This window comes from Peromyscus maniculatus, chromosome 11 (genome assembly GCF_049852395.1).
Source record: "Peromyscus maniculatus bairdii isolate BWxNUB_F1_BW_parent chromosome 11, HU_Pman_BW_mat_3.1, whole genome shotgun sequence".
NCBI lineage: Eukaryota > Metazoa > Chordata > Mammalia > Rodentia > Cricetidae > Peromyscus > Peromyscus maniculatus.
Window position 1 is genome coordinate 53,265,697 of NC_134862.1, and position 144,179 is coordinate 53,409,875.

Consider the following 144,179-nt stretch of genomic DNA (forward strand, 5'->3'; position numbering starts at 1 on the left):
TTTATGTTTATTAAAAATATTGTGGACACATATAAACATATTCATATCTGGAATTTTTTTTGAGTTTTTTTGTTTTTGTTATTGGGTTTTTTGTTGTTGTTGTTTTTCAAGACAGGGTTTCTCTGTATAGTCCTGGCTGTACTGGAATTCACTCTGTAGACCAGGCTAGCATTGAACTCAGAAATCTGCCTCCCCTGGAATTTAAAAATAATATAAAAATAAATGATAATGACTCAGAAAATCCACCTAGGAGATTTAGAAAGTTTAAATTGAAATAAATTTAACTTTGACCCTGTTTAAAACAACGTTGTGTTGACATTCTTTTTTTTTTTTTCTTTTCTTTTTTTAGGGGAGAGCACAAACGCAGGTCCCCAATTCCACAAATTATTCAGTGAGTTTCCCGCATTTAGGGAAATCTCAGGGGTGAGCAATGGATAAGCCTCGCCCTGGAAAAACCATCTTCGTTATCATGGTATCTCCCCTGCCAGGCAAGACATTATTTTTACATGATATAAAATTTAAAGCCTGAGAGCTGGACAGTGGTGGCCAATGCCATTAATCCTAGCACTTGGGAGGCAGAGGTAGGTGGAGCTCTGAGTTCAAGGCCAGCCGGATCTATAGAGCAAGTTCCAGGACAGCCAAGGTTGTTACACTGAGAAACCCTATCTCGAAAAATCAAAAATAAAACAAAAAAAGAGAGAGAGAGAGAAAGAAAGAAAGAGAGAAAGAAAGAAAGAAAAAGAAAAAAAACTTTCAAGACTGAATCATGCCAGAAGTTTCTTTTTTACCTTGAAATTAAGGCCTTTATTTTCTTGTAACCATGGTAACAAAGGCCAATCAATAAATATGCTTTTCAAGGTTGACAAAATAAACACAGAAAGTTTACCAACACTTTTATCAATTAGCTCTTCTGTCTTATTTGAACTGGATATTCCTAAAACAAGGATGCAACAACTGGATGCTTGTTTGCTCCCCAATTAATCTTTATGATTTTGCAAGACAGATAAAACAGAGAAAGAAATGGAAGAAAAGGAAAGACCTTACAGCAGACATAAAATGACTGCTGTGCAAGGTTATTTGTGCTCTCTCTCTGTAAAGGGAAAAGAAAGTTTGTTGGAAAAATACCCGTTATGAAATGCACACGTAGCCCAATTGTCATCAGAGAAGCTTCTGCCCGAAGCTGATGGGAGCAGATGCAGAAACCCAGGGCCAAACCTAAGGCAGAGAGAGAGAGAGACAGACAGAGACAGAGACAGAGACAGAGAGACAGAGAGAGACAGAGAGAGCCCAAACTAGAGATCTCCATGGGGTCCCTCCCCTTGGAGCTTGTGGGACCCCACAGAAGAGGGAGAAAGAATTGGAGGAGTCAGAGGGGTAGGGGACACCAGGAGAACACAGCCCACAGAATCAACGAAGCAGGGCTCACGCTCACAGAGACTGAAGAGGCAGTCATGGAGCCCTTGTGGGTCTATGCATAGATCACCTGAATATATGTCATGGTTGTTACCTTAGTGTTTATGTGGGACTCCTGACAGTGGGAGTCGGGGTGTCTCTGACTCTCATGGGACCCTTTTCCTCCTATTGGGTTGCCTCACCCAGCCCTGATAAGAGAGGGTTTGTACCAAGTCTTACTGTATCTTGTTATTCTGAGTTGGGTCCGTATCCCTGGGAGGCCTGCTCCTTTCTGAAGGAAAATGGAGAAGGAGTGTATCTGGGGGAGAGGGAATGGGTGGGTGGGGTGCTGGGAGAAGTGGAGGGAGAGGAAGCTGCCGTCTGGATGTAAGGTATGAGAGAAGAATTTTAAGAAATGGGAAAATACAACACGCAAGAAAGTGTAATTTTGTTTGGTTTTGTTATTGTTCTTTTAGTTTTTTCAGATAAGGTCTCACTGTGGAGCTCTGGTTGTTCTGGAACTTGCTACGTAGGCCAGGCTGGCCTTGAACTGCTAGAAGCCTCCTGAGTATTTAGGTTATAAGTGCACACCATCACCAGCTCCAGAGTTTTATTATAGCTAATTTAAAGACTAATTTGGGTTCTGCCAATTTTGTCTAGCTATGCCATGGGGGAAAACCAGCATTTTATTAATCTTCGAAATAAGTATATAAATAGGATATCATATACCTAAATGAGACATTCTTTCTCTTTGCTTCTGTTGTTGCTTTGAGACAGGGTTCTGATGTAACTCAGGCTGCCTATAAACTAGCTATGTGGCTGAGAATGAGCCTGCACACCCAAGCTTTCTGCCTTCCTGAGTGCTGAGTGGGATTCCAGGCAAGTGACATTATACCAAGTTGGGTTACTGCCGAGGACTGAACACAGAATTCCATGTGTGCTAGGCCAAGCTCTTCACCACCTGAGCTACATCTCCAGTCTTCATGGTCTCTGTTTCTTTCTTTTAGACAGTTTCCTCACAAGGGATTTCTGGAAGGGACAACCTTGTTGAAAGTAGGTGAAGGACTATTGTATTTTGTATTTAGCCTTGGTAGGGCTGCTAGTTAGGCAGATAAGCATATAAATTAAAACTTGAAAATTGGAGGAAAGTGAATGTTAGACACACAACAGGAAGTTTTTAGCTGAAATGATCTTAAGAATGCATTTCCTAAAGATGGTCCTTGTGTAGCCCGGATCCACAAAATAAGGTAAAATATACTTGTCACCAAACACAAGTTGGATTAACCTGATTCCAAGCAGAGGAATTAAACACAGCAGAGACAGAAGATAAAACTAGTGAGGAAGTCCTCGTATAATTCTTAACAGAGAGACTCGAGGCATAGTTGATCCAAAGACATTTGTCCGAGAAGGCCTTCTGACCCTCTTAGTTCCAGCTCAACAATAAACACCTCTGCCTGGCCTCTCCCTGTAAATCTTTCATCTAATAGGTAACCAGACTGGCAAACAGACCGTTGGAAAGACTTTTAGAAAGCTAAACAAACAGTTTCGTCAAGAAACAGAGGAATTCTGATTCGCTAGTGACAAGATCCTACGAGACCTTATTCCTAGGGGGTGGAAAAATGAACCTTGCCGTGAATAGCCATGACAGAACACTGGAGTTTAATTTGCAGCTTAATTCACTGTAAACTTACCTCTCAGCTTTGGGCCAGGTGGCCTCAGTTAGGAGGATGCGCAAGATTTTAGATGCCTGAATCAGACAATTGAGGCTCCTCATCAGCTGCAGCAAGGGTCTCTCCTGAACCCCCTTAAAAACTTCATTTGTGTCAATGGCTTACAAATGAAGACCACCAGGAGCACATAATGGGGAGAGGTAATCCAGTACAGGCCATGAACGTATCTACTGCAACGAGGGGGCCAGGCTGCAATGTTACTCAGCTCCTGAAGGGAATAGTTGTTTTAACTAGCCACCTAGCTCTGTGGTCTAAATACGTGTGGTAGCCAGGAAGCCCTGAGTGAATGCGTACTGTGACATAGGCACAGCCATGTCAAGGACTCCAATGCCCCAGACCATTCCCTGGTGAGACTCAAAGTGATGGTAAAGCCTTTCTTTGTAATAGAGTAGATGTTAATAATGTATGCAGAAACTGTCCACTATAGCTGTCTCCTCACCCCTACCCTATGTTTTTGGCTTGAAGGCTGCTCCTCTACAGAGTCTGCCTCCTTGTTCAGCTGTATGTAATGATCCTGCCTCCTTGTTTATCTGTCTGAAATAACACCGCCTTCTTATTCAGCTGCATGTGATATCCTCTGTGTTCAACTGTATATAATAAACATGCTGTGCTTCTTGGGTGCTTTCTTTTTTTATTGGAGGGCCTATCCTAGCTTTTCGATGCATCTGTATTTTTGTTTTTTCTTCATTGCCTTGTTGCCCAGTCAGACCCATCCCTGGAGCCATGCTGGACGTGACAAACATGCTTTGTCCCCTCTGAAATCGTACTGAAATTTGGCCCATGGTGTAACATTGGTAAGCAATAGTAAGACCTTTACTAGGAGGTTTGTTCATTAAAAAGAATTAGTGCTGACATTCTGGAAAGGGATTTCAGTAGTGGAGTGCTTTACCTCTTATCTGGGAATCTTGCTTTTGTTATCACCCAGGAAACTGGCTGACTAACTTGTCAGCTTGCAAACACCATAAAATTCTCAGACCTTTCATAGTTCTGAACTAAGAGGTGGCAATATTTTTCTGTAAAAGGATAACTAATGAGTGTTAGAAGATTCATGATCTACAGATGGTTTCTGTCTTTTTCTTCCTCTGTTTTGACTTTCTGTCTTCTTTCTTTTTTTCTTCCTTTGTTCTGAAACAATCCATTAAAAATGTGAAAAAAAAATTCTTAGCTTTCAGATCACACAAAAACACGACACAAATGGTATTTGGCTAATATGGTTATTTGACTTTTGTTTTTGATGTACACTTATTAAACAAAGTAGGTTGAGTCCACTGACTGTGTGCTAAAGGAAGACCATACATTATATGTACCAATGCACATTTCTGTAAGAGAATGTAAAATTGGACTTGCTCAGTTTGTGCTTATGAGCTAAGAATATAACTCAGTTGGTAGCATACTCTCCTAGTGTGCACAAATTTCTGGGTTGCATCCTCAGTACAACACAGAGGGCCTAGTAGCATACACTTGTAAGTCCAGGACTCAGGAAGCAGAGGTAGAAAGATCATAAGTTCAGGCTGGAAAGATGGCTCACCAAGCTGCTCTTCCAGAAGACCCAGGTTCAATTCCCAGCAACCACAATGCAGCTCACAACTGTCTGTAACTCCAGTTCCAAAGGATTTGGCACCCTCACACAGACATACATGCAGGCAAAACACCAATGAATGTAAAAGTCAATAAATCTAAAAAAAAAATCACAAGTTCAAGGACATTCTTGAGGCCAGCTTGGGACCCTGTTTTTATTGATCCATCCATTTATCAATCAATTAGTCAATACAATTTGGAGTTTGTGTTACATGATTAGGGGGAACATTATGTTTCAAATGTGGTCTGAGTGTATTCCCTAAGGATTCACTTGTTAGTTGTATGGTCCTAGTGGAGTGATGTTAAGAGGTAGTAGAACATTTAAGAAGATTTGTGGACTGCATAGTCTCATTCACATCTTCTTCTTTGATTTTTTTAAAAAAAAATTTGTTGTTGTTGTTGCTTTGATGTTTTTTTGAGACAAAGTTTCTCTGTGTAGCCCTGGCTGTCCTAGAACTCACTCTGCAGACCAGGCTGGCCTGTGCCTCCTGAGTGCTGGAATTAGAGGCACGCACCACCCCCAGCCCAGCTTACATTGTTTTAAACTGTTAAAGACATTCTTTCCTAAATATTGTACAAAAAAAGATGAGCTGGCTGGTGTACTTAAGTGCTAGAAGCATATACATAATAATGGCTCAATCACCAACACTAGAAGAAAGAAAGAAAGAAAGAAAGAAGGAAGGAAGGAAGGAAGGAAGGAAGGAAGGAAGGAAGGAAGGAAGGAAGGAAGGAAAGAAAGAACATGACAAATTATGGGTAGATTTGGCCCCCGAGTTATGGTTTTCTATATCTAGCAGGTATGAGTGAAAAAAGAAATAAATGAAGCCAAAGTTGTAATTAGAACAGAAGTAGGGGTGACTCACAGTGACCATATGTAGGTGTGTTCAGATATACTTATTGAACAGTCTTGTTTTATCTTGTTCCATGACATCAACCTATGTTTTGATCTGACTGTTGATAGTATGAAGTTATTTCACAGAAAAATATTATGGTCCAGCTGTTTTTTGCCAGTTCAGATGCTGACAGAAGCTGCCTTTCTCCTGCCTGTGAGGAGGTAGAGGACCAAAGTGATCTACCTCCATTGCCCTATTCAATTTACCCTTTACAGGGAACAGCCAGACAGGTGTTTGACTCACGCTTGACCCTTATAAGATAGTGGTAAAGTGGGACAGAGGAAGAAGAGGAACTGATAATGAAATCTGTTTCATCATTCTTCTTTTCTTAAAGATTATTTTTGTTTCATTTTGTGTATATATGTGAGTGTCTGAATGTATGTTTATGCATGTATGTGTACTTGATGCCCATACAGACCAGAAGAGAGTGCTGAATCCTTGGTTCTATTCCTTCTCAAAGGACAAATTGTCCATCATTAATTAGAGACTTATTACCTATGGAGAACAAGAATGATGTGATAACTGCAATCGTGGCATCTGGGAACCACCAGATCACTTCAATTAAAGGTACAGTCCATCAAGTGAATAACTGTAGCAAGCTACCTAGCCCTTTGGTATTTTCTATTCTTTATATATAAAATGAGGGTAAGAACACACTTATTTCATGGGGTTGCTAAGGAAGTTGAGTGTAAAAGTATTTGAATGTGTTCTCCAAAATCCATGTGTTGGAAGTTAATTCCCAATATGCCCACATCCCCATCCCCCCATGCATGGGTTCTTGTTTCTTGTCTTCTCCTGTGGATGATGCAGCAAGAAGCTTCTCCCCAAATGCCAGTGCCTCATACCGAATTTAGCCTACAAAACCATAAGGAATGAATCTATTTTCTTCATAACTGATCCCAATATAAACAGACTGATAGTAACACAAAATAGACTAAGACACTATTGCCCGTTAAACAAATTTTTATATGAATACGATTCAAATGTAGGATCTAATACTATATATATATATATATATATATATATATATATATATATATATATATATATATATATATATACACATTCCATTTGGGTACTGGTGAGTGCCTTTTCCTTAAAAAAAAAAAAAAAAAAAAAAAAAAAAAAAAAAAAAAAAAAAAAAAAAAAGAAATGTTTTTCTTTCCATAGTTTATCCTACATTCTCCCAGGAGGATTCCCAAAATAGGGTAAAAGACACAATTTAAAAAGAGAATTTCTTAAGTTCTTATTTATTATTAGTGTATGTATATACGTATATGTGCACGATGTGTATGTGTGTAGGGGTATGTGTGTGCCATGACACTCATGCAGAGGTCAGAGGCTAACTTTCAGGCTAATCTCTCTCCTTCCGTGACAAAGTTTAGGGACTGAACTCAGGTTGTCAGGTTTACATAGCAAATGCCTTTACCTGCTGAATCATGTCACTTGCCCAAGAAATGTTTTTACTTTAGTTAAAAATTCCACTTGAGTCAGTGTCGAAACTCAAAGGGATTAGGGGGTGAAAAAGGAGGAGGGAAGGAGAGAGAAAAGGGCGGGGGGTGGGGGGTGGGGGGAGAGATTGTGCTCCAAATTAAAAAAAAAAAAAAGGAATGTCTAAAAGTGTATTCTGTCACTGTATAATGTATGATCTTTGTATGCTTTGTGTGTGTGTGTGTGTGTGTGTGTGTGTGTGTGTGTGTGTGTGTGTGTGTAAATGTTGGGTGTCTTCCTCCTTTACCCTTCACTTAGTTGAGTCTCTTACTCAACCTGGAGCTTGCTAATTCAGCAAGACCAGCCGGCAGTGAGCTCAGGGCAGCCTCCTGTCTCTGCTTCCCCAGTGCCAGAATTCCAGGTATGCACGTCTGCTCCTCCATGCCTAGCTTTTCACACTGGTGCTGGGCATCCTAAGGCAGCTCTTACAGCATGACAAAGCACCGTACCAAATGAGCTCGCTCTCCAACCCAGTGTGTAGTGGTTTGAAGACCAACATCTCTGGGTTACGTTCGCCAGTCTCATTCATTAGGATTACAGTATTATGTCCCTTGCAGACTAGATCCTGATCCTGTTCGTTGACTTCCGTAATTAACTGGTTTGGAATGTCAGGAAAAAAATTGTAATGAAAAGTAACTATGGACTTAGTATGAAAATACTTTGGAACAAAGCAATGAGAAAAATGCTACAGTTTCAATTTCACATATTTTAAACTGAATCCTCAAATTTGTATATTTGCGGTATTTGGAGGTAAAAGCTTTAGGTATTCTTAAAGTCTTCAGGGTGAGTCATGTTATCCCCCATCCGTAGGGAAAAAAGAGCCAAGGAAAGAACACCCTGCCCTTGACTTGACCCCAGCACCCAAGACTTGAAATCCCACCAATCCCCGAGCTTGCCCCAGAATCAAGTCACAACAATCCACCAATCACAAGCCACCCTGGAAATCCCTGCACCCCACCCCCCATCCTATATAAGCTCTGTATTCTGTTCAGTTTGTTGCCACTTCCCTCCCTAGGGGGGAGGGGGCAGCCACCCTCGTGGATTCTTCCTTCCCAATAAATCCCTTGAGTGAGGTTTATTGAATGGTGTGACACTTTTGCCAGAGTGGAACCAGCTGTGACAACTTTCAGCGGAGCGGAGCAGAGCTGTAACACTTTTCCAGGGTGAGCAGGGCGGAGCAGTAACAGTTTCCCTGGGGAATCTATCCCCTGCTGGAGAAGCTTTTCCCTAGAGCTGAGCTGTGAGTTGCTACACTTAGAGTGATTTCGTGATATTCCTTAGCTCCCAACTCCCAGGGTGCCTTGCCATCAGAACCACCCCCAGAAGAACTGGTAGCTTTTTAAGAAAAGGAACTAAGGCTTGGCCTGCCTGGCCCATGGATGCTCTGTATGTTTGATATGCTTGAGTATGTGAAAACACTTAAGGAGGTCCTCTCCAGATATTGGCCAGCACTTGTTTGTATTTTTGAGACATAGTTTCTCGGTGTAACTGTCCTGGTTGTCCTGGAACTCTCTTTAATCCTAGCACTTGGGAGGCAGAGGCAGAGGCAGGCAGAGCTCTGAGTTCCAGGCTAGCCTGGTCTACAAAATGGGTTTCCCCTCTCCCCTCTCTCCTTTCTTCCTTCCCCTTCCACTCTCCCCACATGGCCCCCAGCTCAGCCTGGTCATGTCTACTCCGGACTCTCCCAGATGTCCCTGCCTCTGACTATGCTCTCCCACATATCTACAGTACACTTTCTCCTCCACCACACCTGGGGCAGTCATGTCCTTCCCTTTTTATTTTTATTTCTTTTTTTACCCCAATTTACATTTTAGTTTATTACAGTTAACATTAGAAGCAAGAACACACATGTCCTGGCTAGTCTTAATTGTCAACTTCATACAGATCGACTAGAGTCATCTGAGAGGAGAAGACACAATTGAGGGTTACCTAGGTCAGGCTGGTTTTTGGCATTTCTGTGAATGATTATCTGATATAAAAGGGCCCAGCCTATTCTGGATAGCAGCATCCCTTAGGTGGTCTTGGGCTGTGTCAAAAAAAAATAATAAAATAAAATAAAAAAAAAAAAAAAAAAAAAAAAGCGGGCCGGGCGGTGGTGGCGCACGCCTTTAATCCCAGCACTCGGGAGGCAGAGCCAGGCGGATCTCTGTGAGTTCGAGGCCAGCCTGGGCTACCAAGTGAGCTCCAGGAAAGGCGCAAAGCTACGCAGAGAAACCCTGTCTCGAAAAACCAAAAAAAAAAAAAAAAAAAAAAAAAAAAAAAAAAAAAAAAAAAAAAAAAAGCATGAGCCAATGAACCAGAGTGAGCCAGCAAGAAGTTCTCCACAGTTTCCGCTTCAGCTTCTCTCAGGCTGTGATCTTGAAGTATAGCTGAATAAACCCTTCCCGCCTCTATGTTCCGTTTGGTCAGAATGTCTTATCACTGCAGGAGAATCAGATTAAAACAATATAAAAGGACAACTGTAACTTACATGTGTTCCACAAGGGCTTTGGAGGGGTTGTGGGGGAACAGGCAACCTGGGGTCACTGGCCCAGAGCCCTGTCCTTCCTCTTGGCAGCCTAGCTTGGTTATCTCATGCTCAACTATAAGTCCTTATTTATCTTTCTCCCTGTTCCAGACTTTGCTGCATTAACTCTTATTTGTTTGTGGTCCGTCCCCCAGCCCCCAGACAGGGTTTCTCTGTGTAGCATTGTGCCTTTCCTGGAGCTCACTTGGTAGCCCAGGCTGGCCTCGAACTCACAGAGATCCGCCTGGCTCTGCCTCCCGAGTGCTGGGATTAAAGGCGTGTGCCACCACTGCCCGGCTTGGTTTTTGTTTGTTGTTGTTGTTTTTGTTTTTGTTTTTTTGTTTTTTGTTTTGAGACAGGGTTTCTCTAGGAGCTCTTGCTATCCTGGAACTCACTCTGTAGACCAGGCTGCCCTTAAATTTAGAGATCCACCTGCCTTTGCCTCCCAAGTGCTGAGATGAAAAGTGTGGGCCACCATGCCCCATTTCTCTTAATTTCCTTTTTTTTTTTTTTTTTTTTTTTTTTTTTTTTATTTTTTTTGTGATATATATTTTTTATTTTACAATACCATTCAGTTCTACATATCAGCCATGGGTTCCCCTATTCTCCCCCCTCCCACGCCCTCCCCTTACCCCCAGCCCACCCTCCATTCCCACCTCCTCCAGGACAAGTCCTCCCCCGAGGACTGTGATCGACTTGGTAGACTCAGTCCAGGGAGGTCCAGTCCCTTCCTCCCAGACTAAGCCAAGTGTCCCTGCATAAGTTCCTGGTTTCAAACAGCCAACTCATGGAATGAGCACAGGACTTGGTCCCACTGCCTAGATGCCTCCCAAACTGATCAAGCCAATCAACTGTCTCACCTATTCAGAGGGCCTGATCCAGCTGGGAGCCCCTCAGTCTTTGGTTCATAGTTCATGTGTTTCCATTTATTTGGCTATTTTTTTTCAATAATTGAGTAAAACTGAAATTTATTATATGCCACAGTCGTCCTAGGGACCTCCATGCTATATATATAGCCTCTATGGTTCTATGGGTTGTGGTCTGATTGTTCATTTTATATCTAGAATCCACCAATGAGTGAGTACATACCATAACTGTCTTTCTGGGTTTGGGTTACCTCACTCAGGATGATTTTTTCTAGTTCCATCCATTTGCCTGCAAATTTCATGCTTTCATTGTTTTTCTCTGCTGAGTAGTACTCCATTGTGTATATGTACCACATTTTTTTCATCCATTCTTCCGTTGATGGGCATCTAGGTTGTTTCCAGGTTCTGGCTATTACAAATAGTGCTGCTATGAACATAGCTGAGCATGTATCTTTATGGTATAAATCAGCATTCCTTGGGTAGATGCCCAAGAGTGGGATGGCTGGGTCTTGAGGTAGTTCGATTCCTAATTTTCTGAGAAACCGCCATACTGATTTCCACAGTGGTTGTACAAGTTTACATTCCCACCAACAGTGGAGGAGTGTTCCCTTTGCTCCACATCCTCTCCAGTGTAGCATGAATCTTAAAGAGTCTTATTAATAAGAACGAACCTGGGGCCAGTTATTGGGGTGAACGCTGGAAGGTCAGAGAGACAGAACAAACCACAGCTAACCTCACCTGGCCAACTTCTCAGCTGACCCTGTTTCCTCAGACTGGAAGCTTCTGTGTCCTCATCCCAATGGCTCTCAGCTGAACTGCTGCTTGAAAGCCTGAAGCTTAACCAGCTAAAAGCTTCTAGTTCCTGGTCCTCACGCCTTACATATCTTTCTGCTTTCTGCCATCACTCCCCGGGATTAAAGGCATGATTCACCATGCCTGGCTGTTACCAATGTGGCCTTGAACTCACAGAAATCCAGAGGGATTTCTGCCTCTGGAATGCTAGGATTAAAGGCATGAGTGCCAACATTTTCTAGCCTAAGTATCTAGTGGCTTTTCTGTACTCTGACCCCAGATAAGTTTATTAGGGTACACAATATTTTGGGGAACACAATACCACCAAAGCCTGCCATTCAAGAAGTACAGCAACACCAGCAAAGTGGTACATGAACCAGAGAATACATTGCTGTTTCTAAGAGGAGAATGTTGGGGACCAGGTCCTAAGCAAGCAATGAAAGCTGTTGATTGGTCTTTGCAGTCAACAATAAGACATGTCATAGAAGCATTCTGTACAGGAAGAATTTGCCCATGTTAAGGGGGGGATGCAACCAAAAAAGGGATGTAGATTCTATTCTGTGCTTTGATCTTTGATTTAGCTGTGAAAGTATAAAAAGAGGATGAAGTAGAGATAATGTTGGATTATCCTTTTGGTATAGTGTCCTTCCGCCCCGTGTGTGTGTGTGTGTGTGTGTGTGTGTGTGTGTGTGTGTGTGTGTGTGTGTGTAGATACTCATGGAGGCCAGAAGAAGGCATCTGTGGTGCTTTCAAAGAAAATTGCCCCTATAGGGAGTGGCACTGTTAGGAGGTGTGGCCTTGTTGGAGTGGGTGTGGCCTTGTTGGAGGAAGCGTGTCACTGTGGGGGTGGGCTTTGACGTCTCCTGTGCTCAGGCTACTTTCAGTGTCACGGTTGCTTCCCGTTGCCTGTGGATGAAGATGTTCAACTCACAGCTCCTTCTCTAGTATGTTAGCCTGCCCTCACTCCGTCATGCTCCCCACCATGATGAAAATGGACTAAACCTCTGTGTGGTGGTATTGTGTTCCCTAAAATATTGTGCACCCTAATAAACTTATCTGGGGTTCAGAGAACAGAACAGCCACAATATTAAACAGAGAGGATAGGCCATGGTAGCACACGCCTTTAATCCTAGCATTGCAGAGGCAGAGATCCACCTGGATCTCTGTGAGTTTAAAGCCATACTAGAAATAACCAGGCATGGTGACTCACGCCTTTAATCCCAGGGAGTGATGGCAGAAAGCAGAAAGATATATAAGGCGTGAAGACCGAAAAGTAGAAGCTTTTAGCTGGTTAAGAATTCAGGCTTTTGAGAAGCAGTTCAGCTGAGAGGTATCCAGTCTGAGGAAACAGGATCAGCTGAGGAACTGGAAAGGTGAGGTGGCTGTAGCTTGTTCTGCTTCTCTGATCTTCCAGCGTTCACCCAGTACCTGGATCCAGGTTTGATTTTATTAATAAGAACATTTAAGATTCATGCTACACCTCTGAAATCATAAACTAGCCCCAATTAAATGTTTTCCTTATAAGAGTTGTGTCGGGCTGGAGAGATGTTCTTCCACAGGACCTCGGTTCAATTCCCAGCACCCACATGGTAGCTCACAACTGTCTGTAACTCTAGTTCCAAAGGACCTGACAGCCTGACACAGACATACATGCAGGCAGAACACCAATGCGCATAAAATAAAAATAAGTTGCCGGGCGGTGGTGGCGCACGCCTTTAATCCCAGCACTCGGGAGGCAGAGCCAGGCGGATCTCTGTGAGTTCGAGGCCAGCCTGGGCTACCAAGTGAGTTCCAGGAAAGGCGCAAAGCTACGCAGAGAAACCCTGTCTCGAAAAACCAAAAAAAAAAAGTAAGCTATTAAAAAAAAAGAGTGGTATTGGTCCTGGTGTCTCATTGCAGCAATAGAAACCCTCAGACAGCATCAGATCTCCTGGAGCTGGAGATACGGGTGGTTTGTGAGATACCCTACGTGTGTGCTGGGAACTGAACCCTTGTCATGGGGGTTCTGACCATAGAACAATCAAGCCAGCAATCAGACACGGGGGGAGGAAACTCAGCTTTATCACTTGCAGGCATGGACCAAAGCTTATGCTTGTCCAGGAGCTCCTCATATTTTTCCCACAGGTGTTATTGGTAGGTGTGACCAGTGTGACCACCTGAGGATACTGAGTCCCACGCCCCTTGATGAGAATTTCCACCATAGTTAGACATGTTTACAGGAACAGACACTACAGGGAAAATGTTTTCAGGTAGTAATAAAAATCATCGCTTTCTTAGCAAATAGGATCTGTCTTGTGACCTTCAACCAGATAGCTGTGGTAATCATTTTCCAGGCAGCTTCTTGCAAGTGTTTGTTTTTCCAAGGGAAGAGGCAGGGGCTTTAAACAAGCCATCAGCACACTAGAGGGAAAAGTTAACAGTCTACTTTTTACTTAATCCTACAGTTTCTAGGCAAGGATTGCTCTTAGGTTTTCACAATCAGAGAGTTAATTTGATTTTTGTTAGGTGCATCTGTACAGATGTCTCTGTGTGTATTTCCTTCTTTGGTATGAAGCAGGAGAAAACAGTACAAGTTACATTAAGGTGATGAGTCCTTCTTGGGAATCTAAAAACTTGACGAACAGGAAGAATCAGACAGTGAAGAGGGACAGAGTGGGGCAGATGTGGGAGAAGATAGCCCTCAGATCTGACCTTTAGAGTAGAGGCAAGGAAAGTCCATGACTCACCCTGAAGATGGGAACCTTCACAACTAGTGCTGGAGGCTATGACAAGCAGGAAGGAGTCAGCATCTGAACTGCTTGAACTGGGGGAAAGGTTTTTTGATTTCTGTTTTTAAATTATTATCCCGTTTATTTGTTTTAGTGTGTGTACCACACATGAGGAGATCAGAGGACAACCTGTGTGAGCCAGCTCCTTGCACCCTTTGGATCTCGGGGGTGGAACACAGGTCATCAGGCTTGGCGACAGGACCTTTACCCATGGAGTCATCTTGCTAGCCCTGGGGGAGTGTAATTTTGTAACAATGACCAAAAGAGTCTCTCATGAGGGCTGTGGGACAAGGAGGCCAAGGGGGATAGGTCTGAGTGCTGTAAAATAGAGAAACAAAGTTGTCCATTTTAGAAACAAAGGTTCTGGATAAGAGTTTAATTGGTTATCAAGAGGGCCCTGTAATAGGTAAGAGCTGAGGGGTGCAGGGAGAGCCTGGCAGCCAGGTCTGCTTTGCTATGTTAAATAGTCATCTCAGCCATTTGTCCCAACCTATACAGAGCAGAGGACATCTTGAAGGGATTGGCCTCTGAGCCATCTCTCTGGCCCACAAATTGATGTGGGTTTTTTTTGTTTTGTTTTGTTTTTGTTTTTTGAGGTAGGGTTTCTCTGTGTAGCCTTGGCTGTCCTGGGACTCACTCTGTAGACCAAGCTGGCCTCGAACTCATCATAGAGACCTGACTGCCTCTACCTCCTGAGTGCTGAGATTAAAAGCATGTGCCACAGTTGCTTGATGTTTTAATGCATACTGACATTATACAGTAACTATAGCAACTGAGCTAATTAACATATCCATCATTCCTAAGAGCTACATTTGTTTTCTGTTGGTGAGAAAATTTGAGAGTGATACCTTCAGCAAATTTCAAGAATAAAATACAGTATTGTTAACTATACTTATAGTGCTGTGTGTTAGGTATCTAAAATTAATTTGTATTGTATGTGTAACACTCTACCCTTTCAGTAAAATCTCCATACTGCCCCTCCTCCAGCTGGCAGTAACTATCATATTCTTCTCTGCCAAAATCCTCCTTCTTTTCTGTGTGTTTTTTGAGGCAGGGTTTCTCTCTGTAGTCCTGGTGCACCCTCTGTAGACCAGGCTGGCCTCAAACCCAGAGATCTTCCTGCCTCCCACATGCTAGGATTAAAGGCGAGTGCCACCACTGCTGGGCACCAATAGCCTTCTTAGGTTGTTGAAGTCATCACTATTGGTCCAAACTGACCACCCAAAATGACAGTGCTGGTGACAGTGTCCTAACAGAAGGAATCCGACCATGTGTCCTAAATTCAGCTTTTGTTTACCAGGAACCTGACTTAATCTGCCTCCAAAGGTCAACTACCTTGGGCAAGGTAATCTAGTTTCCTCTCAATCAGAACAGCCTGTATCAGCTCAAAGGCCCCCCACCTGGTTGATTGTCATAAAATTCGCTTGTTGTCCTGCCAGTTTGCTCACCCCACACCCCCATAGTCTTAGTTATTTGATTACCAATAAACTTTTCTCTCTAGGTATGGAATGGTCCAGTTGGTGGTCTCACTGCGCCCACCCTTACAATCACAAGTGTAGACAAACAGTATCATTCTTGTTTTTGTTTTTTGTTTTTTCGAGACAGGGTTTCTCTGTGTAGCTTTGTGCCTTTCCTGGAACTCGCTTTGTAGACCAGGCTGGCCTCGAACTCAGAGATATGCCTAGCTTTGCCTCCCGTGTGCTGGGATTAAAGGCATGTACCACTACCGCCCGGCCAGTATCATTCTTATAGCTAGCTCATGAAACACGGGAAGTTGAAAAGCATTGGTTGGGCGCAACATATTATGCATAAATTGGGCATAATCCTGTCACTACTTGCACTCCGAGATTTGGTTTTGGAGATGATTTCTCAGTGAAGCCCTGGCTGTCCTAGAACTTTTTTTGTAGACCAGGCTGGCCTCTAACTCACTGAGGTCTACCTGCCTCTGCCTCCTGAGTGCTGGAATTAAAGGCATGCGCCGCCGCCGCCGCCGCCGCCGCCGCCGCCGCCGCCGCCGCCGCCGCCGCCGCCGCCGCCGCCACCACCACCACCACCACCTGTCTCATTCTGAGATTTTTTTAAAAGAGCAATTGCCCCCTAAAAATCCCATCTATAGTATATTAAGTTGTGCAAGAGGCATGATGGTGCGTGTTGTTCCAGCATTTTAGAGATGGAGACAGCAGAAGAATGACAAATTTGAAGGCAACTTGGGGCTAAACAGTGTATCTCTGGAGAGAAAGGGGAGGGTAATTATGTTGTAACACATTGTTTCGCTTGAGACAAGAGGTGAAATCTTACTTCAAAAGTCCTACTTCAAAACAAAAAAACACAGCAACTTTCTTAAGTAGCTATCTCTCGGTAAAATAAAAACTCTAAAATTATGGATAGCAAACTTTAATTTTAAAGGTAAATTTGGACTTAAGGAAAAACACGTTATGCCCTTGGGAGCTCTTTGTTTTTGCAACTAACTTTTTATTCTTTTATGAATTAATGAACTACAGACCATCATAAACAATGGTAAACAGAAGTTCTAATTTTGTTCCTTGGCCAAGTGAATCTTAACTTTGTGTTCAGCATGACGGTTCAATAAAGATATGGCTAATTCCAACAATTGTCATACTTTTAGACAGCCCATTTGACCTGTGCCTTTAACAATTTCAGTGTCCTCAGTAAATAAAACTAACGACCGGCTCTCCTGCATTTGTCAAGAGCCGCACAAAGGGTATTATTACCATCACTGAGTGGCTTGGGCAGTTTTGGCATCGTAGCTGTGGCAGTCATGGCTGTCAAAGCCATGATGAAATACCTCTGGGCTAGTTCGTTTCCTAATTTCAGTTTATTTTAAGAAAACACCATCTTGTTCAACATCGGATGGCCTTCGTCTTTCACTTTCTGAGTGTAAAATCCATCCTCCCCACGGACTCCTGATCAATAACTTAATTTTAAGATGACATTCCGGCCCTCCTTTCGCATCACAAACCTGTCCGACAGGACAGGAGGCGGTGACTGAGCTACCACCCTCAGGTGAACACGCGGGCACCACCCTGCGGGGAGAACTTTTTTCTTCTGGTTCTCCGCAGAGCCTTTTCTTTTTTTTTTTTTTTTAAACCCCGAATGCCGGAGTGCGGGGCTCGGGAGAACTCGGCAGAGATCGGAAGAACTCGGCGGGCAGGTGAGCGCCTGGCTTCTCGGCGGCGGAGGAGGAGAACCTGCCGCCGGCTCCGGGGGCGCGCGGGCTCCGGGGGCGCGCGGGCTCCGGGGGCGCGCGGGCTCCGGGGCGCGCAGGCTCGGGGGCGCGCGGGAGCGGGAAGCCAGGCAGCACGGTGGCGCCCGGAGCCCGGCGGTGGCGCGGGCAGCCCGGCGGGGCGGGGCGAGGCCTCCGGAGGGGCGGGCTCCCGGCATCGTGGTCGCGCTCGCCCGCTGCTCTGCCCGCGGCTGCCGTCGGGACGCTTGGCCATGTCCTGGAGCCGCGCGGTTTCGGCGGGGAGGTGGCTGGTGGCGAGCGGGAGCAGCTTGGCTTGGCGGCGCAGCGCGGCGGGAGCTGCGGGCTCGGGGTACGCGGCGGGCTGGGCCTGCCTGGCCCGTGGGACCCTGCTTCGGGGAGCCCGAGCCGGGTTTGGGGGACACATACACACACCAGACCCCCTAGTTGGAGCTTCACATACACAGGGGGTGGTTTTGGGCACGGTGTAGACGTGGGCGACCCTGAAAAAGATATTCCCTGCTGTGGGAACTTATCTAACCAGCCGCTCTTATTTTGATGGTAAATGTCTTTGCTGTCCTGTTGCGGGAAGTAAATATGACTGTTGCTTCTAAATGGCCAAAGCTTTGCAGCTAATAACTCTGGCGTCCTGTAGATGTGGTTTCTGGTTTGATGGGAGTGTTGCTATCCTTGGTTTCCCTCGTTGGCATACCCTGGGCCGGCACACCAGCTTTGGCCTAGGCGGCTCTCAAGACATCTCAGCGTCTGCGACAGAGCATCCAGTCCTCCACTGTCTTCCAGAGACTTCCTTTCTGAAAGCGCCAATCACGTGATGTTAACTCTTTGACAGGTCCTTAGAACTGTTTCCTATTGGATATGTCGGAGTATATGTATCCTGCTTTGCCCATCTACCACCTTAGTAGGTGTTCCGTAAATGGAGCATGACTAGTTGGTGCTTTACCAAGGTTGAGGTGGAGTGTTTATGGTGCGTTTACTCTGTACCTGCCCCTTTCCTTAATAGGAAAGCTCAACTAGAAATTGATGGGCCTGCCTCAAGAAAGGTAGGGGGGACCTTTTTGGAACTTTTTCCTTTGGCAGGGAAAGGAATAAGATTTCAGAACGTACCTTGGCCCTCTCATTTTCTTAGAAAAAGTTCATCCGCTGTAAATGCTGCATAGGTTGGAGGAGGAGGTAAATGCTAGATTAGAGATGAAAAACAAAACAAAACAAAATAAAACAAAACAAAAAAACCCACTTGTTTCCGGAGTTGAAAACCCACACAGACTGGGTTGATGCCATCCAGCGCTCCTCCAGGCCAAGGCCACCTAGTTCCCCTACTACTTTGGACTTCACAAACTCAGCAGCTTTTTTTTTTCCCTCTCAAAGCTGCCTCCTCCAAAGCAGGGTACAGTCTTCCAAGCTTTTCGCTTGGTTCTCCCCTCTCTGTATCTGGTATAAGCGCAGAAGTGCTTTTGTTTGAGTGGTTTCTGGTTGATCTCTTGGAGAACAAGGAACAATGATGACAAACGCACATTTGGTTGCAGTGAGTCCTGTCTCTAACTCATCTTTGCTGTAATGGGACGGGATGCTTGTTGCAGCTTATTTGAAGCTTTCCAGGGCGACCACGTAGAGTAAAAAAATTCATCATCCATGAGCAATGTGCAGTGGAAAAGGCCATTTCATGGGGATTCCCTCAGAAACAGGACTGAAACTTCATACTATGATTTAAGGCATGCGTTGACAGGGTCCTTTACTTTTTAAATTTAAAATAGCTTTTATACTTAACACAATTAAAGTTTCTATAAATATACCCATAAGGAATGAACTGCTTTTACGGAGGGGAATTTTTTTTTCTTTAATTATAAGTATGTTTTTAAACTGGGCATGGTGATGCACACCTTTAATCCCAGCATTGGGAGGCAGAGGCATGAAGATCTCTGAGTTCCAAGTCAGCCTGGTCTACATAGAGAGAGACCCTGTCTCAAAACAAACAAACAAACAAATAAACAAACAAACAAAAATCCCACAACAAAAATATATTTTAAAAAACCATTTGAAGCTAGGTGTGATGGCACACGCCTTTAATGCCAGCACTTGGGAGGCGGTGGCCAGTGAATCTGGCCAGCCTGGGCTACAGAGAAACCCTGTTTTGAAAAACAAATAAACAAAAAAGATATTAAAAACCATTTGAACTTTAAATTCTTTATCTTACCCTTAATCCTTAGATATTTGAGCAGTTCTCCTTTGTAGCACCCGCCTTTTGGAGAGATTGTTAGTGCACACCATGTCTAATTTGCTCCAAGAGTGTTGTCAGGCCTTGCTAGCTTATCAAGAAAAAGAAGAGAAGGAGGGAAAAGCATTGTAGGATCAACAGAAAGACTTGATGATTCACTGGCCGGTGTTTTGAAAAATATCCCTGTCCAATGGATATTTTGTATTTATTTATTTGAGACAGGATCTCTTTACATAGTCCTGGCTGTTCTGGAACTCACTGTATAAGCCAGGCCTGCCTCTGCCTTCCAAGTGCTGGGATCAAAGGTGGACGCCAGCACACCTGACTCAAATACTTTTTCTAAGCTCTAGGCTTTGGACAACAAATGCTGAGGTCCCCATAATCAGGAGCTAATGGTCATGTCAAGTATTACTGACATTTACCGTGTGTAGGATACGGTTTTGCTTTTCTGTGTATGCCAGCTCATTTCATCTTCACAAACCCCTGTGAGTGGGAGTGATTCTTTTTCCTACTTGTGGATTGAGAAGTTGGGAACTATAGATTAATGCATTGAAAACCTTTATTCCCTTAGGCTTTGTGGGTTCTTGGCTTTACAGTGTCCTCAAAAGTTTTTGTATATTTTTAAAAAGTTGTTATTTTGTGTGTATGCCACAGGTGCGCATGCTCGAAGAGACCAGAAGAGGGCGCCAGATCTCCTAAAGATAGATATATACATAGTTGGTTATGAGCGAGGTTGATGTGGGTTCTGGCCTGGGTCTCCTGCAAGAGCAGACTCTTAACTGCTGAGTTGTTTCTCTAGGCCCCCCCCACCCCCATTTTGTATGTTTTCAGAAGAAATCCCAAACATTTTATTGCCGGTGGTCAGGCCTTCATTAGGGCAGAATATCTGGTATTTGGTGATTATGAATTTGCTTATGAATAAGACTGTACTGAACTTTAGACATAGAGATTGGTTTTATCAGGTAAAGTTTATTGAAAGGCTACTTAGATAAGCACATGGGTCCTGTTGGTACTTTGTGGACTGGTATTGTGTACTGATAAAGCTTCCCACCCCCACCCCCGCTTTGTGTATTGGGACCTATTTGTACTTAAGGTGGGTTTCCACTGGAACCCATGTGAAAGAGGGTCACTTCATTAACTGGGCTGGTCTTTTCCTTTGTTTTAGGATGGGAAACAGCACATCCTCCTCTGTGGGGAAGTCAGCAACTACTCCTGTGAACCAGATCCAAGTGAGTGATGGGGGCGATGGAGGAAGAAATGTCTCATACATTTAACACACTGTGTCCAGACTTAACATAGTTTGGAAAATACGTCACTAAATTAATACGTTTATCAATTGCTCTCAAAATTATCCTTGTGACAAGTCCTGTATCATTTTTTTTTGGTTTATTGTTTATTCTTTTTGTGTGAGAGTGTAGTTTGTGTGTGTGTGTGTTATAAACATGGCTGTGTCCAGTGTCCTGTTCTATTGTTATCTGTGTTATCCGCCTTATTCCTTTGAGAGAGTCTCTCTCACGGAGCCTGGAGTTGATGGTAACTGAGCCCCCCCCCGTTCTGTCTCTGCCCTCCCTCTCGCCCTCCCCTCCCAGTGCTACAGTTACAGGTATGTGTGTGGCCACAGATGGCTTTTGACGTGGATGCTGGGATCTGCACTCAGGTCCTCGTGTTTGTGTGGTGAGCACGCTGACCTGTAGAGCCGTCTCTCTAGACCCTCCCCCCTTTTGTTTTATCTCTACTGGAGATTGTATCTAGGTTGTCCTGAATTGCTAGACACATTTCTACCACCAAGCTGCCTCTGTTTATCTTTTCACTTTTTTTTTTTTTTTTTTGAGGGAAGGTCTCCCTGAGTTGCCTAGGCTAACTGTAAACTGCTCTAACTCAGGCTACTCTTTGTTTTTTTTTTTTTTTTTTTTAATTTTCATTTTATTTATTTGGTTTTTCGAAACAGGGTTTCTCTGTGTAGCTTTGCGCCTTTCCTGGAACTCACTTGGTAGTCCAGGCTGGCCTCGAACTCACAGAGATCCGCCTGGCTCTGCCTCCCGAGTGCTGGGGTTAAAGGCGTGCGGCACCACTGCCTGGCTATTTTCATTTTATGTGCATTGGTGTTTTGCCATGGGTATCAGGTCCCCTGGGACTGTTGTGAGCTGCCATGTGGGTGCTGGGAATTGAACCCAGATCCTCTGGAAGGGCAGTCAGTGCTCTTAACCACTGAGCCATCACTCCAGCCCCCATCAGGGCTACTCTCGAACCTGCAGTATTGTCTTGACTTCTACAAAACTAGCTGGGATTCCAGGTCTGTCCTGTCAGGCCTGGCTAAAATTTATTCCTTTTTTTTTTTTTTATAAGTTTTTATTTTATTTTACACAAAAATGTATTTTGTAACTTGTTATATAAAAATCAAACATAAAATTTTATCAGTAAGTCCAACTCATCTCTAACGGGCAGTGCTTCTATTTGGGGAAACTAAACTAAAATATATACATATCCCTAACACTTGTAAGCACAGCTGAAGAACTACGGAACTCACAGAAGTCTAGAGTTACAGCCGGAGGTTCCATAAACTTATCTTAATCAAGGGTTCGGTGCTAATTATGAACACTGTTAAGCCAAAAGCAAGAAAAATGGTGGGAAATGACCTGTTTCTAGACCTTTATGACAACTACTTCTCTAAGATAGAAAAAGGACTATAACATTTGCTTAAGTAGCCAAGATTTCTTTTTGGATCCTGGACTTTCATCTTTGGCAACTTAGTGCAGCCTGGTGGAAGGCAGTATGCCATGTGATCAGGAAGCCTGCATGTGTCTCACCAGCGCCTTGCTGACTGGAGTCGTGTGCTCTTGCTCAAAGTAGGAAGCAGTGTTAGCAACAGTTGCAAGCGCCTTCTGCCCATAGCCCCAGACCTTCTGTTGAAATGTATTCCTGAAAGGCTCTATCACCCCTGCTTCGAAGGTGTTCCTCACATCAGGGAGGAGAAGGAGTAGATGATCACATACGTCATATATGGGGTCATCACAATAAAGTTTCCAAGTCCTATTTTGTATTTTTCTTAAAGATTTATTTATTTATTATGTATACAGTGTTCTATCTGCACATATCCCTTCTGGCCAGAAAAGGGCACCAGATCTCATTACAGATGGCTGTGAGCTACCATGTGGTTGCTGGGAATTGAACTCAGGACCTTTGGAAGAGCAGTCAGTGCTCTTAACCGGTGAGCCATCTCTCCAGCCCCCTATTTTGTATTTTGAATGACACCCATGGCAGTGGTCAAACTATCTTATTCCAGAAAAGATTTCACACCACAGTAAGCAACTTTTCAAAACTGTGCTCTCGCCATCTTCCTTTTTCTGAAGTGTATTTATTCCTAATGACATGCACCTATGAGTTTGGAGTTTTTATTGTTTTGTTTTTTCATCATGCCTGTTCTAAGTCCACTGTTGATCCCTCAGAGTCAGCAGTTCAGAGCCAGGGTTACCGTGCGGCTTTGGCATGGGCAAGTATTTAACAGCTTTCTGCCCCAATAGAGAACCTACTTTTTCTTAGGGATGCTAGACATGGCTGTATTTTTTTGCTTTCTTCATTCTCTCACTGCTGATCCTTATTAATTCTGCCTCAGAAAATTTGTGTTAAGCCGGATGTGGCGTCATTTGCCTGGCATCCTAGCACTTGGGAAGCAGAAGCAAGAGGAGAGAAAATTCAAGGCTCCTTTAGACAATATATCTGAGATTCCTCTTTCTAAACACCCCCCCCCCATTCCTCTTATCCATATATTTTTCTTCTCTTCCAGCCCATGAGGCATACCTCTGTCTTCTTCACTGTCTTCTGCATACATTTTGTTACTGCTTTGGATGGAGGTGTAGCTCAGTGGTAGAGCATCAGCCTAGCGTATGCAGGGTCCTGGGCTTTGCTCCCCAGCAACACACACAGGGAAGCTGAGTTCGTTTTGGCTAGCCTCACTACCTTTTGAATATACAGCAGCAATGTCAGAAACTTCTTGTGTGGGGCATTCTCTATTTTAAAATATGAAGACAGCACCATGAAACATTTAGGAAGGACGAGCCTGGGAGAGAATGAGGAGTGTCTGCGAACGCCCTGGCACTGTCATCCTGAGGTCCACTCACTTTGGAATCCCTTCATTAGTGCTCTGTGCCATGGGAGCACTCAGCGTGTGCCATGGGAGCACTCCTTAAGTCTAAATGAGAGGCTCAGCGTGCCTCTAACCTGGATGGCGTGGTGGAAACTTCCTGGCTTTGGGTGTGATGTGGAGTTTCAGGAACGTGCAATGAACCTGTCAGCTGAAGCTGAAGTTTTCTCCGACCCTGCCCAGCCCCACGGCCCCCACAGCTGCTTACAAAATAATCACACAGAAGCTTATATTAATTATAATTGCTTGGCCATTAGCTCAGGCTTACTACTGACTAGCTCTTACACTTGAACTCAGCCCATTTCTGTTAATCTCTATGTCGCCACGTGTTCCATGGCTTTACCTGTGTGCCATTACATGCTGCTCCCTGGCTGGTATCTCCTGACTCAGCCTTCCTCTTCCCAGAGTTCTCCTTGTCTGCTTATCCTGCCTATACTTCCTGCCTGGCTACTGGCCAATCAGCATTTTATTAAACCAGTGTACAAAAGCATTATCCCACAGCAGTCAGCCTGTTTTGTTATCTGTAGAACGGATTCATTAGTGCAGTGTGTTATCTTGTATAGTTGACCTCCCTGTGACAGAACGTTAAATTTTAGTGAGCAGGAGAAAGAATGTGAAATAGATCAACCTGCCCACATCTAGGGTATGACTCAGGACACTTTTGGCCCCTAAAGGTGAGTATATGTTCTGAAGCACTGTGTCTGGGTGTTGCACTCTGTGTCTTTGTCTTCATCTTGAAGTCACCGATGATGCTGGGCCATACAAGAACCACCCAGGTCGGTGCTCAGGTGCCAGACTTGTCCATTGGAAACCTGTATGGATGCCAGTGCTGTCTGCTGAACTCATTTCATCCCAGTGTTTAGAAGTAAAGAACAGCCGGGCGGTGGTGGCGCACGCCTTTAATCCCAGCACTCGGGAGGCAGAGCCGGGCGGATCTCTGTGAGTTCGAGGCCAGCCTGGGCTACCAAGTGAGTCCCAGGAAAGGCGCAAAGCTACACAGGGAAACCCTGTCTCGAAAAACCAAAAAAAAAAAAAAAAAAAAAAAAGTAAAGAACAAAAGAAAACTTCACAGGCTGTGCACTTACCAAAGCCTGGGCACTATGGTAAAGACCTAGAGAACAGTACAACCCTAGTTGCAGTCACAGAGTCATTTTGAAACTTGCTTATGACGTCAGCTTCAAACCACTGAACAAGCTTTTCTGGAAGTAGCTTTTCCAGGATCAGCTGGCAAGTGTAATTTACCATTATAGGTTTTACTGTATGGAAACTGGGGAGTGAACTATTGTCCACACCTGGGGAAAGCTGTGCATTTTAAGGAGAAATGACACATTCTTTCCTTGCAATTGAAAGTCATCAGTAGTAAATGCCTTCTGAATACTTTGAAACATTTGAGAAGTACAATAGAGATTAAGTATCTGGACCGTAGGGCTGGATTTACCTGGACTCTCATATCTTCTTATTAATCAAGGACAGAAAGTTAAGTTACTTATCTTCCCTGTACCTCAGTTTCTTCACCTGTGCAGTTTAGTTAATATAAGATGGACCTATATTAAGATTATGGTGAAGTTGGAATTAATTTATGATGTCGAGAATATACAGGAATGTTTGTGGTATAAGAACTGGATATCACTCGTACTGCTCTCAAGCACTATTTTCATATTTTTTGTTTCTTTTCCTTTTTAAAGATTTATTTATTATGTATATAGTGTTCTACCTGTATGTTTGCCTGCAGGCCAGAAGAGGGCACCAGATCTCATTACAGATAGTTGTAAACCACCATGTGGTTGCTGGGAATTGAACTCAGGACCTCTAGGATGAGCTGCCAGTGCTCTTAACTGCTGAGTCATCTCTCCAGCACCCTACTTTTTTGTTTCTAATGGCCAGCTTTTGGAATGAATTATATCCTCAGTCTATAGATACCACAGATAGATGATAGGAACTTAGTTGGAGCACAGAGTTGTGCCCTACACTCCCAAATCACACTCCTTCCACTAATTATGATTGCATTCCAAAAGGTAATATCTAAAATGAGAATGTTTTGTTTATTTTTGATTTCAGGAAACGATTTCTAACAATTGTGTGGTGATTTTCTCAAAAACATCCTGTTCTTACTGTTCAATGGCCAAAAAGCTTTTCCATGACATGAATGTCAACTATAAAGTTGTGGAATTGGATATGATGGAATATGGCAGCCAGTTTCAGGATGCTCTTCATAAGATGACTGGAGGAAGAACTGTGAGTGTACCCCTCAGCCCTGCTGCCCCTGGTGATGAGCTGGTGACATGCCAGGCCCCGGACACTAGACTTCCCTGCTAGAAAGATCAAACCTGGCTTTTCTATGGATCTCACGTCGATAAAGACATGGCGGATCTACAAAGAAACCGGGCTCATAGAATAGGAAACTGCATAGTTCATTTTAATAGTTATGTTTGCCGTGTGTGTGTGTGTGTGTGTGTGTGTGTGTGTGTGTGTGTGTGAGAGAGAGAGAGAGAGAGAGAGAGAGGAGAGAGAGAGAGAGAGAGAGAGAGAGAGAGAGAGAGAGAGAGAGAGAGAGAGCTCTTGTGGCTAACATAAGGATCCCAAATCAAAAGACTTTATTTACCCCGAATTATGGATAAACAGAATTCTGATCCAGAACAAAGGCTCTAAAAAGCTCCAGTACGATCCACAGCATTGGCACCAGCACAGACAACCTTACTGATTTGGCTGCTCAAGTCACACAGCAGCAGCTGCAACCTTGCTGCTGCTTCTTGCCGCAGGTTGACAATGACATGCCTTCATCCATGCCTGCCCCAGAACTACACTGTTTTCAAGGGCTTACACACACACACACACACACACACACACACACACACACAGAGACAGAGAGACAGAGAGAGAGAGAGAGACAGAGGGAGGAGGGATGAGGCAGCTCATGGTGTCCTGAGTGCTTGCCGGTGGAATATTAAGGTCCGTTTGGAGGTCGCTGAGGGTAATATGATCCTCGACCTCTTGGACAGTGCAGACCAGGCTCAGCCTGCTGCCCCCTGTGCTTGTCTGTGTTCAGTGCTCACTGCTCCAGCCTCCGGAAGTTCGTATATATATATTTTTTTCATGATATGAATAGTCCGAAAAGCACTCAATGTTGCCACTTCTTGTTTAAAGGTTTGTAGAAGGCACTGGGAAACATGTAGAAAGCAATCACATAAACATTATTAATATTTACCTAGCTCTCCCTTCCCTTCCATCCTCCCTCCCTTTCTGCCCAAGGACAGTGTTTTGCTCCTGGGTCAGGCATGCTGCAAACCCCAGGAGTTGCCTGGAGCAGAATGGAGGAGGAAAGGAAACCTCGCGTGCTGCTTAAACCGGCACAGAGGTCACACTCGGAGACAAACAGCCATACATGGTAGGGAAGGAGGCTGTAGAGAAAGCAGGGAAGCTCCAGGTATCAGAAAAAAAGTGCACTTAGGATCTGGCCTAAAGAAAGAGACAGATGAAGGGAAAAGCTGAAGCTTTCTGACTGAGGCCTCCTCGGAAGGGCAGGCTGACCCGGCTGCACCTCGTGGCTGGCTCTTTTTAAATGGGCGTGGTGTGTGGGAGGAAGGCTTTAGAATCAGATTGTCTTGCATTTGAACCCTACCTCTTCTACTATTGCAGTTTTGGGAAAGTTACTTTTCCTCATCTCTCTCCAGAGTTGGGCTGGTTGTGACCCTTGTAACGAGGCCTCATTTAACTTGGGCTTGCTCCCCAGGTCCCAAGAGTGTTTGTCAACGGCACGTTCATCGGAGGGGCCACTGACACTCACAGGCTTCACAGAGAAGGGAAATTGCTGCCGCTGGTTCTTCAGTGTAACCTACAGAAGAGCAAGAGGAAAGCCGTGGAGTGACGTGGCCGTTCCCCGGGGCCAGTGAAATGTTAGTTAACGCAATCCCGCTCTCTAATTGTTCGAGGATGTTTTAAGTGTGTGTACTTCCTTCCTAAAGACACCTTCAAATAATGGACAATAAATTGCCAATAAATAAATCCTCCTCCTGGCCAGTGTTTTGAGCATGGGATGGTCTGTAAAACTGAAGGGGTGGGGTTACATCCAGAGTCCAGAATGGTTATTAGGGATTTATTCATGAATTTTACAATGAAGAGGAAGGAAGCCCTTGAAATTCTTACTCCCTTTAGTGTGCGGGCATTAACTGACATTCACTGGCTGTCAGGACTGAGGACTGATGTGTGATTTCTCTAACATTTAAAGTGGTGTAGATGTGCCGTAGGCTGGGATACCATAGCAGGACAGCCTTCCTTGTTATATTGTAGATCATCAGAGACATATTAAATACGTAGGATGGAATGAAGTTTATAGTTGGGAAACCAAACTGCTAATGACTTCATGGTTACAGGGATAAAGAAAAAAAAAAAAAAAATATATATATATATATATATATATATATATATATATATATATATATACACATATATTGACAGAAGGCAAAGAGTGAGGATGAACTTTTCGAACAGTTCAGAAATGTATTTGGTCATGCTGTCAGTTGGAATGTTCTACCTTTCAGAATGGGTAACAGCTATTGGGAATTGTTTTTTGGTGGGGGGGCAGAGGTGGGAGATGAGACAACAGGGTCAGTCTGTAGCCCAGGCTGGCCTCAAACTCCCATCATTCCTCCTGCCTGTTTCCCAAGCTTGGATTAAATGCTGAGCCACCATGCCCAGCCTGGAAATGTTTAAGGGAACCCAGGGTATTAGAATTTAGACAAAAGGTCCTTGCTGTGGTTCGAATGCTCCTCATCACAGACTTCATGTGTTGGACATGCATGATTACATCATGATATGGTAAGAGGTGAAGCCTTTAAAAAGTGGTTGATCATGAGGGCAGATTGGTTAGAGCTGTATTAAAGATTTAGTTATCACAGAAGGTGGTTCTTAATAAAAGTTTGTCCCCCTTACCTCTCACACCCATGCTCTTAGCCTTCCTCTCCCTGCAGTGTCCTGCTGTAGCAAGAAATCGTCACTAGATGTCGCTGCCGGAATCTCATCTCAAGCTTCCCAGCCTATGAACTCTAACAAGTAAATCTCTTCTTCACTAATTAGTCTCTGGTATTGTTTCAGCCGTACAGATGGAGGAGAGTGCCCCTAAAGTCACCTGAATGTTATCTTACTATTTTCTAACCTGGCAGAAGTGGACTTCCAGAGTGAGGGCTTCAGCTTTCTGGTCAAGATGGCTCAGGAATCAAGGGGAGTTTTGAGGAAGACAGTGGCCTGCTGTCAGTGATCTTTCCTACATGGATTTCAAACATTTGGATACCTTGACACAGCGAGAAGTTAAGACTGTTCTTTCCTGATAGTTCACTTAAGTTGTAATGTTGGTAGGAAAAGAATGGCATATTTTTATTCCTTCATTTTGCATTATATCCTGAGAAATTTTTTATTTTTGCTGTTGTAAAACTCATGTTAGAGAGTAGAGAAAGTTTGTTATGCATGAGGAAGGTAAAAACTGTCACTGTCGCTTTTATTAATTATATTTAGGTATAAGGTCAGAGGCAGGTTACTTAGGTGCATAGCTATACTGACCAGGTGATTATCTGGTACTTGACTTTGAAGAACTTTCTTGTGGTAACCTGACTCCGACCTAGGGCCTGAATGCTAGGCCGGTACCTTACCACTGAACTATACAACTAATCCTTATGAAGAATGTTTCATTAGTTCTTCTTAGACTTGTGGAAAACAGAGCATGAGTGGTACTTGTTTTAAGATAAGCCATATCAGCAGAAGGATCAAAAACATCGACGGTAACAGGCTGTCTTATCATTTATAATTTTATTTTAAAAAGAAATAAACTCTTCCAGTGCTTACCTAGAAAGTGTTCTGAATTTTATTCTCAATGACTTAAAAACAAAACAAACAACAACAACAAAAAAGAACAAGGTTACTTCTTGGGGTCTAGCATTGCATCCAAAGGAATTAATTTGCAAACCAGGACTCTACTCATTGACAGATGCTCAGAGGTGACAGGCTCTCGCCTCACCTCACAGCAGATGAAAAGAGTCTGTAACAAGAAAGTCTTTGCTTCGGAGTCTGAGTGTAAGGTGGCTCAGTGGGCCAAAGTACTCACCAAGCAAGGCTGATGATCTGAGTTCAGCCTCTGGGACCCACAGTGGGAAGAGAAAGGGCTCCTGAAAGTTGCTCCTGACTTGCACATATGTGGGCTTGCTCTCCCATGGACAATGTGCAGTCTTATGCACGACTGCACCAAGAATAAGGAAATGCTGGATACAGCTTAGAAACACACACACACACACACACACACACACACACACACACACACACACACACACACACTGGGCGGTGGTGGAGCACACCTTTAATTCCAGTACTCGGGAGGCAGAGCCAGGTGGATCTCTGTGAGTTCGAGGCCAGCCTGGGCTACAGAGCGAGATGAGATCCAGGAAAGGCATCAAAGCTACACAGAGAAACCCTGTCTCAAAAAACCAAAAATAACACACACACACACACGACACAGCTTGTGTGTGTTGGGGGGAGGGCTGCATGTGTGTGGAGGTCAGAACAACTCTGGAGTCAGTTCTCTCCTTCCACCGTAACAGGGTCCAGGGCTAGAAGTCCAGTTATTAGGCTTGTGCAACAAGGGCCCTTTACCTACGGAGCTATTGCTCAGCCTAAAGGATACAATATTTAACTTTTTTCTTTGGGAGTTATGGTGCTTAGTGGAAAATGGCACCCAGCATGTGCAAGGTCCCTGGTTCGATCTCCAATACTAACACATGTACACATTCTTTTTGATGCGTGGCTAAGCTGGTTTTTAAAGTCGTGGCAGCTGAAGGGGAATCTATAAAAATCCTGGAGCAGGGTACATTTCCAGAGATGTAAGCAAGCACCGAAGTCAGCGGCTGCCCTGAAGATGATTACCTAGGTCAACATAGAACTTGAATTTGAACTCTCTCTGCTGCCTGCTTGGGGAAAGGAGACCAGGACAGCACCACAAGTTTACACCGGTAAAACCTAAGTGAATTTCTTTGTTTCTTTTTTTTTTTCTCTGTGTAACATTCCTGGCTGTCTTGGAACTCACTTTGTAGACCAGGCTGGCCTTGAACTCACTAAAATCCATCTGCCTTTGCCTCTCAAGTGCTGGGATTAAAGGCATGCACCACCACCGCCCGGTTTTAAGTTAATGTCTTAACTGGTACTTTATTAGAGCAAGGGAAATGTTAAATCCCTGTGACTTAGCAGGTAGACGACAACCAGTTGGAACCTTTGGTCTTTAGAATGTACTGACAAATGGAGACTGAGTCACCTGGAATGGAGTTCAATATTGAGGAGACAATATGCAAAGGCTACTCTTTTTTTTCATATTTAAAAATACATTTTAATATATATTGATAGTAACAAATCTCTCATATAAGAGAGAGATTTATTAGAGTTGCTTACAGGCTATGATCTAGGTATTCTCCCCCAAATGATAGGTCAACAATCTGGTAGTTTTTCAGTCCAAGAGACTGGATATCTCAATAGTTTCAGTCTGCTGCTAGATGGGAGTCTCAGAGGATTCCTGTAGAGTTGATGGTTTTCAGTGTGTGTTGGAATCCCAAAGAAGTAGGTTCTACTGCCATCAAAAGAATGCTTCAGCAGCAAGACAGATGAATTTGCTAGTGAGAGTGAGCAAGCAAAACGCAAAAGCTTTCCTAGTGTATGTCCTATGTCCTTTTATGTGGACTGCTTCCAGAAGGTGTGGCCCAGATTTAGGGTGGGTCTTTCTATTTAAATGATTCAATAAGAAAATCCCCACAGACATGCCCAGCTGCTTGGGCTGTAGTTGATTTCAGTTGTAGTCGACTTGACAGGCAAAGGCTACTCTTAATTACAGTGTGTGGGGTTCTTCTGTACCTCTCAGGGTTTTCTAAGTTCCTCACCCGCCTAGCCAAGACATTAGGGGGATGGGGAAACTCCAGGCTAAAATGTTGCTTTTTATTTTGAAGGTCTTGTTCTGTTGGCCAGTCTGATCTTAGACTTGTGTGATTACAGGTGTGTACCACCATACAGGCTTTTGATGTCTATAACATTGACTTCTCCCACTCTCCTTCCCATACTATATGGCTGTAAAAAGGGTAATGTGAACTTAAAGCAAAGCCCAGTTTCAAAAGGTAAAGGTGTTTGTGCCAAGCCTAAAGACCTGAGTCCGACTGGAACCCACATAAAGGTGAAGGAAAGGACTAACGCCAACCATGTGCTGTAACGTGCACTCCCCCATCCCTCACACACACTCAGACACTAACGATTGAAAACCCTTTGTACTTTGATAAAATCCAACTTCTTGATCCTGTGATGGAACTTGGTTGGAAACGAATCTGAAACTACACATACCTTATGCACATGCAGCTAGAGACAGAAGGACAATGTTAATTACAGAAAGCTAATTTTTTTATCTTTTGAATTGTAACAGATGGCTTCAGGGTTTTACATAGAAGGCATATTATAACCTTAAAATTTATGCTTCTTAAAAGATTAAAAAGACAGTTATATGATATGCATAAAATTTATTTGGTACACCTGTCAACTTCTACAATAAACCGGCGACAAACAGTTCATGTAGTGCCCACTCACTCCACACCTGAAATGACATATTTAAGCATCCTTAATCTGAAAATCCAAAACTTTAAAAAGCTTCAGAACTGGAAACTTGAAAGTGCTGACATAATGCCACATGGAAAGTTCATTAATCAGACCAGTTGACAAGTCACAGTCAAATGCAAGTCCATTAAGATAAATTTGCTTTCCTATGATATATATGAGGTTCATACAGAATATCCCAGGGATTGCATTATACATATGCAAATAATTCTGACATTTGAAAAAAAATCTTAAAATACTTGTGGCCCCAAGCCTTTCAGGTAAGAGATAATCAACTTGTATGCCATAGGTTATTTTGCAAGGTTAGAAGGAAAGTCAAGATATCCCAGTATTGGTGAAAACTTTTGTCATGAAATAAATGTAATAAATGAAGCATTCCTCTGTTTTTCATTAGAAAATAGCAACGTTACATTGTTACACATTATTTACACTGCAAACTTGGAAGACTTGACAGCATCAGTTAACCAAAGTCCTGGAAAGGCCTGTTTGCCCTCTCCAGGCTCCGCTCCTTGGAAATACGCTAGCTGTACATCAAGCTTAATATATCTTTGAGCACCAGCATGACAATTTAAAGCACTCTTTCAGTTTCATAAGATATTCCTGTTTGAAAGGCAAAGCAAACACAAAATGTGAACTCAATGACACAAGTCACTGGCCTGTTATTTTTATTGCAAAAGTCTCAATGTTTTAATACTATATTCATTTCTCTAAATGAGTTTGCTCATAGACTTGAACCAAAATATTTGCCTTTTGCCTCAAAAAAAAATTCTCTTAAAAAGCAGTTTTCTTTGGAACTATACAACTGTACTTTTCATTCAGTGTTAAATATGCAACATGGTCCTTGGAGGTCATGTTATGGTCAGGAAATCCAGCTTCTGAATAACTGGTTATACAAAACAATAAAAAACCTTAAGTAACCATAAATATACTGATGTTGCAGTCATGTATTTATCACACATCAGCACAGCCAGATTATTCTTTTCATGTTTAAAATATTAATGTACAATCAGGTTTAATACCTAACAGTTAAATTTCAATTCATTATGTAAAATTAAAAAGCTCTAGAAGACCCTGTAAGTTCTATTCTTCAGAAACATTAGAACACTATTAAGGCATTACTTAATTAGCAGACCCTAAAGAAACTAGTATGTCTGGTAAGAAGAGCTAGTCACATATTAAGGCAGTCAAAGAGTCATTTTTTTAACCACTTTAAGGCTCTTATATAACTATAATTTATTTCATGCAGACATTATTTTGGATACCTGAAAGATCCATCAGTCGGCCAATTATGAAATGAATGTAATTATAATTAAACAAATGGATAGTTTAGAGATAGATTGTAACACTCCTGCTCTAGTTCTTTTAAATACAACTTCATACATCTCATTCCTTTGGAGAATTCTTCATTATTAAGTTTGCAATAAGAAAATTATAATTCAACTTAATTACAAAGCTATTCGGCCAACCGTACCAAATATATAGTCTATTTAGAACAGTGCAACAAGAACTGTTTTCTTCTTTAATATTCATGCACTATGTTTCAAAATCTAATTCAGTCATACTGGGGTTTGAGTTTACGTTTCAACAAAGGCAAGGCAGTCACTTAGACAAAAGTTTCAATGCAACGTTTTCATTGATATAATTTACCATTTACACAAAGTAAATAGGATGTTAACCCATTACTTTTAATAATCCAAACATAAAGTGAAACCAGCAGAAATGAAGATAATTAGTTTTTCTTTTTTCAAATCCAGATTCTGCTAACTTATGAAAGGTACAGAAGTTCAAACAGTTTAAAATTAAAATTCACTTGTGTTCACAAAGTTAAGATGATTAAAGGTTGGGATAAATAAAGTAGAAAGGCAAAAATCTCTAGGATCAGAAATAGCTTTTGTGTATCTTCATTCTATTTACAAATGCTCACTGGAGATAATCACAATTCAGAAACAGAATCCTGCAGATCTTCCTTTCAATTTTTCTAATATATCTTATTTTTAGGATGGAGGAAAAAGTGTGTCATTTGTTATTTTATTCAGGCACTACACTTGGCTACATTACTAGTTTTTTATATGAAAAATATTTTAGAATTAATGTTAAAGTTCACAGTGATTTTTTTTCAAAGATGAAGACAATTACCAATTAGAAAGATACTGAATGCCAATATAAGTAATTACAAGGCTTTTCATAGTATAAGCTCAGCGTATGTGTATGTGTGCATGGACACTCACTGGAAAGACTTTGTAAATCTGGAGTCTATAAGGATAGAACTAAGAGGATGCAGGTGTCACTTTCTGAAATTGTCAATTATTAGATTGCTTATATGGTATAACACTTCTCAACGTTTATCAATAATTACAAACAGATTTTGAACAACTGATCTTATTGAATGGCCATAAAATTTCTGGAATATCTATAAAGGTATTCTCTCCCTTGATTTGGGGAATGTATCAATCCAGGTACTACTTTAGTTATTTGGAAAGATATTTTATTATTATTTTTAATTTATTTTTATTTTTTATGTGCATTTGTGTTTTGCCTGCCTGTATGTCTGTGTGATGGGATAAGATTCCCCAAACTTGGAGTTACAAACAGTTGTGAACAGCCATGTAGATGCTGGGAATTGAACCCGGGTCCTCTAATAGAACAGCCAGTGCTCTTAACTGCTGAGCCATCTCCCCATCTCTGAAAAATATGTTCTTAAATGTATATAAAATAAAAAACAATCTGCAAGAGAGTGACCCCAAACCTCAATGTGGATGACTTTCTGGTCATGCAATTTATTACCCAATTGTATAAAACTGAAAAAAACAAAAACAAAAATGTGAGAAGACTTGCAAAGGAGAAAAATGTACATGAAATAATCTTCCATGAACTAAGAGATTAGGGAGCAAGTATCAGGAAAACAAAGTCAATTCAGAGTTAATACTGGCTCATTTCACTGCAGAAACTCTCATCTTTTCTGATCCTTCCTTATGGATGTATGACATTTCTCCAAGAGGACAATGTGTACCTTAACAAAACCAAGCGAATCCAAGACTAGTTTTCTCATTTTGAGTTACCTTTACCACAAGCATACCACACAGCCACCAAATCTGTTGCAGTATCTTTTTTTCCCCCTCTCCACTTTTACACACACATGCACATGTACAAATTCCATGGCAAAATGTGGTCAGATGACAACTTGCAGGACTTGTTTCTCTTCTCCTACCATGTGGGGTCCAGGGACTGAGCACAATTCATCAGGCTTGGTGGCAAGTGTCTTTACTCACAAAGACATCTTGCCTGCCCTGGGACAATATCTTGAGGTCACAAGAAAATAACTCCAAGGACTCACAATGAGTTAGCCTTCATTTCTTGCTTAGATGTACCTTTTCTGTGCTTCTAAAGATTGTTCTTAATTGGTATATTCTCAAATTTACACTGGTATGATTTTTTTTTTTTCAAAGTCTAGAAAAGTGAGAAACAACCTGGCAATGGTGTATTATCAATTGCAGACTTGTGATTCAAATAGGTTAATATAGCAAGTGCTTGTTAGTGATAACGTGGTGTTACTTTGATTATGAGCTTTGCTTTCATTTCTTCTTGGGGTACACTTCTTTCTCTTTATCAGGGAATAGTGACACCTTGGTGTTTATAATGAAAAATGAAGTTTGAACTTGTATTGAAAAGCTTCTTTTCTGGTTTCAATTTTAGGTAGATATTAAGCTACTGGCTCTTCTATGATCTAAGAATAAGATATGCTAATTTGTAGGAGAGTAAAATTTTACCACACTTGTTAAACAGGTTGTCTGTAATGTCACAACACATGGAAGAAAACAAGAGAGTCTCCAAAGGGTGAGGCACATTCTACTCACTAGCATATTCCTAACACTCTTAGAACAGTTACTAAGTAATAGTTTCAATAAGTGGAATTTCTACTAATAAAAAACGGTGAGATGAAAAGATTACTGCTCTGTTTTATTAATAACAACGAAGTCCTGGAAATATTTACATAGTATCTAGAAAATAAAGTTTATTTTTCTTAAGATTGTTTTTTAAAGCAGTATTTTTTCATACTATTTACTTAAGAGTAACCCTGGTGGTAATTTGGAAAATAAGACTTGTTTACCACTCGAGTATATCCTATGCTTAATGAGGTTAAAAAAAAAAAAAGCCTTTCGATGGAGCTATATTACATAGCAACATAGGCTGTTAAGACATAATTGTGTTTGAGAGTTATTCCAAATTAAAAAAAAAACATACATAGTCACAATTTCCTAAAGCAATCATGCATATTATCAATTCCTAATGTCTAAATAAGGTAAAAGTTCTGCATATTTCTCCTGTCCCTCTTGCTAAAGCAATGCACTCCCATGTATGAGAAAGGAAAAGCTAGAATGGTAAGCAGAGAGGCAAACCCTTTTAGGTCGCCCCTCTCCAAAATCATCCAGCCTAATGCTGGGCATGGTGGCGCACGCCTTTAATCCCAGCACTCGGAAGGCAGAGGCATGCGGATCTCTGTGAGTTCGAGGCCAGCCTGGGCTACAGAGTGAGCTTCAGGGCAGCCAGGACTATGCAGAGAGACCCTGTCACAAACAAACAAACAAACAAACAAACAAACAAACAAACAAGCAAACCAACCAACCAACCAACCATCTAAGATTTCTTTCCACTCTGATTTGAAGATAAAATTGCTTTCAGAGAGGTCTTCCTTTGTTTTTCTTTTTTCTTTCTTAAAAAAAATTTTTTTTCTTTGAGACAGGGTCTCACTACTTAGCCCTCAGTGGCTTGGAACTTGCTATGTAGAGTAGGCTGGCCTCTAACTTACAGTTCTACCTGCCCCTGCCTCCCCAGGCCTAGGACTAAGGCTTTTGTCACCACACCTGGCTTCTGTCTTCACTCTTAACCTATTTATTAGGCCTACCTAAATGCTATTGAAGAGTCACCGCTACTCTGATTCCCTCGACGGAGTCAATATTTGCTCCTAGACATACTCTGCTTGCCTAAAAGCACTAGCTAAACAGCACAGAAGTAAAAGAAATGAGCATTTATATAATATTCCCTGTAACATTTCATAATAAGTTACATCATATTAAAACCTAGACCCTGGGTTTAAAGAAGTCAATAGCTCTCATGTAAGTAATTCTTAGGGTTTTGAACCTTAAACTCAATTTGAATACGAAACTTGAATGCATCAGGAGTAAAGATGTGAAACCACACGTGACTGTATTAAAGCCGGAACAGCATCAGAAGCGATGGTGTTGAGAGTGGGAGGTGATGCTCTCTTTGCTAATAACACTGAAGAACTGTTACTGACTTGAAGGAATAGCTACATATCAACCTCATTAATACGTCAAATCTATCCAAAGGGGACATTTTCTTCTTCTCAGAGCCTAGTTTTTTTGGGAAAGAGAAGAAAATATGTACACAAATCCTCACAATAGCAAAGACCCTTTCCTCCCCAAATAAAAAACTTCACCCCCTACACACATTAAAGGTTATGTAACCTACACTTAATAGTTTTTGACTTTTCATATAAAGTGAGAGGGCTTTATAAGCCCCTAGTAAACCTTTAATACTTAAAGAATACATAAAAAAATTAAAGTTTCAGTATAAACTACCTTAGATACCATTACAAAATCAAGAGAAAAGCTACTGGCCTTTCAATAGGCCCTTTTCAAGATAAACTCCCCAGTGAAAACACATGACTGCTCAAGAAAAGAATGTATGTTAATATGGTGAAAAAGAAGTTTAGTTTGTACAAAACATGTTTTTAAATTTCCTACATAGACTGATGGGTTGACAGTTGCCTACTCTAAAATTGCCTTTGAACTTGAAGGATCTAGCTTGCTTTATTATTTCTATGCTTTCTATATTTCTATCAAAAAAGAAATTAGACACAAGATGAATAGTGGACAAAAATATAAAATACTACAGATAAACTTAATATTAGAAAAATATAAAAATTAGTTAAAGGTATTTTAGGGGTATGGGAAAAGCTATGTTTTTACAGTTGAGATTTTAAATGTTAACTATCAGGATTATGGATGGAGGGGACTTAAGTATGTGAAACATTTTGTTTTCATTACAAATATGAAAACGGGAAAGCATTAAGTGCATGAAACACAGTTGTTGCTCAGAGGGAATCATTAAGTATGTCTCCACTTATGGCAGTAACTACAAGGATACAAAGCAAATTCCTCAGCCTACACAAACTCAACAAGTCCCTTAGGGACTTCCATCATGTTTTGACCAAATGAACAAATTCTAACAAGTACAAATAAAACACCTGAAATAAAACATCTTTTTCATTGAATAAGAAAGCTGTTGTTCGTATGATCTTAGAAAACTCTGAATTTGTAAAACTCATTCATAAGTTAGCTCTACCAAGTGTCTTTGTATTTTTTTTTTTTAAAACCCCTTGGTAGAAAGGTTTACTTTGTGAGGTTCATTTCCATCACAGTCACATGGTCTAGTGCACTTCAGAGTATTTGGACATTATCAAAACTGTCCTTTTCCAATGAAAACATTTAAGAAAACAAGCACTTCTCAAAAAGTGACGTGGGAGGCTACTTACACTTTAGGATCTCCCCCGCGTTAAGTACAAATGTGTGATTCCCCAGAGTAAAACGTGACTATTTTACAGTTTCTATCAAAAAGAGGTTGGCTATAGAGAAAGCTACAGTATCCTGAAGACTTCTCAAGAGCTAGCTGAGTACATGCACCTTTGGGCTTGACATGTTTGTCCTTCCTTCCCTCGTTTCCTGTTCTTGGCAGTCATCTCCACCATGCACACACTGACGACACTTCTCACTACTTCTTTAGCGGGAAGAGGCTGTGACTTCTCAGTGAAGTCCACTGCAGCAGTGGACCCCTCAGGCCACTCCGGTACTTAGCGTTAAATTATATCCAAGGTGAAATTTCGAATTACATCCAGAGCTGAAGTATCAAAGCCGCACATATCCAACATGCCTCTATCATCAGGGTCTGCGATGGTAAAGCCATTTGATGTCATCCCACAAACAATCAATTTAGCAGGAATATCCATTTTCTGTATGAAAAATATACCGGAAAGTAAATACATATATAAGTATATGCAAGAAAAACAAACAAAAAATCCTTAAAAATTAAGACCTTTTTTTGTTGTGCTGGCCTAGAACTCATAACCCTGGTTCACCGTACCAAATGCTGGGATTACAGGTGTGTACCAAGTCTAGCTTACAGTTTTGATATACACAATACATCTTGCCTTCCAGAACTATAATTGTGCCCTCATTCTCTCCCTGACTCTCTGCTCTACCTCCCATCTCTGTTTCTCTTTCTTCTTCCTACCTATTCTTTGTGCTATGGATCAAATCAGGACCTCGAGTATACTAGATAAGAAGTCTACCATTGACCTACTGAGCTATAATCCCAGTCTCTCTAGATGTAGCTAAAATCACATAACTAAATATTAAGGAAGAAACAATCAATGAAGGTTCATTTTGTCAGTCACTATATTTAATAACTTATGAAAAAATATATTGAATGATTTTGTTTGATAAAACTTTCCTTGAGACAGGATTTCACATAGCCCAGGCTGGCCCCAAACTTGGTATATAGCCGAGGATGACCCGAACTTCTGATTCTAGTGCCTCTCCTTCCAAATGCTAAGACTGTAGGTATATAGCACCACGCCTGGTTTTATGCAGTGCTGGAGACTGAGCCTAGGGCCTCACGTATGGTAGACAACTACTATACCAACAGAAATACATCCCCAGCCCTTCTCTCTCTTTCTTTTCTTTCTTGTGACAAGATCTCACTATAAGTGTAGCCCAGGCTAGTCTTGAACTCCTGTCTCAGACTCTTTTGTTTAAAGACTTTATTTTTAATATGCTGTGTGTGATGCAGGTGACTGCAGAGGCTAGATGCATCAGATCTCCTGGAGCTGGCGTTATTGGCAGTTGTGAACCATCCAACATAGGTGCTGGGCAATGAACTCAGGTCCTTTGCAAGTGCAGAGTGTGATCTTAGCTCCTGAGCCATCTCTCTAGTCCCCTGCCTCCACACCTTGAGTATTAAGATTACATGCTAAGCCACCACGCCCAGTTCTAATGACCAATTTGTTTTTGAGACAGGGTATAATAACTGTTGTATCAACCTTACAAAGTACGTACCATTACCTACTATGACATTTGTCAGTGAACTAATTTGTTCAGATCCACAATTTGCAGAAGAGTCTTAGGACCAATATCCATGTTGTGGAATATTAGTTGAAGATGTGTTGCATTTGTTTATGCTGTGGAACATCTGTTTAATGATGCAAAGATGTGTTGCATTCTTTTATGTTGCATTTGTTTAACTCTGTGAAGCTGTGTTACTTTGCCTGTCTCAAACACCTGACTGGTCTAATAAAGAGTTGAATGGCCAATAGCTAGGCAGGAGAGAAATAGGCAGGGCTGGCAGGTAGAGAAAATAAATAGGAGAAGAGATCTGGGAAGAGAAGATCAGGGAGCAGAAGGAGAGGAGGACTCCAGGCACCAGCCACCGAGCTACATGGCAAGCCATGGAGTAAGAAGTAAACAGACGTAGATGGTTTATAGAAAGGTAAAAGGCCAGAGGCAAAAGATAGGTTAATTTGGCTAGAAATAAGCCAAGCTAAGGCCAGGCATTCATAAGAAAGAATAAGCCTCTGTCTGATTATTGGGGAGGTGGCAGGGGGTGGGGGTGGGGGTTGCGGGGGGGGGGGGGGGGGGGAGTGGTGTAAAAGTAAAACAACCAACAACATATCCAGACTGTTTTTAGTCCAAATACTATTTCCTCCTTTATGGAACTCAAAAGTAAGGCATTCATGAGAAACCTGAACCCTACCCAGAGTTGGACTCAGTAGATGTCTGTCTGATAGGGTCTGCGATTTACATTTCTAATGTGAACACCAAATGATGCTACAGCTGGTAGAAAACTTACGTTGTGAGAACCACTGTTCTTCATAGCAAGTTCTGCTTATCCTTCTAGTCATGTGATCCACGTGTTCACACTCAACAGCCTAGCAACCAGTGTCTACCATAATGGACAGAACAGTAACAGACCACTTCTGTCCAGGAGAAGGATCAAAACAGATCTTTCCCTAAGTTTAGAAGACAGACTGAAAAACGTGCTGTGACTTTATGTAGGCCTTTAGTTCTCACAAGTAATGATTTCATTTTTCAAAGAATGCACTGTAACATGAAAAATATTAGCTGAGGTCAAATACTATTTGGTCATTATCAAAAGCTGCTGCCAAATGATATTCTTATTAATTTAGCACTGGAACTGGGTGATGTAGGTGTTGTCCTGACCTTTTTATTTCAAGTACTGCTGAGCCCACCTGACACTGGGTTTCTACACATGAAATGAAGAGAAGATACTCAAAGGGAACGGAGTATTGTGTGGTGTGAAGCAGGTTTGTGTTTTACCTGTCGGTACTCCCTCAGGGCAACAGCAGGATGCACCTGTCCGGCAAAGGTCTCATTATCGGTGAATACAATGAAGACATCGGCAGCTGTGTTTGTCTTCTGGGCCCAGATCATTGGAAGAGAGCAATCGGTGCTACCAGCTGGGACCTAGCGCAGAAAAAAAAAAAAAAAAAAAAAGTAGCATTGTCCAGCAGATGTCTGAAATGAATACACAAAAGCCCTACTTTTTAGAGCACCATTTTATGTAAAACCAGTATCAGGCTTCGCCATGCCTGCACATATATATTTTCTATTGTGCTTGCTATGAGAAGTTAGAACAATTCCTTCCTACAGATATTATGCAAGCCCCAAGTAAAAAAGTTACAGGACATGTTAATAAAACAGTGTCTTACTTTATTCATAGCCGTTAAAACCTGCTGTAAGGTCATGTCTGTAGTCACAGGAAACGGTACCATATCACATGCAAAAGCAACCACTGAAGACTCTTTTTCTGTTCGTGTGACCACCTGTAAAATGCAATGGTAACAATTTTCATCATACTGAAATAATTAGTCTCTTAAAGGCTTTTCAAACTTTATCTCTGAAAGGAATACTATGGTGCTTATTATCCCGAAACTTGTTTTTGTGTTTCAGAAACCAGAGTCACAGCACTGTTCACGGCTGGTGAGATGGCTCAGTGGGCAAAGGTACTGGCCAAGAACTCAGTCCCTGGAATCCACAGGGTGGAAGGACAGAATGACTCCTATTAAGTTATCCTCTGAGGGTCTGCCTCCCCAAGAGCCAATGCAATCAATGAAGGAAAACAAATAAAAAGCATGACTCAAAAAATCTCTGAGCAACTGGTATTTACAGCACCCTCTGAGTTGAATAAACAAACACATGCTTCTCATTTTACTAAATTAGGAATAAAGGCACAGAAGAGAAGGCTTCCTTGCTACGTGGTAATGGAAGCATGGTTGAGAACTGAACCTCCCTAATTCCCATCACCAGCTTCTTGAGCTTTTAAACATTTCTTTCTTTCTCCACCCTCGCTCCCTCCACCCCTACTCCAGCCCCCAAAATAGGGTTTCTCTATGTAGCCTTGGCTGTTCTGGAACTAGCTAGTCTTGAACTCACAGAGATCCGCCTGCCTCTGCCTCCCAAATGCTGGGATTAAAGGCGTGCGCCACCACTGCCCCGCTAAGCATATTTTTTTCTAACCACCTTTCTACTCATCATCTATTTTTGCAAATACTAGTAACATTCAATCTTGCTACAGAATCTGGCAGCTCAATTCTGACTGTTCCTTCCTTACACGTGCATTTTCAATATAACTAAAACTTTGCGTTATAAACTTATCTTTAGATATAAAATGGTAAATGTTAAGTGAAATGACAAAATAAGTGAAAAACTAATTCTTATTTGTTTTGTTTTTGTTTTATTTTATGTGCACCGGTGTTTTGTCTGAATGTATGTCTGTTGTGAGGGTGTCTGGATGCCTGTAGTTATAGTTGTGAGCTGCTACGTGGGTGCTGGGAATTGAACCTGGATTCTTTGAAAGAGCAGCCAATGCTCTTAACTGCTGAGCCATCTCTTCCCCCTTTACAGCTTTATTTAAACACATTTTAGGGATCTCACCATGCACATTGCTGCAGCAACAGTACTAGCATTGAGTATACTACCCAGAACTCTCTGGTTCATAGACGCACTGACATCAACAGCTAGCAAGAAACGCTTCCCAGTCGGCTCGACCGTCTAAAAAGAAAACAAGATGGTCATGAAAAAGTCAGGGGCTGTAAGTAGATTAAGCTACCAAAAAAAAGAAAAAAAAAAAACAAACCCAAATCTTATTTCTTTATCTTTCATTCAAAAGGCTCTGGTTTTTTGATATGTAAGTTAAGTGACTATTATTTTTAAAATTCTGTTATTAATTGGTAAAATGAAGAAAACAATGTAATCTGTTTAATTTTACTTAAAGAAGCTAAGGTCCTAGGTTTTTTTTTTTAAGGTCCTAGTTTTTAAAACTTTTCTTAATGAAGTAAAATGGGAACTTCTAAGGTTTATTTATTTATTTATACTGTAGTAAACGATAAATAACAATGTTTACCATTTAGCCATTTTTAAAAGTATAGTTTGACAGCATTAAGTAGCTATTTACAGCCTGTAAGCACTGACTCTATTTCTAGATGCTCTCATTATCACAATCCAATTAGGCAGCACCCTTAAGCTTCTGCATTCACCTTGAGCAGCCTTGCACCTTCTGGGTGTTTTCTGGCTCTACAGTGTGTGCTTCACAATGCAGTCACAGAACATACCCGGGTACCTTTTGGCTCCTTGAGTAATCTGGGATGGTCACTAGTGTACAAGTACAAGGTCAAGTACCTCCTTTTGGTCTTCTGGGGCACACAGAGGCTGAATTCTTGATGGTATTGGAGATCCTTCCTTCCTTCCTTTCTCTCTTTCTTTTTCCTTCCTTCCTTCCTTCCTTCCTTCCTTCCTTCCTTCCTTCCTTCCTTCCTTCCTTCCTTTCTCTCTCTCTTTTTCTTTCTTTCCTTTCTTCCTTTCTTTCCTTTTTGAGACACGGTCTTTCCATATAGCTTTGGTTGTCTTGGAACTTGCTATGTAGACCAAGCTGGCCCTTAACTCAGAGGTCTGTCTGACTCTGCCTCTCCAAAGCTGGAAAAGGCATCCACTCCCGGCAGTTTGGTGGTTTTACTTTACTTTTTATGTTTGTTTTCGATGTTTCTTTTTCAGACAGACAGGATGTTGTTATGGAGCCTGACTGGCTTCACCCTTACTATGCAGCCCAAGCTGGACTCTGAACTCACAGTGAGCCCCCTGCCGTAGTCCCACCATGCCCAATGCAGTAGGGGTTTACAGACATGCACAGTATGCTGAGCACTGAATGTTTAACATTTGATCCTCATTTTCACTGGCTGCAACATTTTAGATTGTCACTGATGGACAATAAAAAAGGGTTCCAATTTTTCCACATCCCAATACCTGTTCCTTTTCTGCTAACAGCTATTCAATTAGGTACAAAGTGGCATCTCATTGTGCTTTTGATCTGGGTAACCATATTGAGCATCTTTTATGTACTTATTGGCCAATTATATAATTCTGAAAAACTATATATTCACGCACTTTGCCTATTTTAAAATGACTTGTACTATTGAACTGCAGGGCTTATCAATACTAAACCCCTTTCAGATACACAATCCGCAAATATTTTCTCCCATTATGCAATTCTTTTCCCGCTTTCTTCATAACACTCTATGAGGCACACAACTTTCTTTCCTTTTTTTTTCCTGACACAGGGTTCTTCTGTGTAACCCTGGCTATACTGGAACTCACTTTGTAGACCAGGTTGGCCTCGAACTCAGAGATCTGCCTGCCTCTTCCTACCAAGTGCTAGCGATTAAAGGCGTGTGCCACCACTGCCTGGCTACAAATTTCGCAGTTCAGTTTATTTAGTTGTTATCACCTGTGCTTTACTATTCTTTTTAGTTTTCATTTTTAGCTCCTAAATTTAGGCCACTGATCTCTTTTGAAATATTTTTTGAATATGCTGTAAGATACTGATCCATTTTGCTCCTTCGGTACGTAAATGTGCAGTTTTTACAGGAACGTTTTTGAAAACTGTCCTTTCTGAATAAACTAACTCTGAAGTGCTTAAACAACAACTGTCCAAATGTGTCTGTTCCAGACTCTTGTTTTATTCCTTTGTCTTTCTGTCTGTCCTTTCAAGAGTAGCACAGTGCTCTGGTTACTGCTGCATTGTAATCGAGCTGTGAAATCCAGACGTATGGATCCCGCAAATTTGCTCTTCAAGACCGTTCTGGTTACTCGGAGTCAGAATTTTATGTGGGTTTTTAATTTCCTGCAAACATGCCACTGGGACTTTGAAATCTGCAGGTTGCTGTGGGCTGCCCTGTTCTCTTCACGCTCTTCTACTGTGCGAGCATGACGTCTTTCCATTAGCCCTTACTCTTTCGGTGACACTTTATAGTTTACAGTGTGTAACTCGTGCACATCTTCTATTTATTCCTGTCTTCCTTCTACTGCTCTTTTAAACTGTCTCAGGTAACCCAGGGTGGCCTAAACTTGCTGTGTTGTGGAAGGTGGCTCTAACCTTCTGACTGCTACTTCCATTACCCAAGTGTTAGGATTACAGATCCATACCACCACGCCTGGCTCATTTAATGCGTGCGTGCGTGTGTGCGTGCGTGCGTGCGTGCGTGCGTGTGTGTGTGTAAGGCATTGCTTTATAACCCATAAGTCTGTTGAATTCACTTAACTCTAACATGGTTTATTGTGAATTCCTTGGGGTTTTCTACATAGAATACTGAACATGCTTCGTGAGGCTTTTTTTCTTATAAAATTACCACAACTTTCTGTACTATGTGGCGCTGAAGTGGGAAAAGTAGCCACCCTTACTCTGGATCCTAAGGAAAAAGCTTTTGATGTTTTATTTGAGTATGATGAGATCTAAGAATTTTTTTAATATAAGCTTGATGATGGTGAGGAAGTCACCTTCCATTTTATTAAGTGATTTCTTGATTTTTATTTTGGATGTTACTGTTAGATTTAGATTTTGTCAAATGGTTTTTCTGTATCAAATGACACGATCATGTGAGTCAGGGATAAATGTCACCTGGTGATTATGCTTAACCCTCTTAATCTGCTACTCAATCTGGATGTTAGGTTCTGTGGTATATGCAGAAAATTTTGAAATAAAAAATATTTTAACTTATAGCTCTGATTTCCATTTTGAAAGCCTGATTACCAGATTGATGAGACTTGGCTCCCAATTAGCAATGGAATTAAAAAACAGTGCTAAGTTGAAGGAACCCACGGAAATGCAAATTCTCAAATTCAGTAATTTATCAATATGACTTTAAAAAGTATTAAAATGCTACTGCTCAGAGTAACAAGAATTACTGATAAACTTACATCAATTTTGCAGCCACCTTCATACCAATTAAGAAAAACTCACGCATATAACTTTAAACTGGCTAAACTATTAATATTACCATTGAAATGTATTTTTACAAAATATATTAATCCTTCAGTCTTTTTTAAATAAACAAAATAAAACTATTACCTTAAATGTTTTATAAAATGCAGCATCTAATGCTTGCAAAATTTCTTTATCTGGAGTCCACTTCAGTTTTCCTCTGAGCCCATGGCCTGTTCTGTAGGTTTCTAACGCAATTAAAACATGAAATGGATGTATACGAGCCTAGAAACAAGACAGACAGGAGGTAGTTGCCAACTTCAAGCAAGAATAACAATTATGAGTCTTCAGAGTTTTATATTACTAGAGGTAATAAAGACACTTAATAAAGAAAAAACAAATATTTAACTTAGATTTAAGAATTAAATGCAACTTGTCATGAGAGAAGTCTTAGTTCTCCTGAGAGCCAACTTCTTTAGCTAACCAAGTCATGGGCCACACATACCTTTTTGAGCAGTTTTTCATTGCACAGTTTTTCACACACCAGAGAGACTTCAGAGTTTCCTGGTTCAAGCACTGAATTAGCAGTCATCTTTCCCAGATTCCTCAGCAGTGCAGTCAGCGGCATTTCTTGTAACAAAGCCTTCCATACCTACAGGGAAGAAAGGAACCATAGAAGGTGAATAGCACAGCTAGAAATGTAAAGAATTGAGGGGAACTGAGTCAGTGTTACATAGCTAAATCAACCATTTTAGCAATATATTCTGTAAAACGTTAACTTAGGGTTTCAAGTACTTCCAGAATGCAAATCAACTGATCAAAGGCTTATCCAATAAGAAACTGAAAGTTTTGTGGAGAAAATATAGAGCTCTTTAAATTTTCAAGGTAGCTTTTTGTTTGTTTCTTTCTTTTTTGTCTTTTGAGACAGGGTTTCTCTGTGTAACAGCTCTGGCTGTGCTGGAATTTGCTTTGTAGACCAGGCTGGCCTCAAACTCACAGAGATCTACCTACCTCTACCTCCCCAGTGCTGGGATTAAAGACCGCCCAGAAATGTTGAATATTTTTAAATAAATATCACTTTAAAGTTATGTTTGGATTCTCTCTGTCTCTCTGTCTCTGTCTCACTGTGTGTGTGTGTGTGTGTGTGTGTGTGTGTGTGTGTGTGTGTGTGTGTCTGTGAAAAGGCCTGATGTTGATACTGGGAATCCTCCTTACTAGCTTCTCACTTTTCTTTTTGAGGCAGGGTCTCTCCGTCAAACCTAGAGCTCCTTGATAAACGATGAAGCTAGTCTTGCTAGTTCCTTGCAAGCAAGGATCCCATCTCTGGGTTCTCAGCTGGCATATGAACTCTGGTTGGACCTCTTGCTTGTCCATCAAGTGCTGTAAACACTGAGTCATCTTCCTAGCCCCTTCTCTTGTATTGGAGGGGCTGGGGACTGAAACCAGGGTCTGGAGTGTGAGACTTCTCTTTTCAAAGGAACTTACTCACCTCTTTAGACTTCAAGTGATTTGTGAGCAGATGTTCCCTGACTAACTGGTGTTCTTCAATTAGATGAATGACTTCCAGCTCATCTTTTGTACGCTTCACTTTCTCCACAGCCTCCAGATACTTTAACAGTTTTTCAGTCTCCACAGAAAGTGCTTTTTCTTTATATAGTTCATGGACCTCTTTCCAGCCCTTTGTAATATATTTGGTCACAACAGCAAGTCCTTTAACAAGATGAAGAATTGAAAAGGCAAGTAGGATTAGTGAAAATAGAATGGACACGATCAGCTTAACTAAAGACAGGAGCTGACTCCCTCAAGTGGGGTGTTATGTTCTGCCACATAAGCACATTTAAGCAAATGAAGTGAGTTTTATGTTTTGTTTTTAAACACACCATTATTGTCTAAATATGTGGTGGTGGGAGAACCTGCCTATAGTTTAAGCTAACTGTACTACAGAGGTACTTTTGAGATACTGAAATTATAAACTTTGTAGGCAGTGTCTACTTCATGTCCATAACCTTATTCAGAGTACAGATCTATTCCAATGGTTTTCATACTGATCTGTCCTATGCTTCTGAATAAATGTGGATTTATGAACAGTAGTGAATAACTGGAAACAGGAAATTAAATTGTTTAACAACAGAAATTATTACAAGCCCAATATTTTAAAAAAGGAAAAAAACTTGTACATTTTTTTACAGTTTTTTTTTTTTTTTTTAACAGTAAAAAGAGATTTGGAGTGAGAAAAATCTATGTGGTAGCCTATAATTTGCTTCTGGTAATATCTTTGGCTGAAAACACTTCTTGCCTTTGAAGAGACTGAATTTTGTCAGACCTTGAAACCAATTGAATATGCCTTGAGATCATTTAAAACTATGTGCTCAACCTGCTGTTGTGGAATATTAATTTGTGTTACATTTGTTTATTCTGTGGATATTTGTTTAATGATGCAAAGATGTATTGCATTCTTTTTTTCTTTTTGTATTGCATTCTTTTATGTTGCATGTTTAACTCTGTGAAGCTGTGTTACTTTGCCTAACTAAAACACCTGATTGGTCTAACAGAGAGCTGAATGGCCAATAGCTTGGCAGAAAAGGATAGGCGGGGCTGGCAGGCAGAAAGAATAAATGGGAGGAGAAATCTGAGGATGAAAGATTGAGGAGCAAGAAAAGAAGGGGCCAGCCACCCAGCCAGACACGGAATAAGAAGTAAAGAAAAGTCTATCTTTAAGGCATGGTGGTCTGATAAGATATAGGAGGTTATTCCAATTATTTTGTATCTGTTGATATTTGTTTTGTGACCAAGCATGTGGTTGATTTTTGAGACGGTTCCATGGGGTGCTGAGAAGAAGGTATATTCTTTTGTGTTAGGATGGAGTGTTCTGTAGATATCTATTAAGTCCATTTGAGTCATAACATCTATTAGGTCCTTTATTTCTTTGTTACGTTTCAGTCTGGCAGATCTGTCTTTTGGTGAGAGTGGTGTGTTGAAATCTCCCACTACTAATGTGTGTGGTTTAGGACTTCTGTTGGTCTTTTCTGTGTCGAACACACAGATTGCAAGCCCAGCGCCACTTTGAGATCTTTGGCAACAGTTAACTCTGCAGCTTACACATGATTGAGCCTGTATGATAATGAGTATTCAGAGACAGGCAATGCCTGGGGGGGGGGGAACCGCTCACCAATCTAAGACAGAGCGCCTGTGTGGTCTGGGCAGGTGTCTCCATGACGGGTAAGGTGACCTGCTGACGTCCCACACAACCTAAGTCAGAAGCTTAGTAAAAGGGGGACCTGTAGGGTCCTGGCCCCTGTTTTGGGTAACTGTTGCCTTGCTTGCTGACCTTGACCTTGATATCCTCCCTATTCTAATTCCCTGCTAGGTTCCACCCTCCTAAATGCTTAAGGGAAGTTCCTTGTCTATGTATCCTGCATAATGGGCGTTAACAGTTTAGACGCAAAAAAACAACTGTAGCGAACTTCTGCTTTCTGGGGTTCTCCCATTGTGCTGTAAGCCTGTATTTAAGACCTTCTCCCTCCTTCAATAAATGGCATTTGGCAAAATAAATAAATAAATAAATAAATAAATAAATAAATAAATAAATAAAAGAAAAAAGAAAGAAGTAAAGAAAAGATACACAGAAATAGAGAAAGGTAAAAGCCCAGAGGCAAAAGGTAGATGGGATAATTTAAGTTAAGAAAAGCTGGTTAGAAACAAGCCAAGCTAAGGCAGGGCATTTATAAGAAAGAATATGTCTCCGTGTGTATTTATTTGAGAGCTGGGTGGAGGGCCCACAAAAAGAGTTAAAACAAACAAACAAACAAACAAACAAAACAAAACTACAACCCATTATCCTACTGTGTACTTAGCTGTTTTAAGTTCAACCTGCCTTAAGAGAACAATGCAACCAACTTTACTATGCCTTGGATTTCCCATGTAATCAGCTTTTACAACTTAAGCAAATCTTAAAGTATGTACTCTTCCATGCCCCTGACTCAGACTAATGTATTTGTGTATGTGTGTGTGTGTGTGTGTGTGTGTGTGTGTGTGTGTGAGAGAGAGATATGGGGTAATTACATAAGTTAAAAGCAACTTAAAACAACAAATATCTCAAAATATTGGAAGCAATGTATGGATATAGGTTGATAACATCCATGCTGGTTTTAAGAGCTATTTTGGTCTAAACTACTCCAACAGGAAGTATCTTTTTTCATTCCTTAATGCACATTTCTGATAAACTGTCATCTTTTTACCTCTTAATCTCCAAATCTGTAAAGGGTAGAGATTAACAAATTCAGGTGAAAATACAGAAACAGGTCATGGTGATCTAAAACCTGTCAGGACTTTGGTGGCCAGAGAGCATCAACTGACATGCACTGGTTTAGTGCTGTCTCCCCCGCAGCCCCCACCTAGAAAAAAGGGACTTTCAAGAAGTCTTGAGTCTCTGTGCATAGGCCTCTAATTTTAGCTCCTTAGAGGCTGAGGCAGGAGGATCTTGAGTTCAAGGCCAGCCTGGGCAATTTAGTGAGACCCTGCTTCAAAATAAAAAAGTTTAGAGGGTGAGAGATAATGCTCAGTGATAGAGAATTTACCTTGTATGTGTATAGCTTAGGTCTAATCTTGGAATGAATAGATAATGAAAATTAATAAAAGGGTTGGGGATATAGCTCAGTGCTTCATAGAGTACTTGCCTACCATGTATGAGGCCTCAGGTTCAACCCCAGCATGGTCAGCTGATCTGATGGCAGGTCAGAATATAAATTTTTATATAAAGTCTTCTGATTTTTTAATATACTGACAAAACTTAATTTTTTTCTTAAAATATTTTTATAGGCTAAATGAAATATATCCCTAAGTAAAACTGAGCCAGCCTATGTGCTATTTTTGAATTCTAATTTAGATAATTCGACCAAAAGTTAATACAGGAATTTCTACAGTACTGTAACTTGCTACCTTATAGATTTAAGACAAAGCTGTCTTAAATCTGTATAAATAAAAATGCCATCTATGCTGCTTTTCCAATAAAAATAAAAATCCCTTAAATCCACAGGTACATAATAAATCCTTGACTAACAGAATTATACTTTGACTTGTTTTGTCTGTTATAAATACACATTTTAGTTAATACATTAACATATATTATTACTCTAATATTGTTCAGAGTTTGTTTAAATTTCTTTTCACCTAGGGATCGTCTATGATGTTGCTGTTATCAACAGAACTTGAATATGAGCTTTGCCCTCAGCAAATGAGAAAGAAAATTTCACGTGGAAGTAAGTTTAGGGACCATCTTCTAGTCCTGATTTTATAGACCATGAAAAGGAAGCCTGTACAGTATCTCTTGTTTAGAGACTAATCGGCTCCTTATCACTAGTAATCAGGGTCTTTCTACCCTGAGGTGCTTGCTCTGTACTACCCCAGTGTCAAAACACAGAGTAAAATGACATCCACTCTATATTAGATCAGATTTAAAAGTAAAAAATGGTATGTTTAAGGGAAAAACCACATGTATTTCATGTGCATGTGACTTTAGGATGGAAATGGGTTTTTCAAATCTAGAGAAAAATTGAGGAAGTGGCTGGAAAGGTGGCTCAGTGGTTAAGCGCACTTGCTGCTTTTACAGAGGACCTGGGTTTTGGTCCCAATACCCATGCCAACTGCTTTCATTCACAAAACATAATGCTGATGAATTAAGTCAGATAGATTTAAAGCCAGCTGGACACCGAATACTTGCTACACAGATAACCCAGCCATTAATAGGAATCATGACTGATTGACAGGTTAACAGTTTAACATCCTAAAATGGGACCAGTTATCTAGAATGCTCACCAGTGACTATGTCTGTGAGTGCAGTATAGACAAGGTTCAGGGTTAGGAAGCATACATCTTCTTGACAGCAGGTGGCAGACAGCAAAACTGCACTGCTCTGGATTGCTGCTCTTCCCCTCTCTTGCTGAAATCTACCTGTCATGGACCTGGAAGGCTATGATGAACTAAACATTTGGGGCACTAACGTATGAAAGTGCCTGTGGAAAGGGACTTGAAAAGTTAGTTGCATTACAGTAATTACTTGTAGATGTAACAATCTTATTAAATAAGAAACACAGAACCAAATGCAGAGTCAAAAGCCCAAGAGGTCGGAGCAGTAGCTGAGAGCTGAGACTTAAAACCGCCTTCTTACCCTTCCTGCCGCTGCTGTCCTTCCCCTCAGAAAGAGAGCTACTTCCTGTGTGTCTGTCTTTTTATTGACTTTCTGTTCTGCCTTCTCATTGGTTGTAAACCCAACCACATGACCTCCTCATCACTGCCTGTCTATACAGACCTCCAGGTCTCTATGGTTGGTATTGAGATTAAAGGTGTGTGTCTCCATGCTGGCTGTATCCTTGAAAACACAGAGATCTGCCTGTCATGTGATTGGGATTAAAGGCATGCACCACGAACACCCAGCTCCGCTATGGCTTGCTATTAGATCTGACCCCCAGGCAACTTTATTTATTAACATACAAATAAAATCACATTTCAGTACAAATAAAATATCACCATAATTACTAATCTTTCTTAGAAGGGAAATTAAAACCTAAGTATTAATAACTCAAAGTATAAAATCGGCATGTTCAAACTTTGATTATCAATGCCAAGATTACCCGTGGCAGGTCTTCAGTTTCAAGCGGGTTTTAAATATGTCTGGATTAATTAAACAGCATTATGGTTGGTGAGTGAAAGCTAACTCTAGAAAATCAAACGAAATTTTGCTACTTATTAAGCACCTTAGGCAAAGCGTATGCTTACCTTCACTGGAAGGTTTAAGATGCGACAGTCTTAAGAGGTCTTTGTGAGACCAGCCGTTCCTCTGCTTATACTTCGTAACGGCCAGGGCAATGGCCATGCCACCCTTTGCATTGTACCAGTCCGCCACGGCCTTCCGGAGAGCACGGCCCCACATGCCGCACCTCATGCTTTCCTTCAGGTCCTTCTTAAACTGGATGAAGGTGAAGAGGTGGGTCGGAATGCGACAGACCTCAGGCACAGCTTTAAAGGCTGCCTGCTTTGTCTTGATGTCTGAACACTGGGAACAGACGGCCAGGGCAAACAGCAAAGGCTCTGGCTTGGCAGTCCTGCCTTCCTGACTAAAGGCCTTGATTTCCTGTATCACTTCGCCTCCTCGGCCGTCTTCTATCAGTCTGATTAAGGCTTCGGCGTTCTCGAGACCCAGCTTCTGTTCTTTGATATAGTAGGTGCCACCTTCAGAACCAAAACACAAGAAGCGGTGCAGCCGGTTCATGTCTGTGACCTGCCATACGTGTCCGCCCTCCGAGTTGGCTACCTGGCTCGCAGTCAGTGGCTGCCGCTGGTCTACAGGTTCCTCCATCTTCCTTGTCCTCTGGGAGACCTGTCAAAAAGGCAAAATGTTATTACAAATAAAAGGAGTCAATACGACTTTATAAAGGCAAACAATAGGAAATCTCTGCTTACTGAAATGTTATGAAACTTTTTAACTGAAAAGCATCTTTTGAGCTCAGTAAGTTTTCCCCAGTAAAACATCACTATAGATGTCCTTAAGAAAAATTAGAAAAGGCAGAAAATAGAAAAAACAAAACAAAACCCTCAAAATCACATGTGATCCTCTAGTTGCAACTTAGAGTAAGACCTTGCTTATAATTTAAAACTTTTATATATCTACTCATATATTTTTATAATCTAGAGAAATCCCAATTCTTCAAAAGTAGTATAACGATCACAAATAACAACTAATTTTTAAGGTGTAATATATTAGGTCCAATTAATCAAGTGGGTTAATCAGTGTGAGCTCGGAGGGCCAGATGAGGACAAAAGGGGGCAACTACAGCCAACACTAAGAAAAGTCAGCTCCCTAAAGAACTGTGCATCGCTGGCCTCCATTCCAACACCTGCCCTCACAAAGGGAGCACAGGGCAGAGGATTTCAGGGAAATAATGTTTAGCAATGTCAAATGCTTGGAGTCCATCATCTAAATAAAATAATGATGGGAAGTGACTGTTGCCGTGGCTTAGGAAACAGAAGTAACCAGCAAACCCAAGTGTGGCTGAGTCCCGTGAGAACAGGAGACTGTGCAAGCCACTCCACAGAGCTGCTCTCTTCCCAGAAGCACAGCTGTGAGCTATAAAGGAGGGGCAGACACAAGCTGCCAGCCAGAAGAAAACTTTCTTGTTGTCACACCCGGGGGTGCGACACTGAGGCTGATGTTGAAAGAGTTAGCCTGGAGAATGGACAGCAGAGAGAGGGGAGAACTGAGCGAGTGAGACGCCTAAAAGAAACAGGACAGAAAAGGTTACAGTGCTGAGTTTGAAACTGGCGCACGGACGACAAAAGCGAGACCCTGCCTTCCCTCTGAGGGGGAAGAAGTGCTAAGGAAGAGAACTCGAGAGAGATGAGAAATGAAGAAATTTCCGTCTGGCAGACAATGCCCCAAGGTAGGTGGGGAAGCCAGGTAGCTGGGGGAACTGGGATACCACACAGCAAACAATGGTGTAGCGAGAAGTGCAGGAGGGGACTGGACAGTCTTCCGTTCTGAATGTGACAAAGGGGACAGTGATTTGAATTTACATGGGAAATATGAGAGTCAACATTTCAAATAAAACTTACAAAGCTGCTTATGTTAGGGCTGGTGCAGGGTAGGGCTCAGGTGGTGGCAGAGAAAGTGACCACATGAGGGATTAGGGAAGGCTTTACAGTCACAGAGGACAGGCTGAAATTCCTGGTGCTTAAAGCCTCTACCACTACCGTGTCCTCGATTTAGTTTGCCATTTTTTTTTTTAAGAGGCGGGAGAACATTTCCAGCGACTCCACTTTCACTCACAACTCCGAGGAGAAATCCTTGCCATTTGATCTTTACGATGTAGTTACCATTACGAGCCTATTCTTAGCTTTCACAAAAATACTGTGATGGTACTCCAGCCTGTCTACTCCAGCTTATTCACACATGTTAGCGGAGAAACACTGACATGGTACTTAACATTACGTTACTCTTCTATTTCTGTTTTCCTCCCCCAAAGTTCAAATGGTGGGATTTAAAGATCTGAGCCCAAACTTCAAAAGAGATCTTTCTTATTCTTTTCCTTCTGTTATTCATCCCAAGCATATCTACTTCTTATACATCATTGGTTCCTAGGAGAACAAGCAAGGACTGGGTTTTATGTTAAAATCTTTCTTATACATCTAGAACATCAAAGCTAAGTAAGGAGTAATACACATTAAAGGAAAACTAAATAGCATCAAAATTGATTTTGGGGGTTATGCGCTTAATGGAAATAATGCACAATGGATTTTCTTTTCTGTAATTCACTTCTTTTGAAAAAGCCTCACCATAAATGATGAAAAATTTACAATTCTTTATGATAAATCCTGCCAATAAATTAATAAATTTTGTTTTGTTTTGTTCTTGAGACAGGGTTTCTCTATGCAGTCCTGGCTGGCCTGGAACTCAAAGACCAGGCTGGTCTCAAACTCAGAGATCCACCTGCCTGATTGCTGGGATTAAAGGCATGCACCACCACCACCACCACCACCACCACCACCACCACCACCACCACCTAGCTATAAATGTTTTATATGCAGGAAATACAATCAAGAAGAAAAGTAATAAGAACTGGGCAAAATGTCAACAGAGAAGAGAATTTCTCTGTTAGGTTTTCCTGCGGTTTCTCTGACCAGGCTGGCCTGGAGCATGTAACCCTCTTGCGTTGGCCTCTCATGTCCTGTGATTACAGTTGTCACCAAACTCACTTCTACCACTTCAAATGGAAATACAGTTTATGAGAAGGCATCATCTCATTCTGAAGTCTGCACTAGTCTTCAACAGACTAGACCAACCCAAAACATAGTGATTACATCGTGATTGCAAGTTAGATGCTGCAGGATCAAACCAAAAATTTAAGGGACTAGACAGATCCTCCAAAAGACCTCCCCCAAAATAGGAATTGCAAATCTATCTGAGTCAACAAGGAAGTCCCTCCTAATTTAATTCTTATAAAAAAGTAACTGATGCTAACCAGGCAGTTTTCTATGATAAAGATCCCTGCTTTGCCAGTGTGCAATGAGACTACTATGTCTTATAGAATAAGGTATTGACCAATTCTAGAATTGTAAATAAAAGACAGGTAACAGCCAAAGAGATGTGCTCCTCCAGTATTCTTTCAGCGTAAGCAGACTTGCATGTGCTTCTCTGACTATACTTTCCAGGGTACAATGTGAAGCAGCAGAACAGAGGGACGATAGAAAGGCACAGAAAGGGAAATTACAAGGACAATAAAGGAAAGGAGTCCCCAGCTCCTCTAAATCCGGCTCACACCTCTCACTGACAGAGTCAAGAGCTTTTACAACTGACCAAAACATTTCAAGACTCCCTTCAAAGAATGATACTTTGTTTGCTGAGACCTACCTTAAGAAGAGCATTAAAACAGCTAATGGCCAATCCTTAAGGTCAAGACATACATCTCATACATTTGTAACCTTTGACTTTTAAACTTACCAGTAACTCAATTCTCATCAATAAAACTGAAAAATGTACCTCATCAACCACTCCACAATTTTATTCATAAAAGGAATTTCTTTAAAAAGCAATGAGCAAACTAGCTTATTTTTCATTTTAAGCTTCATTTACTTAATCTTTAAATCTAATTATAAATTATGCCTTCTGAGTAATATAAATTTAAAAGCTACAACAATCACCCACACGGTTACTATTACAAAATCCAAGAGTCATTGTTATGCCTATATTCTAACCTGTTTTTCTGAGTATCTTTCTGTGTGTGTGTGTGTGTGTGTGTGTGTGTGTGTGTGTGTGTGTATGTGTGTGTGTGTGCATGTGTGTTTGGTGACATTAGATGTTGTGAAAGGAAAGAAAATTCCTAGAAAGAAGCTGTGTGTGTGTAAGGGCTGATGGAATGATTAAGACCCTGGACAGCCAAAACAATCCTGAGCAAAAAATAAAAAATAAATTGAAGGGCTTACCATTCAAGACTTCAAGATATATTACAGAGCCATAGTAATAAAATAAAAACTTTTTAAAAAGATACCAACTTAAAAAAAAACTTAAAAAAAAAAAAGAAAAGAAAACAGACCTACATACAGCACATAACTACAGCCTTCTAATAGTCAACAAAGATGTTAAAAACATTCACTGGAAAAAACACAGCATCTTCAGCAAAGGATGCTGTGAAAACTAGATGTTCCCGTGCAGAAGAATCAAGTTAGACCTGCATCACCTTGTACAACTAAATCCAAAGAAATCAAAGACCTAAATGTGAAACAGGGTGATGGTGGTAGGGACTCTAATTAGAAGCGGGGAGGGAGGTCACTACAGAGGAAAGGAAGGAAGAAAGGGGGGTAAAATAACAGTATGGATGTCTGAAAAAGTCATAAGGATTCATATTATTATCTATTTACCTAAAATTACATATAATACATAGAAGTCTGTGTAGACATAGTTTAAATGGCATCTGGCTACCTGGGCTGACAATGCTTCCCCAAAGATCCAGAGACCATCTAACAAAAACCCCAACACTAGGTATGAGAAGTCCCCTTTTGAGTTGTTGGTCAGGGTTGTCTAAGAGATTCCCAAAAAATTATAGGCTATTGCTGTTGCCTATAGTTGCCTCCCAGAGCAGGAAGGTAAGTCCTTCCTTATTGCTGAAGACATCATGTATATCAGACACATGACCAAGAGAGCTCCAAATGGATCTGACCTGCAAGCCTCCTCCCTGAGGACTAGTTTTCATGATACCAGAAGATACCATGCAAGCTTCCAAGAGAGGGAAGCAGCTAACAGTCCTACCTAGCTAGCTATGATGCCTATGAACTACAACGACTAGCCTGGCTTCAGACGGACTCATCTGGAAACTGTCTTCTGCAATGGAAGTCAGGGGGCCCCAGCTACATGTGAGCTTAGGTCTCTGAAGAGAACTCCCTCAGGCTACAGAGCCGGCATCTTGGAAGTGCATCTTGCCGTGCTGGTGACTAGGTCACCCACAGCACTTCTTTACTTCCAGAGATATCAGGATAAAAAATTTAAATATAGAGAACTGAATGGCAGTATATTTCAATCTATATAGTCTCCTTTTTGTCATTCAGTACTGAAATACTGATTACTTTAAAACTGGCAATGTTATAGGACATGGTGATACAGTAGTTCCTGATAGTTTCAAAATCCCTTGGAATGTACCAAGTGCTGGGAGTATCTTAGTAATACTAATGAAGTGACTCATCCTGAGCCTCAAAACAGGTTCAAGATTCCCATTAACTAACAGTAGCTTAATTTCTTCTTTCTTCAATGCCAGTGTCCCCTTCCTCAAAATTTAAGCTTCAATCCAGTGGCTTAGAAAGCAGCTGGGCAGGGAGGCAAATCAAAGTCTAGTTATCTGGTAATCTACTCCTATAATAATCAAGTGTATCTAAGTCAGCAAGAATAAGGTTAATTCTTCTTTGAATTGTTCTGACCTTTTTTTAACACAACAGTCTCAAGAATTTATACCAGTTGAAGTTTTATTAAATCTCTATAAATTAGTATGTAAAATGAATAAAAATTTTTAACAATAAAAAACTATAAATTAAAGCTTTGAGAGACATTAACTGTTAAAAAAATGACAATATTTTGAGTGTTCTACACTTGATCTTAGCTATAAGGTTGTTCTATATGTTGCCCATTCTCTTCTTAACTTAGAATATAAAATAGGTAGACACTGGTAAAAATACTGGTGTAATAACACTTCTGCTTCAAATTCAGATCATCCAAATTACAATGTATATTTTTACCATTACTTGTGGTGATACTGTGTCCCCCAATATACTGTGCACCCTGATAAACTTATCTGGGGTCAGAGAACGGAACAGCCACTAGACATAGAGGCCAGAAAATGGTGGCACACACACCTTTAATCCTAGTATTCCGAAGGCAGAGATCTGTCTGGATTTCTGTGAGTTCAGAGCCACACTGGAAACAGTCAGGCATGGTAACACAGGCCTTTAATCCCAGGAAGTGATGGCAGGAAGGAGAAAGGTATATAAGGCCATGAGGACCAGGAACTAGAGGCTGTTAAGCTTTTAGGCTTTTAGCAGCAGTTCAGCTGAGGAATTGGTGAGGCAAGGAAACTGTGGCTTGTTCTGCTTCTCTGATCTTCCAGCATTCACCCCAATAACTGGCTCTGGGTTTGTTTTTATTATTAAGACCCTTTAAGAGTCATGCTACAATTACTAATATAAATATTCCTGTATTTTCTTTCAATCTACACATCTATGAAATCAGTATCTCTGAATCATCTGTTATTTGAAAATGCTTTTTTTTTTACCCTGAGAAGTCAAACAAATATGCAGTTTCTTTTAAAATGGAAGCTAAGAGTAATTTACACTTATGAAGTTATACTACATTACAAAAACTAGGACCACAGTTCAAATATGAATACCATACACAAAGGTAATGCAAATAAGTGTCTCAAGCGCGGGGCAATTAAAAAGTATTTAGCACTGTGGCAAGATGTCACCACGGTAGTATGCTCTGAACAATGTTTTTTCCTCTGGAAGCCAAAAGCCTTCCTTGGAACATGCTTTTAAGAAATGCTGAAAAATTATACTCTTTAAAACTATGTAACACTACGACACTCTGTAGGAGTCCTATGAATGAGAAGTATTAATCGAAAGTAGCCATTTTTGCTTTAATTCATCAGAACCATTTCAAGTGTTTTTTAAAGTAATGCATTATATTAAGAGGGGAGGAAAAAGCTCATTTCTCCGTAAGGCACTGAATCCTGATACACGATTCTCTCATTCCTTTGGACTTTTAGGACAAATCTTTTAGGGCAATTAATAAACAAATCGTTTACTATTCCTCTAAGAGAAATTCGCTTTCCGTCTTCCCCACAAAGCTCCTTCCCAAACCCGTATCCGAGACAACGCCTCTGTACCAAAGCCGCAGGAGGAAGGGGGGGGGGGAGAGAAAGTGAAAAGGGGCCTTGGCACGCCCGCCCGTCCGCCCTCCAGGAGCTTTGCAAAAGCAGTAGAGTCGTCCTGGCTTCCCCAAGACCCTACTAGCCTCCGGTGCAACCGGGCCAGGCCCGACATGTCCCGGCGGGGGATCGGTCCTGCTGCGGGGCGGGCGCGGGCGCACAGAGGCGGCGAAGCCTTTTGACTGGCCTCTCTGCGGCTGGGATGCCGGTGGGAGAAGAGTGCGCACCGGCTCGACCTCGAGTGCCCAGGACCGCTCGGACCGCACGCAAGCCGGTTCCCCGGCCCGCAGTAGGCCTCCAGCGACCCACCTAGCTGTGCCTGGAAGCCGACGCTCAGGTCCCGCGGCGGCGGCGGCGCCTACGGGAGAAAGCCCTGCGCAGCGCGGCGAAGAGGCGGCCGGCGGCCAGAAAGGGCGAGGACAGCTCCAGGTCCAGGTCGGAGCGGGCCCCGCCCCTTCCCTAGCCCCGCCCCTCCCCTCGCTCCGCCCCAGCTCCGGAGTGCCAAGGGTCCCGGATGTGCCTCCCTTCGGCGCTCCGAGGCCCCGCCCCTTCTCCCGCCGGGCGGAGGGCGCTCTACGGATCCTGAGAGGCCGAGGAGGAGGGGGAGGGAGGAGGAGGGAGGAGGAGGGGGGAGGAGGAGGAGGAGGAGGCGTGTCGACGTCTCCTGGGTGGCTAGAGCGTCTTTCCGCGCTCCGTCGCGCGGCAGGTGACGGCGCCCGGAGGCTGTCGGGAAGTAGGCGGGGTGACGTGGGGTTGACGCTCGGCGGCGGGTTTTGCTGAAGGTCCGCGGCCGGTCGGTGGCGGCCGCTGGTGCTCGGGGGCTCCGGAGAGCGCGCGGTGTGGCGTGAGTCGGGGGCGGCGTGTGGCCGGGGCCATGACGAGCAATGCCGGGGAGTGGTGCCTCATGGAAAGCGACCCCGGGGTCTTCACCGAGCTCATTAAAGGATTCGGTGAGCACCAAGGGGACCGTCCCTGGGCCGGGGGTTCCGGGAGGAGGTCCGCGTTTTGGGGCCAGGTGGTCTCACCTGCCGCCACCGGCGCGCCCGGCGTCGGAGAAGGGACTGCAGGGACTGGAGTCGGCGTGCGTGGAAAGTAGGGCTGCTTCTGCGGCCGCGTCCTCGGCCCCGGGGCAGCCGCGTCTACGCAGTGATCTGGGGAGCCACACCACGAGGGGCAAGGATTCCCACCCCCACCCCCCCTCTGCCTGGTGCGCTGCCGTCTTCTCCGGACTTGGGACTCGACTTGGACGGACTCGAGCGTCTGCCTTCCCTGCCTGCCTGCCTCCCTCCGTGTCTCCTCCGTGCTTCTCTTGTCCCTTCCAACTGTCCCTTCCCTGCGGAGCCTCTCGGTCCCCGGTGGGGGTCAGGTGCATCGCCCCGGCCGTCGGTCGCCGTGCGGAGCAGCCGGTCTTAGAGGGCGTGTGTTTTCCAGGGTGGTGTCTGAGGCCCCAGGCGCCCGGGAACTCGAGATTCTAGTTTCTCAAAGCAGAAGTTTCACCTTTCATGTGTGGGGCACCTCCTCCGGACCGCCACCGATGCCGACTACGCCGGCCTGCACGCTGCTGCCCCAGGGTCTTTTACTCCCTCCCTTTTGGCTTCCGGTGAAGTGAGTTTTCTTGAGGTAGTGCTCTCGCCTAGAGGCCACATGCTTACCTCTGGATTTCTTTCCGACTTTATTTCCTTCCGTACTAGTCAACCAATAGGACGTTTATCCTTACTTTCCTCATGTTCCCAGCCTCTGGTTTTTTTTTTTTTTCGATTTTAATTTTTTTCTCAAGTATTGTTTTTTAACTTTTATTAAAATTTGTACCTGAGATAGAGCAAACATTAGTGTAGATCTTGTTTCTTGTACATGGCTGAATATTTGGAATATTACCTAGCATATGTTCAACTGTACCTCCGGCATATGGTTAAGGATTGGGAAATTTTAATGTGACTAACCGGATTGCTGCTCTGAAGAACTGAGAGTTCAAACTATAGTAATAGGTGTTCTTACATTAAGAGTATACAGGAAGTGTTTTAGACATATATGTCATGGAGGAGCTGAGCAAAAGGAAGCATAATTTGAATTTAGTTATCTGAACGTAGCTTACGGAGCAGCTAGCAAAGTCACTAAAACATGGTATAATGAATGGGCGGGAAGAGACTAGATCTTGGATGGAAAGGTAAAGTCCTACTAAATTATATACCCTATTGTATAGATTGGGTTGTCCTGCAGTCACTGGGGACTTAGTCCAAAAAAAGACTTGAATGGAGGTCAAAACTATTAAAATAAAATAATTAGTTTGTGATTAAGATTGATTATGCCTATAGTGTTATGATAAAATGAGATGAGAAAATTGTTTTGAAGATGGTAAGTCTGTGGGAGATTGGCCTGACATTAAGTCATGGGCTACACAGGAAGTAGAGTTAGTGTTTACATAGTATTTCAATTTCAGGTTGCATGTGGAAGTACCCTCTCCTTCTCTTTGGAGCAGGAATACATCCAGAACATGCTACATTACATGAGGAGTTCTCAGGGCTGCCAGCCTTGCAGCAGAGGCTGAGTGGTAGTATATTTCTCCTACACAAGAAGAAAAAATAACTAACAAGACTGCTGGTTTACTGAATGCAGGAAAGGAGAGACAGAAGCGACTGTTACTAGCCTGAGTGGCTAATAAAGTGCAATTAGAAGACTAGGCATGAGAGGAAAGAAAATTAGATCAGTTTTGGTCATCTACTGAATTTGAAGTGTTTGCAGGTTTAGTGATAAATTTTACCTTCAGAATCTTGTTTGTTTTTCGAGACAGGGCTTCTTTGCGCCCTGGCTATCTTGGAACTCACTTTGTAGATGAGGCTGGCCTTGAACTCACAGAGATCTACCTGCCTCTGCGTCCCAGTACTGGGATTAAAGGTGTGCGCCACCACCGCCCACAACCTTCAGAATCTTAACTGATATCATTTAAAAAGTTGACTTTCAGAGATAGTGGCCCAAGTAAATTTATTTTTAAGTTAATACTGCAGTCTAGGGCTGGTGATAAGTAGGAAGAAAGTGCTTGCTGCCCAAGCCTGATAACCTGAGTTGCCTCCTCAGAAACCATGGTAGAAGGAGCTAACCCCTTCTGAAAGTTGTCCTCTGAATTCCACACACTCATTGTGGCATGTGCACATTAGTACTCTTACACACATACACAATAAAAAGAAAGAATGTAGTCCATAACCAGCTATTGTTTTCAGTTTCACATATACATTTGAAAATAATTTAGACATTAGAATAATAATACAGAATGCATTTGCATGCATTAAATAGAAAGCAATAGTTATTAATGGATTGGCTCCTAGTGGTTAAGAACATGTGCTTATAACTGCTTATAACTCCAACTCCAGGGGATCCTTCTGGTCCCAAGGACCCCTGAACTCATGCGTATGCACACGTACAGTTAAAAAATAAACACTTTGGAAAAAGTATCATCGTAGGCTGGAGAGTTAAGTTGACTGAACAGTTAAGAGCACCAGTTGCTCTTCCAGAGGACCTGAATTCCATTCTTAGCACCCACATGGCAGCTCACAACTGCCTGTAACTCCAGTTCCAGGGGATCCAGTGCTCTAGTCTGACTTCTATAAGCACCAGGTGTGCACATACATACATGCAAGCAAAACACATAAAATAATAAAATAAATAAATCGTAAAAACCCCCAAACCAAAACACCGTCAAATCAGCTTCTCAAAACATTCAGTGGAAATCCACTGGGGAAGTCCCTTTGAGGTAGCTGACTGGAGTTCCCCAGAGAATTCTGAGCAGAGCAGAATGCCCCCTCCAGTGAGGCTTCCAGGTAAAAGAACAAATCACAACATTCACAGCATCCAGCAGAAACTAACTGGAGAAGTTGAAGCCAATTTAATGATGTTTTACTATCTACCTGTAACTTACTGATTGTTCATTTACTTTGACTTGCTATATATTTAATAAAAGCACTCATTCAAAACCAGATGTATGACTACTGTAAATCATTCTTCAGACCATACGAAACATTTTTTTTTTCTTGGCCAGTCATGGGAGGCTGATGCAGGAGAATCACAAGTTCAAGGTCAACTTCAGTTGATTAGTGAAACTCTAAGGGGGGAAAAAGAAAAGGAAAATATTTTTGAAATTAGATTTGGAGTTTTATAGTTCTTAGAACTAACTGTACCAACATAGTATGTTAGTGCATAAATATTTAAAAAATTCTGTCAATTTTAATTTTAGAACCTCTTTAGAAGAATGTTCTGCTTTGGATGACATTAGATGATCATATGGTATAGGATTTAGTTCAATTACTTATGAAAATGTTCTCATAAACATCAGTAGTAATGAATGATCTGTCTTGTAGAATATGTTCCATGTATATCCTTCATATATGCATCCTGCTCTGTCTTTGATTTGTATGTAGTTATCTATTGGATCATAGGACTTATAAGTGTTACAATGGTTTGTTAATGTCTGTCCTTGCCAGGGCGTACTACAAAAAGTATTTAGTAAATATTAGTAGTTCATTAACTTTGAAAAGTCTTCCCTCAACTTTGTGTGTCTATGTGTGTGTTTAGTATGCATGTGTTCATGTTTGTGGAGGCTAGAGGTTTCTTTAGTTAGTGTCCACTTCAATTTTTGAGATGGGTTCTCCCATTGAACCTGGATCTCACTTGTTTTCTAGGCCAGCTAGCTGGGCAATAAACTCCAGAAATCTGCATGTCTTTTGCCACTCGCTTGTCTCCCAAAGCTTAAGGTTATGGTAGCCTGCCCTCTTAGGCTTTTTTGTGGAACTGGGACTCCAAATTCAGGTCCTCCTGCTTGTGTGCAGGGACTTCACTGCCTGATTTTTCTCCTCAGCTTTTTATTTAATATATATTAGGAGACTTAAGTTCTTTGTGTTTGGCATTTTCCCCCCTCCCTCCTCTGTGTATAACTGTAAAACATTTCTTTTTTTTTTTTATTTTGCTTTAGACAAAACAGATACTGACTTTGATTTGTAAGCGCATGAGAAAAGCAAAGCTCAAACTTGTTACCTTTTTTGTCAAGTTTGAGCTTCAAGACAACCAGGTGTGGTAGCTCATACCCATAAATTCAGCAAGGAACATGAGATGAGGAATTTGAGCTTACACTTGTGTTTTGTGCTAGGGATTGAATGTAGGTACTCTGCCATTGAACTAGAGAACCATTAAAATAGTTTTTTTTTTGTTTTGTTTTGTTTTTTTAATAGGAGGTCTGAAGGCTTCTCCAGTACTCACTTGAAAATAGTCAGGAATATTAGATTTCTAGACAGCTGCAAGCAAATGTGGGTTTTAATTAGTAGGGGAATTCAGGCATACAACTTAATATCCTGAATACTCTTCTGTTAATCATTTTCTATAGGTATTAGAGAGTGTCTATCCCAAACAGTTTACATACAAGAGACACTGGTAGGCGTAGTCATTTTTATGTATTGTAATACTAGCTAACATCTGGTGGCTTTCAGTGTTAGGCACTATATAAATACGTCTTATTTACTCTTTCTCTCATTTGTGTCTCACAGCAGTTGCATGAGGCTGAGGATGTAGAGGTAAAATGGTCATACATAGTCAATGGTTGAGCCAGGATTCAAATTTAGTGAGTAAGAGGCTGAGTGCCTACCACATGACTGCTATGATGCTTCTAGAATGAGGTTTCTTAATTGGGGCTAACACTATTGGTTAGATAATCCTGGAGACCTCCTTATGTTGCCTAGGCTGGCCTTGAACTGTATTCAAATTATCCTGCCTTAGCTTTCCTGGTACCTGAAACTAGAGATATATTATCTCACCCAGCCAGATAATTTGTGTCCTGTGTAATGTGGGATGTTTATCATTATCTCTTCCTACTAGATGCCAGTGGTAAGTCGTCCGTACTCTCCAGACTAGTGACCAAAAAAAAAAGTCTATAGACATTGTGCTGTATATTCCCAGGGGAGCAAAATAACCATGTGGAAACCAGTGGTCTAGAAGAGTGTGCTTGGGTTAGGGAAAGAGGTTAGTAAAATATATATGCTTGGAATGTATCAAAACTAAGGATGGAGTGTTACAGTTAAGTGCTGGAAGTATGTACTGACTTAAAAAGGAAGTTAAGGACAGCAAGAAACAAAAAGAGCCAGGGACTGAGATGCAGTAGAAGGCAGAGGTCACAGGGCGCTGATGCAGTGTGAACAAACTCTTGAAGCTTCACTCCTGTGCCTTCACAGTAAGTCACTGGGAAGCGAAGCAGAGTGGGACTTGGCGTGTTAACAGCTTCACCTTTTTCATAGGTCATGTCGTGTTGCCCTGGCATGTGTCTTTTAGTTAGTGCATTATTTATTGGTAAAGGAGAAAAGGAGTTATTTGTTTTCTAAAGAAAATAATTTCTTGTTTCAGGTTGCCGAGGAGCGCAAGTAGAAGAAATATGGAGCTTAGAGCCTGAGAGTTTTGAGAAGTTAAAGTAAGTGGAGTTTTAGTGGTATTTACCTACATTTCAGCACACTGGTAAAAACACGCAGATTTGTTTGTTCCTTTTGCTTGAATTATCCTAGGTTGAGTACATTTAGTTAGTTAGTTTGTTTGTTTTTGATCCTGGCAAGTAATGGTAGTTCTAGGACAGGCCTGCCTAGACTATGTAGTAAGATTCTGTCTTTATGAACAAACCAACAGGAAACATTGACTGTAGCTACAAATGGAGAGCCAGATGGGTTTTCATTTCATTTCATTTTAAGTCTTTCAATGGGGACAAGAAATGGGCTTTTCAAAGGGCAAATGGCAGCTGGGCCTGCTGCCTCATTCTTTGTAATCTCTGTTTAGGAAGCTGAGGCAAGGGACTGTCAGGAAGTTTGAGGCCAGCTTGGCTATATAGTAAGTCTTACCTGGGCTCTAGAGTGAGACTTTGTCACTAAAACCCTATAAAGTAAATAAAGGGGGAAATGGGTACTTACAGCTGCTGTTTGTAGTAGTAAGAAAAAAATGAGTTTCTTCCTCCCACTTTTTATCTTCCTCATAGAAAGAGATGAGAGACTCATTCTGGTTGAAATTAGGAAAGGTCAAGAGGTGTCATTTGAACTGTATTTTAAAATATAGTAAAGGATTTTTTTTTTTTAAGTTTTGAGAAGGAAGCTGTCAAAGATAAGAAATCTTAAATAATGATTTCATGTTTCTTATAATTCCATTAAGAGCGAGTAACTTCATTATGTCTGAGATGGCAGTAGCCATTCAGACTGTAGTTTGAGGACTACATAAATTCAATAATCATGCAAAAGTGTGTCCTGTCAGCTGTTTTATATAAACACCCTATAGGAGCTTTATTTGTACATACTGGAATTTGATGTAAATGAATAGCTTCCAGTTTTAAAATGTTCTTTATTTTCAGTTTCCCTTGTTTGTTTTAAGACAGAGCCACATGTAACTCAGGCTGGCCTTAAACTCCTGGCCTTTTTCCCTCTACCTCCCAAGTGCTGGGTTTGTAGGCATGTGCTACCACACTCAGTTATTTTTCTATTTTGTAAAGTGAGTTGATAAAAGATAAAAAAAAGATAAAAAAAAAGCATTGCCTCCAGATTTGAGAAAACAACTTTATATTATTCTGTTCTAAATGATCTAGGTTTTAGTTTCAAGCCAACTTTCTAATGACTATAAGTGACTGTTTTAGTTAAAAATTTTTATATTCACTTAATTTAGTTAGTTTGTATTCTCTTTGTTAAATAGCTGACTATGACTTAATATATTGATGACATGGCTTTGGTCTTGCTAATTTAGTTTTTTATTTTGTAGGCCAGTTCATGGGTTAATATTTCTTTTCAAGTGGCAACCAGGAGAAGAACCTGCCGGCTCTGTGGTTCAGGACTCCAGACTTGAAACAATATTTTTTGCCAAGCAGGTATGGTCTGTAGATCCCTGAAAAATTGCATGAGCCAAGGGACTCTATGTATTTGTGTCTATTTTAGTACTTTCTTTTGTTGTGGGTCCCTTTACACATTTAAAGTTTATTTCCAGAAATTACTTTTGGATTATCTCTTAGTATTTAATGTATTATACAGTAAAACTGAGACATTTAAGAAGTGATCAGAGGATTAAAATTTAACAAGATTGTTACATTTTCATGTAAGTAGCTTATGGACAAACTCGGGGCCTCTACCATAACAAGCAGCCATTCTATAACAAAGTAATTTTGTGAGTCTCAAATAACATATTTTAAATGAATATTTAGCTGTATTTACCAAACCAAAATTTGAAAGTGGTTAAAAAAAATTCATTGTTTTAATCATCTTAAATATTTTAATACCTGGGTTATTGCCACATAGATTGTCTCTTTTGTTTCCTCATGTAGTCTCTCTTTGTTTGAAGTAAGTGAAGAAGCCTACACTTCAATATGTGTGTCGTTAGAAGGAGTAAAATTTTTTTAGGTAACTGTGATATTCTTTGACACTGTATGGGAACTCTAGAAGTGTTATTCTAAAAGTTATGTTGAACTGGTTGAAACAAGCAGGTCGAACTGAGTTGGAGGCTAGACTGGTTAGTACAATGAGTACAGGCTCATCTGGGGCTACACAGAAGACCTTGCTTCAAGAACAAAAAACAAAAAACGTTAGTTGCTTTGTGATATGGGCCTTTTGCTCTGTTAAATTCCTTTGGATTATTTTACCCTTTGTCATTTTTGATTCTACATGATAGTATAGCAATGCTATTTATTTGGAAAACTTACTGTTTATATGCTTCATTTAAATATTAATTTGATTGAACTGAGGATTGTAGCAAGTCACATTTGTTAAAGTCATTCTCTATATTATTAGAAAAATAATGTCATGAAATTTGTAAACTACGCCTTGTTCAGAGTTGTTTTTTTTCCGAGACAGGGTTTCTCTGTGTAGTTTTGCGCCTTTCCTGGAACTCACTTTGTAGACTAGGCTGGCCTCGAACTCACAGAGATCCTCCTGCCTCTGCCTCCCAGTGCTGGGATTAAGGGCGTGTGCCACCACTGCCGGCTTTTATGCCATCAGCAAGTGGAAAAGCAAGGGAAAAGGTAAAAACTGTGCTAGTTAGAATTACAATAGAAGTAACTGAGTTTAGAAAGGATCTTTGTTGTTCCTAGAGATTCATGTCACACTTTGAGAACTGCTCTTGTTTATACAGTGATCAGAAGAAAGTTAAATCTACGTTAGAATTCCTCCATATATCTATCTGGCTCATTGTTTGGAAAAGTTGAAAAAGAGAATAGTTAGTTTAATTTATTAGTGGGATCAGTGTTTGAAATCCAAGCCAGAAAATTATTTAGTTTAAAAATTGTGATTGTTTCTGTCATGTACAAAATTAATACATTATTTCCACTCATACCTGTTAGATCAGGCCGTGGCTCTCTCTTTGGTAATCTGTCTGCTTTTTCCTCTTCTGTTTGTTTATTTATTTTTGGTCTTTTTCTATTTTCCTTTAATTTCTGAATTTCATAGCTTTAAGAGAAGTTAGAATTTCTTTGTTCTTTCTGGAAAATATGCTTTTATTATTGAGTTAAAACATCACTTCTTTCTAATATTATGGAATGACAATTATGAACATAAATATCTTTATAATCTCACACTGACCACAACTAGCCACTTTTAGTAGTTTGACTCATTTAATCAATAAGTAGACTATGTATCTATTATACACATTGTAAGTTTTTAAAAAATATATTGAAACTGAAAGAGTTCATTGTTCTTGCTTCAGAGATGACCACTGTTAAATTCTTATATTTTTTCTTTAGGCCACTATTAAATTCTTATATTTTCCTTTATGTTTCTCTCTCTCTGTATTCTTGTCTATGTCTGTATTTGCTGTTTCTTCCACATTAGACTGTCAATCTGAGAGCTGAGAATTTTGTTTTAAAATATAGTACATGGTATATAGTATGTATCTAGTAAATGGAGACTGAATTGCTTGTAACTAAAACGATCATGACTAAAGAAATTTGGCCCACTAACACCAAGACATGATTAAGATGTGTGGTTTAATCAAACCTAACTATGTTTTTGTTGTGGTGGTAGTAGGTTTTATTGTTGGTGTGGTTTTTTTTGGGGGGGGGTATTCTCACTATGTAGCATAGACTGGTTTGGAACTTGGCATTCTGTCTCAGCTTCCCAGTGTTGGGATTACAGATATGTGCTACTAATACTTGGTCAGAGACTTTGCTGTTGGTAAGGTTTAGGAGAGTACTTGATACAAAAAAGATGATACTATAGTAAGAATTTATATAGTGGTATTAATTGATCTGGTATTTGATTATTTTCTTAGTTATTCATTTTATTTCTTTTTTCATTTTTTTATAAAAATACTTTTTGAGATTAAAAAAATTGTATGTGAGTGTTTTACTTGGATGTATATGTATGTATCACATGCATGCATTGTCTGCAGAGGCCAGAAGAGGGCATTGGATCCCCTGGAACTATAGTTATTGTAGCTGAAGTTTTTTCCAGACCTGCCCAGCCCCACGGACCCCACAACCACTTATAAAATAATCACTGAGAAGCTTATATTAATTAGACTGCTTGGCCATTAGCTCAGGCCTACCATTGTCTAGCTCTTACACTTAAACTCACCCCATTTCTGTTAATCTATATGTCGCCACGTGTTCCATGGCTTTACCTGCTGCCTTTATATGTTGCTCCCTGGACAGTAGGCTGGCGTCTCTTCCTTAGCCTTCCTTTTTCCAGAATCCTCTTCTCTGCTTGTCCCACCTATACTTCCTGCCTGGCTACTGGCCAATCAGCATTTTTATTTATCAATCAATCATCGCAACATATGTTTACAGTATATAGGACATCCCACAGCAAGTTATAGACGGTTGCTAACCACCATGTAGGTGCTAGGAATCAAACTCTAGTCCTTTGGAAGAGCAGTTAATGCTCTTAACAACTGAGCCATCTGTCCAGCCCCCTGAGTTTCATTTCTATCTTAATATAATTTAATATTTTATTTGTATTGTACTATTACTATACTATTTTTAGGATGTCAAATTAATGGTTTCCCAATATTATGTTTCATGTGAGCCTGTGAGGAGAATTATTATATAAATACATCATCCTTGATTTTATGTTTCAAGGACTTAAAGGCTTGCAGTGAAGAGTATATAGGCTTTTAGGAATATTTTCAGAAAACTGAAAATTGAATTTGAACTGGATGTGATCATATGTTGAAGGCTGAAGCATTACATTGCAGTAATACTTTTGTACAAACTTGTCATGTTACTGACAGCTAAGGCATGATTACTAACTTACTTTCTATTTGTCTGACTACATCTCTTCTGCCTTTTAGGAGAGAATTGATTGAATAGTTAGAAAGACTCGGGGACTTCACCAAAAGGTGTTACATTCACCAGCTATGGTTTACTAGAACTGGTATATAGATCAAAATCAATAAAGGAGAGAATTGTGTGAAGTAAAATCCAGAAAAGTTCCATGGGTGGAACTTGTGGTTATATTTTGCTGTGGTGTCACAGACTGTACTGACTTTTCGCTCAACACATACTGACAGTATGGAGGGTGTTGTCTTCAGGGAGATTCTGACTGATTTGTAGTGGTAATGGTTTTTATAGATCTCATTGGTTTTTCATGTAGATTACCTTAGTCTTCTGCCCGTAGGAGACAGAGCTGATAATGCTGACCCGGAGTCCCCACTCTAAGGCACATTGTTAGAATATGAGTATGGCACAAGGCCCTATATAAAGGCATCTTTCCCAGGCATCACTTTTCAAGACCCCCTAGGTAGAGTTGGACCAAGGAGTCAAACTTTTGAGGAGTTATTTGCTGAATAAATAGATAAAGGATTTGACCTTGTTGAGGAGGTCTGCACAATCTGTTCTGAGTAAGAAGTAGTTCAGCTGAAACTGTAGGTTAAGTAGGTATTACCTAGAGGAAGAGGCTGAGGGTTATTCCAGACTAATAACAGCTTCATGGTAAAAGGAAGTATAACTACTGGAAGATACTAAAAGGCTGGCGTAACTAATTATGGAGAGCAGTGGGGAGATGATGTCATGAAATAGGAAGTTGAGTAGTCAACATGCTAGTCAGAATCAGGTTAGGCTATATACAGGTTTAGAGAAACAGTGGTCTTACAGTAAGTAATCAATTTCCTCTTTTCTTTTATGACCACAAACTTCAAGGCAACAGTTTTGTTTCTTTGTGTATGTCTGCTATTTCAGAGTTTTCTATAATGTTCAAGATCATTGCCAGAGTTTGGTCATTCTAACACAGTTCCAGATGCCAGATGGTAGAAAGCAGGCAGTACACTCTGTTGCCTTTATGGACATTTACAGAATTTGTCATATGCTTACTTTAAAAAGTTAAACAAAACTTAGTAACTTGAGTTAGCAAAGGAAACTAGCAAGATTGTCTTCATTCCAATCACTGTGGACCAGGCCAAAATTTGGGTGTTCAGCTCTTACACAAAAAGAAAAAGGTAGATACTGGAGAACAACTGTCGGATTATACCTGAAGGAAAGGGACAGGTCACATAGTGTATTTTAGGTTGATGGACACTTTCCCTTTTTAGTTTGCTTATTCAGCATCAGTGATACATTTTAGAATTGATACAGTGAAATAAATAAGTTTCTCAGGGTTTTCAAATATTCTTTGAGATTCAGGGACAATAAATCAGTATTCCTGGGAATTAGGATTCTTTTAAGTGTACTTCTAAAAGTCTTAACACTATTATTTGAGAGACTTTTTTTGCTTGAGAATTTCATACATGCATGTAATATGTGTTGATCAAATCCCCTCATTCCTTTCTACTCACTTCCTTCTTTGATCTGCCCTCATAATCGCATTTCTGTCCCAGTCTGATATACTCTGCTTTTAAACCCACTACTGAATGTTGCCTATATGTGCAAGGGTAGAGGGCTGTGTGCCAGAGGATGGGTAGTCTCTACAGGACCACATTCCTGAAGAAAACTGACTCTTCTTCATTAGCTCCTCAGATATGTATGTGACTTTATGAACTCCTCCCCCATCCATGCTGGGATGCTGGCTGGCTTGATCTGCACAGGTCATAAGCATGCAGTTGTAGCTACTGAGCGTTCATGTGTGCAGCAGCCCTCATTAAGATTGTTCTCTGTATTCTGTGAATGGCTTTGGCAGGCTTAGTTTTAGTATGAGGGCCATGTAATTCAGTGAAATAAGTTGGAATTTATTTTATTTCTATTATCTTGAAGAATTTTTGTAAAGTCAGGATGATTGTTTTTCAGTGCCACTCATAGCGGCCCACCCCTTTAAACCCAGCACTCACGAGGTAGAGGCATGCAGATCTTGGAGAGTTCGAGTCCAGCCTGAGACACTGTCTTGAAAAAGCAAAGCAAAACAACAAAAAAGATTTTTTTCTTTTCAAATTTTGGTAGATTTGGCCTATAAGGTCATCTTAGTTTGGCATTTGTGAAAATCTTTTAAACTATTCTGTAAGTTTAATAAAAACTTCAGGCTATTTATTTCTTTTAGAGTTTCCCCCTAGAATTTCTCAATTTTGGCAAGAATATATTATAGAGATTCAGCTGTGTATTAAAGCTATACCTTGACCAGCCAAAGGTCCTGTCAAGAGGCAAGCCATTTATTATGAATATTTGGTTCTACCCAGCCTTTAATATCTCAGCTGTCTTCTACTATGTAATTCATGCATGTCCAAGTATTTCCAGACCTGCTGAACTTCCAGGTGACTTCCCTGCTAGGTCATATAAGCAAAGACAAGCTGGCAGGAGACACAAAGCTTTGTTTCTTGGGCAAATGAAGCTTAGACCATCTCCCTGACCGGAGGCCTAGTGGCTCTGCAGAGCAGCTGACTGAGAACAAAAGAGGTTTCTACATATCAAGGTGACAGGTCAAATAACATTCCTGAGGAGGCAGAGAATTGTGTGCCCCAGAAAAGAAAGGGTGGGCATTTTCTGCAGAAAGAGACAGAATGGCATGGCGAGAGTGAAGAGAGGAAAACAGGTTCTGTAGAGGGTAAGCAGATCTCGGGTAGAGTTTACTGAGTGCCAGGAGTAGAGAGTAGTGGAAATGGAGAAAGAGGAAATAGAGGATGAAGATGAGGCTGGAAGCATAGGAGTTTAGTTGTTAGCAGGACTATGAGCTAGGGAACTAGACAGAACTGAAGCTATGTAGACAGGATTTCATCCCAGAGAAATAAAGTAGATGGATAAGAGCTTGGTATGTCTAGAGTTATTCCTGCCTTGAATGCCTAATGGAGCTATATAACTGAATTGATAGAATTTTGTCTTAGAGGAATAAAGTTAACAGACAAAAGAATGTACATAGTATACATAGATTTTTTTTCCCCTCAGATATCCCACGCCAGATGTAGCAAGCCCCCGGACCCTGGGTAGTCTATATTTGGCATTAAATTTTAAATTTATTTCATACGGTTATTAACATTTCCTTATTTTATATATTTTACTTTTAGGCATATTCTTGAGTTCTACATTCCTTATTTATGTGTTTATATAAAAGTAGTTTTATTATTAATATTTTACCTTTAGTATTTCACAATTTGTTAGTGTTAAGATAACAACCTAGTCTTGTTTGTATTTTCAATCCTCTCCTTAATTTCAACTGAATCGTTCTGAAATACTTTTTATTATGTAGTTTCTCTATTAAAAATCTTTAGGAAATCTTTAAGATCATTGATTTGTAAGTTAGTAAATGACCCCTATGACTACAACCATACCAATACAACCAAAAATGCTCTGTAGTTTTTTTTTTTTTTTTTTTTTTTTTTTTTTGGTTTTTCGAGACAGGGTTTCTCTGTGTATTTAGTTCTTAAATATATCATCTTAATTTGTTCCTTTACATAAACTCTTGCCATATTTTAGAATGAATTTTATTCTGTTTGCTTTATTTATTTAGTCCAAATTTTCAAAGTTACATAAAAATATAAAACTTTCCTTTAGAAAGGACCTCTGATATCTCAGTTAAAATTATTTCTTCTATATTAGTTTGGTTTTCTGTTGTTCATAACTCTGTGTGGCTCCTCATTCCCCAAGTTTCTTCATGAGCAACATGCTTATCTCCGTACTTAGTTTGATTGTGTGTTTTTGAGATAAGGTCTTACTATGTTGAACACTAAAGCTTAAGGGATCCTACTTCCTCAACCTCTTAAATTTACTTTTTATTTTAAAATTTAATAGTGTGTGTGTGTGTGTGTGTGTGTGTGTGTGTGTGTGTGTGTGTTGTTATGTGGTATTGCATATCTATGAGTCTTTGGGCATGTGTTCTTACATACAGACAGATGCCAAGGCAGGTGTCCAGCATCTTCCTCTTATTGTTGTGTGCCAACTTTGGAAAAAAGCATTGTTTTCCTCTTAAGAAGCCAGACTTTGCCTTATTCACGGTTGTGTTTGTGTGTGTGTGAGTGTGTGTGTTGTTTTGTGTTTTTTTGAGACAAGGTCTCATTGGGGAGCCTTGGCTGGCATTGAATTTGCTATGCAGACCAGGCCTGCCTCGAATTCAGAGATCCGCCTGCCTCTGTTTTCTGAATGCTTGGATTAAAGATATGCACCACCATGCCAGGCCGATTCACTGTTTCTGCCTTTTTTTTTAATTATGTATGTGTGTTTGCATGTGGGTTTGTGTACATGAGTGCAGATGCTCCCAGAGACCAGATGTATTGGATCCTTTGGAGCTAGAATTACCTACAGTTGTGAGATGTCTAATGTGAATCAAATCCAGGTCCTTTGTAAAAGCAGCAAGTGCTTGAAACTGCTGAGGCATCTTTCCAGCCCCTTTCATTGCAACTCATTTTGTTGATGTTTACATTGAATGTAAAGGTGTTGTGAGCATTGTAGAAAATAATATTTTATAAAGTAGTTAATGATCTTGCTAGAGAAGCCCATATGCATATATATATACACACACACATAAATATATTTAAAATCAGCTTAGTATGATGTCTGCCATACAGATTCTAGAGTCAGACTGTCTCTCAGTTAGCTATGTGTCTTTGGGAAAAACCACTTAATTTTTTGTGTCTCAGCTTCTATAAATATAGCATAAAAATATTATTTTTGTAGTTTGTTGGGAAGATTAAAATAATAAAATGTGTAAGGTACCCAGAAAACTATCTGGTACAAAGGAGGTACTACTAACTTTTTCTTGGCTCATGTTTATATAAGATGTATGTATGTAGTCTGTTGAACATAAAATATGATGACAACACTGGCTTATGATTGAGTGAAAATATGTGGACAATATACTCTCTTGTTGGAAGAAGTACATTAAGGGGAGGACATTCCTTTGTTCTAGTCAGCTGTTTTAAGTTAGGCTGGTTGGTTTTGCTATCTTACCTGGACTTGTTTTCAGTCTTAGTGGTTGCTAAGTGTCTTTGACTGTCTCAAATCTTCAACTCAAGAATTTTATCAAGTTCCTGAAAGTAGATCAGAGCGGGAACTAAATGTTTATGCTAATGCTATATGAACTAGAATTTGAATACTACTTCTGTTTGGGGGATGTTTTGCCAATAAAAAAATTTAAAGCAAACTCATTGTATTCTTCTTTTTTTCTATTTGTATAGGTAATTAATAATGCTTGTGCCACTCAGGCTATTGTAAGTGTGTTACTGAATTGTACCCATCAAGATGTCCACTTAGGAGAGACATTATCTGAATTTAAAGAATTTTCCCAAAGTTTCGATGCAGCTGTAAGTAGTCTTCTTAACCTTAAAATGACCTATTTGTGATTGTTCTTGTTGTAATAGGCTACTTTTCAATATTGTTTTAGATGAAAGGGTTGGCACTGAGCAACTCAGATGTGATTCGACAAGTGCACAACAGTTTTGCCAGGTAAAAGATCTGTGCCTGTCTGTCTGTCTGTCTGTTATCTCTCTCTATCATTTTTGTCCCTAGTGTTTGCTCTCACCACTCCTTTTTATTCCCTGTAGACAGCAGATGTTTGAATTTGATACAAAGACATCAGCCAAAGAAGAAGATGCTTTTCACTTTGTCAGTTATGTTCCAGTTAATGGAAGGCTGTATGAATTAGATGGATTAAGAGAAGGACCAATTGATTTAGGTAATTTGCTTTCTGTTCTGATATTTCACATTGGAGAAGGGAAAACAAGATTTTATATTCTCTTTTATGTTAGTTCCAGTTCTGCTTAAATTTTGAGGATGAAAGCTACTTTGAGGTAGTATGATATGATGGTCTTGAGCACTTGATGAAATTAAATCACAGATCATATAGGAAGGACTTACTGACCCTATTCATTTGGGGCCTATGATTTTTTTTCTAAGGGAATGTGCTTTCTCAACACATAACTCACATAATTTATTTTTAATTAAAATAAGTAAATTTATTTATTTTGAAACATGGCTTCTGTCTAAGAAGCTGGCCTTGAATGCTCAGCTCTGCAGTGTAGAACAAGAGAAGGGGAAAGGATCTTAAGGGAGTTGGTCATGGAGTCCATGTGACAGGAAAGCAGAAATGGGAGAAAGAAGGAATCAACTAGAAGGGGGTAGGAGGCATCAGGAAGGGCACTGTGGGAAGACAGCAAATGGAAGCGAAGTAGAGTGAGGTGTGTGTGGGAAAATGCCATCATGGAAAAGCCATGCGCTTCATGATAACCTAAAATATTACTTAAAACTCTGTGTGAGAGAGAACAAGAGTGCAAGTGCACACGAAGCTCTACAGTATGTGATGGACAAGGACTCCTAACTGAACTACACGCCAGCTCTTCCCAAAAGAATTAGAGTTCTTTTGTATGACTTCATTAACTTTCTTCTTTTGTTGTATTGGATTGCAATCCAGCAGACATTTGCTTTATTTGAATCTGGTACATGCTATTGATTAAACTTTATACTTTCATACATAAAAAAAAAAATATTAGGCCCAGAAGTGCAACTCAGTGGTTCTCACCTATCATGTGTGATGACCTAGGCTAATTCCCCATCACTGAAATAAATAATTAAATAGGTTTGTTTTGTTTATATTTTTTGATCATTTTCCGCATTTATAACTAATAATTCATCTAGTGAATTTTTTGTCTTTAAGAATATTTAATTATTCTGTGTCTGTTACAGTAATTTAGTAGAAGTTAGTTTTCCTTAGTTTGATGATTAATTTTATCTCTGCGTGTCTTCTGTTGACTTCTGTCTGATCAGCAACTGTTTATTCATTATAATTATCAAGTATAAAGGAAGTAGTAGACAATAGAATTGATACATTTATTGTACAGCTGGTGGTTGTGATATAACTTCTGGGAGAAAGAAGATTAAAACATTTTGGCTAAATGGTCTTGTATCATAGGTGTTTTTCAATTTTAATTTTTCCTAGAATATAGTAATTATAAAAAGTAGTTTTTATCCATTATGACGTTTCTATGCATACATATGATATATTTTGCTCTTTTTCACCCTCTATTACTCCTTATCACTTTTTATTTTACATTTTTGGAGAGTCAGACAATAAGGAAGTCCTTATTTTTGCCACTAACGTGTGGATTTTTTTTTCTAAGCCTTCAGTTTTTTTTTTTTTTTTTTTTTTTTAAAGATTATTTATTAAGTACACAGTGTTCTGCCTGCATGTGTGCCTGCACTCCAGAAGAGGGCACCAGACCTCATTACAGACGGTTGTGAGCCACCATGTGGTTGCTGGGACTTGAACTCAGGACCTCTGGAAGAGCAGCCAGTGCTCTTAACCTCTGAGCCATCTCCCCAGCCCCCCAAGCCTTCAGTTTTGTTATCTATAAAACATAACCTTAAAAAAATTGATTAAACAATTTGTGTGTAGAGGGAGGAAGAGAGAGACTATGAATAACCATATCCAGGGTTCCATATGTGTTAGGCAAGCACTCTGTCACTGAGTGTAGTGATCTTTATCTCATGATTGTACATTTAAGTGAGTTATCTTCCTAATTTATTCCTTACTTCCTCAAGTATTTTAGTGTCTACCAACATATCGGTTGCATGATAGCATGGCACGATGTTAACTGATAGTATGACAATGCAAACAATAGTATTCTTTCTGATATCAGAAAGTAAGATTTGAAGCTGAGCGTAATTACATTAAAAATAATTGACAAGATGGATGGTGGCTCACACCTACAGTTCAGGCTCTGGGAAGGCTGCATCAGAAGAGTTGCATGTCGTCAGGCAGAGTAGACTACATACTGAGACCTTTAAAACACACACACACACACACACACACACACACACACACACACACACACACACACACATTTGTGTAAGTCCTGAATTTACTTAAGTATTGTTGATTACAACTTTGGGAGAATGTTAATGTTGTCTTTTCTATTTTTGTTTTAACTGATTTACATTTCCTTCTAGGTGCATGCAATCAAGATGACTGGATTAGTGCAGTGAGGCCAGTCATAGAGAAAAGGATACAAAAGTAATGCTCCACTCATGTCATTGATGTATAAATCTGGTTTTTAAGGTTTTTCTTAATTAAAAAAAATTAATTCTTTAATGTTACATGTTAAACATCTGACCTACTCTTGATTAAATTAATGCGTTCAGAAAATGTTTTAGAAATTTTATTTAGGATATGGCTAGTAAACACATTGATCTCCATTAAGTGAGGATTTTTTCTTTTTGTTTTGTTTTGTTTGGCAGTGTAGGGTATCGAACCCAGGGCCTCAGGTATATTAGGCAAGCGACCTACCATTGAACTACAGCACCAGCCTTAAATGAGCTGCTTTTTACGGCTAATATTTGTACAGATAGTTTTGGAGTGTTGTTTTGGGTTTTTGAGGACTTTCAAAATAAAGTTATTTTGAAATAATTATCCATGTCCAGTTCTAAGAAGTAATAGGTTATGTGTACTGTTTACCTTGTAATCTTACAAACCTACACTTTAATAACACAACTGAGATACTGATACTGGTATAGACAAGGCACAGCAAAATTCAGTCTCACTTTAGGATCCTTCATGTTGTGCTTTTTATACCCACAGCCAGCTCCCTCCCCAGACACCCACTCTCCCTCTGTTTACACTTCAATTCCTAGTTTTATAATTTCACATTATATACATGGAATAGTGTACTTTATCATCTTTTAACATTAGATCTTTTATTCAACATACTCCTTTAGAAGTTTTTGTTGTTGTTTTGTGGTGGTGCTAGGGATCCAACCCAGGGTCTCGTGTGCAGCAAGCCAGCACTTCACCACTGAGGTACATCTCCAGCAACAGTTAAGCGTTGTTGACGCCTAGTACTCTGTAGTGTAGATGTTGAAAAAAGTCTTTAATTCTGATCAAGTTCAGTTTATCAATATTTCTCACTATGAATTGTGTTTTTGTTGTCAAGTTTAAGAATTCTTTGCAAAGCCCTAGATTCTGTTTTATTTGTTTTCCCTAAGAGGTTTATAGTTTATTATTTTTAATTTAATTCTGTGAAGTATTTTGAGATAATTTTGTGTATGGTGAGTTGTTTAGGTTTAAGGTCTGTTTCTTTAGCTTGTGCATGTTCAATTTCTCCATCACCAGTTGTTGACAAAGCTACCTATTCTTTACTGAATTTCTTGCATAACTGTCAAAAATTTGTATGTGATCTGGGCATATTTGTGTGATTGTATTTCCGCATTCACAGTTTTTTCCTTGATCTGTTTGGCCTCCTTCAGTGCTATACAGACCTATCTGATCACCATAGCTGTGAGTCTTGGTAGCTGGTGACCTGTGCTTTGCACTTTCGTTTCTTCCTTCAAAGTTCATTTAGCTATTAGAGTTGCTTTGTTTCTCACACATTTTAGTATATTTCCTATCATGGTTACAAAAGTTCTTGGGAGATAAGAATTAATTTTTTTTTTTTTAACAATTTGAGAATTGTTATTTCTAATGTGTTGAGCTTTTCAATCCCTGATCATGGTATATTTGTTTATTTAGATCTTGATTTCTTTCAGCATTTTGTAGATTCAGCATATATTTGTTTTTCTGAATTAGCTAAGCACTTCATATTTTTGAGTGGTATAATAAACGATGTTATACTTTAATTTTTGTTTTCTGTGTTGTCTTGCTAATTAACAGAAAGAGAATTGACTCTTTTCTTCTTTGTTTTACATTCTTGAACTTCAGTGAACACACATATTCTCTGACATTTCTACCTAAACAAAAATCGGATCTGTAAAAGGGAGCAGCTTTGAACTTCTCCTTTCATTTTGATCAGTTTTGCTTTATATGTTTCTAGTTCATTTGTTTAGTGCTTGCATATTATGATCAATGTTTTATGTTTAGGGACTGATATTTCTATCAACATGTAATGTCTGTTTTTTTTAATTTTCTTTGCCATGAATGTTTGTGTAGTACCATAGCCATTTTTGCTTTATTTTGACTAGAAAAAAAATGCACATCTTTCTCAATCCTTTAATTTTCAGTTTGCCTAATGGCATATTTGAGATGAATTTTTTTGTAGGCAGTGTATATTTGAGTGATGTTTTCCAGTCCATCCTATCAGTCTTTTAATGTATTGAGATCATTTTTATCAAATATAATTGACATAAAATTACATATAAAATGCATAATACATTTAATATAATTAGTGTGGTTTAATTCTGTCCTTCAGATTTTTTTGATAATTTTTTTTTGCTTTTCTATTTTCTGTTTTCTGCCAGTTACTCAGACATTTTTTTTAGAATTCTGTTTCTTTTTATCTATAGCATTTTTTTTGTTGTATATTTTGGATATTTTTAGTGATTTCTTATCAATCTATTTTTGTCAGCATTTTACCAGTTAAGACAGTAATGTGAAAATCCTTCTTTCCTTTCCATACTTTGGCTGTCCAAGGGATGTGAACACCACTGCTATTCGTAACTCCTCTGTGCATACTTTAGGAGCACATCAGCTGTAGAATGTTTTGCTTTCATCATGAAACAGCTTAGAAAACTTAAAGAGAAGATGCATGTACCATATGGAGCTGTTTTTACTTTTCCTGTTCTGTCTTGCTGATGTTTCAGAATTCCTTCTGTTACCATCTTTGTTCTGTGTAAAAAACCTCCTTTGGCTTTTCTTTTAGGGTGGATTCCCTGCCAGTATATTCCATTTTCTTCTTCCTTAGTTTCTTTAGAGATATCTTAGTTTTTCTCTTCCTTTTTGGGAGAAAAGTCTTATGAGATACAGAATATTTAATTGAGCCAGGTGGTGGTGTTCTACGCCTTTAATCCCAGCACCCAGGAGGCAGAGGCAGGTGGACCTCTGTGAGTTTGAGGACAGTCTGGTCTGCAGAGTTCTAGGACAGCCAAGGGTATACAAAGAAACTCTGTCTTGAAATTGTCTTTTTGGTGTTTGGAGAGTGTTAGACTCCTGGACTCTGCCTGATCTGGTTCCTGCTTCTCAGGAGTTTTATCTTCATCTTTAGTTTTCTTCAGAGGTGTGACTATGCTGTTCTTGTGTTGATTTCTGTAGGTTTTTCCTCTTCAATCTATATATTTGTATTTTGCCAAACTCGGGAAGTTTTCAGCTATCATCTCTTGGAAAGTTTAAAATTAGCTCTGTTCCCTTCTTCCTGGCCTTCAAGCACTCAAATATTGGATCACTCTTTTAGTCCCGTGGGTTCCTGAGGCTTTTGTTGTTCTCCCTGGGCTGCTTGCTTGCAAACACTGCCCCACCCTTTCCTTTCTTTAGATAAGGTCTTCTTATGCAACCCTGGTTGTCCTGGAACTCTCTATGTAGACCAGGCTGACGTCAAACTCACAGATTTGTCTGCATCTGCTAGGTAAACCAATGCAAATATGGGCTTATATTTTTATAGTATGTTGTTATCTTGATTAAGTATCCTTTATATGTTACAGATAATTTCTAATATAATATTCTTAAGGCAGTTCTTACTGTCATGAGCTTTTTATCAGTTTCAGTGTAATAACAATTACAACAGGATATAATTTTATTAAAATAAATATTTCATATTTACTTTTAAGTTATAAATAAAAACTTGAAATATATTAACTAACAATAGACACTACATCATGAATTGTAAGGAACTGTGTAGTATTATCAGAATCTAACAAATGTAAAGTCTTGGTGTAATTCTTTTTTCTGAGATCTTAAGTAATAATTGTCCTCTCTCTTATAAGGAGGAATGAGGAAAATATGTTATTTTGAATGTTTTACATGAAATTCATAGTAGTATAGAACATTTAAAAATACTTGCAATTGATGAAATTTAGATAATCTTTTGCTGCATTATACTCTTTCATAATACAAAATCTTATTAAAATGCCAATTTTTATTGTTAGCTAGCCTAGTGATAATTTCATTTACCCCACTATGTAGTAAATACAATGTAGTATCTTAATACTAATGATTTTATAATTTTTATTACATTATAAACTTTTTTTTTGTAGGTATAGTGAAGGTGAAATTCGATTTAATTTAATGGCCATTGTATCTGACAGAAAAATGGTATATGAACAGAAGATAGCCGAGTTACAAAGACAACTTGCAGAGGTTTGTGGTCATATATTACAATGAAGTATTTTAATACTAATGATTGTATAATTGTTATTACATTATAAAATTGTATGTCTAGTGAAGTTGAAATTTGATGTTATATATATCCTTGGTAGTGTGTATCTGGGAGGATTGCTGGGGGGGAATATGTGTGGAAGCTGGAGGGGGATATCTAGTATCTTGTTCTATCACAGTGCATTATTTTTTTTTGACACAAGTCTCTCACTAAACTTGGAGCTAGGCTAGTGGCCAGCAAGTCGCAAAGCCTTTCCTAACTTTGCTCCTCTAGCACCAGTGTTAAAGGCGTGTGTGTGGTCGTTCCTGGCTTTTTCTGGGTGCTGGTATATGAACTCAGGCGATCATGCTTGAGCAGGAAGCACTCTTGCCCATTGAGACTTCTTTGCCTTCCCTGTGGCCTTTATGTGTACAATTTTTAGCATAGGTATTGTATTTTCTCAGGAGAAAATAACTTTGGTTTTCCTTTTCAAAATAGGTTTGTTTAATCAAGTGTTTAATCTAGTTTAGAGATCTAGGGAAGATATTCTGAAATTATGCTACTTAGTTTTAATTACTAGCTTTTTCAATTGGTATTTTTCTCTGTTTCTTAATGTAGCATGAAGATGGAAAAGAGAGCTAATGGTAGAGAAAGTCTTTTAAAAGTCCTTTGATTCCATCTTAAGACAGTTTAAGCAGATTTATTTTGTAATTTAACAGATTGTAACAATAAAGTATATTACAATATTGGTAGCAGATGAAAAAGTCATGTGTTACACAACATAGAAACATGGAAGGTGTATTTAGGGCTTTTATTCTTTCATTTTTTTTTCTTATTGGGCTGATATTCTTGCCAACATTAAGTTGAAATTTGAAAGTAATTCTAGATCTTAATCATTTAAATGTAGTCATGACTCAAGCCACAGTCATTAGGGTGCTGCTTTTTTTTCCCTTCTCACTAAGGAGGAACCCATGGATACAGACCAGGGTGGTACTGTGTTAAGTGCTATTCAGTCAGAAGTTGCCAGAAACCAGATGCTTATTGAAGAAGAGGTACAGAAGTTAAAGAGATATAAGGTACGTTTTTTTTTTTTTTTTTTTTAGTTTTTTTCGAGACAGGGTTTCTCTGTGTAGCTTTGCGCCTTTCCTGGAACTCACTTGGTAGCCCAGGCTGGCCTCGAACTCACAGAGATCCGCCTGCCTCTGCCTCCCGAGTGCTGGGATTAAAGGCGTGCGCCACCACCGCCCGGCTATAAGGTACGTTTTTAAGAATGGGCTACTTTAACGTTTTCGAAATTCTTGAGATGAAGGTATGTTGAATGATTGCTTATCTGGCATCTGACAAAGTTTCACTTTTTAAATACTATTATGAACAGATTTTTACCCTGTAAGATGTCTCAGTTCACTGTGCCTACTGTTCTCCCTAATGATCATGGGGACACACAGGACTTCTTGTCTATAGGCTTTGAGAACGTCTGTGCTGTGTAGTGTGACGAGCTTCAGGCTCTCCTTGGACAGTGCCTGATCAACACTTGCAGTCATTTTTGCAAAAGTTAATTTATGTATTTTGAGACAGCCTCAAATACAGCCCTGGCTGTATATGCATATACTATGTACTGTATATGCATATACTATGTATAGAGTATGCTAGCCTTGAACCAGTGGTGATCCTCCTGCCTCTGTCTTCACAAGTGCTGGGATTACAGACACATGCCACTATAGACTAGCTGAAAATTGTGTTTACAAAGCACTAGGTGCTTGCCTGGCTGCTCATAGTAGGCCTTTTTAGGTTAAGAAGTAAAGTTTTTGTTTCTAATGGAGGTGAATTCATATTAATATTTGTTTAGTATTTAAAAGGCTTTCTACTTAATGCATAAATTGTATTTCTTAGTATGAAAATTTTGATTTCTCTGAACTTGACTCATTTGCTTCATGCATAGTAAAAATAGTACTTAAAATTTTTTAAATTAATTTGTTAGTGTACAAAATAATGGATCTCATTATACTGTTTTCATACATATGTGCCAGTACTGTTAGTTGAAGTTTTTTTCTTATAGTCTCTTTGATTCCTTATTATAGATCCCATTTTATTTATTTATTTTATTTCTTTATTTTTTAAAGGTTTATTTATTTATTATGTATACAATATTCTGTCTGCATGTGTTCTTGCAGGCCAGAAGATGGCACCAGATCTCATTATAGATGGTTGTGAGCCACCATGTGGTTACTGGAAATTGAACTCATGACCTCTGGAAGAGTAGTCAGTGCTCTTAACCGCTGAGCCGTCTCTCCAGTCCCTAAATATCCCATTTCAAATGTACATTCAAATCACTATGCCTTAAAATTACTTGAAATTTTTGTCTCTTGATTTTTGCTTTAAAATTCTTAGGTTTTTAAGACTCCTTATTTAATTTTGTTTAGTTACCACAAACACTTATGTAATCCTCGATCCTCCTTCACTCACAGTCTGTTTAGTAAGCGGAGAGTGGGAGGCAGGAACTTAGGTGCTGCATGCCTACATCATGTGTGTTTTCACGTGGAGCTTGAAGGCAAGGATTGTGTTTTTGTTGTGGTTTTTGCTCGCTTGTGTCAGCACGGTGTCACATTGTATTTAACAGCCAACGAATGTCTTAAAGATTGGGGAAAATGAAAGGATGGTGACTGAATCCAAGTAGGATTGTTTCAGATGAGGAGTGGGCAGGCTCCCAAGAAAGGGCCAGGTTTTATGGGGACAGGAAAGTAAGAGCTGGTAGCTTCAGCCATTATTTACCGTGTCACATAATACTAAAAAGGTGCACAAACTACCTATGACTTAATTGTAAGAATGTGTAACAAATCACACCTAGTTTAAAAGAAATTATAAATTCAGATTTATATGAGGGAATGTTGAAATGATTTAGAAGTGATAGAAGCTTTGACTATGGGAGAGGAGCAGTCAATTGAGCATCTAGTTGGAATGTATAATAACTCAGTGGTCATGAAAGGCTAGAAGCACATAATTTTGGAGACCGTTTACTTACTTCTCAGTGAAGCATGGATATTTTTTCCCTTTACCTTCACTGATAAAAAACAATCCCCAAGACATTTGTTGATCTTCAAAAACCAGAGTTCTCATTCGGCTGGGCTTTAGGAGTTGTGTAGTTACAGCAGCAGGGGTGTGAAGTGATCTTGTAGACCACCTTAAGTTTGCTTCACAGCTTGTGTTTATAAATATCCTTGGAATAGCTTTTTTTTTTTCTTCTTACTGCAGCAGATTGTCTAGAATGAACTGTTAAAAAAAACTTTGCTAAGCTAAGGGAAAGTGGCTGTGCCTAGGAAATGTTGCTACATGTTTTGTTGTACAATCTTTATTATCAGGAATTAAATCTCATTTCTCATACTCTTTATGAGAACTGACGATTTTAAGTTGGATGCAAAAAGATAATATAATCAGATGTGTTTAATTTTCAGATTGAAAATATCAGAAGGAAGCATAACTACCTGCCTTTCATTATGGAATTGTTAAAGACCTTAGCAGAGCACCAGCAGTTAATTCCACTTGTAGAAAAGGTATGTATCTCATTGGTGACTGTTCAAACTCAGATTAGATCCCCCCACCCCCTACATTGTTTTGAGCATGGATGGAGATAAAGTTTCTTGAAGCTATTGTAGTTTTTTTATTCTTTTGCATTCTAAGAGAAGCAGTGTAGCCTAATACTTTAACACAAAAACAAAGTATTTCCCCACTACTTTAGCATTCCGTAATTCTTAATGTCTAGAACCTGGGTTGTTCTGTATTAAAACATCATTCCTTTCTTTTAAAAAAAAAACAACAACAAATTTTCAGTGTTTATGGATTTTTTTTTTGGCTAATTTTGTAAAATTTTGCATTGATACAATAGAATTTAGAACTAGAATGGACATTGATGGGGGATAAAAGAATAATTTGGCTAGCTAATAGGTTTTCTTAGTCCTAATCTAGAATCCGTCCTCTGAGGGATAACTAAATAAGTAAGTGGAAAATTCTGATTTATTCTTTAGTGTTAGGCATTTAATAAAATTTTTGTGGAATAAATGAAGTACAGTTAAATTGTTTGTAAGTTTTATTGTAAATCAGCTTTTCTGAAAATGACCATCTCTGGATGCTCTTTAAATTACATGTTACCTGGCCCCCTCCCCAGATATTCTCATGTAGGGGAAGGAATCTTTAATAAGTTCCCCAAGTGATTCTAATGCAACTGATCTGTGTACCACATTTTGAGAAACACTTTGAGAAGACACTACTAGGCAAATAAAAATTTGGACCATTAATTTAAAGACAAGAATACATGGTAGGTATATTTTTCTTATTGATTTTAAAGTGTACAAAGCAAAGATACATTTTTGTCCCAGATTACTTCATATTAAAAATTTCAAATAATATTGATATTTGAATTCATAATATATTTGTGTTTACCTTATTACCTGATACATACAACCCATTTTTTAGCATTAAATGCAAACTTATTGTAGAAGGCTGATAACTTTTCTTTTCTACATAGGCTTTTCTGTTCATGTTCCTCGCTAAAATGCAAAACTGATTTTCAAGCTTTTATTAATAATTTATACCCTATGGTCGTCAGAATTGTTTACTAACAGGATATCTAGATATAGTAGTCTTTGGAACACCATGAACTGTTTCTGTTTTGAAAACACTAAATAGAGTTAGATGTGGTGATACATGCCTGTAATTCTAGTGCTTGGAGGTGGAGGCAAGTGGGTTTAATGGTCAAAGTTGTCCTGAACAAAATTTCTCCCTGGGAACCTATGGACAAATTATCACTTATGCAATGTAAATTTTGCTTTAAGGTTTGTTTTCAAATCTAGTATTTTTGTATAGATTAGGAAAAAAAAATTTTTCATGACAGTATATTCCCCAGATTATTATTTACTTTATTTACTTATTTTTTTTTTTTTGAGAGCTTAGAGAACATCTTTGCATTAGAACCATAGTTACTTAGTTCACATTGTTTTGGACACAAGGTGGCAGTATGTGAATATATAATATTAGTGTAACACCAGCTCTGTTGCTCTTTCTGTTTGCATATTTTTTAAGGAAAGTAGTTATCAACTGTCTAGTTTACCTAATTTTCAGAAATTTTTATTTAGCAATACTATATAAACAATGTATATATTTATTCTTTCTATATATACAGTGCTAACTGCTAGGTTTTGAGAATATTTGGATTCACCATGGTTGAGTTGTTTCCAATTGTTCATCTCATTTATCTAGCTGCACTTACATTCTAGGTATTTTGTTATGATATATAAATTTACTCAGCCAACTTGTGGCATGGTTTGGGTAAGGGTGAAATAACTATAGTATGCTGAGTGGTATCATGCGATTAATATCAACAGAGTCATGCTAAAAATTTTGGAAAAGCAGAGTGGCTTTCATGATGCTTGTTAATCATCATACTTTCAAGAAAAATTACCTATAGAATCAAGTGAATTTAGGTTTGGAATGTATAGAATTTAGTTTGTTGGTTGCCCCCACTCCCCCAGCCACCCTTTAAGGAAAATGGCTATTAGAGTGTGAAAGGGAGTAGGAGGAACAAGATGGAAAGATGTCACTTTAAGTAGTGGTGCTAAGTGCCAAGCAGAGACGCTGTCTACAGCCTATTGTGAAAGTAGTTGGGGCAAACATCTTTTCATTTCATTGAATAATAAGCAATGCAGAAGACTTTGATTTTCCCTTGATCATATGACTATAATGACATAGACTAAAATTTTATGGTTTTGTTATATGAGAGTTTTGTACATTGCATAAAAACTGCTCAGGAGGTGACCTAAATGTAGTTGTAAAACTTATTGTACCCTATACCAATTCTGTTCCTTGAAGCATAAAGTTATCTAGATTAAGATTCCGTATGTGAATCTTCTATTTATTTGGGTATATTTACAGTACTTTAAAATTTTTTATTTCAGCATATGTGTATGTGTGTATTTCAGCATATATATGTATATGCTAAATCATTGTCAATTCTGACTTTTAAAATTTCTAGTATCTATTATGTAAAATCATGAGTGTAGTTGATAGAGGGATTCAAAATGATTTTATAGCATTGAATTTTGAATCAGTTGATAAGTAGCTAACCCCTAAAACTTTTTCCTGTCCCTTAAATAAAGAAGTAAGTAGAACAGTGATCACAATATTTTTGTTAATTTTAGCAAACATTCTGTAAACTGTATTCAGAGACCAAAAGCAAAATAGATACTTTATTTTTTCACATTATGCCTAAAATTGAATTGTATTTTCATTATTTGAAAGTAGGAAGCTTTCCTGGGGATGGTATTGGATGTCTGTAATCTTAGCACTCATGAAACCTAGGCAGGATTGTGAACTGTAGAGCCATCTTAGGCTAAGAGTTTTGGCTTTAATAAGCCAAAATTTTTTTAAAAAATGAAATTTTGTATAGGATAAGGGTATACATATGTCTTAAATTCCAAATTATGTCTACTGATTAAAATGTTCATATAGCAACTAATTTTGCTATTTTTGTGCAGTAGTTAGACTTTAAATAATGCCTATATTTTATACATACATATTTTTTATAATAATTTGCTCTAGGTTTTGTATGGTTTGTCTTGCTTTTTTTTTTTTTTTTTTTTTTTTTTTTTTCTGGTGTGTGGGTTCAACCCACCAAGGTTGGGTAAGCACCTTATCACTATTTTTATCCAACTGGCCTTGAACTAGCCATTCTACCTCAGCCTCCCAAGTAGCTGAGATTATAGGCCTATACCACCACATTCATTAAGGCTAATGCAGAGCTCTCAATTTTTCATACTGCTGCATAATAGTTACCTGATATATAATAAAAAGTTATAATTGTTCTATTCTTTAATTGTATAATACAGAATTCTAATTTACTGGTTCTTTTTCAAAGACCAGCAGAATTGGTGTCACCTGAGACTTTGTTAGAATTGTAGAACCTCGCGCATTTTGATTCCTGAATCGTCATTCTCCATTTGAATAGGGACCCTAGTTGGTATATATATTGAAAAGCACTGCTGGAGGACAAGTGTCATTGACCTCTATTGAAACTTCTCTATTTGTTAATTGTGTGGCTTTGGTCAATTTGGTAATGTCTGTGAGCTTTGGTTTCTTTACCTACTAAAGAACAAATAGAATTACTGTGTTAAAGCTGTATAATTATGAGGTCAAATGACATCATGTGGAAAAAACATTTAGGTTGAATAAACTTATTGAATCCACTGATATATATTCTTTTACTGATATTTTATTAAGCTTTCTAAAATTATGTTAAATTCATTTAGTCCATTGTAACAAAAGTGTAGAGAATTTTTTAGACCTAGTTTGAATAAGAAATGGACAAGTATATGTACCTTTGGAATTCTCATGATTCAGTTTGACTTTATAGAATGAGAAGATTTTAATTATCACAATTAGTACATTTCATCTTCTGTAAACCAAAGATGATCATCTCTACTGAGGGTAAATAACTTTAGAATTCAACAAAATTGTTGCAAGTCTTAAGTTATAAACTGCCATGTTCTCAGTATCTCAGGACACACTCAGAAATCTCAATATTTGTTTGCTTATTTATTCATTTATACCTATCCTTTCTATGTTGCCAGGCTGGTCTCTTGTGTCAGCTTCCCCAGTAGCTAGGACTACAGTCCACACCATGCAGCTCTAGTAGTGTGAATATAAGCTTTATTCCTTGAGAATAACATTCTTTGGATGCTTTTTATTTTAGTATGATCTAAAACAATCTTTGAGGAGTTTGTAATATGCTATCTTTAATTTTTAGGCAAAAGAAAAACAGAATGCAAAGAAAGCTCAGGAAACTAAGTGAAGAGGATATTTGGACCTGTGTACACTGTGCTGTACTTATTTTCATGGAAACCATTAAATATTAAGGGAATGTGAACAACATCCTGATTGACTCAGTGCACGTTTGGTGTCCTGTCCTTTATGCATGGATTCAAAAACTTTCCTACCTGCATCATGTGCATGTAGTGCATATTAAATAAAAGTGGCATAAAAAGTGCTGGCCAAATTCCATTCTTTGATATTGAACCTGAGAGCCCCTGGTACTCTGGAAATATAACTGTAGTAACAAACCTGGGAAATAGACAAATGATATTTTTATCTGTAGTTGTTCTGATTAATACTTTTATTTGTTAGCTTAAATATACAATTTAAAAATGTCAGATTTTACTTAAACTGGGTCATCTGTTTCTAATTATTTATGGCAAAAATAATCAGTATTTTTGTTTTTGATATGTGTTTTGCGTATCTTAAAATTGAATTTTATCTCACGCCAATTTGATTTTTTAAGGCCAGTAATTTGGAAAGAATATAATACAGTTTCTAATGAATTACATTGCTATCTGTAAAGAAGACAATAAACATCCCAATTTTATTTTAGCAAACTTTCTTCAATTGTTTGGGGTTATTTGTTTATATATTGTAGGATTATTCTAGGAATGTCTGAATATTTTGCTTCAAAACAAAACTGGAGGTTAGAAAATGTCAATCTGAAGAGTTCAGAGTTACTCTCAAGTTTTCAAGATCTTGTTCTGTGCATTCATTGAGAATTAAAGGTTTGTTAACTTAAGTTATCTGATTGTTTAAATGATTGCAGTGGTAATAGAGTATTCATCTATGCCCATTTGAACGTACGTCCTGCAGTTTCCAGGAGTCATGTATGTGATTTCACATTGGATATAAAGACCCCCACACTGGATCTTTGTCTTTCAAAAGTTGTTTCTATTTTTTTTTCCAAATTAAACTTTTCTTTTTTTTAAAGATTTATTTAATCATTATGTATAGTGTTCTGCCTGCATGTATGCCTGCATGCCAGAAGAGGGCATCAGACTTCATTATAGATGGTTGTGAACCACCATGTGGTTGCTTGGAATTGAACTCAGGATGTCTGGAAAAGCAGCCAGTGTCTTTTAGCTCTGAGCCATCTCTCCAGTGCCCCCCACCCCCAATTAAACTTTAAAGGAAATTTTCAGTATGAAAAAAATTATTCATTCAAGCACACTTTTTAAAATCTATATCTGACTTTTTAACATTTTAATGTGAAATAATGTAATTTATTTTATTAGGTAATTTTTGAACATATTTTCCAGCTTCAGCTTTGATTCAGATTTAATTTCTTTAAATTAGCATACAAAGTGGTGTTTTATATTTTGGCATTTTCATATATCATTTGCTTTTTGGCTTTCCTTCTCTTTGCTCATTCTTGTATTTTTTAACATAACATGTATTTGACCTACCCACCTTCCTCAAAACCAGTTCTGTCTGTTTTGTGGGCCCTTTGTAATTTCATGATCACTCACATTTTCAAGAATACGATCCGATGAGAGAGAGAAAAAACATGTGTCGTGCATCTTTTGAGTCATCCCACTTAGTAATTTCTCCTGCAGATTCTGTACTTTTGTTTTTCTTTATAGACGAATAAATTTGTTATGAATAAGATTGTTATGTACAGAACCACATTTTTCTATTATCTATCTATCTATCTTCTATCTATCTGTCTGTCTGTCTGTCTATCTATCTATCTATCTATCTATCTTTGGTTTTTCAAGACAGGGTTTCTCTGTGTAGTTTTGGTGTCTGTCCTGGATCTTGCTCTGTAGACCAGGCTGATCTTGAACTCAGAGAGATCCGCCTGCCGCTGCCTCCCAAGTGCTGGGATTAAAGGTGTGCGCCACCACTGCCCGGCTCAGAACCATGTTTTAATTAGCCATTCACTTGGTTCCATTTCTTTGCTATTGTGAATAAAGCAGCAATAAACATGAGTATCTCTGGGATGTAGAGTCCTTTGAGAGTAGATATCCAGGAGTGCCCTAGCTGGGCTATGTTGGTAGTTCTCGTTTGGTTTGGTTTGGTTTTGGAGAAGCCTCCACACTGACTTCCTTAGGGGCTGCACTTGTGAATACTCCCAACAGCAGTAGTCCACCTTCAGACCAGCAGCACCACCCATGTCCTCAGTCTGTTTTCTTGGTGACATTCTCACCGAGGTGAGACAGACTCTCAAAGTAGTCTTGATGCATTTTCTTGATGGTTAAGGATGTTAAATTGAAAAATGTCTCTTGGTGCTGGGATTAAAGGTGTGCGCTACCACTGCCCGGCTATAGATTTCTAAGAATTATTTTTAAAGCCTCTGATAGTGGTATTATTAGATGACTCAGAATTAACAAAAGTTTTCAAGTTAAACTGGAAATAAATATTTTCAAATATAATTTCAGGTGATGTGGTCTTTCAGTTTCTTGTGAAGAAGTGGACTTTGCTCTTGATAGAGTAGTAATTATGGACTGTTTCCAAGCTGTGATTATAGTTATTTAAAATAGTTTCCCAGGGATTGTCTTGGACTCCCATTGATCTAACTCATTTGAGCTTAACTTCTTTTTTACACGTATACAAAGCACTTTAAATCATGTTTATCCCCCTTCCCATGCTACAACTCCTTCCTCCTAACTTGCCTTTTCTTTTTCTTACTAATCCACTGAAGTATGGGCCGTCTAGTGGGGGCCTGCGGACACACCAGAGGTCACAGCCCCGGAGAAAATTTCTCTCCTTTCTCCAGCGAGCACACTGCCAGTAGTTCCTCAGCTAGGAGTGGAGCCTCCTGGGCCCCTCCGCTGTCTGGGCTGGAGTGGTGATTGTCTTGATCTTCCCCGGTAGCCACAGCTGCTCTGTCCGGGAGATGCTGTCTTACAGCAGTCTTCCCTGACCTCTGGCTCTTACTCTTTCTGTACCATCGTCCTTTTTGTTCTCTGAGCATTTTGGAAGAGGTGTAATGTAAATGTCTTATTTATGGCTGAACATGTTTCCAAACTTTTATTGAGGCTTAAGTTTTATAAAGTTATACAATATTCACTGTAAAAAACATAGTAGCCACTAACCCAATAAATGAATGGAATACCAGAGAGAACCTAAAATAGACTTGTACTACTTCTTGATTTTTGACAAACATGGCAAAACAAGGAAGGACTTTTCAGCAGACGGACAGAACAGCAGAATTTCCATATGAGAAAAAAATGAACCATGACCTCAACACTTCTCCCAGAAATGAAGTTGAGTTTAATCATAGACCTACATGTAATAGCTAAAAAGCACAAAGGGTTTTTTGTTTTTGCAAAATGATACATGAATATCTTCGTGACTTGAGGAAGGCCGCAGGTTTCTTCAGTCACAGAAAGCAATAAGTGTAAAAGACCCCAAATTAGAGTATACTAAAACTAAAAACTTGTCACAGTGAGATGTAGTTAAGAGGAGCTAGTATCAAATGACATTTTAAATGTAGTTTTATAAAACTATTAATAGGCATATAATCTTATTGATCTAATTCTGCTAAAATGTGCTAAGAATAGTCATAGTTTAAGAATAGCATATCTGTCTCACAATTGTGAATGTGGGGCATTTCATGGCTATTTCTGCTTGTGAATAAAGAAGTCATTGTGTTGGTCCTATATATGATTTAAAAATGGAGCTCATGGGTAGAGAAAATGGAGAATGAACAACAAACCAGAAATAGATGCATGTTAGTTAAATGGACACAGTTTTGGAAGGAGTCGTTTAAAGACACTCAGTGAAGTTTGCCTTTCTGAAGTCTCATTTCACCACTGGGTAGAGAAAGGCACAGGCATTCTGTCCTATTGTGGTCAGTTCTAAAGGATGTGCTTCTGCTGTTGTAAACTCAGAAAACTTTCCAACAGCTGCAGACTACCTCCTCTCACCTCATGTTTAGTTCCCAAGAAGCTGCCCCATGTCTGGCAGAGAGCAGAAGATTGACTATGCTGCTGGAGTAGACGGATGTTTGTTTCTGGAGTTGTGGGGCACGGTACTCCTTTAGGTGTGTAATACATAATGAATTGTGCTGTTGGTTTCAGAGTAGTACCTTCAGTTAGTCTCAGTTGCCTAAAACATCTCAAAATACATTTAGATTCTTTTTTTCCTGTTGGAAGGATTTGGTTTCTTTCAAATGGTAAGGAGGACATAGAGGGGTTTTTTTTTTCCCCTATGTAAATATCTGTTTTTATGCTAGTATTATACACCCTCTGTACTGTATTATAGAATTAGATGACACATTATTTGCAATTTCTCATTTTTACATCTTTAGTAACTTTTAGGACTCAAGCTGTGCTAACTGTTAGAGGGGGAAGGAAGAATAATATTGAGAGTTTTGAAGCTGCCATCCTTTCCACGTAAAGCTATTGGAAGGTTTGGAGGAGTGGGCTCAAGTGTAAGTCTCCAGAATTTACTCCCAGCAAAGCATGTTGGCCTCATGGGATGTTTTCCTTCAACCACAATAAGAGTATCTACCATTGGAGAGAATCAGAATGTGCTGGTACACACTGGAATATAAAAAAGCAACCTCTGTATCTAAACATACCACCTGAAAAATAGCTAACAGGAGACAGCTTCTGTTTTACTTTGGCCTTGTAAATCTTTCATAGATTTTGCTGTAAGAGATTGTGGGATTTTTTCTTTTTTTAGCTTTACAGTCTCCACAGCATAGGAATATAGACTAGAAAGGATGTTGAGAGGGATGCTGAGTGCAGTTTCACTCAGTCACTTGGTGTTACCTTGTTCTACATCAGGATGATTCTTTAAAAACATTTGCCTAACATGTTTAGAGAATTGAAATAATAAAGAAAATTTTAATATAATTACATCATCTAGAGATAGTCATTGTATTAAAGAATGTCACTCCAAACAATATACATGTATTTTCTTTTTATGAAATTGTGGTACTGTTAAGTATTGTATGCTTTTTCAGACTTCATGTCTGTAAATATACTTGCATTACCATGCTATATATACTAATATAACCTGGTATTATACTATATAGATGTACTCAAATGTAACTAAGCCCCGCAGCATAGAATAAAATAAAATAGGCAAGCTATATATTTTGCTTTTTTTTTTAAAGTAATGTGAATTCCTAAATCTGTTAAACATGCATGCTACTTAATTTGTTCTTCCCCTCAATACATGTTTAATAAACCTAAACCCCTCTACTGACAAGGCCAATGGATCACAACTTTTAGCATACTTCGTACTTTTACTTTTTTTCTTGATTATGTTCTTGACAACTGTTGGTAATTTATTCAGCCTTAGAAATGTGTTATAAGCCATCTTTATACTCATAAATGCTGGAGATACAGTGGTAAACAAGATAAAAATCCTTGTCATTGTATTAAGATAGATAGGTATGAGATGGCATACACATTTCAAATAATTGAAAGAAGTATATTTGTGAAGCCAGCAATGTGGAAGAACGCTGTGAGCTGAAGCTTTTATAGATGGTCATGCAGAGGCCCTTGAAGAAGATGGTCTTATAAGGAGACATGTAAATGAAGAAGGATATCTTTTCTCCAGTATTTCAGCAGCATTGTAGGAATGGATTGCATACAGGTAAAACCAGTTTGTTTTAATTGAGAATACTAATATGTAATAATGTTTTATAGCTAAAAGGTGTGTGAAGGTTGATCTGGGGTGTCAGTATCAAAATCAGTTAAATAAGCAGAAAAGGGTGGGGTTGCTAGTCAACTTGCTTTTTATAATTTATAATATAGTTCCCAGGCTGCCCCTCCGCATTTGTGAGATAGTCCTATCTATCCCAGTCTAGCCTTGAACTGACTTTGTAGCCAAGGCTGGCTTTGAATTCTTGATTTTAGTGCTTCTACCTTCCACCACCACGCCTGCCTCTAGCCCTTCATTGTAACAGTGGGATTAAAGTAGTGGGGGGGTGCAAAAGTAGAGGAAAATTTGATGCATTGGTAGTTTTTAAAGGTAATTTGAACTCCCCCCATCATTAGAGGCAGAAATGTAACACTGAAAGAAAGAATGAAGTTACTAGAAAAACTATAACAATTACTTCAGAATAGAGAGGAAAGCCTCCCAAGAAATAAAGCAGAAATGCTTATAAATATAAAACTGTACAGCAACAGATGCCATATAACCCTCAGAATCAATAGAATTTTGCCACACATACAACATAGAACCTGAAAAATTTTGATGTGAAATAAAACTTCCATCAGATAAGGAGGGGAAAGGAAACCGGAAGGAATGGCAAGTGATATGAGCAAGCAGTTTGCAGGGTAATTCAGATGGTTGGAACATGCACAGTAAATTCCACTAGTTGTTGGGGAAATAGAAACACTTCAAGGAGTGCATTTCCTGCTTTTCTTTCTCCTACCTCCTCTCTCTCCTTCCACTTTCTTTATTCTTCCTCCTTCCCTTTTGTGCTTGATCTCTTGGGACACTTGTGTGTACCTCCTCACGTACTCCAAGCACTCTTCCCATTAGAATGTTTGTTTGCTCTGGAGCCCATGTTGGCCCAATGCAAAAACTGCAGTAGAGACAGATTCATACAGTGGAAGTACTCATAGGAGAAAACTCTGGGTTCATTAGATGCTTTATAGGGGCCATTGATGACCTTTACAGGTTACTAAGGAATATGTAGTGTAAGTGGTAACCATGTGAGCTCTGGGATCCAGTGGCTCCCAGAAGGCTGGTAATTATGATAATGATTAGAAGTTAATAAGCCATCCAGGATGGGCTTCCTAGGTAGTGTCTCCTAGTGAGGTTACCAAGGGCTGGGATCTGACCTTTCAGCTTTTAATTTGAAAATGCTAAGGACATTGACTAGTTAATCAAACTCAATAAAACTTGCAAGACACTAACGTATACCTGAAAAATACGATTTATTAGTTTACAATGGTAACTTCTAGCAGGTCAAATATTACTGCCAGCCTGTCAATATATTCTCTCCTTGGGAGATAGACTTACTAATGAAACCAAATTAAGAGCAGAAGGTTGGGTGAGTATTGACTGGCCCAAAGGAAATGGTTTGTCCTTTAGAGATATTGGCTGTGATAGCCCATTTTGGGCTTGGCCATGCTGGGGCTTCTACACCTCTTTGTTCAAAGCATTACTGTGTCCTTCACTTACATATTCTATGAGCAGGTGACAGTTTTTAAACTTCCATCATTGATACTTTCATGACTGATACTTTTCTACTTCCGTTCCTATATCAGCATATTTCTCAAGTGATGTAATTTAATTTAATACACATTTTTAAACTATTTTAATCTGGTGTTTTGGGTCATCAGGAGAGGATTCCTGAGCTCTCCTCCCTCTTTTCTTTTAAAACTATCTCTAGATGAGAGTACTATTTCCTGTAACCAAAGCGACTTCTGTTAGCCGTTTGAGTCTAATGTTGCCTGTATGACTTTACTGTTCTATATGCTTTTATAAGTCTGTAAAACACCAAAGGGTTAGTTAGCATCAAGAAGCCTTTTACAGTAAGTAGTCAGGATTTCTGAAGACCCATCTCTGCTCCAAGTAAGAGGCAGTAAGACAGCTAATGGGATGCTGGGAAAGGAACACTAGAGAATGAAAAGGTTTTATTGTTTAATCAATAGAGCATTGCTGGGTACAGTGGCATGTTTGCATCTCTCCCGTAATCCTTGAGCTGCCCTAGTATCTTACCCTGGACTGCTGCTCTCACCCAAGGGCCTCTGAGTATCTCCACATCCACTGTTGTCCTGGAGTGGCTGCCTTGAACTGCTAGGCCTGGTTTAGGCCTAAGGAGGAGCAGGGCCATATTGTAGCCAGCTGTACCTACCATTGGACCTGGCTTCCTGGTTCTGGCAGGATCCAAGCCCACACCATAGTCCCTGCCTTTCCAACAGCCATACCTGGATGCTGAATGAACCCGGGAGTCGGTGAACACTCTCCACCCAGTGTACTCTTTTTGCGGGGAAGAGATGTGCACAGCATACTCTTGAGGGAATAGTTGCCCACCTCTAGGATGAGCTTAAACCTTTTCACTTACACTCATTTATCATGGGAGGAATCTTTCACGAACTGTTGCTCAGGTTTTAATGCCTTCTAAAAGCTCACTAGCATAGTTTTTGACTTCGACAATTTTTTCCCTAGGAGATCTGCCTCAATACAAATCTTGCTACATTTGTCTTCAAGTTATCTTCAAGACTCCATTGTCTGCTCTGTCCTTTTCTCTGTCCCTCTTATTTGCCACAACAACTCAATTTACATGCTAGTCAAACTCGTTTAGATCGGCCAGAGCCTCTTCTACCTCATAAAGATAAACGAAGCCCAGTTTCCACAGTACTACCTGTCCTTTCTCTGTTGTCTCCCGGTCCCTGATATTTAAGGGGAGCTCTGGGGGGTCATAATTAACATTTATTAATGGCTCAAGTGAGCCAATCCGTTAGAGACTGATTTCCTTTGTGTTGCTTCAGATGTCACAGCTTTTGTCTCAAGGAGATGAATAGTTTACATCATACTCTTTCTCTACTTCTATGGCACTCAGCCTGACCCCATCAGCCCCCACGTCTCACAGCTTCACAACCCAGGCCATGAGCAGCTCCTTCATCCTTTGTTTAACGTGTTTCCCAGTCTCAGCAGTTGAGATGCTGAGCTTTCCCTGATTATCAGTTCCTAGTTTTGGGCCATTGTTAAAGTCTCCATCCATCCGTATGCTGGATTAGGGATTTTTCCCTTTCTCCGTAGTAAAGATCGTACCCAAAGGCTGTCTTCACTTTTTCCTTCTTTGCTCTTTGAGTCTTTCTATGGGTTCCAAGTTTTGGAATCACTGAAAGCCTCCATAGCTGGATCTAACTTGTGTGTCTTTACTCTTTCTACCAACTGTAAGAAGCAGAAATCCAACACCGCCATCTCATGTTCCCCCTTTCTACTTTTCCTGCCAAATCAGAGGCTAATGCAGAGTACACTGTCCACAAGACTCTTTCCTGTTGTAATTCTTCATGTGGGCAGAGAGCTTAGCCTCAGTTACATTTTTATTGTCTGTAACAAAGATCACGAAACAGCCACCGCAGCTTTTTACAATCATGTCACATGCATGCTACTTTTAGGGACTGTAGTGCATTCTCCAGTCTGTTAGCCATTTTGAAGGGAGGTGCTTCCTGTACTCAGGAAGTAGACCCCATTCATCAACAAGGCAACCTACCCCAGATTGTGATGAGGAAGATGACCATCCTGGAATCCCACCAAGGTCACTCCATCCTCAGATGCCTCAGACTTGGTTGCATGTATCACCTATTCCAGGGAGCATGCAACTGTCAGCAAGGCAAGGAAACCATATCCTATACCATAGAGGAAAAGGTAGCCAGCCATGTCTAGTTTGTTCCTATCAATATTTCAACCTCAGATGGATCAGTGTCTGCTGCATGGGATAACACCCATTTCAGGGACTCTACTGATTCCTTCCTGATTCATCTTTGTTCCATTTATTCCCCTTCAGGTGTAAATGGAGTTTATTGCATCACTTTTCCTGGAGAGACGTGAACAAATGTCAGTTTACTTCAGATAAGGTATCACTAATAGACAAAGGAAATGACTCTGCCCAAATTCAGCTCAGCAAACCAGCAAGGTTTATTTTTGGGTGCAGGATGGGGAATTACTTCCAGGAGAGTCAGTGATTCAAAGGTAGCCTTATCACTGAAAAGCTCAACCCCTGTGTGAGTGAATGCTCATGGGAACGATGTTCCTGGAGCTCCCGGAACAACTTGCAGACAGCTCTGCCAGTCAACGTATTCTCTTTGCAACAATTTGCACTGATTATATAACCTTTAAGTGGAGACTTAGGAATCTTTTTTACATTTATTTTAATGTTTTTGAGATTTTATCCATGAGTACTGTATTTACAATATTTCTACCACACTCTCTCCCCTTTCCAATTCCGTTTATGTCCTAACATCCCACAGTGGGCTGGCTTCTCTGCCGCTAGTTAGCAATCAGACATGCTAATAGCCTCGTCTGATCAAGGCAATCAATTGAAACTTGTGCCAGACCAGACTTTTGTGCCTTGTTTCCTCACAGTTGAGTCTAAATATAAGAACAGCTGGATCTGACTTGTATGTCTTTCCCCTTTCTACCAACTGTAAGAAGCAGAAATCCATAATCAAGCTTATAAAACTTGAGAAAAATTTAGAAAAATAATTATTTTGCTGGTTAGTTTTAATTGTCAACTTGATACAACCTAGATTCAACTTGGAAGAGACCTTCAAATAAGGAATTATTTTTGTTCAGGTTGGCCTGTGGATATATCTTTGGGAAATTGTCTTGATTGTTAATTGATATAAGAAGATCCAGCCCACTGTGGGTGGTGCCATTTCCTAGGCTAGACTCTGAACTGTGAAAGAGTAAAGAAAGCTATTGAGGAAGCAGGTAGTATGGGTGTATTTATCTCTGCTCTTGACTGTGAATGTGATGTGATCAGTTGTCTCAGTCTCCTGCCTTAATTTCCCCAAAATGTTTTATGATGACCTAGAATTATAAGCCAAATAAGCTCTTCCTCCCCTTGGTTGCTTTTCGCCAGGGATGTTTTTTTTCACAGCAATGGAAGTCAAACCAGGACAATTGCCTTTTGTAAGATATTACCCCTATATTTCAGACTCTACTTTCTCTCTAATAGCAAAAGCGTAAGCTTATCAACATAGTTATTTTCTTGAGGAAATTGTTTTTGTTGATTTTTCACTTTCAGAATGATGTCAAGAGGTTGGGGATGTAACGGTTAGAGAGCTTGTCTGGCGTGCATGTGCCCCTAGCACCACACACACACACACAAAGACATCATTACGTTCCAAATGGCGTCTAGTAATTTCTATACACAACCTTACAACCACTCATCTCTTGTTTTTTCTTTCCTTTCATTTTCTTTTCTTTTTTTTTTTAAAGACAGAATCTTACTCTCTGTAGCTCATAAGGCCTGGAGTTCACTATGTAGCCCAGGTTGGCCTTGAACTCTCAGCAATCCTCCTGCCTCAGACTCTCAGTTGCTGAGATTACAGTCATGAGTTACCATGCCAGACTTTTACACATAACCTTAACAACTTCTTTCAAAATCTTTCACAAAAAAGAAAACCAAATCTTTTCTGGATATGTTTTAAAATAAATGTCGACAGTTCTGAGGCCTATTGTTAGACTTCTTTGAACTAATATCTTAGCATCAATTGATGTTAGGCTAGAAGATAAATGTCACAAGAACATTGCCCTCATGGTAGAAAAGGCGAGAGGCTTGAACAACTTCTCCTTGTTAATTCATTTCACTCAGAAGGTCTTAATATCTACTCTGAGTCAAAATTGTGTTTTCTAAACTGCCTGGAGCCTGGGTGTGAAAGCTGTGGGATTGTAATACTCAGTAGTGTGTAACTTCTCCAGAGGGGCAGCATTGGGGTGAGTATCTTACATGTGCATTTGACAGGCCAGTGTGCAACAGGGCTCGCTTAGCCTCACAAGCACAAATAATGTTTCTGTAGTGTGAACAAATGTTCATAAGATTCAGTTCTACTTAAAGCAGTATGTATAGCTATACTTTGTGGCCACACTGTAAACATTGCTATCAAGTTGTTGTTTTTTTTTTTTTTTCAAGTGTATGTTAACAGTTTGTCTGATAGGGAAAGGGTGGGGGTGGGGGAAAAAGTGACAGGGACATTCCCTGAATTTCAATTTGTACATGAGATAGACACTAAGTGGCATAAAAATTGACATTAACAAAAATCAAGATAGACTTTAAAGTAAAATTGTACTTTTTAAGTTTTATCAGCATTTGAGGCTAATCATGGGCTTTCTCATCAACTCAAAAACTAAAGAAATAAGACTTCAGGGTGAAAGGGAAATTGAAAAGTCAACATATGAAGATAGAACATAAATATGGAAAGTACTCTAGAGAATCAGATGGCTCCCAGGCAGCTTGGACAGGACTGTAACCCAGAATGGAACACCAATATGTAAATGAGTGTGTGTAAGGGAGTGAGGTTGACTGCGACCTCTTCTCTTCAACAAGTGTAGGAATTCTCCTTCACCCTATTTTTCTTTACAGCTGGGGACCTCTGTGTAGATTATGCTCCCCCCCCCACCCCTGTCATCTAGTAAGGGACACTTGCCTGGACTGACAGCAATGTGAAGCAGGAGAATAATCACCCCTTGGAGGAGGTCAGCCATTTCTTAGCTATAGCTGATGGCTGTCAGAAGCCAAAACCCCAGCTCTATTTTGATTTCCCAGTTCATAAATGTTGGCTTAAATTTTTTTTAAACACTGGAGTCCAAACTAAACCTCATATAGAAAGAATCTGACCTACAGTCTCCACTGAGTAACCCTGGCTTAACTTAATTAAGTAGATTTCATATCTCACAGGCACATTTTAAGCATTTAGAAGTTATTCTGAGATAGAGACTTACTGTGCAACCCTGACAGGCCTCCAACTTGTGACCTTCCTGACTCAGCCTCACACATGCTGGGATTACAGGCTAGTGTCACCACACCCTGCTTCTGTACATTTAAAGGCCATTTGTGTTCTCTTTTAGTGAAATACCTATCATGTACTTGTTTTTTATTGCACGGTTACTATGTTTGCCACTCATTTGTATTATCTCTCTCGATTTTAAGAAGTATTATTTTCTAAAGAAACCTAAAGTCTTAACTTCTGATGCTCGACACTGTAAGATCTCTTATATGGTCAGTGGAAGCTTAATGAGAGCTGGTTGGAGCTCTGGACTAGTGTTCCCTGGATGAGTTCATATCGAATACATCGTAGTTACCACTGACTTAGTTTCTGACTGTGTAATGAAATGGTGCAGACAATAGATACACTCTTTATGCTCATGCAGTTTGCTGTCTAATAAACTAGATGAGACTTGAGAGACATGCAATAGTTACAAATGCATAATTAACAAGCCAGCCCTGGGGAGACAGACCAGTGAGTTAAGTGCTTGCCAGGTAAGATTTAAGACCTTACTTTGGATCTCCAGGATGAACATTAAAAGCTGGGTGTATGTCAGAGACCAGCAAAGCCCCAGAATTCACTGCCTAGCCATTCTAACCATCAGTAGGCTCCAAGTTCAATGAAAAACCCTGTCTCAATGACTGGAGTAGAGTGTGCTGAATAAAGACACCTGATGTTTGCACCACACACAGGTGCATGTGAACACAAAAAAATTAACTAGTAATCATGAAGTCTATTAAAGTGAATAGTTCAATGAAACCATAAAAAGGGGACATGACTTACCTAAGGGATAATCTGAGCTGCGATCTGAAAGGTAAGTAGACAGTGTTAAGTAGACAAAACCACAGGTTTATGGAGAGATAAGTATTCTAGACAAAACTGTGGATGAACAAGTATTTTAGAAACACTAACAAGGTCAATGTGACCGGTGCATATACTGAGCATATACTGAGTTGGAGACACAACTGTCCAGGTTATGCAGGGTGTGTGTGTGCACATGTGTGTATAAGTGTTTGTGTGTGAGAATTACACCAAATATTTTTAAAATTTTGTGTTTTATATGCCACATATATGCAGGTTCTAGTGGAGACCAGAAGAGGGCGCTAGATCTGGATTTGAAGTTACAGGTGGTTTGGGATCCATCTGACATGTGTGCAGGAAACCAGCTCCAGTCCTCTGGAAGAGCCGGAAGTGTTCCTAACCACTGAACCATCTGTCTCAGAATTTCAGTTTTTGTCCTAAGATCCATAAGAGCTTTTAAAAGGTTTAAGAACTTTTTTTAAAGATCATGTTTACTGTAATAGAGAAGTAGCAGGGAGGACTCTGTTGGTATTCCATAAATGATTGCTGGGTTTCCACTTTTGGGAAAGAGTTAATTTCCTGCTTACACAAATATATCTCTGTATATATAGATCAGTCTCATAAATAATAATTTCTTTTTAGATTAGAGAAATTATGTTTTATGACTTAAAACAGTTTAAATAGAACAATAACTAGTTTGTTTTGATCAAATGATGGCATAATAAGGCTTACATATAAGAATATAATATTCTTTTCTTGAAGAATAATTCTTTGAAAACTTCATTTCTTTCACATGTGGATCTGTTTACTTTTCTCTTTTAAGCCATATTTGATAAACATATTTTAAAAGAAATTCTGCCATTTTTATTAATATCGTACATCTCTAAGTAGAGGCATACATATATTGCTATAATTATTTTCTCTTTATAATCTTTTACTCGCTTCTTAGTAATTTACTATTTGTTTATTCTCCCCTTAATAACGTGATTTTCATCAATTTTATTTTTATATTTTCTAATTTGTTGATCTTATCATTTGAAATCTTAAATATTTTAATTTTATTAAATTTAATATTTATTAGCAATATAATTACTAATGTATTTATTTGAAACTTAGGATTTCATATTAAGAATGGCTTTGGCTGCATCTTATAAATTTTTGTGTGTAATATGCTCATTGTTTTTAAGTTTAAAGGGTTTTGATTATTTTTCTGACCAAAAGTTATTTAATATTTGCCTATTTAGTTCTGATTGCTTTAGCAATAGGCAGCTATATTTCAAATTCATTTATTTTACATAAATCATTATAATTAAAAAAAAACTTGAGCTTGATCCTTTTCCAATTTGGGTTTGGAGTTTGTCCAGAATTCCTTTGTCATCCACCTGGACTGGTGATGTCGTGTTGGGGTTGACGGTTGATCAGAATGCTAAGAATGCCAGGCCAGGAAGTTGGAAGGAACTGGTTGCTATATCAAGCCTGGCATGGTCTACCTCTGACAGTCTTATTGCAGGAAAAAATAGAATTGCTAATCTTCATTGTTGTTTTTAGTGACAGCTGGATGAATTCTGTAACAGTGTATTTCATAACCTAGTCCAACATGCTGCCAATTAAAGACCCTATGACTATATAATAGACCTATAGTGATAGGTCTATCACTATAACAATTATTTTTTTTTTGAGACAAGGTTTCATTATGTAGCCCTGGCTAGCCTGGAAGTCACTATGTTGGTCAGGTTGGCCTTGAACTCACAGAGATCTGCCTACCTCTGCCTCCCAAGTGCTGGGATTATAGGAGTGCACCACCATACTCTGCTATAACAAATTCTTGAAACAATCAGCTTGGAAAGAGGAAAAGGCTTATCTTGCACCAAAGTTTTGGACATTTCAATCCTTGATTCTTTGGGCCATTAGGGACCATGGTGAGGCAGCATATCACGATGGACTGTCTGGTAGAGTAAAGCTTCTCAATGCATGATCAGGGAACAAAGAGGAATTCTCCTTAACTCCTTAGAGAATATGACTCTAATTATCTAGACATCCCCCTTTAGACCCTACCTACATTCTGGGGAACAAGCCTAGAACACACAGACCTTGAGGATATCTTAACATCCAAACATAGCAATCCTTTTATAATTAAAATTTTTGTTTAGATTTATTTTTATTTTAAAATTGTGTGTGTGTGTGTGTGTGTGTGTGTGTGTGTGTGTGTGTGTGTGTGTGTGTGTGTGTGTAGGTGCATCCATGTAAGTGCTAGGCCAGAGATAATGGATCTCCCTGGAGCTGGAATTACAGTTGGCTGTGAGTTACTATGTAGATGTTGGGAACCAAACTAAGATTCTTCTATAAGTCCAGAATTCGCTCTTAACTGCTGAGATATCTCTCTGGCCCTATGATTAAAATAATTCTATTAAACTTAAGAAACAACCAAAAATCTTTGGCTGAAATAGCCATTCTGTGTTCATTTCTTCCTCTTATTTTCCAAAAAGGAATAAATATACTCACATTCCTAGGTTTGGACCACAGGTGTGGTTGAGTCAGCTTCAATTCAAAGAGATGGAGAGCTTCGGCAGTCAGGGACCAGGTTCTATGAGGATTCTCCCCCATGTTCATTTTTCACCCAACCCTTGTTTCAGTATTCTGTCTGCATCCTTGGTTTTCTGAAGTGGAAAGCCTATCATTTTCAGGGCGTGCTACACTAGGATACTGTGTTCACATTTACAGTGACATCAGTTTGTAGGGCTTTACCTTTCCAAGAGGACTCTGCCTGGAAATAATGATTTCCCACCACTCTGTCCAATAGAATTATGGATTTCTTGGTTACAAAAAGATGGAGTCATGAAGACATAGTTGGCTAGTGAGCTGGGAAAGAACAGAGAGAATCAAATACTGAAATCAGTGGTTGACCTCATGGGATCCAGATCCATCCCAATGTGGCACATTAGGACTCTGGCTATTTTTGTGGATGTAACCCAAGTATTCGAATCATACAGTTGGAAGAAATGAATATTTCTCCTTTTTTTTTTTTTTTAGGTTATCTCTGTTTCAGGAAGTGATCAGGGTTATCAAGAGTTAAGGCTGGTTTTTGCTTAGTCTTACCTCGTTAGACTGATGATTGGAATCAAGTCCTCCAAGTTTCTGATGTATTTACAGAGAAGCTGCACTTGGCCAAGAGGCTAACAGCCTACTCTGGCTCTTCAAAGCTTCTTTTAAAATTTTATTGCATGAAATTATACAGCAAAATTGCAAAATGAGTATCATAGCTCCTTATATACTCCCTTACCCTTTCCCCATTTTCTCCTCCCCTCCCAGTCCCTCCCGACCTAGGTGACTGGTCCATTGATGTCTCCATCTGTGTCAGCTCGGTGATGTTCTGATGACATAGTTGAAAGATGACTGAGTTGCTTCTGACTCATGACTCTCAGCTTACCTCCCTGTTCTTCCCACAGTGTCCTTAGGACCACTCTGGTGTCCTCTCACATTCTGCCCACACACAGGGTGAGACATTTTGAGAATCATACTGACCTGTTTCCCATTGAGCCCGGAAGCACACTTCCGATCAGTCATAGGCTGCTCCTCACTGTGTCCAGGGAGAATGCAGGTTCCTGTGCAAGCCAATGGGCAAATGATGAGTGAAATGTCTTGTTTTACTTAGCCTCTGTTTTCCCAGGCTCCACTTACACATCCACACTGAATGATCACCTGCGTTCAGCTCTCTTCCACACTCAGAATAAGCATAGCAAAATGTTTACTTCTATTAGGGTAAGATAGGAAGAAATTCTGCATCTTTAAAGGCAAATAGTATTGCTTCTTCTCAAATGATCTGCCGTCTCTGCTAGATTCCTCTGTTCTCATAAGTCTAACTCACATATCTATTTAGATGATTCCCAAGGTCTAGTTTCTCTCCTAAGTTCCTGTCTAACAACCTGAACTTCTCCTTCTAGATATTCTTCTGTAATCTCAAGTGTGTCACGCCCCCAAATATGCTCACATCTTTCCTCCTGACGTACCTGCTCCCTAACTGGCAACTAGTCACCCTAAATTAAACGTAGTCATCTTTGAGTAGTCCTTTACCTTCTCCTCCTACACTCCGTGGCTGTTTTGTGGCATGAGTTCACCTTCATCGTGACTCATCTTCTCACCTTTGCATTTCCATGGCCACCACCCTAAACTGGAAGAACCATATCGGCCCTGGAAGGTTTCCATCTCCCCTGTACGTTAATCAAGTCGAGTCTGTTCTGTATGCATTTGCCCAAAGTGATGTTTTAAAATTGTTCTCTGTACTTGTGTCTTGCTGATTCTTAGGTTCAACATAGGTGGAAATAGTTTACCCTTACTCAAACTAATACACATTTTGATTTCTAATTCTGCTCCTCTGCTTGCCCCCTGCGGCTTGTTTTTAGTCTGTTTGCCTGGCTTCCCCAGTCACAATACTTTCCTTCTTAAACATTTGACATTTGAAATGCTGTCTCTAACACACCAGAGAAGCCACATGCTATGCACACGGCAACAGCATCTCTACCGTTTGGAATCAGCTCACCTTTGAGCCCTTCCTTTTTTGTGTGTGTGCCTCGCATTCCATTTGAGTTGGACTAGCTCCCCAGGAACTCTTCATTATTTTTCCTTTAAGCTTGTCTTAGGCCGAAGTCCTCTGAGCATGGTCCCTTCCCCCCAGTTCTTCTTTCCGCATTCCCTCAAATCTTTTACAAACTCTCATTATGCCTCAGCAACCATTTTAAATATCTTCTTCTTTATCTGTTTCTGTCGCTTCGTAAGCAAGCAAACAAAGACAACGGAGGAGCTACAGTTGTCTCAGTCAGTCTTAGCTCCCTTATGGCTGTTGGTATATTTTATATTCTATCAAGATTTAAGTGTGACTTCTTTCAAAGGCACAGGCCAGATGCTTAATTCATTTTTCTCTGCTGTGCTCAGATCTGCACAATGCACTCTCAGATGAAGTACTATTTATTTATACGAAGTCAGTCCCTAAACCTTTTCTATATAGCCTGCTTCTTGAAATCTATTTCCGTCTCTGGCTGGAGAGAAAAAGAAATGGATTTTTTTGGAGTGTGGTGGTATTTCACTAGCAAACAACTCACTGTTTAAGTCTCCTGGTAATTATCAACATTGCCATAGATTCTTTCATAGGAGTCTTGTGCTTATCTGTGAAGAATTTGGTACTTTTAAACTCTCTACCTTTGAGGAAGAATAATTCATTTACTGGATATACTTTTTGAATGAAGAAATCAAAGAAAGGCAGATTTATATCAGTTACCCAAAATTATGTAGGTGAGTGTTCAACAGACACTATTATGCAGATGAGTGTTCAACAGACACTATTATGCGATGAGTGTTCAACAGACACTATTACGCTGTCTTAAAGAGCTTTTTTTTCCCCCTTAAGAGAGGGAATAGTTTCCAACAGTTACTGCAGGAAATAGAATGCTGAATGTTTCACTTTTGAGTCATCAAAATAGACTACTTTATACTCTGGGGATACCACATTTAAAAAAAAAAATGGAAGAAACCTGAATGATTGTGGGAGCTTGCTAGTTTTCACCTGTGTTTGGCATCATAGGTATGGCCTGAGCTAACTCTTTTTGTTTTATGAAGGGAATAAAAAGATTTCATTAGAAGAATCACACAGAAAAAAATATATTTTAGATGCACAGTGTAAATTATTTATTTCCTTTTTTTTTACTTATAAAAGTATATGATTTTAGAGTTACAATTCTTACATTACACAGAAAGAAAAAAGATTAAACTTGGCTAAGTGGATTAGCTGAGTCACACAACTACAGAGGGAGAAAATCAGAATTTTACCCAGACCGGTCTAGCTCTAACACTTCCACTCTTTTTAATACTTGTGTAAGTGTGTTTGGAATCTTTACTTTAGTAAAATAATTCATGGTGTCGGGATCATTGTGGGGTATTCACCAGAGAAGACTGCTCAGACTTGGGTTTAAGCCAATAGAAAGTCTTTATTAGCCGGCCGGCAACTACACTGGGTGCTTGGGATCCCAGTGGAGCCCTGAGCCTTTCTCAGGGTGAGCTTTTAAGCACAAAAACCATGTCCTGGCTTGACATACTTTGGTTAACAAGAACAGTTAGCCAGAAGCAGAATTACAGAAGCCAAGAAGCAAGGTTTAGGATTAGGCCGTTATTTTAGTTTTGGCAGGTGGTGGTGCTGTCTACATGCTGAGTTTTACAGCCTAAATGGTACTTTCACCCTGGAGTCAGTTGTGCTAAGGTCTTGAGGCCTACTAAGGTCTGGGGCCTTGTTACAGAGATGTTGTCATGAGATGGGGTAAATTTTTCTAGTCATAGAAACACTACTATCAGTCTACTTAAAGGTAGACGTTCCCCTTGTTAAAAAAAAAACAACTGTCGATTTTAAGAAAAATTTAAAACTGGGAAACTATTAAAAGCATTTCCCCAGCTTCTAAAGACCATTGTATCATTTTAGTTATTTCAAAAATTCAAAAAAAGAAGGAATTTTTAAAAGATTAACAGTGCTAATTTTGAAGAGGGAAAACAGAGTGCCTTACTAAGGACTATGAATGATAAAAACAGGATTTATTTTGCTCCAGCAGAGGCACTTTTGATTCAGTTACTCCCACTTAGGAAGCTCAAGTCATTTATTGCAGTTGTGGTCTTCACATGCAAATAAATGACACTTTAATAGCTTGCTTTGCATTACTTCAGTTAACATCTAAAATTTTTGTAAGGAAGCCTTACTTGGTACCACAATTTGAAAAAAATGGGAATATTAAAGAAAGTCCAATCTGTTTCTTTTCTCTTATGTAATGAAAGGGCTCATTTTTTTGAGTGACTAGAATGAGTAAGTTTGACCAAACATGATGATGATGATGATGATGATGATGATGATGGTTATTTGCTGGACATAAGCTCATCAGGAAATGGAAAGTGGATGCTTTGGTGCCACAGGAAACACCTTTTGCTTGTTCTTGGTGCTGTAGGTCTTCCTGTCAATGTTCAAGAATTTTCTGACCAGGAGGATGGACTAGAATTTGAGCACATGGTGCCTGAGACCTTCCACATTTCCTGTTTTCTTTTCTCTCATCAACTCTCTTCATTCAGTCTCTCTTTTAGAAATGCTGTCAGCGAGGACACGGGGTTCTGGTAATGCTCGAGAAAGGATAGTAATAGCCAGGACAGCGCTGGGAAGGCAGAGCATGTCGATCATATTCTCTGTTCATGAGTGGCCTCTCTCACCACACACAGTGGGTAACTCTCTTTTGGCAGTGGACTATGTACTTTTGAGTTCATTTTGGCCACAGAGATTGGCAAAAGAGACTGAAATTTGTTTTGCAATCCATTTCACAACTGATTCTTTTTCACATACAATTTTTGGGTTTCTTTTCTCAAGGATTGGGAAGCAGTTTCTGTCTCTTCCTATGATCTTTTAATATTGTAAAGATTTTACTACTAATAATTTGAAAAAAGTGGAGGTATATGAATAAAAATGAGGATTTGTTATTCGGTGTGTATGTAACTTTGGGATGTCTTAACTTTGAGTCAAGAAGAGTCAGTGTCCTTATCTAAGCATCACAATAAGAGCAGCTGACTCACTGGGTTGCTGTTGTAGGGATGAAATGAAGTGTGTCATGTAAAGCAATTAGTATAGTGCTGTAAATAGTGAGTGCTTGAGGAAAGGTAGCTATCATTATGATTGCTTTGTATTACATTCTGATTCAGCGTGGGGGCTGAGAACCTGCGTCTTGCAAAGCAGTCCATTTCTGCCCTAGACACTATCCACTATCTTTCAATAGTAAGAGAGTTTAAAATTCATAGGCACAATTGTAATAGTGGTTATCCTCGAAGTCAGTGTTTAAGTAGTGTGTAATGTCGAAGCTGTCCTGACTTTATCAACACTTTGAAGTCAGTTTGTGTTTTCTAGTTTAGTAAAACATACACAGTTGAAAGTGGGTCTGTGTAACAGGTTCATAGTTAATCTAAAGATGAAGTTTGATATGCCAAGTTGATTTCAATTACAAACGGACAGGTCTTGCTCTGATGTCAGATCAAAAACTAGGGTATTACTTCATAACCAAAGAGTTCTGTGGAATATGACCGACTCTGAAAAAAAAAAAAGGAGGGGGGAATTCAGGAAATAAATTAGGGAAATATAGGAAATACTTGACATTTACCTTCCTCTTAGGCTGCACAGAACGTAACCAATTGTTAAAGTTCCAAGACATCCCAAACAAACACAGGTTTTTAATTTTAATAAATCAAGACGCTATCTCCTGAAGTTTCCCAGATTCATTTGACCATAAACCTATGATTACCATCTGCTAGCATTCCTGAACCTAATGTTCTGATGAATATACCAAGAAATACTGCCAAGCTGTAGGGAAACCAAGACTGTTTCTATTTGTCTGTGTGTCCTAAACTGAATACAAGACCAGATACTGGAGATTTAAAAGAGAAACAATTATTTATTTAAAATTTTCAAATATATAGAAAAGAACAGAGAATGATATCAATAATATCTATAAACCTATTGTCTGTAATTTTCTTTTTCTAACTCACATATAACATATTTTACATGGAGATAAAATATGTCTGTGTAAACCATTGCTGTTTCCCATGCTTTCCAAAATGTATCTGGAATTCTGTATCTACCAATGTACGTAGGTATGAAGTTTTATAAACATATACCATATAATTATTGTATATTTATTTAATTCCCATATTAGCTCATGAGTGTTTGTAATAGCTCTTTGATTACTGTCTTGTTTTTACAAATAAGAAAATAGAGAACTATAAAGACTAGATGACCTAACCAAGTTCAAATGAGCAGCTGAAAAAGAAGCCAGGATTTGAATATAGTCAGTCTGTGCTCTTGACCAAAGGCTATTCTGCTGCTTATCACAGATATTAAATAAAACTTACTGAGTGAATGAAAGATGAAAGGATGAAGGACTTTAATGACTTGGGAAAAAACAGTTTATTAGATGTCTTTTATGGCCATGACTTTTTATTACAAAAGAAGATCATGTGTTAATTTGTGACATCATTGCAAAGATTAAGATGTACTTTACAACCATTAATGTTCTGTTTCACTCTTCAGAGAAGATGTGGAACTTACAGAGAACACTGCCTAGTTTGCTTTTAGTTATTTTCTAGACTCAGATGACATTTGGGGTCAGTCCTCCAGAATACTGAAAATTCAAAATTCCAGGTGGGATGATAAAGCAGTGACAGTGGCCCAGGTAGTTGTTTCAGACTTCTACTGTCAACATCTGGAAAACCACTGTTGTGACCAGGTGAAAACAAGGAAGTGTGTGTGTGTGTGTGTGTGTGTGTGTGTGTGTGTGTGTGTGTGTACATGTGTGTAAGTATGTCTTCTTAGGATTCCAGGGGAGAGAAACTGCTCTAAGAAATTCTTTGAAGACTACACAACTCCATTCTAATTAATTCACAAAATAATCTTTTTCTTAAAAGTATAGGTTAAAAATATAAACAACAACCAATTGGTTCTATAAATCTAGAATAAGGTGAAAACTTTTTTCTGCTGCCAGAGATTGCATCTAGGACCTCATACATGACAGGTAAATGCTCTGCCACGTAAGCTACATACCCACCATAAAGAACATCTTTATTTTGATTACACTAGTTATTTGTATTTGAGCAAAAGCAATCTATTCTTAATTTGCGTTTTGTTTCTTCTCTCTTTACAGAAGTAGAATAAGGCAGAAGCTTCTATTAGCCATCTTTCCATCGCTATAGTAAAAACACCTACACAGGCTACTTAGGAAGTATTAAGAGGTTTATTTAGTTCATACGGTTGAAGGTTCAATGTCCAAGAGCAGGTAGGACTCATTAATCTGGCTGTTGGTGAGGGTGCTGGATGATATTACACCATGGCAGGAGAGCAGTTCTCTGTGAGAGTTCATGTCCCAAGCAGGGGGACACGGAGTGGAGAGACAGGGAAATAGAGGGAAACAGAGGAATCTCTTACAGTCTTCTTGTAGTGCTGGCCCCAAGCTATGAAGCTCCGCTGGGTCCTGCCTTCTAAAGGTAACACTATTGTCACCACTCTTGGGACCATGCATTTAACACACGAGTCTTAGAGAACCTTTGACACTGAAACTGTAGCAAAGATAGAGAGGACAGTGCTCGGAAGAACTGTGCTCAAATTCCAATTTCCAATTGTGCCGTCTGTGTACTGGGTGTTAGGCTGCCAAGCCGCTTACTCTTTCACTCTGTGGTTTAAGTTCTTTATTATAGTGATGATGTTAACTGGCTTGCATGGTTCCTGCAAAGCTAATAGTCTCTGTTCAAGTGATACATACGCGCTCAAAACCAGTACTGGTTCCCATGTTTCTTTTTTTTTTTTTTTTTTTTTTTTTTTTTTGGTTTTTCGAGACAGGGTTTCTCTGCGTAGCTTTGCGCCTTTCCTGGAGCTCACTTGGTAGCCCAGGCTGGCCTCGAACTCACGGAGATCCGCCTGGCTCTGCCTCCCGAGTGCTGGGATTAAAGGCGTGCGCCACCACCGCCCGGCGGTTCCCATGTTTCATTTCTCCACCAGATGAATCTAATAGCATTGGTTTTAAGTCTTAGTCATGGGAAGCAATGTTAGGTCATTTTGTTTATCTTCCCATTCTTCATTTCCAGACAGAGGACGAAGCTACCAATACAGATGTGGATAATGATTAGGCTAGGTCAGATGTAGCCAAAAGCAACAACAACAACAAACCAAAACAAAAAAACAACAAACAAACAAAAACAAAAGCAAAACCAAAACCAAAAAGAATAATTTCTTTAAAAGGAAAAACAAAGAACCAGCAAGATGATTCAGCCAGTAAAGGTGCTTGCAACAAAACCTGAGTCATTTGAGTTCAGCCCCTGAGACCTCATTAACGTGGAATAAGAGAACCAGCTCCACTGGCAGTCTCTGTCAGGTCCTTCCCCTTGGATCTTGTGGAGAAGGTGGCAGAGAGACTATAGGAATCAGGAGGGAGAGAGGACACCAGGAAAGAAATGGTCCACATGGGCTCACAGAGTTTGAAGAGGCACGCAGGGAGCCTGCATGGATCTACATCAGGTCCCCTGCCTATATGCGATGGCTGTTAGCGTGGTGTTTTTGAGGCACTCCTGACAGTGGGCGTGGGTGTATCTCTTACTCTTTTGCCTGCTCGAGGGACTCTTTCCTCCCATTGGGTTGCCTTGTTCAGCCTCCGTATGAGGAGTTCTGCCTCGTCTTGTACTTTGTTTTATTATGTTTGGTTGTTGTCTCTTGGAAGTCTGCTCTTTTCTGAAGGGAGATGGAGGTGGAGTGAATCCTGGTAAGAGGGGAGGCAGTGGGAAGCTAGGAGGATTGGAGGGAGGGGAAACAGTGGTCAGAATGTAATGTATGAGAGAAGAATCTATTTTCAATACTACTACTACTAAAAAACCAAATTTAAAGAGAGAGAGAGAGAGAGAGAGAGAGCACACCAACTCCACAGTATTGTCCTCTGACCTCCACACGTAGGCTATGGCATGTGTTTTACCCCTCAGTAATAATAATCAATAAAATAAAAAATTTAAAAATGAAAATAAAAGTTCACATATATATGAATATTATTGTTTAGCCACACCAATAAAGAAAGGATATTCTGTCATTTTCAGCAACAAGAATGGGACTAGAGAACATTTTGTGTTACGTCAGGTACAGACAGACAAATGCCCTATGTTCTCACTTCCATGTGGAAGCTAAGGAGGTAATCTTATGGAAATGGTGAATAAAATAGCAGTTGCCAAATCCTGAAAGACACCAAGAAGAAGAGAAGGAAAAAGGGTGGTTAGTGAGGACGGGATGAAATTGGCTACGAAGACTAGCTTCTGGATGTTCTAGAGCAATAGGAAAATTGTACTTTGCAAAGATTAATTGACTATTTCCAAATAACTAGTAGGTGGGAGTTTGAATGTTCCCAACACATAGAAATGTAAAATCACCAATTGTCCTGACCTGATCATTACATATTTATGCATATATTGACATGCCACACTATACCTTCTAAATATATATAATAACTCTCTTAATTACTTTTCTGTTGCCATGACAAAATACTAAGACCAAAACAACTTAAAAATAAATAAAGCATAACTGGGAGGCTCATGGTTCCAGAAGGTTAGAGTCCATGACCATCCTAGCAAGGGACCATGGTAACAGGCAGGCAGGCATGGGGCTGGATCCGTAGCTGAGAGCTTATATATAATCCATAAACACTAGGCAGAAGACAGAGAACAAACTGGGAATGGCGTGTCCTTTTTGAAGGCTCACTCCCAGTGACACACCTCCTCCAATAAGGCCACACCTCTCAATCCTTCCCAAACAATTCGAGCACCGCAATAATGAAGTGCTCATTGCAACGAAAATGCTTTATAAAAAGGAAAAACAACTCTAGAGGTGGATGGGCTGGGACAGGTATGACAGTCTCACAGAATCAATGCCTGAGGTTGCATCTATCTTGTCCTGATACACTTGGCTTAATTCCCAAGGTCACCTCAGTAGGAGTTCTTCTTGCAGTTGGAGGGCTACTAATAACATTCCAGGAAAGGGGTGAGGGTTAGAAAAAGGTGTCCTTTCCCTTAAAAGGTGCTTGCTTCCTAGGTGCTTGCCACACACTGAATATAAATGTAATACTGTTGAGAATGCTAGCTAATATGCTTCCAATACAGAGAAGTAGGGTTTTGTTTCATGATGTAATCCAAGGACTCAGGCTGGCAATGGGGTCTTGTCCCTCTCACTGTGAGGTTACAAGGTGGCTGTGGCTCTGGCCTGTTGCCATCTGCATTCGACAGATGAAGAACAGAGCAGCCATCTTCAGGAAGCTGATCTTTCAAGTCACTCAGTCCTAGCACCATGGAAATCTCCAAAGCATCAAAATGTTTTTATTAAGAAAGAAGGGAACCTTATTCCATGTTATCAAACTGTAGTTAATGACATTCTCCTTACTAGTAGCTCCAATTAAGGTTAGGGTTTGTTTGTTTATTTGGTTGGTTGGTTTTTTGAGACAGGGTTTCTCTGTGTAGCTTTGCGCCTTTCCTGGATCTCGCTCTGTAGACCAGACTGGCCTCGAACTCACTAAGATCTGCCTGCCTCTACCTCCCAAATGCTGGGATTAAAGGCGTGCGCCACCACCACCACCCAGCAAGGTTAGATTTTTCAAGCTGTGAATCGAGGTTATCAGTTCATCATAGTCAACGTAAATGGCTCACATGATATAGTAAGACTGTGACTTTTTTATGACCCAGGAAGCCTGCCATTAGTACCTGGAAAGCACATTGATTTCTGTGTTATGGTTTTGACAGAAACTAAAACTATCTATAGTAAGTTAATTAGCCTTTTAATTGCCATATCAATAGTTTCTTATCTCCCTTCATTTCCTGGTGAATTTGTCAATGTTAGTTCCTGCTTCCTCTGGGAACATTCTGTTCCTTTGGCTTCTGAAATACTAACTCACTCTTGGCTTCTCTGTGCTCTGGGGTTGTGCTACCTCAGCACTTGCTTCTCTTCCTGATGTTGTCTTCTCTTCGCTTCTGTCTGGAGAGCTCATTTGTACTCAGTGTCATCCTGTACCACCACCCCACCCCCCTCACCCCCCACCCCCTCACCCCCCATGCAGCATGGCTTCCCTGTCTCCACACTCCCTGATCAAGACAAGTACTGGACTCCTATGTGTTTCAGAATTCTGTGTCAATCGAGTAGTATACTGTATTTATTTTGGGGGGGCTATGTTATTAAATAAGCACTCCTAAAGCCTGATTTACTTGAAATTTGCAGTAGATCGAAGTGCTTATCTTTCTGAGATAGCCCCCTTTATTGTTAGTGATGTGTTTATTTTTATGCAGTCACTATGACATTATTTTAGTTATAGTTGAAATAAAATGTTTAATCAACACGTATTTCAGCCATACTTCCTTATGTTTTAGATGTTCCTTATGAATAACACATAGAAGGACTTGTCTAATATCTGGTTCCTACCTTGAAAATTTGGGTCATTTACATTTAATGTAATTATTGCTGTCCTTTATTTACAATTTGCCACTTTATTGAGTGTTTAAAACTTTGTCCTGTTTACTATTTCTTTTTCTTAGTTTTTAATCTCTTTTTAATTTATTTTTTATATTATTTACTTGCTCACACCACTTCCAGTTGAGTGTATTTATATGAAAAAAAAAAACAGTGTTGCTGGGTTTGGGAGTGTGATGCCTCAGTGGAACCCCCCACTCTGTCTCCTACAGACAAAGAGAAGCTTAAACCAGGATTCCTAAGTGTAGATAAGAACTTAGACCCCTTTTCCCCAGGTGGCTGTATCTGCTACAGGGACTTTGGAAAAGAGTCAGGATATTCGACCAAAAGACTAAAAAGGGAGGTAGGTGGGTTAAAATAAATTATATGGTCTGTGTCTTTAAGAACTAGCCTCACAAAGAAAGGGGAGAGCTCCTTCCAACCTCCCTGCTGTGAGTGAGAGGTTTGGAAGAGCCTCCCTGGAGACTTGTAAACTTAGAAAACACCTTACTTTTGCATTCTGTACCTAAAGTCTTCAGTGGGGGCTTTGGGGACTGTGATTTAGGCCAGGCCAGTTTCAAGTCCCCAGAAATGATGGCGCCAGCCCCAGGAACAAAAGAACAGAGTCAGGATGTCTGATGGTAACCAATTAACCACGAGATGCCCCTCTCCAGAGATAACAAGACCAGACCCCGGAGATGAGTTGTAAAACTCCTGACAAGGCAAACAGACAAGCTAGAATAAGATAAAGTTCAGGCCCAGGAAAAACTTGACCAATCAAAGATGGACACGTACTAACCCCCTCCCCTCTAAGAAATTTTATGGGTTTTGCCTATAAAAACTAACTTCCCCAAGAAAGAGGCACTCCTCCCTGCCTCACTGTATTGGGTGTAGGAATGAGTCCCTGTCTAGACTTGTATCTGCAGAATAAACCTTGCTGTTGCATTCTGGACACCCAAGATCCCTGGTGGTCTCTTTGGGGGGTCACAATCTGGGCATAACAGGAGCATATGTCTATAATTCCAACACTTGGGCCATGAAGGCAGAAGGATCTGGAATTCAAGTTCTTCAAAAACTACATAGTAAATTTGAGGCCATTCTGTGCTGTTCTCTCTCAAAACAAACAAACAAACAAACAAACAAACAAACAAGTCTATAAATTATTTGGTTAAAGGAGGTAAGTCTTTGAAATTTTAACATTTGATCCTCATGTAAAAATGAGTTCTTGCCTTTTTGATGTTCTTTTACTTCAAACTATATGCACTTACCATGTGGTATGTCTGCTGAATATCCTAGTGGTTGGCTATCAAATTGGCATCTGCCCTGGAAGCATTGAGTTAAAATTTAAGAAGATGGGGAAGGGTACCACTATCCAGCTAGTCTAGTCAATCAGTGGGCTCCAGAACCATGAGATAACTTGTCTCAAAAAATGAAGAGGAAAGTGATAGAGGAAGAATATATATATATGTGTGTGTGTGTGTGTGTGTGTGTGTACATGTATGTATATGCAGAATATAATATAATATATATATGCTGTATCAAATTGAATAATTAGTGAAAATACAGATAAGCCTTACATTTACAGACTCATATTACAAATTCAGTTTGTTTCTAAATTATCTTCTATCTTGTTTTGACACACTTTCCTTCAATTCTCAAGGTTATTTCTGTAGGATGTGTGTGTGTGTGTGTGTGTGTGTGTGTGTGTGTGTGTGTGTGTGTGTGTTAGGGTTTCTATTGCTGTGAAGAGACACCATGACCACGGCAACTCCTATAAAGGAAAACATTTCATTGAGGCTGGCATACAGTTTGAGATGTTTAGTCCATTATCATTATGGTGGGACACAGAGGCATGCAAGCAGATATGGTCCTGGAGAAAAAGCTGAGAGTTCTACATCTTGATCCACAGGCAGGAGAAGAAGAAGCTGTGTCACACTGGCCAGATTTGAGCTTATAAGACCTCAGAGCCTGCCTTCAAGGTGACACATTTCCTCCAACATAGTCACACCCGTGCCAGCAAGGCCACACACACCTCCTAAGAGTGCCAGTCTCGATAGGTCAAGCATTCAAACACATGAGTCCATGGGGCCATACCTATTCAAACCACCACAGTGTGTGTGTGTGTGTGTGTGTGTGTGTGTGTGTGTGTGTGATAATGAACCCCATTACTTGGTACACTGGCTAAAAAAATATATTAAAGAACAAGCTTATCATTATGGGTAATCGTGGTATGGTAAAGAGTGGCTGAAATTGGGAAGGGATAGCTGGTATCAAATCTCAGCTCTTACTCTCTGCCCCTTGTGCTCCTGAGCAGCCATGCCATCTCACTGGGTGCTATTGTGTTCTTCTGTCGACTGTGTCAAAAGAACATGATGTAATTTACTGTAGTGTATGGAAGATACCCAGAGGAGTTCAAGAAATATCATTCCACTAAAAAATCCCATTCTTTCCTGATTAAAATAGGAGGATGGAACCGCTGCCTTATTTGTCTTTGTGACCTCTCGGATTTTGCAGTGTTTGGTGCATGGAACACACCAAGAACTTTCGTTAAATTGAACTAAGTGGAGCGAATCTAACTGTAAGAGATTGGCAAGCATCTGAAACCCTCTTTACAAGTATCAGGGGAGATCTTAATCTGCCTTTCACCTGCTGTCTTCAATATTGCTTCTCCAGCATGAGGTGACCCGAGGCATTTCAAGGCAGAGAACTGGCACTTGCAATTGGAGTCTCAGATACAGTGCCAGTATTTCCCCTACAATATTCTTTGTGTTCTATGATATCCTTTGTGTTCTATCTAGAAAGAAGAATTGGACCTCTCTGTAAATTTGGTAGGTGACACTCTTTTTTCTAAGACCAAATAACCTATCTTAATTTGCCCAAATGTATTTGATTAATATCAGTTGACATGGAAATACCTTGCAATCCTTGAATCTTGAGGAATAAACCTGATGTCTCAGACCTTGTTCCAGTTTCTCCTGTCTTGTGAAGATGGTGTCTACATTTTTTGTTTGGTTCTGTTCTCTCAGCAATAGAAGTTCTTTGGTGATATAACTTAGAAACAAACTGGACCAATAGTGTGTGTAATCTGTGCATTTTACTAACTTAGCATTCAAGTATCAGAAATGAGGCCTGGTGTGGCATACATAAGAATTTAATCTGAGGAAGACATGGATATACAGAGATCAGAAGGACTTCTAGAGATCAGCTAGGTTAGCCCTTTATAGTATATTCAAGAGAAGATACAAAGACAAGTGAGAAACTCCATCAAAACCACAAAGAGAAAGAGTTGATGCTAACATAAGAATTACAGCCTTCTAAGACAGTCCAGGTTACTGTGTATTTCCTTTCTTACTTTAAAACTAATGGGTTCTCATTATCAAAAAGAAGCTTGACACTTAACATTATGGCATGGTGATGCTTTACATGTCTGTCTGTCTGTCTGTCTGTCTGTCTGTCTGTCTCCTGTCTCCTCAACGGCACTGCAAATCTACTAGTCTACTCTTACCATTTATGTTCCAGCAATATGAAACTCTTACCTTTCTACATGTAATACAATGCTGATCCATGCCAATCCATGCTTCTCTTCTTTTTTGTTGGCATCATGTATTACTATACTTTTCTATTTTTATTTTGTGTAGCACGAATCTTAAACGTTCTTATTAATAAAACAAACCTGGGGCCTGGTATTGGGGGGAACGCTGGAAGTTCAGAGAAGCAGAACAAGCCACAGCTTCCTCACCAGTCCTGTTTCCTCAGACTGGAAACCTCTGTGTCCCCATCCAAATGGATCTCAGCTGAACTGCTCCTAAAAGCCTAGAAGCTTAACCAGCTCTAGTTCCTGGTATTCACGCCTTAAATACCTTTCTGCTTTCTGCCATCACTTCCTGGGATTAAAGGCTCTTGGTACCATGCCTGGCTGTTTCCAGTGTGGCCTTGAACTCACAGAGATCCAGGCAGATCTCTGCCTCTGGAATGCTAGGATTAAAGGTGTGAGTGCCACTATTTCCTGGCCTCTATGTCTGCCTAGTAGCTGTTCTGTTCTCTGACCCCAGATAAATTTATTAGGGTGCACAATATTTTGGGGAACACAATGTCACCACATTTACCCCTTTTTTGACTAAAATTAAAAAAGCTTATAACTAATACAAGAAAAATTATATCCAATAAGTACAATAACTATATACAAAATATACAAGCAATAAATACTTAAACAATGTCTAGTACATTTGCATCTGACAAATTCAGAGAAAATAATTCCACTATCTATCCTATTTTGGTAAGTCCAAAATGTACCTGATTCACTTTCTATCCTAACATATTACTAACAGAATTATCTTATAATGTCATTCAAATTTATACACATACACCTCTTTAGTGAGTTTCTTTTCTAAAAATGTCTAGTCCATTAACATTTGACAGATTCAGACAAAAAACTCAATTATATATATTAACAATGTCCAGTCCAGTAACATTTGATAAACTCAGACAAAAAATGTTCATTACTTATCCTATTTAAAACAAGTAGTTCCTTTCTTAAAAGTAGATTCAATAATCTCCCTTTTTATCTTATCATATCCATGTTCGATCTTCTTTCTTTTCATAATAGATTCAATAATCTACCTTTTGTCATTTTTATATCTTCCCCTTTTTCTTTTTAGGGTAGATTCAATGATCTACCCATTTATCCTATTCTTTCTTTCTTTTTTTTAATTTGCTGGATTAAAATGACCATCTCTAGATGGTCATTTTTGGCTAATCTCTCTGGTCCCAATGGGCTGCTGTCTATAGATGCAAACTCTTTCAAACTCTTGAAGTCAGGGTTGTTTCCTGGAGCCTGGGCTATATAAAATGATTGCCTGCTTGCTATCTCCGACGTTACATAGACAATGCAGTCTCAAAGTGTCATGTACTCAGATTGGCCCACTCAATACTCATTCCTGCCTTTTGCCCACAGTGCTAAAGGATAAAACTCAGTTCTTTTTTCTTTAATTTCACTTTATTTCATATTTTGTGTATGAGTGTTTTGCCTGCATGTATGTATGTGTATTACATGTGTGCCAGTGCCTATGGAAGTCAGAAGAGGATGTTGGAACCTCTGGAGCTGGATGGTTGTCAACCACCACGTGGATGCTGAGAAGTGAAGGGTACTCTCCAGGAACAAGTGCTCTTCCCTGCAGAGCTGTATCTTTGGCTCCCAAAGCTCAATTCTTTTTTTTTTTTTTTTTTTTTTTTTTTGGTTTTTCGAGACAGAGTTTCTCTGTGTAGCTTTGCGCCTTTCCTGGAGCTCACTTTGGAGACCAGGCTGGCCTTGAACTCACAGAGATCCGCCTGCCTCTGCCTCCCGAGTGCTGGGATTAAAGGCATGAGCCACCACCACCCAGCTCCAAAGCTCAATTCTTAAGAGGCCAAGACGTCTCCCACGTCATGTCATCTGTATGCTATTAGTCCAGGAAAACTGGTGATCTTAGTCAATCTTAAGGTCCTAAGAACCAAAGGGGCCAGTGGAATTCTTAGTCCGTGTAATGTCTGTCACAAGTCTATTGTGGAAGGAAGAACTGGGTTCAGAATACAGACTTTTTTTTGTTTTGTTTTGTTTCTGTATGCTTTTGGAATCAATTCATCTCATCCTTGTTCTGGCTCCTTAGATATCAGCCTAGCTTAACATATAGGGTACTACATTGAATTTTTATCTGATTAAAGTTAATGGTTATAAAGCAGACTGCCATTCTAACAAAAGATTGGAACTGGCTCACTGAGAACTCCCTAAGTCAAGAATCAGCCTAATATATTATTTCATAAAGCCAAAATTTACATTTCTTTCATGTGGCACTTAGATATATCGTCAACTCCACACCAACACTTTTGCTATACAGTAATTAAAGGCATATCGAACAGTAATTGGGGTCATCTCAATGTAGTGGTTGCAAAAAGAAAAATAGTGCTCAGAAACTCAGAAGTTCAGGTTTGGGGATAGCATCTCTTAGGAGAAGCTGGAGGAGTGTATTGCAGCCAGAGTCCTAGTGGGAGGTGTTATGGTAAGCCACACCACGGATACCATCTGCAGTGATTTGAAACCATAGGAACAAGTCAGAGGCACTGACTTGTTTGTGTTGAGCTGAGACCTCATGCATGTGAAGTGTTCACGCCACCAAAAATGGTTGAGAGTTGTCACCGGCCCAAAATAGATTCAGGTACTTTTGTCCTATCTCGGTGTATCAGTGGATGCTTAATTATTTTAACAGTTACACAATCAAATTTCTAACTGGACAATGTTGAGAAAGTGACTTTAGTTTTCTTAGTGGTAAGTGAACTTGGAGGTAAGAGTGTGCTGAAAAGACACTGTGAAGCCGATCTGCATGACGGTCGTTAACACCTTAGCTGTGAAACAAAATCCTCCATAAACAAGCACAGGAAATCACCCAGGCCTCTTTGTTTGTCTGTGGATGACACACACAGTTCAGAGTGCTTGACATCAAGATGAAAACCAGCCATCTTTAACACATTGGCTAGGAGCGACACATTGACATTAAATGTGTGTTAGACAGAAATAGTAATAATAATAATAATAAAAAAAAGCGTGATAGGCTCTTTCGGGCTTTTAGGAACCTTACCACGAAGGAACTGGAGCTGTTTCTTCCTGCTGAGAACTAGTCTTGAAAATATAAAAGTTTGGGGGATAGCAATGTAGAGAAGCTACTATTTGACAGCGTATGATAGACCTGTATAAAAAGATTTCCTAAATGAAACAGAGCTAAAGAGGATAGGTTTTCAAAGGGTGGAAAATTTGTTTGTTAGAATAGTGCTTATTCTTCAGATTTCAGTAAATGGCTCTCATGTGGATATTAGAAATTAGATAGAGTCAAATGCCTTCTCTTCATTCCTCTATTGATAGTCACTGGTGGGCGGCCGAAGGCTCAAGTTGGGTTCTCAGATTTTCATTTTTTTTTTTTATGTTCATTTCCAGTTTCTGTAAAACTGTGTTGAACCCAAATGTCTTTTATTCTGGAACTGTTCCTTCTTACCAAACTTACTCTCTGATTTCTTTAGTTGGATGTTCCTCAAGTGTTCAAACACATTTTCTATATTGCTCCAACATCCATCTGATGCCATTTTCTCAGTCTCAGATCATGGTTGTCCTCAGTTTTACAAACCGCTACTGTTTTTCTAGAGTATTAAAACCGAGTCTTTTGCCAGGCATGGTGGTGCATACTCGAGGATGCCAACTGTGGAGAAGCAGAGACAGGCAGATCCCTCTGGCTTCCAGGATAGTCAGAGCTACCTGGTGAGGCCCTGTATCATAAAATAGAGGAAAATCATATTCTGTTAAGTTTTTCATACGTATAACTTGCTTTTTTTTTTAAAAAAAATATGGCTACCATCACAAAAAGGTAGTATATAGTCTTAGTCAGGTCTTCTATTGCTGTGATGAAACCCCATGACCAAAAAGCAAGTTGGGGAAGAAAGGGTTTATTTGGCTTACACTTCCACATCACTGATCATCATTGAAGGAAGTCAGGATAGGAAACTGGATGCAGGAGCTGATGCAGAGGCCATAGAGAAGTGCTGTTGACTGGCTTGCTCCCAATGGCTTGCTCAGCCTGCTTTCTTATAGAACCCAGGACCACCAGCCCAGAGATGGCATCACCACAATGAGCTGGGCCCTCCTGCACCGATCGCTAACTAAGCAAATGCCCTATAGGCTTGCCTATAGCTTGATCTTATGGAGGCATCTTCTTAATTGAGTTCCCTTCTCTTAGATGAATTTAGTGTATGTCCAGTTGTTATAAAACTGCCCAGTGCAATAGTGAAAACAGAATGCTGAAAAAACTCAAAGGGATTTAATTTCTGGTTATTCCCCCACTGCTCTAGCTAGCATCTGAATTCCTATTAATTAACATTTTCCCCTCTGTATCTGCCAGGGCCCCATGAGAAAGACCAAAAACAACAACAACAAAAATCAGAGCAAGAAAGGTTTCATATTTTGGGCTGAGCATGATGGTGGCATGCCTATAATCCTAATACTCTGCAAATTCAGGCAACAGGATTCTGAGTTCTAGGCTAGCCTGGGCTATATAGTGAGACCCTGTCTCATTCTCCCTTCTTCCAAGAAAAAGAAAGTTTAAGTGAAGAATGATGGCACACACCTACAATCCCAGCCCTTTGAAGTTGGAGGCAGGAGTGTCAGAAATTCAAGGTCATCTTCAGCTACGTAATGAATTTGAGACCAGCTTTGGCTGCCGGAGACTGTCTCGAAACTACAAAAAAAAAAAAAACAAAAAAAAAAAAACAAAAAAAAAAACAAAAAAAAAACTACTTGATTTGAAAATAAGTGGAGAGTATCTAATCTAGGACCCTAGACTTAGTGTTCTTTTCACCAAGTCGTAGCTAAAGGTTGGGCAAACCTAAGGCTTATTTATGGTGAAGCAGCATTTATCGGAGAGAAGCAATAATGGGCTAGAGAGGTGGCCCAATGGTTAAGAACACACACTGCTCTTGCAGAGGACCCAAGTTGGAGTCCCAACCCCCACATCACGTGGCTCACAACCACCTGTAACTCTGCCTCTAGGGGATCTGATGCCTCCGTAGTCATCAAGGCCTCATGTGCACATACCCACACATGTACATATAATTAAAAATAATAAGTCTTTGAGGTGGGAGGAGAGCACACACGGTAAGATAGCTCTTACTGCACGAAAGCAGAATCTCCCCGTGGTCGTGATATTCACTAGCAGAGGAACCTGAAGTGAATCACTGCGTTTCCCTGTGCATTCATTATAAAGGAATTGCAGTGGAGATCCGGTACGTGCTCTCTGATTGATTCTAGCATCCTCTGATTCTGTAACCAAGAATTGCTTATGCAGATTGGGTACAAATCATGTCTTATATAAGTTGCAATGCTTCCCCAGGGACTACCAAGAGATATGACTGTGTGTGATTTTCGATTCTATTTTAGACTCCTCACTCGCTCCACATGAGCGCCTAGGAACATGTCAGCAGGTAACAGATGGCTTGAAAATCAGCTTAAATTAGCTTCATAACCAAAGCCATCAGCTTGTCAATTGCAGAATAATTTTACTCTAGAGCTAGAAAAATCATTTGTTGGTGAGCTGACCTTGTCCTGACGAGTCTCCTAGGACTCATTTAAAATGGCATACAAATACCATGCTAAAGACTTTAGGAAGCTTGTTTGTTATGCCTTTGAATGACAGGCTTCCACAAGGAACGGTCCAATACTGAGTTCCCTTTACTATTCCAGTGAGGTGTGTGATATTTGCTGCCTCAACAGCAAAATCTGCAAATTTAGCAGTGTACAGGCTATTTTTTTCCTAAGTCATGTGTCAGCAGTTTGGGAAAATTGCCATTGGGGAAAACCATCTCCTTTGGTTGAAGTTGCAAGCTGAAAACTCAGCTTCACACAGGCAAATGGTAAGTCCAATAAATTTTAACACACCAGGACTCAGACCTCGGGACAAGAAACTGGTTTAGGTCAGGAAGCAGGGAATGGCATTGGCAAGGAAATTGACAGTAGAGCTTTGTGAATTAAGTTCAGCACTAGCTGAGTAAACAATAGAAGTTGTGGGAACATATAGAAAATGACTGTAGAGGGATGGGAAATGATTGGAGAAGGTTTACTTGAGCATGGAATAGTGTGGCGCTTGCCTTCATTCTTAGAAGAGAGATGCTGGAACCCAAGTTCTCAGAGGAATGGTGTGAGGCCTCAGGTGGTGATGGATCTCTGACCTCGGCCTCTTGGTGTGCTCTAGAGACTCAACTCATATGAGTTAAATAAGATAGAATTTACTGATGTTTATATTTGGGGGATCCAAAGGGTGGGCTGGGCCTTTGACTGGCACTAAGCTGTCTCCACACTGTAGTCGGACTTTTTAGTCAGGACCATCGGCTCCCCAATAACAACATGGAGATTTATTATGAAAGCTCACCTGATAGCTTAGGCTTGTTATTAGCTAGCTCTTATCACTTAAATTAACCCATTTCTATTCATCTATGGGCTGTGCCCCGAGGCTCATTTACTTCATCTACATACTGTCCACCCTGCTTTCCTGCTTCCTCTGTGTCTCTTCACAGCTCCCCCTTCTTCTTTCCAGCATTCTCTGGGCCTGGAAATCCTGCCTAGCTATTGGCTGTTCAGCTTTTTATTAAACCAATTAGAGTGACACTTTTTCACAGTGTAATCAAATATCTCGGAACACCACACACTAGGTGATTTCACGTTTTAGCCGTGCTTCTCTCCAGCATTGGTTTCAGTCTATTTGGAAGCTCCTGGTACAGAGTAGAGAGGTCATTCCTAAGCAGCTCTGCGGGTCTACCTCTTTCCTCCTTGTCAAGCACAAACAAATCCTGAGGAACAGTCAGAATGGTGCTAGGTCACTAACTCACTTCTGACCAATCACCATACCAAGGAGCTGGTATACCCTTCTTGGCCCGTCTGAATCTCTGCTTATGGATGGGTCATGACTGACCATCCATCAGGACCACTAGCTAAAGGAACATTGAGTTTTCTAAAGTAGGAAGGTTGAGGCAGACAAAAACATATGTCTACTTGAATTTTTTCCTGAAATTTTAAAGAGTGTCTTGACATTTAACATTGAATCTAAAGTTAAGGAACTAAAAACAAAGGTGGTCCCCTCAACAAAAATTTTAAATTAAAATTTTCAGAATTGTTATTCTAAAATTAGAAAACAAGAAACAATCAAGACTAGATAAAACTTGAATCGGGATAAAACCTGTACTTTGGATAAACTTGGATAAAACCTTGTATTGATTTCACATTTCCCCTGTAAACTCATTAAACTATGCATCATGAAATATAAATTTATAAATACAAAGTGACTGATAATTAAGATAACAATTCAGATAATCATGAGTTAGGCAATTTTCTCACAAGGGGCATTATCTGTTCTCAATGATTATTTTTAGTTTCCACATGTGTAGGGACCTAGTACAACCCATAAGATATGATTAGTCTCTCTGTGAAGCTGACTCTGAGGTGGATGAAATGCAGATTCATAAGGAAGGGAGGGAGGCAGAATGGGTCAGAAGGAAAAACTCATCTGCCATGCTATGGCTGCTGGGGTCTCAGTGTATCCTGCGGGAGCTTCACAGACAGCATGGCCCTCAGAGTTGTCCAACACAGGGGCAGGCTGGTTAGCGTGGGGAAGAGGACATACATATGCTCCCTCAACTGCAGGTAGCTCCTGAGGAGGGGGTCAGCTGCATCTCCTTGGTAGACAGCACTGCTGGAAACAGGGTTTGGGCCTCAGAGCTGCAGTGGTATCCAAGGGCATGGTGGCATTCACTACGACTGCTGCTTGAAAGACTTTTTAAGGCTCTACCCAAATGTCAGATCTATTTTCATTATGGTTTCCAGGCAGGAGCAGTCTCTTTGGCCAGAAAACCTTTAAAATGTTTTCATTGTCAGAACAAATAAGAGAACAAAGTGGCTGGACCAAGAGCATTAATCTTTCTTGGAGGAGGCAGCCATCCAAGACAACACAGAGTGAGTGAGATAATTCCAGAGAGGGAGCACACAGAGCCTTATAGTCACTCCCAGGGTCAATAAGCAACGACCTATTTGTTCAGGGTCTTAAAGAAAGGTTTAAATATTCCAGTCCAGAGAAAACAGGACAGAACTGTTTGGAGCAGACAGAAGACACAGTACCCAGAGTTCATCCCTTGTCTAAATTGCTTGGCATCAACAGACCGGTAGTGAGCAGGGCCTGGGATGGATGTCGTATTATGCTTTATTTATAATAACTGTTACTACTCAAATGCTGTGTTTTGTTTCTCCCTGAAGATCTTTTCATATGACTGTGTTAGGTCAAAAAAGAAGATAGTCAATAGCTGTTTTTAGCTTCTCTTTATAGCAACTGACCTCCATCTCACATTCTCCTGGTCTCTCTCCATCAGCCACTCCACTGTCAGCTAAATATGCCCTTTGCCTTTGTTCTAAGCCTGGTCCCTTGCAAGATAACATCCCGGTTCCTTTGACTATCAGAAACTGGAAAGGGTGGGACACACCACTGTCCAGCTTTGTCCTCTGTGTTAACTGCTCAGAAGACTGGGGTTAATATTAGAGTTTAACTGATTGGTTGTGGTGACTTGTGGAGATTACATCATAGCAGGAGAAGAAAACTACCCCTAGGTGTGACTTTCCTACATAATTCAAAGGAAAATTGCGTGAGACGTGAAGCATGCTGGAGGTCAGTTACTTTGTGGTTGCCCCCGACCCTTTACCTTTGTTTCAGACTGGGCTTCTTCATGAAAGCATTGTTTCTATGATTTCCTGTGGTTCCTCAAGTGTTTGTTTTCATAGTAATATTTACTCATGGGTGCTGGGATTCCCTCTGGGATTCATCCTCTTCTCAGCAGTATCTTGCACCTCTCTCTCTCTCTCTCTCTCTCTCTCTCTCTCTCTCTCTCTCTCTCTCTCTCTCTCGTATGTGTGTGTGTTTGTGTGTGTGTTGTAGTGTATGTGCATATGTGGGCAGATGGCAGTGCCCATGGTGGGACATAGAGTGGCCAGAGAAAGATTCTGGTGTGTTCTTCTATTGATCTACACTATGTTGTTGTTGTTAATATTATTGGAGAAAGAGTATCTTATTGAACCAGAGGCTCACTGTTTTACCAGGCTGACTGGCTAGTGAGCCCCCAGGATTTATGTATCTCCACCCAGAAAAGCTGGGGTAACAGGTAGGTTTGGCCATGCCCAGCTTTTACGTGGGTGCTGAGGATTTGAACTTGGGTCTTCTTCATCGCAAGTGCTCTTGCTCACTGAGCCATCTGCCTAGCTTCTGATTAGTCTTTTCAGGATGACATTTTGAAGTACTAAGGCAGAAGAGTCTCCGGGAGATGCTGATGTTCTAAGTCCCTAAAAGGTGTCACTGTGGCTGTGCAAGACAGAGACTTTGGTACCTCAGGACCCTGACGACCAGACCAGACACTGGAGATTGATCCCATTTAAAGCTTCCCACTTACTGTGAGCCACGGACTTCTTTATCCTTACAATTGCTTAACAAATAAATATTTAATTTAATATCACCCTCCAACCCCCATGAGAAAGAAGAAAAGCCTCAACTGTACTTTTTAAGGACAGACTAAACGCTTACAAAAGAATAAAAGTGTTCTCTCATTGTCCCATAATGTACATCCAGATTGTTTTACAAAGGTGTAAGTGATGACATGACCAGAGTGTTCCCTTTGGTGTATTCGGTTCTTCCTCCCCATTTCCAACTGTGCAGATTTGGGTTTCTCTGACATAAGAAGCTGAAAAGTTCCTGGGTTTTTCTGACATTACTGCTTCTACTTCACGACAAAATTCAATTTGAAATTACCTTCATTATTTGTTCTAGAGTCCCTGTTGGGAAATTAAGGGAGGAATATAGCCACTTACATTCCTCTACATGCTGTAAATTTTTGTATATTTAGTGTTTGTTAAAGTTTGTTCAGTTATTTTCTACAGATTCTTCTGTTACCCACAAAGTCCCCCACATGGTGACACAAACAGATGCCTAAACCAAATGGACCTTGTTATAGTCTTACCAGATAGGTAATCCTGTTACACAATCATATCCAATTGTTTTAAAATAAAGAAGCAGCCTAGAAAATGTAGGTGATACACAGCATTTATTTAAAATCAGCTTTGGAACTTCATTGAATTGTTTACTTTATTATTAGGTGTCTTCTTTTTGTTTCTGAAGTGCTTATCTGCATTGAAGCACAGTGAGCACTATGTGGGCTGGTGATGCTGAACAAGAATTTGGAAGGAGGGAACTGGTTTGGGGGTGGATGCATAGGGGGGACTTTTTAGGAAATACAACTCAAGACTCAGAGCCAAATTAGGTTTGTTGTGTAACTAAAGTAGTGGGGTGAGGTGAAAATTAATCAAGTGAGGGCATGTTACAAAGAATAAAATAGACATTTTTAAAGGTTGGGAGTAAATATATATGGAGAATTATGACACCAGAGAATGCATAAACATTTGGTTTAGACAGCAGGCTGGGTGGTGGTGGCTTTCATCCAAGGCAGTGATAGAGGAAAATTAGGGCTAGAGATGGTAGTGACATGGTGAAGGGTATAGTGTACACAAGCCTTGGGCTTAATTCCAAACAGTAAAAAAAAAAGTGGGGGGAGGCACTGGAGAGATGGCTCAATGGTTAAGAGCACTGGCTGTTCTTCCAGAGGACCAGGGTTCAATTCCCAGCACCCACATGGCAGTTCAAAACTGTAACTCCAGTTCCCTGGGACCTGACACCTTCACACCAATGCACATTAAAAAAAATGAGACTTAGAAAATAAGGGAAGATTTAATTTCAGAGTATTTAGGTCATGTTAGTTAGAAATCCTCAGTAGGGGCCTGGACAGATGGCTCAGTGGTTAAGAGCACTGACTGCTCTTCCAGAGGACCTGGGTTCAAATCCCAGCACCTACATAGCAGGTCACAACTGTCTGTAACTCCAGTTCCAGGGGACCTGACACTCATGGCAAAACACCAATGCACATAAAATAAAAATAATTTAATTAAAATCATCAGTAAGTAATTGGATGTAGAAGTTCTGAGTAAAAAACGAGGGTTTGGACTGGAGATATGGGTTTTGAGGTATCTATCAATGCAGGCATGTGATTAAAAGAAATGAGTTATAAAAATGATTAGAATGGGAACAGAAGAAATGCAGTGAGAATCTTGAAAAATATTCATGGTTAGGGAATAAATAGAGAAAGAGGAACTCATGGGGAATAACATCAAGAGACTAATATAAGAAGGAAACCTGTCTTTAGAACTTTTGATTTCTATTTTTTAAATCTCTAATTTTTTATTTTTGGTATTTGCTTAAATAGATATGAGATTGGGACAGTGTGCAAAGTTTATAAATGTATTTTACATGTGCTTTGCAGTTTTTGATTTTTCTTTTATTGAAAATAGTCTTTTCTCATACAATATATCCTGTTTACAGTTTCCTCTCCCTCTATGTCTCCCAGTTTCTCCCCACCTTCTGTCCCTTCCAGATTCACTTCCTTTTGTCTCTCACTAGAAAAGAACAGGCTTCTAAGAGATAACAACCAAACATGACACAATAAACTAGAAGAAGAAGAAGAAGAAGAAGAAGAAGAAGAAGAAGAAGAAGAAGAAGAAGAAGAAGAAGAAGCAAAAATCATCTTTGAAATTGAAAAAGACAATCCAACAGAAGGAAGAGCCCCAAGAGCTGGCACAAGAATCAAAGACCCACTCATTTTCACAGTCAGGAGTCCCACGAAAATACTAACCTAAAAGCTATAATGTATACACAGAGGACCTGGTACAGACCCATGTAGGCCCTGTGCTTGCTGCTTCAGTCTCTATAAGCTCATATGCACTTTGCTTAGTTGATTCAGAAGAACCTTGTTCTCCTGGTGTTCACCATCCCCTCTGGCTCTTACGCTTTTTCTACCTCCCCTTCAGTGGGGTTCCCTGAGCTCCAAGGGGAGGTATTTGATGGAGAGATTCCTCTTAGACTCTTTTCACATAGCATAATGTCAGGCTGTGGATCTCTGCATGTGTTCCCATTTGCTGCCAGAGGAAGGCTCTCTGATGATGACTGGATAAGGCACTGATCTATGAATATAGCAGATTATCATTAAGAGGCATTTTATTACTATATATATTTTTAAAGGCAAGGAGTGTTTGGTTTTATCCCACGTCTCTGGGTTGTCTAGTCTCTGGTTCTTAGTCACCCAAGCAGTGTCAGGTGTGGGTTCCTTCTTTGTGCAATGGGCCTTAAGTTAAATCAGACATTGGTTGGTTATTGGTGAAATTATTAAGGCCACTCCATGTAGGTAAAAGGAAGATTTATTTAGTGGGTAACTTACAAATGAAGGGATAGGTAGGTTGCGGGGTCTGGGAAAGGTGTATCGTAGTCCAGCGGTGTTCTCTGGAGCTCTGCTCGGTCCACCTCCACCGTCCAGGGTCCAGGCACAGAGAGAGCGCACTGGCCCATCCAGATCTCGGGTCTCCAGGCGCCTCCCTTGGCCCCGCCTTATAGGTGTGACAGTTGCCGAAGCCTCAATGGGGGTTGGAACTTCCAGATGAAAGCTGGAATGGCTACCCACTACAGTTGGTTACTCCTGCAAGTTTGTGCCACCATTGCCCCGGCATATCTTGCAGGCAGGACAGGTTGTAGGTCAAAGGTTTTGTGGCTGGGTCAGCATCTACATCTGCATCTCTCTTTTGGTAGCCTGCAGAGTACCTTCCTGAACCAAAGAGACTGCAATGTAGAAGTAAAGGCTTCATGTAAGCACCAGATCAACTTCTCCATGTTCAAGGAGTTGTGTGGGTGTTGTCCTCAGCCATGGGACCTCCAATATCAGTTTGTGGAGTGCAACCCATCATTTTAGCAACAGCCTGGATTGTTTGGGGATTTTCCTATGACCCCCTTAGCCAACAACTCAATTGAATCAACTCAGCCCCACTCCTGGAAGCTTCATTTGGTAATAAGAGATTGTTACCAGTTGAGACTCCATATCCCCATTATAGGAAACCTCATTAGGATCACCTTCATAGATTCCAGGAAGTTTCCACTGCACTAGGTTTCTATAGCTTCCCTCAAATGCCCCTCAATTCCAGCTGTCTCTCCCCACATACTCTCCCTCTACCCTATCTCCCCTCCCCAACTGATCCTCTAGTTCCTGTCACCACCTGCCTCAGTTCACATAAAAACTTTATTTCTTCCTCCTAGGGAGTTCCATGTGTCTACCCTAGACCCTCCCACTACACCTAGCCTCTCTGGGTCTGTGAATTGTAGCTTGGTTATCATTTACTGACTAATACATATGTATTAGTCAGCGTTCTCTAGAGTCACAGAACTTATGGAATGAATCTCTCTCTGTCTCTGTCTCTCTCTCACACACACATATATACATAATATATAAGAATTTGTTGGAATGACTTACAGGCTGCAATCCAACAGTGATTAGCTGTGAATGGAAAGTCCAAGAATCTAGCAGTTGCTCAGTCCCATGAGGTTGGGTGTCTCAGCTGGTCTTCTGTATATGCTAGAATCCCAAAGAAGTAGGCTCCAATGCCAGTGTAGGAATAGATGAGCTTCCAAGGTGAGGGTAAGCAGGTGAAGAACAACAACAAAAAAAAACCCTTTCTTTCATTGTCCTTGTATAGGCTTCCAGTAGAAAGTGTGGCTTCTTACCTTAACATCCAGGTGAAAAGAGTGTGTCTTCCAGCCTCAAGATCTAGATCAAAAGGCATGTTGTCTTCTTGCCTCAAGATCTGGTTCACAAGTGTACCCTCCATTTCTGGATTGTAGCTCATTCTAGATATAGTCAAGTTGACAACGAAGAAAAGCCATCATAATATATATAAGCAAATATATACCATATTTATGTTTCTGGGTCTGGGTTACCTCACTCAGGATGATTTTTTTTTTCTACTTCCATCTATGTGTCTGCAAATTTTATGTCATTTTTTTAAAACAGCTGACTAATACTCTATTGTGTAAATGTACATTTTCTTTATCAATTTTTCTTGTTGAGGGACACCTAGGTTGTTTCCAGTTTCTGACTATTATGAATAAAGCAGCAATGAACATGGTTGAACAAATGTCTTTGTGGTAGAATGGAACATCCTTTGAGTATATAGCCAAAAGTAGTGTATATAGCTGGGTCTTGAGATAATTCAACTCCATCTGTAGACCAGGCTGACCTTGAACTCAGAGATCTGCTTCCTGAGTGCTGGGATTAAAAGTGTGTGCCACCATGCCTGGTGACAAATCCATTCCCAATCTGAGGAACACCACACTGATTTCCATAGTGGTGCAAAAGTGTGCACTCCCACCTGCAATGGATGACTTTTCCCCTTATTCCTTACCAGCATGAACAGTCACTTGTGTTATTGATCTTAGCCATTGTGACAGATGTAAGATGGAATCTCAAAGTAGTTTTGATTTGCATTTTCCTGATGGCTAAGGATGTTGAACATTTATTTAAGTGTTTCTCAGGCATTTGAATTTCCTCTATTGAGAATTCTCTGTTTAGATCTGTACTCCACCTTTAAATTGGATTGTTTGTTTGTTTGTTTGTTTTTTAATATCTAGTTTCTTGAATTCTTTATGTATTTTGGAAATCAGCCCTCTGTCAGATGTGGGGTTGGTGAAGATCTTTTCCCATTCTGTAGACTGCCATGTTGTCCTATTGACAGTGTCCTTTGCCTTAGAGAAGCTTTTCAGTTTCATCCCATTTATTAAGTGTTGATCTTAGTGCCTGCACGATTGGTCTTCTAGTCAAGAAGTTGTCTCATGTGCTCATGAATTCAAGGCTATTCCCCACTTTCTCTTCTATCAGGTTCAGTGTATCTGATGTTATGTTGAGGTCTTTGATTTACTTGGACTTGAGTTTGTACTTGGTGATAAATATCGATCTATTTGCATTCTTCTACATGCAGACATCCAATTAGACCAGCACCATTTGTTGAAGATGCTGTCTTTTTTTTTTCCAGGGTGTATTTCTGGCTTTCCCCACACCCCCTCAAATCAAAATCAGTGTCTATATGTGTGTGGTTTTGTCTTCATCATCAATTCAATTCCATTGATCAACATGTGTGTTTTTATGCCACTACCATGCAGTTTTCATTATTGTAGCTTTGTAATAAGATCTTCAGCAGTTCTTTTATTGTTCGGAATTATCTTAGTTATCCTGAGTTTTTTGTTTTTCCATATGAAATTGAGAATTGTTATTTCAAGATCTGTGAAGAATTATGTTGGAATTTTGATGGGGATTGCATTTTGATCTGTAGATTGCTTTTGGCAAGATGGCCATTTTTACTATGTTAACCCATGAGCATGGGAGATCTTTTCATCTTCTGATATCTTTTTAATTTCTTTCTTCAAAGACTTGAAGTTTTTATCATACAGGTCCTTCACTTGATTGGTTAGAGTTATCCCAAGATATTTTATATTATTTGATGCTATTGTGAAAGGTGGTGTTTCCCTGATTTCTTCCTCAGTCTGTTTGTCATTTACATATAGGAGGGCTACTGATTTTTGTGAGTCAATTATGTATCCAGCTACTTTGCTGAAAGTGTTTATCATCTGTAGGAGGTCCTAGGTGGAGTTTTTAGAGTCACTTCTATGTACTGTCATATAATCTGCAAATAACAATATTTTGACTTTTTTCTTTCCAATTTTTATCACTTTGATCTCCAAGTACTATATTTAATAGATATGGAGAGAGTGAACAATCTTGTCTTGCTCCTCAGTTTAGTGGAATTGTTTCTGTTTTCTCTCCATTTAATTCAATGTTGGCTATAGACTTGCTGTAGCCTCCCTCTATTATGTTTAGGCATATCTCTTGTATCCCTAATTTCCCCAGGACTTTTATCATGAAGGGATGTGGAATTTTGTCGAAGGTCTTTCTGCATCTATGAGATGATCATGAGGTTTTTTTCCTTTCAATTTGTTTATAGAGTGGATTATATTTATTGATTTTTGCATATCAAACCATCCCTGCATCTCTGGGATGAAGCCTAGTTGATCATGATGGATAATCTTTTTGTTGTGTTCTTGGATTGGGTTTGCAAATATTTTATTGAGTATTTTTGCATCTATGTTAATACAGGAAATTGATCTGTAATTCTCTTTATTTGTTTTTTTTTTGTGCTTTGGATATCAGGGGAACTGTGGCCTCATAAAATGAACTGGGCAGTGTTCCTTCTCTTTCTATTTTGTGGAATAATTAAAAGAGTATTGGCATTAACTCTTTTTTGAAAGTCTGGTAGAATTTTGTGCTAAAACCATCTGGTCCTGGGCTTTTTTTTTTTTTTTCTTTTTTTGGCTGGGAGACTTTTAATAACTGCTTCTATTTCACTAGGGATTGTAAGTATATTTAAATTGTTTTTTTTAATTTTTATTTAACTTTGGTAAGTGGTACCTATTGAAAAAATTATCCATTTCTTTTAGATTTTCCAATTTGGTGGAGTACAGGTTTTTAAAGTGTGCCCTTATGAGTCTCTAGATTTTCTTAGTGTCTTTTGTTTTGTCCCCCTTTTCATTTCTGATTTTGTTAATTTGGATATTCTCCCTCAGTTTTTTAGTTAGTATGGATAAGGCTTTGTTCATCTTGTTGATTTTCTCAAAGAACCAACTCTTTGTTTTATTGATTCTTTGTATTGTTCTCTTTGATTTCAGCCCTCAGTTTGATTATTTCCTCCCATCTACTTCTCTTGAGTTTCCTTTCTTCTTTTTATTCTAGAGCTTTCAGATGTGCTGTTAAGTTTCTAATATGAGATCTCTCCGGTTTGATTGTGTAGGTACTTAGTGCTATAAACTTGTCTCTTAGAATGGCTTTCATTGTGTCCTATAAGTTTGGGTATTCTGTGTACTCATTTCAATTAGTTCTTGAAGTCTTTAGTTTCTGTCTTGACCAATTTTTCATTCAGCAGAGAGTTGTTCAGTTTCTGTGTGTTTGGAAGCTTCCTATTGTTTCTGTTGTTGATATCCAGCTTTAATCTGTGGTGGTCAGGTAGGATGCAGGGAGTTATTTCAATTTTCTTGTATTTGGTGAGACTTACTTTGTGTCTGGGTATGTGTTAAATTTTGGAGATGGTTTCATGAGATGCAGAGAAGAATGCATATTCTTTTGTGTTTGGGTGAAATGTTTTGTAAATATCTCCCCATTTGGTTTATAAGATCTGTTAGTTCCAGAATTTATCTCTTTTGTTTTTGTCTGGATGACCTGTCTATTGCTGAGAATGGGGTAATTAAAGTCTCCTACTCTTAGTGTGTGAGGGTCGTTATGTGATTTAAACTGTCTTTTACAAAGGTGCATGCCCTTGTGTTTGGGCATAGATATTAAAAATTAAAATGTTATCTTGGTGAATCTTTTCTTTGATGAGTATGTAGTGTTTTTCCTTATCTCTTTTGATTAGTTTTAGGTTGAAGTCTATTTTGTCATGTATTAAAATGGCTATGCCAGCTTGTTTCTTTGGCCCATTGGCTTGGAATATCTTTTTCCAACTCTTTACCCCGGAGTAATATCTATCCTTGATATTGGATGCAGCAGACAGATGGATCCTGCTTTTGCATCCATTCCGTTTAGTCTGTGTCTTTTTATTGGGAAACTGAGAGCATTGCTATTGAGAGACATATATGACCAATTGTTGATTCCTGCTATTTTGTTGTTGTTGGTGGTGGTGGTGATGGTGTCTGTGTGCTTCCCTTATTTTGATTTCGTTGGTGTATCCCTGTGTTTTCATGGGTGTAGTTAACCTCCTTAAGTTGGAGTTTTTCTTCTAGCACCTTCTGTAAGGCTAGATTTGTGGATAGATATTGTTTAAATTTTACATTATCATGGAATATCTTATTTTCTCCATCTACGGTGATTGAATGTTTTGCTGGGTATAGTAGTCTGGGCTGGTATCTGTGGTCTCTTAGAGCCTGCAGCACATCTGTCTAGGCCTTCTGTCTTTTACAGTCTCAACGGAGAAGTCAGGTGTAATTCTAATAGGTGTGCCTTTATATGTGACTTGTTCTTTTTCCCTTGCAGCTTTTGATATTCTCTCTGTATGTCTAGCATTTTTGATTATTATGTGTGCAGGGATTTTCTTATCTGTCCAGTCTACTTGGTGTTTTGTATGCTTGGTATACATCTCCTAGTTTAGGTTAAGGAAATTTAATTTTTATGATTTGTTGAAAGTATTTTCTGTGCCTTTTACTTGGGTTCCTTTTCCTTTCTCTATTCCTATTATTCTTAGATTTAGTCTTTTCAGAGTATCCTAGAATTCTTGCATGTCTTGTGCCAGGATATTTTAGATTTAATATTTTATTTGACTGATATATCCAGTTCTTCTATCATACCTTCAGTGTCAGAGATTCTGTCTCCCATCCCTTATATTCTGTTGGTGAAGCTTGCCTCTGAGGTTTCCTGTTCGAATCCTAAAATTTTCATTTCCAGAATTCCCTTACTTTGGGTTTTCTTCATTGATTCTAGTTCCATTTTCATGTCTTGTACAGTTTTATTGGTTTCCTTCCACAGCTTGTTTGTGTTTTCTTGGATTTCCTTTAGGGATGAATTCATTTCCTCTTTGAGGACCGCTATCATCTTCATAGAGTTGGTTTAAAGGTCTTTTTCTTGTGCTTCATCTATGTAGGAATACTCAGCGCTTGCTGTGGTAGGATCACCAGACTCTAGCGGAGACATATTGCTCTGGCTGTTATTTACTGTGTTTTATCATGCCATCTAGGCATCTGAGTTTGGGATGGTTATAGGTCTAGGTGCTGATTTCTGGATTTGTCTTTGTTGGGTGGGGTGTTTTGTTCCTTGGTTTCTGTTTCCTCTCTGGCTTTTTGAAGAACGTGTTGACTTGTGTGGCCTGTTTTCCCGGCCTGGTCAGCTGGTGTGTTCAAAAGGAGTGCCTGCTGGTGTTGGAGGCTGAAATACTGGGATGAGGTTGGGGAGGGAAAGTTGTAGGAGAAGGTCTTTGTCATCCATTGGGGATGGGGTCAGAGAGGAAAGGGAGACTGTAGCAGGTTTCTGCTGCAGAGCTAGGGGGTTGAGACTGGGGGGATTGAATCTAGAAGAGCAAAAGGTAAGGTGTGGATCTACCTTCAGCCTACTTCTGATTTCTGTTTTTATTTGTATTTGAGACAGGATCTCACCATGTAGTTTTGGCTGGCTTAAAACTCAGTATATAGACCAGGTTAGCTTCAAGTGATCCTCCTGCCTCTGCCTTCTGAGCGGGGATTATCCATGTGTGCCACCACCCCTAGAGTATGTTTTTATTCTTGTCTCTAACTAAATATGTGTGATCACAGGTAGGTGGAGTTTCTCTATGTCCCACAGCTGCCCCCAAATACCACACAGATGCTTACTATTAATATAAATGCTCAACCAATAGCTCAGGTTTGTTACTAGCCAACTCTTACATTTTAAATTAATCTACTTCTATTCCTTTACTTGTTGCCACATGGCTCATGGCTTGTTTCCTCATTTTGTAGACATCCTGCTTCCTCTGTATATGGCTCAAGACCCTCTGACTCTGTCCTTCTTCTTCCCAATGTTCTTAGTCTGGTTATCTTGCCTAACCTTATTCTTGGTCAGTCAGATTATTCCACAATTATATGCTAGAAGCAAATGGATTTAATTTTATTGTTGAATAACACAAACAGAAAGGAAAATATGTTATTTCCATGTATATAGCAATAAATTGACATGAAATCTAAATTTATGATGTTTAATTTGAGATATCCTTCCAAAACACAATTGATTGACAGGATAAATATTAAAACCACTAATGGGACACCTTGTTCTATAAATTGAGGTGGAGGATTATGGGGCAAAGATCATTTTCTTTATTACTCTGTAAAGGAAGGAGAAGAAGGCAAACAAATGAGGGTGTGGGCCTGTTACCCTGCAAGGATATCAAGTGAAGGCTAGGCAACCACCACCGTGGAGTCCACAAGCCCAGAACACCAGGGTTCTCTGCAGGGATACCAAGTAGAGGCTAGGTAACCACCTTCATGGAGTTCACAAGCCTAGAACACCAGGGTTTTCTGTAGGGATACCAAGAGAAGGCTAGGTAACCACCCTCATGGAGTCCACAAGCCCAGAACATCAGGGTTCTCTGCAGGGATACCAAGAGAAGGCTAGGTAACCACCCTCATGGAGTCCATAAACCCAGGGCAGAATTAACCATTCAAAACAATCATGAGTGAGTCCTGTGAAACTAGAAAAGAGTGAGGAAAGAGATGGAGCAAAAGAAAATAAATTTTAAAATGAGATTTCCAGCAATATCCTTCAATGCCTTCATAGTCCACAAGCCAGGATATGAACTCTGTTCCTTTTTCACTAAAGCTGTCAAGATGAGCTACCTAGGGAAGCTTTTTTAGGAAAAAAAAAATAGTGGCGGTGGTGAGGATTTCTTTTTAAAAGAACTTTTTTTTTTTTAAATTAAAAAGTGTATTTATTTAGCAACAATGATACATAAATTCCTGGCATGTTATTTTTTATTTTATTTTTGAGATTCAGGGACAGTAACTCAATGTTACCAGGAATTCTCAGAATTTTCAAAATTACAATTTTTTTTAAAATTAATTTACTTTTATTTCATATGCACTTATTTGCCTGCATGTATATCTGTATGAAGGTGTCAGATCACCTGAAACTGGAGTTACAGGCAGTTATAAACTGCCATGTGGGTGCTGGGAGTTGAATCGGGATCCTCTGGAAGAGCAACCTATGCTCTTAACCACTGAGCCATCTCTCCAGGCCCCCCAAGTTACAATTATTTTAAACATACTTCTAACAATAAATGTAGCTTTGGTAAAATTTCCTCTTGTAACCAGGTATGCCAAAGCCACACATCTCCTAAAGGAAAGGGATTTGTACACACACCTGGCATTTCAATCCTCAAACTATAAAAGCACAAAGTAGAAGTTTGACATGAAAGTGGAAAAGAAGGATATACTCAGGCCTTCTTAAAATAAAAAGAAAATAAAAAAGATTTACTGCAAACCTGCAGGAAATCATTTTTTTTTGTTGTTGTTGCTGCTGGGCTAACTGTCTTTTTCATGTCCATACCTCCTGGACCACTGGAATTTCCTCTGACTCTGATTTCTCTTTTCCTGTGTTTTCTCTTTGGGTAGTTTCCTTTTTCTGGCTATTTTGAGTAACTGGTGAAAGTAGACAATTACAATTCAATAGATTTCTGGGTTTAAGATTTCCTGGCTGAGAAAGTAAGATAAATTAGGACACGCCAACCGCCAACCTAAGATTACTGATCTCCTTTTTGTTTTGTTAACACAGACAGACAGACACAAGAAATAAAAATTCTGAATATAGTTAGATACAAAACTCCACTTCTGTTGTCCTTATTTCTCATAGTTCCTCTGAGGCTGGTAAAAAATTTATTTCTGATGGATCCCAGCCTAGAGTTACTTTGATGTGCTTCTGAAATAACCAGTCCAGAGGGCCTAGCTTCAGGTCATAAACACAGTTTTCTATGTCCTTTGTTTTATAACTACAAAAATGAACATTTTGTTAAAGACAGAGACAGTGTTTAGGATGAGGTCTGCTTCTGTTTACATTATTTCACCCCTGCCCACAGTTACAGCCTTTCCTCCTCTACCCTGTGTGGGTCTCCCACTTGATGGCCACTGGATTATTAGGTTT

The 144,179-nt window shown here is 39.7% G+C and overlaps 3 protein-coding genes, 1 non-coding gene and 1 pseudogene across 9 annotated transcripts; 3 read left to right on the plus strand and 2 right to left on the minus strand.

Annotated features, from left to right (window-relative positions):
- Positions 1-347: 347 nt before the first annotated feature.
- On the minus strand, positions 348-496 carry LOC121821457 (U1 spliceosomal RNA; annotated as a pseudogene).
- A 16,297-nt stretch (positions 497-16,793) lies between these two features.
- Positions 16,794-27,594, plus strand: Glrx2 (glutaredoxin 2). 2 transcript variants are annotated; one of them, XM_076547574.1, is made up of 4 exons: positions 16,794-17,188; positions 20,617-20,680; positions 25,651-25,827; positions 27,323-27,594. In XM_076547574.1, the coding sequence occupies exons 2-4, from the start codon at positions 20,618-20,620 to the stop codon at positions 27,455-27,457; spliced, it is 375 nt and encodes a 124-aa protein (XP_076403689.1). In that variant the 5' UTR covers positions 16,794-17,188; position 20,617; the 3' UTR covers positions 27,458-27,594. The 2 variants fall into 2 exon arrangements, with proteins under 2 accessions (XP_076403689.1, XP_006975411.1); XM_006975349.4 differs by lacking the exon at positions 16,794-17,188 and adding an exon at positions 17,396-17,570.
- A 4,509-nt stretch (positions 27,595-32,103) lies between these two features.
- On the minus strand, positions 32,104-61,004 carry Ro60 (Ro60, Y RNA binding protein). The gene is made up of 9 exons (XM_006975353.4): positions 60,837-61,004; positions 53,341-53,941; positions 48,056-48,276; positions 47,072-47,218; positions 46,714-46,851; positions 43,248-43,364; positions 42,023-42,136; positions 41,631-41,777; positions 32,104-39,247 (listed from the first exon to the last, which is right to left on the minus strand). Exons 2-9 carry the CDS (start codon positions 53,918-53,920, stop codon positions 39,095-39,097), a joined length of 1,617 nt encoding a protein of 538 aa, XP_006975415.1. The 5' UTR covers positions 53,921-53,941; positions 60,837-61,004; the 3' UTR covers positions 32,104-39,094.
- A 122-nt stretch (positions 61,005-61,126) lies between these two features.
- Uchl5 (ubiquitin C-terminal hydrolase L5) lies at positions 61,127-91,947 on the plus strand. Of its 5 annotated transcripts, none has more exons than XR_013043317.1 (12): positions 61,137-61,477; positions 66,906-66,969; positions 68,289-68,394; positions 77,040-77,165; positions 77,246-77,307; positions 77,406-77,536; positions 79,807-79,870; positions 83,815-83,917; positions 84,881-84,991; positions 87,365-87,463; positions 88,075-88,224; positions 91,708-91,947. XR_013043317.1 is itself a non-coding variant. In XM_076547576.1 (11 exons), the coding sequence occupies exons 1-11, from the start codon at positions 61,402-61,404 to the stop codon at positions 91,750-91,752; spliced, it is 987 nt and encodes a 328-aa protein (XP_076403691.1). In that variant the 5' UTR covers positions 61,127-61,401; the 3' UTR covers positions 91,753-91,947. The 5 variants fall into 5 exon arrangements, 3 of the variants coding, with proteins under 3 accessions (XP_076403691.1, XP_076403690.1, XP_076403692.1); XR_013043316.1 differs by having other exon boundaries at positions 61,252-61,477; positions 84,878-84,991; XM_076547576.1 differs by lacking the exon at positions 88,075-88,224 and having other exon boundaries at positions 61,127-61,477.
- On the plus strand, positions 62,966-63,097 carry LOC121821451 (small nucleolar RNA U109). The gene has a single exon (XR_006062281.2). It is a non-coding gene; the product is annotated as a small nucleolar RNA U109 (small nucleolar RNA).
- Positions 91,948-144,179: the final 52,232 nt, after the last annotated feature.

Excerpts from the sequence above, each read along its gene's own strand:
- Ro60 (XM_006975353.4), bottom strand. The coding sequence starts at position 53,920 with ATGGAGGAACCTGTAGACCAGCGGCAGCCACTGACTGCGAGCCAGGTA. Across the intron at positions 42,137-43,247 it reads TTGCTGCAGCAATGTGCATG|GTGGTCACACGAACAGAAAA; the intron begins GTGAGATCCCTA and ends TGCATTTTACAG. Across the intron at positions 41,778-42,022 it reads TTTTAACGGCTATGAATAAA|GTCCCAGCTGGTAGCACCGA; the intron begins GTAAGACACTGT and ends TTTCTGCGCTAG.
- Uchl5 (XM_076547575.1), top strand. The coding sequence starts at position 61,402 with ATGACGAGCAATGCCGGGGAGTGGTGCCTCATGGAAAGCGACCCCGGG. Across the intron at positions 66,970-68,288 it reads GAGAGTTTTGAGAAGTTAAA|GCCAGTTCATGGGTTAATAT; the intron begins GTAAGTGGAGTT and ends TTTATTTTGTAG. Across the intron at positions 77,537-79,806 it reads AGAAGGACCAATTGATTTAG|GTGCATGCAATCAAGATGAC; the intron begins GTAATTTGCTTT and ends ATTTCCTTCTAG.
- Glrx2 (XM_006975349.4), top strand. The coding sequence starts at position 17,473 with ATGTCCTGGAGCCGCGCGGTTTCGGCGGGGAGGTGGCTGGTGGCGAGC. Across the intron at positions 20,681-25,650 it reads CTCCTGTGAACCAGATCCAA|GAAACGATTTCTAACAATTG; the intron begins GTGAGTGATGGG and ends TTTTGATTTCAG. Across the intron at positions 25,828-27,322 it reads AGATGACTGGAGGAAGAACT|GTCCCAAGAGTGTTTGTCAA; the intron begins GTGAGTGTACCC and ends CTTGCTCCCCAG.